The sequence below is a fragment of the Somniosus microcephalus genome, chromosome 14 (genome assembly GCF_052327205.1).
Source record: "Somniosus microcephalus isolate GS21.2 chromosome 14, FLI_Smic_1.0, whole genome shotgun sequence".
In the NCBI taxonomy this organism is placed as follows: Eukaryota; Metazoa; Chordata; class Chondrichthyes; order Squaliformes; family Somniosidae; genus Somniosus; species Somniosus microcephalus.
The window spans coordinates 18,354,608-18,498,786 of NC_141000.1; the positions used below are offsets into that span (position 1 = coordinate 18,354,608).

The 144,179-nt window shown below is 45.9% G+C and overlaps 1 protein-coding gene across 2 annotated transcripts; it reads left to right on the forward strand.

Annotated features, from left to right (window-relative positions):
• The first annotated feature begins 18,628 nt into the window (after positions 1-18,628).
• Positions 18,629-115,630, forward strand: grpr (gastrin-releasing peptide receptor). Of its 2 annotated transcripts, none has more exons than XM_086006307.1 (3): positions 18,629-19,263; positions 45,951-46,302; positions 114,856-115,630. In XM_086006307.1, exons 1-3 carry the CDS (start codon positions 18,860-18,862, stop codon positions 115,252-115,254), a joined length of 1,155 nt encoding a protein of 384 aa, XP_085862433.1. In that variant the 5' UTR covers positions 18,629-18,859; the 3' UTR covers positions 115,255-115,630. The 2 variants fall into 2 exon arrangements, with proteins under 2 accessions (XP_085862433.1, XP_085862434.1); XM_086006308.1 differs by lacking the exon at positions 18,629-19,263 and adding an exon at positions 45,627-45,750.
• The last annotated feature ends 28,549 nt before the right edge of the window (positions 115,631-144,179 follow it).

Genomic DNA, 144,179 nt, shown 5'->3' on the forward strand with positions numbered 1-144,179 from the left:
ATTTAGTTGGTCTGCCATTTCCTTGTTTCCCATTATAAATTCTCTGGATTCTGACTGTAAGGGACCTACGCTTGACTTCACTAATCTTTTTCTCTTCACATATCTATAAAAGCTTTTACAGTCAGTTTTTATGTTCCCTGATAGCTTACTCTCATATTCTATTTTCCCTTTCTTAATTAATCCCTTTGTCCTCCTTTGTTGACTCCTAAACTGCTCCCAATCCTCAGGATTATTGCTTTTTCTAGCCAATTTATATGTCCTCTCCTTGGATCTTATGCTATCCCTAATTTCCCTTGTTAGCCACGGTTGAGTCACCTTTTTTGTTTTATTTTTATGCCAAACTGGGATGAACAAATTCTGTAGCTCATCCATTCGGTCTTTGAATGTTTGCCATTGCCTATCCACCGTCAACCCTTTGAGTGCCATTCCCCACTCAATCCTACCCAACTCGCTCCTCAGACCATCGTAGTTTCCTTTATTTAAATTGAGGACCCTTGTCTCTGAGTCAACTACTTCATTCTCCATCTTAATGAAGAATTCGATCATATTATGATCGCTCCGACCCAAGGGGCCTCGTACAACAAGATTGCTAATTAATCCTTTCTCATTACATAATACCCAGTCTAAGATGGCCTGATCTCTGGTTGGTTCCTCGACATATTGGTCCAGGAAACCATCCCGTAAACACTCCAGGAATTCCTCCTCCACAGTATTGTTGCTAATTTGGTTGGCCCAATCTATATGTAGATTAAATCACCCATGATGACTGCTGTGCCCTTATTGCACGCTTATTTAATTTCCCTTTTAATGCCATCCCCAATCTCCACCTTACTGTTTGGAGGTCTATATACCACTCCCACTAATGTTTTTTTCCCCTTAGTATTTCTCAATTCTACCCATACAGATTCCACATCATCAGAGCTAATATCCTTCATTACAATTGTATTAATCCCTTCTTTAACCAGTAATGCTATGCCACCTCCCTTTCCTTTTTGCCTATCTTTCCTGAATATCGAATACCTCTGGATGTTGAATTCCCAGTCTTGTCCATCCTTGAGCCATGTTTCTGTAATCCCAACCAAATTGTATTCGTTTACCTCTATTTGCGCAGCCAATTCATCCACCTTATTACAAATGCTCCTCGCATTAAGACACAAAGCCTTCAGGCTTGTTTTTTTAATGCTCTTAGACCTATTAGAATGATTATTTACTGTGGCCACGTTTGATTTAAACCGTTGATTTCTCTGACTGCCACTTTTGTTTTTCTCCTTCCTATCTTTTGCTTTTATCCCTGTTTTCCTTTCCTCTGTCTCCCTGCTCAGGTTCCCAACCCCCTGCCATTTTAGTTTAAACCCCCCCGAACAGTGCTAGCAAACCTCCCCGCAAGGATATTTGTCCTGCTCTGGTTCAGGTGCAACCCGTCCGACTTGTACAAGTCCCACCTTTCCCAGAAGCAGGCCCAGTGATCCAGGAAACTAAAGCCCTCCCTCCTGCACCAACTCTTTAGCCACGCATTCATCTGCTCTATCCTCCTATTCCTATATTCACTAGCACGTGGCACCGGGAGTAATCCAGAGATTACAACCTTTGAGGTCCTGCTCTTTAATCTGCTACCTAGCTCCCTAAATTCTTGTTGCAGGACCTCATTCCTCTTCCTACCTATGTCGTTGGTCCCAATGTGAACCACGACCTCTGCCTGTTCACCCTCCCCCTTCAGAATGCCCTGCAGCCGTTCAGTGACATCCTTGACCCTGGCACCAGGGAGGCAACAAACCATTCTGGAGTCACGTCTACGGCCACAGAACCGTCTATCTGTTCCCCTTACGATAGAATCCCCTACCACTATTGCTCTCCCACTCTTTTTCCTCCCTTCCTGAGCAGTAGAAGCACCCCTGGTGCCAGGAAGTTGGCTGCTGCTGCCTTCCTCTGGTGAGTCACCCCCCTCAACAGTATCCAAATTGGTATACCTGTTAAAGGTTAATTGGAGCACAAGAACATTTAGGAGATAGGCAGCAGAAAACTGGGAGAAAATTAGGAATTGTGGCTAAGGCGACAATTAAAATTAATTAAAGAGAAAGAAAAGCTAATGTGCTTAAATAGGGATGAAAAGCTGGATATAAACAGAAGGCTTTTAAATAATATAACTGATAGCCAAGAGGACCGGGTAAATTATCAGGCCAAGGAGAGCCAAGTAAAGAAAATAAATGAGAAGATTTAGAGGTAGTGGTGAACGTAGGATTACTGAAAATATCTCAAGTTGCAATAATGAGCTTTTCAAATACTGTGCAGAAAACAAAGGGTGAAATAATATTGCCGCATTTCAAAAATGACATAGTGTGAGACTGAAATCCAGAGACTGAAACAGCAGAGTTGTTAAATAATTACTCCCATACATTTTTATTCAGATAGAGGAGGAAATGTTGTGTAACTTGGGTGTCTGGGAAAGGCAGAGAAAGAGTAGGACAGTCTTCAACAGTTACAGTTTTAAAAAGTTAGTTGCTTTAATTAAATATAGATAAAGCGCCTGATTCAGGCAACTTGCATTCTTGATACGAAAAGAGGTGGGCACTGAAATTTGTGAAGCTTATCTGATATTTGTGTTTCTCCCTATTGGAGACTTTACTCACAAGGAGAAATGTAGCTGATATATATTTGCATTTCAAAAAGCCTTTGACCAGGCTCAGTGATTAATGGATAAGATAAGTGTAACAAAAAATGAATCACTTTTGTCTGTTAGATTATCTATCAGATTCCTTCTTGCTGGTCATTAGATGCGCAGGGTTAAGATAAATTATTGTTAGCTGTTTCTGAAAGTTGCATAGAATACAGATTAAAGTCTGACTAGTTTTTGCATCTCAGGACAAGGCTGTGACATGTATAGTTCAGGAAGATTTGATTGCTGTTATTGTATTTGAATGGACTCCCATTCAAAGTATTTGCCACAGATCAATGAATCAAGCCACTTTATTCAATTCAAACACCAAATTCAATTAACAACCTGTGTATCTAACGTAATTGGGAGAAGTACAGTTTCTAATGGACTTTGTTTCTATATATGTTTAAAATTTTGAATGATACATCTCTGGCTGAATTTCAACAGTATGTCTGATGCCACCAGAGGTACAGAGTTATCAAAAGCTCCATGGTAGCAATTCACTAGATAAGAAATGAGTGACTGTATATCAAGGATCAATTGCAGGTTGGGGGTTAGTGCAGAATAAGTGTTGTTTTGATGTATTGAGATGAATAGCAAAGTTTGTAACTGCTGTAAATATACTGTATACACTGAACCATATTTATTTACTTGTTTAATGCCCAATAAGTTTGTATGTTGGTTTAATAGGCTGTGTCACAATGAAATCCAATGTATATGTGTCCATCTTCTGTATTTGAGGAGATCACATAGCAGAACATGATATATTCCAGTAAGCCAGAGTACAGTGGAAGGGTTCTCTGTTTGACCCCGGGTCTCATTTGACGTAATAAAACTCACTACACACTTGGTTTGAGCATAAAGCAAGGCTTTAATCAACTTGTTTCAGAACATGGAGGTCTAGTTGTACTTCACTAGCTCCTTGTCTTTACAAAATGTCCCTGGCAAGCTGGGGCCAACGCCCGAGTATTTATTCTCCTTGGACGGCGCCACCAGCTGGCCGTCCAGTGTTATTTCATAGGTAGTTTCTCGATGATGAGATTTATGACATCATTATCCTGGAATTTGCGATCAGCGGCGAAGCAAAGGCATTCACTGCTGGCCCCGAAGTAAGCTTCCACAAAGGTTTTGCGAGCTCTGTGGCGAGAAGTTTGGCTTTTCTGACGTTCAGTTGAGGTCAGTGTAAGTTAATGGGGTCCCCTAGTGCGAGCTGCTGTGACGTCAACAGTGTCAGCTGTGGCTTAATGGGTAGCACACTTGCCTCTGAGTCAGGAGGTTGTGGGTTCAAGTCCCACGCCAGGGACTTGAGCCATACAAAGCTAGGCTGACATTCCAATGTGGTGCTGAGGGAGCGCTACACTGTCGGAGGTGCCATCTTTCAGATGAGACGTTAAACCGAGGGCCCGTCTGCTCTCTCAGGTGGATGTAAAAGATCCCATAGCACTATTTCGAAGAAGAGCAGGGGAGTTCTTCCCCGGTGTCCTGGCCAATATTTATCCCTCAACCAACATAACAAAAACAGATTATCTGGTCATTATCACGTTGCTGTTTGTGGGAGCTTGCTGTGCGCAAATTGGCTGCTGCATTTCCCACATTACAACAGTGACTCCACTTCAAATAGCAACATAAATGCAAGTTTTTCTTTTAACAAGCTGTCTAAGCAACTAATCACAAAGCAGAATTCTCACAGACTGGGAACCAGGAAGTGAATAAGCTCCGTTCATTCTAACATTTTAGAGCAAAACAAAAATTGAGGCTCTCACATGGGGAAAAGGTAAACCTGAAATAAAGATGAACAAACCTTTAAAAAAAAAATATTTTTTAAAGTTTCTTAAAAATTGTAATTTCTATCAAAATGGATAAATTTGACACTCTACAAAACTAAAGTTACTTTTTCAGGGCCATAACATTTCTTTAGCAGTCAATATGCTGTTAAAACCCCAGTTACACCTAATCCAAAAGGGTGTAACTATTAATAACGACGATATTATTGCGGGAAAGCCCAAGTTTTCATCAGTTCCACTGATTACACTGATTGCCGGCTATGGTGGTGGTGGATGGGGGGCGGTATCCACCGCACAGCCAGTGTCGGAGCACTGAATGACAGTGTAAGAGCCTCAAAATTCAGCAGATTCCCCAAAACCAAGATGATTACCCTAAAGAAGGGGATTTTTGGACTGTTAATAAACCATGTCAGAATGGTATAAGAATATTGGGCAAAAGGGAGATTTAAAAATCAAGGACCCCAGGATTTTGGTTTTTATTTTAAAAGCATGTTCGAGCCTGTGGAAGAAAAGGGAGCTGCAACAAAAGGAATTGGGATTGGCCTCTGTAAATGGACAGTTTTGGGTATTGGCATTAGCCAAGCTGTCTGGGGACTATCTGGACTGTCTCAGTCATTTCACATAATGAAATAGACCAGCGGAAGAGCAGTTCCGGCCCAAAATTACAGAACCAGCCAAAGTATACATAATGCAGAACATACCCCAACCAACAAAAGAACTTTGGCCCCCACAGGAAAAGACAAATGTTACTGCAATTAAACAAGAGGTTAAACAATCGCTTAAAACCAATTCAGAATCGATGGGACCACCCCGAAACCACTTCACACAATCTTAAACCAATTAAGATCAATGGGACCATCCCGAAACCTATTAAACAATTTTTAACCCATCAATGTTAACGAGCCCACCAATACTAACAAGGAGACAGAACTGATTTGGTGCGCAGATTAGCAGGCCTCAAACAGTATAATTGAGGGCATGTTTTTACAACAGCAGTGCAAGGAGTCAATGGTGATTCGAGTGAGAGGAGAGTTTGAAGGAGTTCAAAACGGTGAGAAGAGGGCAAACAGCGGAAGAAAAGAGTTCAAGAAAGCAGTGCTGGAGGGAGTTCGCTTCATCATTCATGTCGAATCAAATCGCCAAGTTCAGTCCAAGAAGAAGCTCCCTCTCGAAGAAGTAACACACCGTCGGAGACCTCGCGGCAGACCAGGGCCCCACGAAACAAACAACCAAATATTACCAGCAACCGGGTAATATTGGGCCACCGCGACCAACAAAACCCAACTCGGAAGAAAACTGAAGATCCGCAAGTGTTTCCACTCTACAATCTATCCTGACTTACCCCTTTATCAAAAAGACTCTAAACCCTACTTCTAACCAAATGAAATTGGGTACTCACCTGAAAGATCCAATACGCACCCTACCGCATCAGCGGACTCGCAAAGACTGACCAGCCATGCAGGTGAAGTCCTCTATCGCATCCGGGGTACAGCAGGCCCCAACCAACACATCTAGAGAACCCCGAAATCGCGAACCTCTACAACTGTCAAAAGAAGTCATTTTGGTGGGCATTATCCCTGGTCCTCTGGAGCCCAACTTAGCTAGTGAAGTTGGATTGGGAGGGGTGAAGTATTCTCTCTATTGTTATTTTCCCTCGTATATTCCGAAGTGTTCCCCCAATTTAGAGTGTTAAAACTATTGTGTTGTATATTTTCTTTCTCAAATAAAGCACTTATTTCGGTCACCAAGATTCAGTTGTCTGCTGCACTTTTCATCACAACCCCCAAATAAGTCCCAGGTCTAGAACCAAGGGAGTGGGAGCGATTCGAACCGCTCATAAGTCAGAGGCGAAGCTGACCCCAAACACCACCCCCTTACACTGACCGCAACTTTTAATGGGGTAGTTAACAGGGATATTACCAGGGAAAAGCCGAAAGTTTTTGTCAGTTTACACTGATTGCCAGCTACAGGCGGGGCAAAGGGTACAGCACAGCCAGTGTCGGAGCAGTGAATGACTGACCCCAACCTCAGGATTTACATGTTAGGATGCTAAATTCTGAAGTTGCGGTCAGTTTCAAAGGGGTAATAACAGTGAACGCTGTTCATTTGCTGTTATTACCTACCGCGTGTTCCGGGCCAATGTGTTTATCTAGATATGGGGCAGATGAAGATACATTCTTTTGCTTAGAGAATGTGAGGTTCACTTACAGGAGTGGCCAGTGATGTCGAACCCAAGGAGAATATCTAGTGTAAAAATGTAACTGTAGGAGTCATCAAATGGGATGCAAATTATGGTACTGGATAGCAAATTGGCTTACAAGAAGCAAATATAGGGCAGCACTAGATTGGGAGTTTGCAGCTCTTTAAAATAGCTTACAAGTAGGGTATTCCAGGAGTCAGTCTTGGTACCCTTCATATTTAATAAATATTAATGAGTTGGATGAGTTTATCATAAGCAAAATCTCCAAGTACAGATTATTCAGCCAATGAAAGTAATGAGAAAAAACTTAGAATGACTTCAATCTTTTATGGCCGTTAAATGGCAAATGCAATCCAATGAGATTAAGTGTAAAGTAATTAGTATGGAAGCAAGGAACTAAAGCAGGAAGCAGGTCTTAAACGGAGCAGTCCTATATGGTGGTTAGGAACGATGTCAAGAATTATTGTGGATAAATCTGTGAAAGCATCACCATTGTGTAAGAAGAAGGTAATTAATGAGTGAGCTGCATTAGTAAAAGTGTACCAATCAAAAGGAGTTATATTGTAGCTGGTCAGACCTGATCCAGAGCACTGCCTGCAGATCTGGACCGCACAACAGAAATGATTCTCCGTGTCAGGAAGTTAAGTTACGAGGAAATATGGAAGAAGTTAGGTTTGTTTTCTTTGGATAAGAGGAAATGTTGAAGTGGTCTCACTGAAGTTACTCGATTATGAATGGAACTAAAAAAGTTAACTGTAATGAAGGGCTCAAATATCAGAAGCCACATGGTAAATATTAGAAAAGGTACAATCAAAAGTCAGGGAAGAGCATTTTCATCGAAGGATATCAGAGTTACCAAATAAGTTACTAGGAGCCATTCAAGCAAACAGTATAAATGGATTCAAGAGGGATTTAAATGTCTTTCATGGGTAAGAATGTGGGTGGGTGCAGTTGGATCTATCTGTCGGCTTTTTGTGCTGCTTAAAAAATGTGGTTCTTATACAAGAGTATGGTGCCATGTATGCTGCGCTATTTATGATCATCTCCACAATATGAAGGAGTACAGTGTGATGTACTATTTAATACACATTTGTTTGAGTCCAGGTTTGATTTTAATTAGCGACTTTGGTTTTAATATACAAAATTTGGCCACAGATGATGAGAATCTATTGTGCTTTTGCAACTTTTTTTTTACTTTCCCCAACATACTTATAGAAATAACAGCTAGGTGGAATGGAAAAGAGATGGACTAAGTTGCAGAGGAATTTCACAGAGTTTTTCCTAAATTAACTTTTTTGTCAACTATTCCAAAGGATTGCTGATTAGGAGGTGGGTAAATGGTATATATGGCTGAAGATTGTTTGGATAAGAAAGGCTTGGTGGATGTGGTGGTCCTTTCCCATCCTTTTTAGATGTTCATAATTAAATAACTGAGTCACTGATGAATATAATGTGGGTGCTTTAGTTCCATGGAACCTTTCCCATCTCTGCAATGTGGAAACTGTCAGGTGTAGAGGGAACTAAAAGCACAGGGAGACCTCAAACCAATTATACTTAATTCTGGGTTTCCAAAACAGATTACAATGCACAGAAGTTCTTTCCCTCTAGGTATGCAATTGTGCCCTTAATCAAATGAAGCCTTCAGATAGGTAGAGTGTGAACAGCACAGTTTTGGCCTTTTTTGACATGAAGGCAGGCTTCTGTGAAGAATCACCAGATGCTTAAAAGTCTAGTAATCAAAATGTTATTATTTCTACCACTCAACAATTTAGAGTAACAAACTGTGATGTATTGCTGTACGAAGCTATGTTTCAAAGAATATCTTACAGCAAGCATTGTAAAATATGTTTTTCGTCAACTCCCCTAGGTACACAATAAGTAAGGACAGCAAAGCCCAGTGCACAGCCCTGATAAAGCACCACACAGGACTCTGTGCCATCCACTCTTACAGTGGCAAAGCACCATCACCAATGTGCCCACTATGGGAGGGACAGTCACTTTGTTGCAGGTGAGAGTTGGAGCACACAGTGAGTGAGGAGGAACAAGTGCAGTGGAATTTCAGGAGACACAACCTGTTGACTGGAACATAGGAACGTAGGCCATTCAGCCCCTGTTTCACCGTTCAATTAGATCATGGCTGATCCATATCTCAACTCCATTTACCTTGCGGTGGTTCCACATCGCTTAACTGGAGAGCCAGTTGAGGGATCCTTCAACTATTGAGCCCAGGGATTGAGATCTCACAGGATCGGCCTACAAATCCACTTTGGTAGCTGAAAATGAACACTTTATGGAAACATTTAAGATTGTGGCAAGCAGCCTATATGGTTTGGGGGGTATCTACGGAGGAGCCCATAACATGTGCCTGTGCAGTGCTACATGACTGCTTGACCAAGCTGCAGACCGTCCTGGAGAATACGGCCTCTCCAGGGCCCTCTGTGGCAGAGCCCTAATTAGCCATGTTTCTAAGTTCATGCCTGGCTTCAATCATGAATTCCCTGACTGGGAATCTGGAGACCTTGGGCTCTAATCTGCAGTAATGAGTCCAGCAATGGGTCTGGAGCCAACATTGTTGGAAAACCAAATAACACAGGGTTTCAGCAAATATTGCTGCCCAGCAATCTATTCTCACACAGAAAATCTGGCCATTGCAGAGGGAATGCCCAGTAGCAAGAGAATGGGTGGAGCGGGCACGGGTGAGAGAGATGCCTCTCAGGCCGACACTGCATCAGCTCCTCACACTCAGATGATTACAGATGTATCCCTGAGCATACAGACCCAGACCCTGCACAAGGAGATTCTGGCTCAGTACCATCCCTGGAGGCAGACACTGATAGCGAGCCAACATCCAACTTCTTATGTTCATTAATAAATAGACATTCTTATTATGAACACAGCTAGCTTTTGCTGGTTACTTTATTGAGCACATGTGGACTGGGTACTGTATCTGTAGAGGCTTCCATCTTGACTGCTGCCTTGTGGGTAGCCTAGTGCCTCATGGGTAATGTAGTCTTAATATATATACAGCTGGGTAGTGTAGTCTTATATACAGCTCTACACAGCTCTATGGCTCCACCTAGTGTCCACTATAGAATGACATGTTATTGATCATTACACAACTCACTTCCTCCAACCACTGGAGGATCACTTAGAGAGAGCGCCCTGTTAGAAAACAAAAGACACACACTAACCACACGCTTTCACTAAGAGGTTGCACTGGGGGAAGAAACGCTGAACACATCTGCATACACAACGTAAGGGTTAATGTGATGAGCTGGAGTCTGATGCACAAACACTATGGGTTCTGAACACTATAATCAGCCTCATTATTTTGTTCAACTTTATTTTCTATTCCTGCAGCGCAGTCATATCCCTCTCTCATTCTTTCTCTTTCTCTCTATAAGCGAAAGGAAAATAAATGCATTTGTTCTGTGTCCAAATACATAGTGGGTGATGCGGTCATACCTGGCAGTATAGAGATTATTGTAGGATTCGTTCTTTCTCGCAACACAGCGCTAGGATGTGCCAATGCTCCCGAACAATCTCGTGAGTCATGCATGTTGCAATTACTATTAGAACTGGTTCTTCAGGTTTGATTTATGAAAGACCCAAAAGTTGGAACTTGAATAGCAAATTCAAAGCCAAATCTCAAGGAAAATCTAATTATCATCACTACAATTGATAACTACCCTCCTTTTTCTATTAACCTACCAATTTATCGAGTTTGATGAAAGATGATACGATCCTCTAGAAGCTCCCACAAAGGAATAATGAATGTCTAAATTAAATATCGGCCTTATGGACATGTCCGTGCCAGAACAACACCCGCCATGATGGTGAAGGAACAAAAATAGGCGTCTAGGGCCCACGCCTGAAACAGGTGTTGACTCTTTGCATATGCAAATAAGGGGCCTAACGCCAGTTTGAGGCCTTCACTACAAGATTGGTTTGCCCTGAAGCAGACGGCACTCAGTATAACCAGACCTTGGGACCAACTGTTACCTACAAAGATATGTTTTTCAAGTTTACTTACCTGAATGTGGAACTGGCAGGAGCACGAGTGATTCTCTGGACCTCACACTTGAAGAATGTGGGCCGCCTCTCCCCTCGATCCGGCCTCCGATATTCACCCCCGGCCTCCTAGCTTCTGATCCCGGCCTCCTAACCCCCGACCACCAGCTTCCTAACTCCTGAAACCGACCTCCGATCCTCCCCCAGGCCTCCTAACTCCCGATCCCTGGCTTCACTTGCCTGAGGGTCGCTGTGATACTAGCAACACTAGCTGTTCGCTCCGTTGAAATGAGGCTCAATATCGGGGGCACCTCAGGCCTTCCCATTCAGGCGCAGGGAGTTTCTACCCCAATACGTGAGTAGAAGCCAAAGCTGTAGTGGGTGGATGGAAGGTTTGGGACCCTGGAAGGCTAAGCCTTCTTCATCCAAACCCACTCTGCCATCACCTCCAATAGGATAGAAAGAAAAGACTGTCAGATTAAGGGGAGAACGGTTCTGACGATGCCACCTTCCATACTAGTGCTTCCAATATACCTTCCTTTTTCCTCAACCAAGGATTCCCCTCTACTGTGGTTGACAGGGCCCACAACCGTGTTTGGTCCATTTCCCGCACTTCTGCTCTCACTCCTTCCCCATCCTCCCAGAACCACAATAGGGTTCCCCTTGTCCTCACCTTTCACCCCATCAGCGTCCACATTCAACGGATCATCCTTCGCCATTTCCGCCACCTCCAGTGTGATCACACCACCAAACACATTTTCCCCTCCCCTTTCAGAATTCCAAAGGGACCGTTCCCTCCGCCACACCCTGGTCCACTCCTCTATCATCCCCCAACACCCCCTCCCCTTCCCACGGCACCTTACCGTGCAACCGAAGGAGATGCAACACCTGCCCTTTTACTTTCTCCCTTCCCACTGTCCAGGGCCCCAAACAGTCCTTCCAGGTGAAACAGCGATTTACTTGTACTTCTTGCAATCTAGTATACTGTATTCACTGCTCACGATGCGGTCTCCTCTACATTGGGGAGACCAAATGCAGATTGGGTGACTGCTTTGCGGAACACCTCCATTCAGTCCGCAAGCATGACCCCGAGCTTCTGGTCGCCTGTCACTTTAATTCTCCGCTCCACTCCCACTCTGACCTCTCTGTCCTCGGCCTCTTACACTGTTCCAATGAAGCTCAACGTAAGCTCAAGGAACAGCACCCCATCTTTCGATTAGGCACTTTACAGCCTTTTGGACTCAACATTGAGTTTAACAATTTCAGACTATAACCTCTACCCCTACTTTTTCCAGACAGTAGCTGTTGATGATTCTGCTATTCCCATCTACACCTCTTCTAGGCTCATCTTTTGTTTCTTTACTTGGCCCATTACCATCTCCTTTTGCTTCGTACAATCATACCTTTTATCATTTATAATCTCTCCTGCCCTCCACCCTATCACAGACCTTCCCTTTTGTTATTTCCTCCCCTCCCCCTTTCCCTGCCTCTGCACTTGATTAAAACTTGTTATATCTCTAACTTTATCCAGTTCTGACGAAAGGTCATTGACCTGAAACGTTGGTTGGAAGTTTCGGGGGTGGTAGCGGGCGCGATTGGTGGCGGGTCAGGTGGGAAAGTTGTTATTTTTGACAGCGGGTCTGGAACCCTCTCCATCTCCCTCTCCAACAGATTTTCCATTTTGGATACTGCTGGGGGAGATGGTTTCTCAAGGAATGCAGCAAGAGCCAAGTCCGTGGCACTACGAGCGGCTCAGCTGCACAGGAGTGGAGGAAAAAGAGTGGAAGAGCAATAGGGATAGGGGATTCTATCGTAAGGGGAACAGATAGACATTTTTGTGGCCGCAGACGTGACTCCAGGATGGTATGTTGCCTCCCTGGTGCCAGGATCAAGGATGTCACTGAGCGGCTGCAGGACATTCTGAAGAGGGAGGGTGAACAGCCAGAGATCATGGCCCATATCGGTACCAACGACATAGGCAGAAAGAGGGACGAGGTCCTGCAAGCAGAATATAGGGAGCTAGGAAATAAATTAAAAAGCAGGACCTCAAAGGTAGTAATCTCAGGATTACTCCCAGTGCCACGTGCTAGCGAGAGCAGAAATAGGAGAATAGACCAGATGAATTCGTGGCTGGAGAGATGGTGTAGGAGGGAGGGATTTAAATTCCTGAGGCATTGGGACGGATTCTGGGGAAGGTGGAACCTGTATAAGCTGGACGGGTTACACCTCGGCAGAACTGGGACCGATATCCTCACAGGGGGTTTGGGTTGGGAAGGATTTAAATTAGTTTGTCAGGGGGCTGGGAACCTAAGTGTGGGCACAGAACAGAGAGGAACAAAGCTGGAAGAGCAAGTTAGAAAAGTAGTCAGCAAAACTAGTAGGGAGCAGAAACAAAGGCCAACAGTAAAGAGGGTCAAAGTGCAGAAAAATATTAAACAGGCAAAGTTGAATTTATCTAAATGCACATAGCATTCGCAACAAGGTGGATGAATTAATGGCACTAATAGAAGTAAATGGGTATGATATAATTGCCATTACAGAGACAGGGTTGCAGGGTAACCAAAGCTGGGAACTGAATGTTCCAAGATACTCAACATTTAGGAAGGACAGACAAAAAGGAAAAGGAGGTGGTGTTGCGCTGTTAATAAGGGATGAGATCGGTATGGTAGAGATAAAAGATCTTGGCTTGGCAGATCGTGAAGTAGAACTGGAATCAGTTTGGGTGGAGCTAAGAAACAGCAAAGGGTGGAAAACATTGGTGGGAGTTGTGTATAGGCCACCAAACAGTAATGGTAATGTAGGGCACAGTATCAATCAAGAGATTAGAAGAGCACATAATAAGGACAATATGGTAATCATGGGGGATTTTAATCTACATATTGACTGGGCAAATCAAATTACCACTAATGGTGTGGAGGACGAATTCTTGGAATGCATGCGAGATGGTTTCCTGGATCAGTATGTGGAGGAACCAACCAGGGAACAGGCTATTCTGGATCTGGTACTGTGTAATGAGAAAGGGCTAATCAATAATCTTGTGCTAAAGGGGTCTTTAGGGACAAGTGACCATAATATGATTGAATTTTACATTAAGTTTGAGAGTGATGTAGTCCAATCTGAAACTAAGGTCTTCAATCTAAACAGAGGAAACTACAAGGGTATGAGGGACAAGTTGGCCATGGTAGATTGGGAGACTACACTAAAAGGTATGAAGGTGGACATACAATGGCTAACATTCAAGGAAATTATGCATAATTTGCAACAAACATATATTCCTTTAGGGCATAAAAACCCAAAAGGAAAAGTGATCCAACCATGGCTAACAAAAGAAATTAAAGCTAGTATTAAGTCAAAGGAGGAAGCTTATAAAGTTGCCAGAAAAAGCGGTCAGCCTGATGATTGGGATCTTTTTAGAAATCAGCAATGGGGGACCACGAAATTGATAAAGAAAGGGAAAATGGAATATGAGCACAAACTAGCGAAAAATATAAAAAACGGATTGTAAAAGCTTCTATAGGTATGTGAAAAGGAAAAGACTGGCGAAGGTAAATGTAGGTCCTTTACAGTCAGAGATGGGAGAATTTATAATGGGGAATGAGGAAATGTCAGAGAAATTAAATAAATACTTTGTTTCTGTCTTCACGGAGGAAGATGCAAAAAACTCCCAGAAATAGGAGAAAACCAAGGGTGTGGCGAGAATGAGGAACTTAAAAAATTATTATTAGTAAAAAAACAGTACTAGCAAAATTAATGGGACCAAAAGTCAATAAATCTCAAGGACCGGATGAACTACATCCTAGGGCTTTGAAAGAGGTGGCCGTTGGGATAGTGGACGCATTGGTTGTCATCTTCCAAAATTCTATAGATGCTGGAACGGTTCCTGCAGATTGGAGGATAGCAAATGTAACCCCGTTATTTAAGAAAGGAGGGAGAGAGAAAACGGGGAACTACAGACCTGTTAGCCTCACATCAGTAGTTGGGAAAATGCTGGAATCTATTATAAAGGATATAATAACTGGGCACTTAGAAACTAATAATAAGATTGGGCAGAGTCAACATGGATTTATGAAAGGGAAGTCCTGTTTGACAAACCTATTGGAGTTCTTTGAGAATGTAACTAGTGGAGTAGACAAAGGGGAGCCAGTAGATGTGGTGTATTTGGATTTTCAGAAGGCCTTCGATAAGGTCCCACACCAGAGGTTGGTGAACAAAATTAGGGCACATGGAATTGGGGGTAATATACTAGCATGGATTGAGAATTGGTTAACAGACAGAAAACAAAGAGTAGGGATAAACGGATCATTTTCAGGATGGCAGGCTGTGACTAGTGGGGTACCACAAGGATCGGTGCTTGGGCCCCAGCTATTTACAATCTATATCAATGATTTGGATGAGGGGACTAAATGTAACATTTCCAAATTTGCTGATGACACAAAGCTAGGTGGCAGTGTCAGTTGTGAAGAGGATGTGAAGAGGCTTCAAGGGGATCTCGACAGGCTCAGTGAGTGGACGAGAACATGGCAGATGGATTATAATGTGGATAAATGTGCAGTTATCCACTTTGGTAGAAAAAACAGAAAGGCAGAGTATTTCCAAATGTTGAAAGACTGGGGAATGCAGATGCTCAAAGGGACCTGGGTGTCCTTGTACATGAGTCACTGAATGTGCAGGTGCAGCAAGCCATTAGGAAGGCAAATGGTATGCTGGCCTTCATTACAAGAGGATTTGAGTACAGGAGTAAAGTCTTACTCCAATTATATAGGGCCCTGGTGAGACCACACCTGGAGTACTGTGTACAATTTTGGCCTCCTTACCTAAGGAAGGATATACTTGCCATAGAGGGAGTGCAACGAAGGTTCACGAGATTGATTCCTTGGATGGCGGGACTGTCGTACGAGAAGAGATTGAGTAAACTAGGTCTGTATTCTCTTGAATTCAGAAGAATGAGAGGGGATCTCATTGAAGCATACAAAATTATTACAGGGCTTGATAGGGTGGATGCTGGGAGAATGTTTCCCTTGGCTGGGGAGTCTAGAACCAGGGGCCACAGCCTCAGGATAAAGGGTAGGCCATTCAAGACTGAGATGAGGAGAAATTTCTTCACACAGAGGGTGGTGAATCTTTGGAATTCTCTACCCCAGAGGGCTGTGGAGGATCAGTCATTAGGTATATTCAAAACAGAAGTCGATAAATTTCTGACTAGTAAGGGCATCAAGGGATATGGCGATAGGGCCGGTGAATGGAGTTGAGGCAGATGATCAGCCATGATCTCATTGAATGGCTGAGCAGGCTCGAAGGGCCAAATGGCCTACTCCTGCTCCTATTTCTTATGTTCTTATGTAACCCGCTTTCATTCCGCCACCACGCGTCTTTCCCCCAGGCGCGTCTGTCATCACGGAGCCGACCCAACCGGCAGCGGCGGGCGACCCGATTGAAATCATTATCAGGTAGTTTACAGGCACTTGAGAGTCTTTTCCCCCCTACATTTTAAATTTCCCTGCATGGCCATGGGATTCACGCAGCTCGGGAACCACGTCTGTCAACCGGAGGCAGGAGTTCCGTCGCCATTGCTCCAGCTGATTACTTGATGGCATCAAATGTACAGTAAAAGCTCCCAACTGACATATGATCACTTTCCTCAGGCAGAAGCTGTTGCTCAGTCCATTTCCAGCACAGATTCTGCAGGCTGCAAGTGTTTCCAGCAAAGTCTCCATCCAGTGTCACCTCATTGGAAGAACCTCTCTCACCATTGACAGAATGCTTCTGTCACCTTCCATCAACATGGGTGCCTTTTATACTGGCCCACCTTGGTCCTCAGAATCAGACCATGATGAACCACAACACCAGCAGCACCAGGCACACCAGCAGAACCAACAACACCACCAACTTTCTCCTCAATCACCTGATGCTGCACAGGACAGAGGACATCAGCGCCCGAGCATATTGCTGCCCAGGAGGCCAGGAATGGCCTCACCATGGTCAGATTTACTTCACTTGATGCTGTACACCCTGGCTGCCACATGATGCGCCAGGTTGGCATCACCCCACACCAACACCATAAAACATCCCTACAATGTCCAAGCCATTCCTTTCACACTCATCACCATTGCGGGGGGTACCATTATGTCTCACCATTCACTAAGTCACTTCCAAAGGCGCACACAAATCTGTCCAAGACAGGAAAGTGTTGAAAATAAAGGTTTTTATGTTTGACACTACATTAACAGAAACTTTACCTAAACATTGGATAAAACACCCAAGTGCCTACCCTTGTGTGTTGTTAGTTGGTATGATTGCACTAGGATGAGGGTGAGTGTGAGGGGTGGCTAGTGAGATGGGGATGTGATAATGTAGATAGAGAGGGATGGGTGGAGGCGCAAGGTAAGTTGGTGTGAGTAAGGATGTGCAGGAGTAGGGTAGTGAAGGCAGAGTGATGGGGATGTGATGAGAGGTACAGCAGGATAAAGTTGAGTGTGGCTTTGTACTAACATTTCCTGATCTAATGAGATCATTAAAACATTTGCGACACTGCACCCAGGTCCTCCTGAATATATCCCTGTTTGTGACCTCCTCTCCAATCTGCAACCAGGCTGTCTTGGTCTCCTGGGGAGGTCTCTTCCGCCCATCGGAAGGAAAGAGGACCTCCCTGCATACTCTGACTCCCTCCATAAACATTTTATTATAAAAAGAGGACTTGCATTTATATAGCGCCTTTCACAACCACTGGACATCTCAAAGCACTTTACAGCCAATGAAGTGGAGTCACTGTTGTAATGTAGGAAACGCGGCAGCCAATTTGCACACAGCAAGCTCCCACAAACAGAAATGTGATAATGACCAGGATAATCTGTTTTTGTTATGTTGATTGAGGGATAAGTATTGACCAGGACACCAGGGATAACTCCCTTGCTCTTCTTCGAAATAGTGCCATGGGATCTTTTACATCCACAAGAGAGGGCAGACGGGGCCTCGGTTTAACGTCTCATCCGAAAGACAGCACCTCTGACAGCGCAGCACTCCCTCAGCACTGCTCTGGAGTGTCAGCCTAACTTTGTGTGTTCAAGTACCCTGGAGTGGGACTTGAACCCACAACCTTGTAACTCAGAGGCGAGAGTGCCACCAACTGAGCCAGGCTGACACGTAAAAGAACTTGCTGTCTTAGAAATTCAGGCCTCTCTCTGGAACACACACTCCTTCTACATCTGCCAACAACAACAACTTGCATTTATATAGCACCTTTAGTGTAGTGAAACATCCCAAGGGGCTTCACAGAAACGGTATCAAATAAAATTTGAATTCAAGCCGCATAAAGTCGTCATTCGGACAGGTGGCCAAAAGCTTGGTCAAGGAGGTAAGTTTTAAGGTGTGTCTTAAAACGGAGAGATGGAGAGGTTCAGAGAGGGAATTCCTGAGCTCAGCACCTCGGCAGCCGCCAGTGGTGGAGCAAAGGAAATCGGGGAGGCGCAAGAGGCCAGAATTAGAGGATCGCAGAGATCTCAGAGGGTTGTAGGGCTGGAGGAGGTTACAGAGACAGGGCGGGGCGAGGCCTTGGAGGGATTTGAGCTGTCAGAAGCACATGGTGCATCCTCGAACATACAGATTCTTTCCCCCTCTCCCCATCCACATATAACAAATTACTCGGATACATCTATAATCTCTCGGACAGTTCCCAGTGCAGAAACACCAAACTTCCATTTTGGGATTAAACTGGAGATTGGGGTAAATCTGCTTTGAAGGAAGAACGACTCCAAAAACTGCCATCGAGTACATTGATGCTGTGGAACAAAACTTCTTAAAGATACTGGCTCCACCACAGCAGTTTGATATGTGAGAGAGGGGGGAGAAGGGGACTGCTGACTCCTTCTCAAGCCGATTATTTATTTCTCCAGTAGGTGGCTGGTTGCTCCGTGTCCGAGGATACGTTCCACTGCTCTCATTGACAAGTCCATTTGTGCACCGATTGTACGGCGAGAAGTGACGCCAGTGCGGTAAACCTGCGTACGTCTGCTCGCCGAGAGCTCCCACTTTAAATATTGCCGCGACCATCGTCTCCTGGTCACACAAGCAGAGGGAGAGGAGGCAATGGGCGAAGAGGCGAGCGGCTTCCAGCCGCACCAAGAGTCCTCAGCCAGCGGCTGACACCCAGGGACTTGTCCCCCCCCCAAAAAAAAAAGTTCTGCCCATCCGCCAGCTGATGACCACAATGGCACAATGACTGTCGACAACTTCTCCCACTTGGACTGGGAGTTGCTGGAGTTGAACCAGTCCCGCACCGACAACAGCCAGGCTCCCGACCCCGAGGCTGAGGGCTTCGCCTTCCTCTACGCCATCCCCGCCATCTACGGGCTCATCATTCTGGTCGGGCTGGTCGGCAACGTGACCCTCATCAAGATCTTCTGCACCGTGAAGTCCATGAGGAACGTGCCCAACATCTTCATCAGCAGCCTGGCTCTGGGGGACTTGCTGCTGCTGCTGACCTGCGCCCCGGTGGATGCCAGCAAGTACATCGCCACCGAGTGGCTCTTCGGCCGGGTGGGCTGCAAGCTGATCCCCTTCATCCAGCTAACCTCGGTGGGGGTGTCAGTGTTCACCCTGACAGCGCTCAGTGCAGACAGGTAGGTCTCGGCGGGCAGGTCGCCCTCCAGTATCCTCTCTCTCGCTCTCTCTCTGTCCTGTGGATTCCTCTAACTTCCATATTCCCCAAGTTTGGAATATTAAAGTGTACTTTGCCAGATTCAAAAACCACAGTCTAAACTGATCGGCCGATTCATCCAGAAACTGGGCAAACCTAGATCAGCTTTATCTGCAGATATACTTGCTGTGCTGGTCAGTTCAAATCTACCAAAGTAGCGGGCAAGGGTGTCCGGGTCAGATTAGTGTTCCATAAATATTAACTACTACAGTTTTTTTTCTGTTTCAGACTTTTCAACAGCGGCAGTGTTTGTTTTTACATTTTACTGAACTATTCTAGAACTGAAATAAGAGGGAGTGTAAAGGGAGTGCTGGGAAACTTGCTCGGGGAGATGCTGAGAAATCCCCATAAATGAAAGCAGAGTGTTGTGTTTGGGGATTGGGTTGTGCTCACTGATTCAAACCCTGGAGTGTGGCCGGATGCCAGCGCTCAGTGACAGGGGGAGACAGGCTGGGCACCCGCGGGGTGGGGGAAAAACACTCAAATCTTCCATTCAGCTCCCATTTATTACTTTCAACTCTTTCAAAATGGGCCAGTCTCGCAGTCTATTGAGCTGAGATTTCAAAACGGATTTTTGTAAGTTGGATCTAAAACGCCGCTGAGAATTTAACTAAAATTCCCAAATCTAATCTTTGGCATAAAAGCTTTCCCGTCAGTCGGTGCTGCTTCAATCCTTCACCTGTGTTCAACAATCTGGTCATTCTAAAGCGGGTTTTGCCCACTTTCCATTATAAATGTCTTATTAAAGACCCGTTGCCGCCCATAATGCACCGTGTGAAGTGCGACAGATGAAGCACACGTGTTGTGTTGTGCAGATCACCCCTTATGTTGGATTGATGTGGACAAACCATCAGTTCCGGCTCCCTCTCTTTATTTAACACTTGCTTGTTCTCAGGACCCGCTGTGACTGCCGCTTTCCCCCAGAATCCAAACCCATCGGCTAACTAACAAAACACAGTCACTATCTGATGGTCTGCACCAACACAACAACCTCAGTCCACATCGCAGGAGTCCACAGTCCAAATTGCCTCAATCTGGACTTAACCATTTGAAATGCTATACATTTTGTAAATCTGGAATATGGATTGGACAGTCCATGCTTTGGGGAGTAAGATTTATGAAAATACCTGTATAATTGCCACACCGAACAGGCTCCTGCAGCTCAAACTTGTGATCTCATTTTGTTTTGATTCTGTCACTGAGCTATGCAGTGGATGAATTGCCAGGGAGTGCCATCTGTTCGCCATCTGCAAATGGTAGTGGGGAAAGGGTAGTTAGTCAGTATGGCAAGGTGAGGTCAGTGGTGTTCTGCGAGGGTCAGTCTTGTGTCTGTTCTCATTTGCGATATACATACACAATCTGCACTGAAGAATCAAGACACCAAAGTCAGAATTTGCTGATGACAAAATATTTCAGTTGTAACCTAACTGAAATCTTGTACGAGTTCAATGTTACCTTTGCAGCTGGAGTGTTGTGCACACTTTGAGCATACAAGAATATAAAAGCAATGGAAATGGTGCAGTATACATTCATTAGGATCATGCTGTGTTACAGATATGAAGAGAGACTTCAGAAGTTAAGAGTCTTTTTCCTACTGAAATCGATGAGGGGAAACCTGATTAAGGTGGTCAAGATTATGAATGGTTATGTTAAAATTGATAATGATACATTGGCCAGTGAGATGGTAAAAGATGACACAAATTTAGAACACCACAACAAGAATTAAAAGAAGGCTAGGTAAAAAAAAAACCTTTACAGGGAGGGTATTTTCAAGAAGAATTCTCTGTCACAAACTATTGTTGATGCAGAGCCTTAGAAAAAGGGAATTAAATAGTTGCTTGTAAAAAAGAAATAATGAAGAGTATGAGAAGTGAGCATGGAACGTGGGATTAGTGTTCCAAATCCTGGCATTCCCAAGCTAACACAATCAGGGGAGTCCCATCAGCACAAGATTGTACCAGTTCAAGGAAAAGGACCATCAGCACCGTAGCGAGGTAGCTAGGGATGGGCAATAAATGGAGCCTTGCCATCATCGCCCACATCCTGAGAACAAATGAACAAATAAAGGCTAGTGGGTAGATCTTGACTTTGTGCGCTAGCGTAAAACGGGTGAGAGCGAGTCAGCAGCCTGTTTTACACCTCTCCCATTGACGTCAATAGAACTAAAAATCAGGAAAGATGTAATAAAACAGGCTACCGACTTGCTATCGCCTGCTTTACACTATCGCACAAAGTCAGGATCTACCCCATGGTGTCTCATGAGGAAAAAATGAGCACAAACTGAAGGTCCTGTTTCTATGCTATAACACGATATGATTTCCAGAAGCCCTGCTTGTTCATTTCATCTGCATTCACTGACATTTTCATGCCATCCACGTTTGGTGGCAATACCATGTAAAGAACAAGCAAGGTATCCAAACAGACTTTCTGTGCTTTACCCAGGCAGCTGCAATTTAGCAACATGGGCAGATTTTAACAGAATAGTTTCTGTTTCTCTTGTATGGTCTACTCTTGAATCAGTAGTTGCTAAATCTGTCATTTGAAATGAAATTGTGCAGAAACATAATCTTTGCTTAATTCAAGCTACTGGAGAATTCACTTTTTTTCAAGGGAAACATTAGACTGTAATATCAAAACATCACTGCTGGGCTTCATCTGATTCCCTGTAATGATTGTTACGCTCCGTTTGCCCACAATGGTTAAAGCGTTAAACATGCACTTATAATGTTATTACACATAACAAATATCATTACATAAAGAAATTCTTCCTCCATGGTATAAATACACACTTAACCAGAGAATGGCTATAGTTATACACCAATGTGAAAGGTATTCAGGTGTATCAGTATATCTACACGAAAGTGGTTATGTAACTCAGGTTGCTGATCTGGCTCCCCAGCGCATTAAATGTAAGAGTCATGAGATCATCTCCAGCAGATGGTCCCATCTCAGTTTAGGTTCATACTTTTTAAAAAATGAATTCATGGGATGTGGGCATCGCTGACAAGGCCAGCATTTATTGCCCATGCCACTTGCTCTTGAGAAGGTGGTGGTGAGCCGCTTTCTTGAACCACTGCCGTCCGTGTGGTGAGGGTACTCCCACAGTGCTGTTCGGGAGGGAGTTCCAGGATTTTGACCCAGCGACGATGAAGGAACGGCGATATGTTTCCAAGTCAGGATGGTGTGTGACTTGGAGGTGAACTTGGAGGTGGTGGTGTTCTCATGCGACTGCTGCCCTTGCCCTTCTAGTGGACACAGTTTAACTGGGCACAGTTTAACTGACAGGAACATTATAAATTTACTTTTCAATGCTCTTAAGTGTTAGAAGAGGGTCACTGCCATCTCTGCTCTTCTCATATTAACAGTGAAAGGAGCTTTGCACATGTTTCTAAGCTTGCCTGCAACAAGCTCCTTGTCACTAAGTTCAGCCTAAGACGCAGTGAGCTGCACAATTTGAGTCTGGTACCTGAATATCGTAATCTGAGACAATACCTGCAGTGTAAGTTTATATGAAATAAAAACAGAACATGCTGGAAGCACTCAGCAGGTCAGGCAGCATCTGTGGAGGCAGAAAGCCTGACCAGCTGAGTGTTTCCAGCATTTTCTGTTTTTATTTCAGATTTTCAGCATTCGCCGTATTTTGCTTTTCTTTTAGTCTGAGTTTGTGATTTCACTTCACTGATGGTAACATGTAAATTGTGTTAAAAGGCATGATCGTGCAACAATAGGATGATTATTTTGAACATGTTTATTGATCAGGGATGCAGGATTTAAAAAAAGCACACACACACACACACCAGCATTACACACAAGACAGCATGATTTTGGAGTTAGGAAGGTAGCCCCACTGCTGAGCATACGTAAGCAACAGATGTGAAACTACCTGTTAAGTAGTCTCGCACTGCTTGGAGTATGCACTGGCTGCACTATAACTCCAGTCCAGTGGACACTTAGCCAGCTGATTTTTCAATATTTTTACCCACTTTTTACTAAGATTAAAAATTAGTTCCCCAGGGAACTCAGTAGGAAGCACAGTCAGCAGTATAACTTGGGATGTTGACTGAGCATCACACTTCACAGATATCAGTCTCAGACTAGCATATTTCTAACTGTTTGGAAGATTCAACACTGGGTGTCTTGTCTTATCAGAATCCTGCTCCTGAAGAAAAATGCAAATGTTTGCATTCATATGCACTTCACATCAAGCAACATTCCTTTCAAATATTTATAAATAGTCTTATATTGCTCAATTCAAGTTTATTTCTTCTCTGGAATGTCTTCCATTATGTCAATCTATCTTATATATGTTTATGGTGAATATATTGATGTGATTCAGGGCAGGAGCTTCATAGTTCATTGTAGAGACTCATAAACTAGCTGGCACATTGACAAATCTGCACAGCCCAATCATGCATAATAATCCGAGTAAAGCAATGCCAAATAAGCATGGAGCATGGAGGATTCTTAAAAACATATACAGACCAAACATTTCTTAATGTGTGAAGTGCTTAAGAGTAAGTTTTATATATGCAGACATCTTTCATTGATTTACATATCACGAAATCCCCGATAAGCGTATGGTGTTGAGACTTTCACTTTTTCCTGAATCCTGGCGTATCTTCAGCAGGATGGGAGTTCTGTCCGCTATAAGGATGCACCCCTGGCCCCAGCTGATATTCCGAGTTCTAGGTCATCGGGGCTGGGAAGACCACCTAGATTGTAGAGATGGCGACTGATAGTGGCAGCTCTTGAAGCCCAGCTGCAGTGTAATGTCTTTTGGATGACCCGCTAAACCGAGGCTCCGTCTACCCTCTCAGGTGGACATAAAAGATCCCATGGCAATATTTCGAAGAAGAGCAGGAGAGTTTTCACCCCAGGCTGGGTCATTAAATACATTTAGCTGGAGATAGACAGATTTTTGCAAGATAAGGGAGTGAAGGGTTATGGGGAGCGGGCAGGGAAATGGCTTTGAGCCCAAGATCAGCCATGATCTTATTGAATGGCGGAGCAGGCTCGAGGGGCCACGTGGCCTATTCCTGCTCCTATTTCTTATGTTCTTATGTCCTGGCCAGTATTTATCCCTCAACCAACACCTAAAACAGATTATTTGATCATTTATCACATCGCTGTTTGTGGGACCTTGCTGTGGCAAATTGGCTGCCAAATTTCCTACATTACAACTGTGACTACACTTCAAAAGTATTTCATTGGCTGTAAAGTGCTTTGGGATGTCCTGAGGTTGTGAAAGGTGCTATATAAGTGCAACATGGCAAGTTGCCTTTGCGCTGGCTGAAGAACTACATAGTAGATTTCGATTCTATGGAGGTTCTGGCCATTTAACTTTTAAATTCTCCATCTCCAACATGCGTAGCAACTCTGGATGCTAGGGGCATACATTGCACCCCTTTCACGCAGAGTTGCTCTGCTACGAATAACATATTTCAGTCACCTGCATGCCGGCTACATTGCACTCACCCATATAAGGGCAGGCGTATTGGATGTCCCATGTTACTTCCCGCAGATTTAGCCAGGATCCAGCACAGTAGCTCCTGAAGAATTTCCCATACCAGATCGCTCAAGTTACACCAGGCAGATGGCATAATTTGCAAGGAAAATATGTGTGAGCCATCCTATCTTAAAAGACCAGTGGCGATGCACCCCTGCAGTTTACAGTGCCAGTAGCCCTATGTCTTGTGATCTATCCATAGCACTGCAGCTAGCAGACTCAGACTGCTATCTGTGAAGTTGGGTGTGTAGCCAGCAAACAGAGTAATACTGCTGACTGTGCAGTTACAGGTACAACAACAAACGACAGCTTGCATTTATATAACACGTTTAATGTAGAAAAAAACGTCCAAAGAAGCTTCACAGGAGCGTAATTAGACAAAAATTGAGACTGAACCAATAAAAGAGCTATTAGGAGGGGTGACTAAATGTTTGGTCAAAACAATAGGTTCTAATGAGTTTAAAGGAGGAGAGAGAGGTGGCGAGGTTTAAGGAGGGAATTCCAGAGCTTAGGACCTAGTTGGCTGAAGGCACGGCCATCAGTGGTGGGGCGAAGGAAGTGGGGGATGGACAAGAGCCAGAGTTGGACAAAGGCAGACCTCTTGGAAGCTTGTAGTTCTGGAGGAGGTTGCAAAGATAGGGAGGGGCAAGGCCATGAAGCGATTTGAATGTGCGGATGAGAATTTTAAATTGGGGACGTTGGAAACCGGGGAGCCAATGTAAATCAACAAGTACAAGAGTGATGGCCGAGTATGACTTGGTGTGTGTCAGGATATGAGAAACAGCCTTGGTCTAAATATGGATACAAGAGCTGAATTACAGAGGTGTGACAGCCTTTGACATCAAGGCAGCATTTGACTGAGTGTAGTACCAAGGAACCCTAATGAAACTGAAGTCAGTGGGAATTACAGGGAAAATTCTCCCCTGGCTGGTGTCATACCTAGCACAAAGGAAAATGGTTGTGGTTGTTGGGAGGCCAATCATCTCAGCCCCAAGACATCGCTGCAGGAGTTCCTCAGGGCAGTGTCCTAGGCCCAACCATCTTCAGTTGCTTCATTATTGACCTTCCCTCCATCATAAGATCAGAAATGGGCTGTTCACTGATGATTGCACAGTGTTCAGCTCCTTTTGCAATTCCTCACATAATGAAGCAGTCCATATCCACATGCAGCAAGATCTGGACTACATCCAGGCTTGAGCTGATAAGTGGAAAGTAACAGTTGTGCCACACAAGTTTTATATACACAATGCCACCTGTTGTGTATGTAACCGTTTACCTTTAAGGGAACTATAGAATGTAACCGTTCGCCTTTAAGAGCACTACTTTAGGGTGGCACTATCTATTGGCTCATGTATACTGTAATACCGATAGTGACCACACCAGTATATAAGGGTTGTGATACGTTAACTAGGGCAGAAATCGCCCAGACCTCTGAATAGTAAAGACCTGTTTTGTTTGTACTTCTAAAGTCTCTGAAGTTATTTACTGCACAACCTACAGACTTTACAGTGGCGACGAGTCCGATCGTACCCTGCGGCAAGACTAACCAGTAGCAGAGAGCTTCAAAAAGAAAACACGAGGCTCCGTCTACTAAAAGTATAGTACTTACTGGAAGCTGGAAGATTAACAGCAAAGCTGCGGCAGCAACAGGCACAGATTACCCTGCTACCACATCTTGAGCGAGCCAATCAGCCTAAAACAAGGCGGCCGAAGAGACTGTGAGTAGTTAAAACAAATAAATTTTTTTAAAAAACGGGGTAGAAGTATTTGGAGGAGAAGGGCAAAGCATTCGGGTCCAACGGCGTCGGGTGACAGCCGGACCGCGGGCAATGTGAGAAGCCGTGCAGCAACCGCTGCCACGAAGCGCTGAGCCTGCGAGTAGGCGCGGGAGTGTCAGAGCCGAGAGCCGCGCGAGCGGGGGAGCCAGAGCCGAGCGGGAGGCGTTGCAAGCCAGCGATCGCATCTCCAGATAAGGGCCGAGAGCCGCGAGAGCGATCGGATCTACAGATAAGGGCCGGCAGCCGCTTCGCGATCCAGCGATCGCATTATAGATAAGGGCCGCACTCGGGCTGACAGACGGCGTCGGGGGACCGGGTGAAGACCGCCAAGCGCGGGAAAACCGCCATTGAAGTGGGCGGGGAGAGCGAGAAGCGCGGGAAAGCCGCCATTTTTCGCGGGAAAACCGCTGGGGAAGAAGGCAGAAGCGGGAAACCGCCATCTTAGAAAATTAATTAGAATTTTCAGAAACAAGAAATAAGTAAAGCAATACTTGTGGTGTTCTCAAGAAGAGAAGAAAATTAATAATAAGTAAAGAAATACTTGTGCTGTTCTCGGAAAGAGAAGAAGATGCCTAAGCGAGGAAATATTAATGATTTTAATGCTGAAATAGAAGACAGGGCCACGTATGGGGAACGCATAGGAATATATTGCGTAGCCATATACGACAAGGCAATAACTTTGTTAAATTCGATGGGAGCAAAAACATACGGGCTCTTGAAACATCTAATAGCACCAGTTAAACCAGTGGACCAGACCTTCGAAGAGATCGTAGCAGTGCTGAAGGATCAAATTACTGCAAGCACTTCCAAATGCTACCGTTGTGGAAAGACAACGCACGACCAGAATCAGTGCTGGTTTAAGAATCAAGAGTGCAGGAAATGTGGCAAACTGGGTCACATCGCGAAGGTATGCAGGTCCAGAAAGAAGACCAACAAACAAAGGAAGCCACCACCACAAGAAAAGTACAACAAGGTGCATCAGGTGGCTGAAAAGAGTTCAGACGAACAAAATTCAGACTCAGACCCAAACAGCCAGGAGTTGGATAGTCTGAGAATCCACAATGTGGGTAAAGTAACTGATCTACAGACGATCTGGGTCACACTAAAAATAGCTGGAGTCCAAGTACGAATGGAGCTGGACACGGGATCAGCTGTATCAGTCATCAACCAAAAGGACTACCACCGACTATTCTCTCACATACCCTTAAGAAATACCAAGTTCGTATTACAGACATACACGGGGCATCGCGTATACCCCATGGGGAAAATAAGAGTCAAGGTGAGAGATAGCGGTAAAGTACACCCAAGAATGAATTTGTACGTACTACCTGAGGGAGGACCACCACTTCTAGGATGGGAGTGGATCAAGAAAATAGACATGGAATGGCACTACCGACAAGCAATGACGAGTGAGGACTCGGTGCAGACAAGCAGCTCAGACTCTGAGCCGGAAGACGATAAGTCCAGCTTATGTATGAAAAACAAGGTTAACATTAACTCACAGACTAAGGTTGGAAAATCGATGGCGTGCATAAAGACAGAGAATTCTGAGTCTGTTCAAGCTACAGACATATGCATTACGGAGGAACACCGGGCTCGAACTCAACGCTATTTCAAAGTACAACAACAATTAGAACAATTAAGTTACCGCCTCGTACAAGAGATGAAAACAATGAAAAAGTTCTATGACACCGAATGGGAGAGTCTGGAAAGACAACAGAACCTACTGGCTCAAGCAGAGAGCGACCATAGAGCCATCGTGACCAATTACCGATCACATCTCCCTGATGATGTTCAGGGGTTAGAATATTTGCATGATCTAGAGATACAGCAGAAGGGCAAATCACGCTGCACTCAGGATTTTGTTCTGCAATTAGAGACGGAGCTAGTGCAGGCAAAGTTAAGAGAAGTTGAATCACAGGGTGCTCTTAAGGAGATGCAGAAACAAATCTTGGACATGGAAAAGAGAAACGCTTCTTTACCTGATGAGAATAATGTGGCCATGTTGCAAGAGGAGCTTATAGGGGCGAAACTGAAAGAAGCTAAGCAAAGGATGTTGGAACTTGAAACGCAGAACCAAATCAGCGGTAATCAGCTATGTCAAGCAGAGAAGGAGTGCAAGGGTCTACATGAGAAGGTGCAATATCTCTCAGCCCAAAATAAGGGACTACTCACTCAGTTAAATGAAAGTAAACGGGAAATGGCTGAGATGGACTGCAAGAATAAAGAAGAGTTGATGGCAGTGAGACTTCGAGAGGCAGATAGCATAGCAGCCTTGGCTGAACTCCAACAGGAAATTGCGAAAGAAACAAATGAAGAGGAATCTTCAGGAAGCCAGGATTTTATTCCAGTTCTTCTCTACGACTCCTTACAAGCAGAGTGCGAGAAGTTGAAAAAACAGTATGAACAGGCCCAGACTACAATTCTGGAGGGGGTTAACTCAGCAACCTCCGAAAAGCTAGTTTCGTTGGAAGTATATGAGCAACTAAAGGTTGAACATGAGCAAGAAGTCCAAAGGCTGCAGGAAATTCTTGAGGAGCTCAGGGCCAAGACAGACTCATCGGTAGAAGTTCCATACATAGATGAGGATGTAGAGGTGAAAGACATGGCAGAACTCATAAAAATATGGAAGGAAGCCCAAGACAAATATGAGGCGGCAATTACCGAGGTTGACCGACTTGAAGAACAGTTTCAACTGGGAATGGGCCCTGAACATGAGCTAGAGAGCATCGAGGCGCAACTTCTCCAAGCACTGGAAGCCAAAGTACAAGAGGAAGAGAAGATGAAAGCATTGGAGAAAATGATGGATGAAATGGAGGAGTACGCTGAATTACGTCCAGGGGAACAGGAGAATGGGGAAACAGCTACTTCAGTAGAAGGATTAAATAGCCTGATAACGAAATCCCTGAAGGAAGGGAAAGGATTGAATGCACAAATGAGGCCAGGAGGGAAGGAAGGGCAGACATCCGAGGAAGAGCAGGATGAATATGATTGCTTGAAGAAGGGTTTTGACCTGTTGAGTGACACCGAATGTTATGAGGATGTGGTCTGCCCAAATTGTGATGGGAACTCCCAAAGTGCTGAAATCCTGAGGGAGCACTTAAGGTCTAAGGAACATAGAGAGTTGGTGGCGCTACAGATGGCAGCCGGGAAAAGAGCTCGGAGAGTTTCAAAAAGGCAGAAAAGAAAAAGAAGAAGCAGAAAATAATAACTGTTTAAAATATTATTACTTCTACTACCTCAGTCCGAACACTACGAAAGGTGCTAAATTTGTAAAAAAAAATCCAGGGACATTATCAAGACAGCCAGTGGGTTGTATAAGTCCGCACTGCTGGTTCAACAGGACGAAAGTACAAGCTGTTAAAAGAAAAGGCTATGGAGGATGCTGTCTGGAACGAATTAATACCAGAGACTGAATTTATGAACTGTTCCCACAGAGACTGAACCTGTAAACTGATTCCACTGAGAGTATGTTTGTAAACTGTTATATGATGTTGACTCCATTGAGAGTATATCTGTAAATTGTTATATGACGTTGACTCCATCGAGAGTATATCTGCAAACTGTTTATATAAAGTTGAAGATTGTATGTTTAACGGGATTCTGTAAGTAATAAGCTAGGAAGGGAGGAGTGTTGTGTATGTAACCGTTTACCTTTAAGGGAACTATAGAATGTAACCGTTCGCCTTTAAGAGCACTACTTTAGGGTGGCACTATCTATTGGCTCATGTATACTGTAATACCGATAGTGACCACACCAGTATATAAGGGTTGTGATACGTTAACTAGGGCAGAAATCGCCCAGACCTCTGAATAGTAAAGACCTGTTTTGTTTGTACTTCTAAAGTCTCTGAAGTTATTTACTGCACAACCTACAGACTTTACACCACCCTGAACAAGAGAGAGCCTAACCATCATCCCTTAATATTTAATGGCATTACCATTGTCGAGTTCCCCACCATCAACACCCTGGGGGGGGTTATCATTGACTAAAAACTCAACTGGACCAGCCATATAACTGCCATGGCCACTAGAGCACAACAGACGTTGTAAAATTCTGTGGCGATTGGCTTACCTCCTGACTTCCCAAAGCCTTTCCACCACCTACAAGGCACAGCCAGGAGTGTGATGCAATACTCTCCACTTGCCTGGATGAGTGCAGCTGCAACAACACTGAAGAAGCTCGACACCATCCAGGACAAAGCAGTCCACTTTATTGGCACCGCATCCACCACCTTAAGCATTCTCTCCCTCCATCAGCAGCGCACCGTGGCTGCTGTGCGTACCATCTACAGGCTGCATTGCAGAAAGTCGCCAAGGCTTCTTCGGCAGCACCTGCCAAAACTGTGCCCTCCACCACCAAAAAAGACAAGGGAAGCAGGTGCAGGGGAACACCATCACCTCCAAGTTCCTGTTCAAGTCACACAGCATCCTGACTTGAATATATATCGCCGTTCCTTAATTGCCACTGGATCAAAATCTTAGAACTCCCTCCCTAACAGCATTGTCCGAATACCTTCAACACAGTTCAAGAAGAAGCCCACCTCCACCTTCTCAAGGTCAACGAGGGATAGGCAATTAATGCTGGCCTTGCCAGCGACCCCCATATCACAAGAATGAATAAAAAACGGCAATGGGCTTAGCTGACATCTTGCATGACATCTTGAGTTGGCGGCACAGTGTGATCCTAAATGGAGTGCTTCTAGACAGAGTGTTAAATTGGGAATTTGGAGAGAGTGGGGATTCGGAGCAGAGGGGAAGGAGGAGAGAGCGAGAGGAGCGGCCGGAGATAAAGGTAGGCCCAAGAGCCCGGAGAGAGTGCGAGCGTCAGGGAGCAAGGTAAGTGACACCAGCACAAAGGAAGGAGCTGAAGAGGAAAAAAAACAATTGGTGAGTAGCTGGTGATTGTTTTTTTAAGTCTTGAGTTTATTTCTGTTACGTTAGTTAATAATCTATTAAGTAGAGGTGTGGCAGGGCACCTCAGTCCCATGGAATGTTCACCTTGTGCCATGTGGGAACTCCAGGACACTTCTGGACAACCATGTGAGCAGGAAGTGTCATCAGCTGGAGGAGCACAAGCTCCAGGTTTTGGAGCTTGAGCAGCAGCTGGCGTCACTGCAGTGCATCCGTGAGGCTGAGAGCTACGTGGATAGCACGTTTCAGGAGGTGGTCACCCTGCAGCATAAGAGTGTGCAGGCAGAGAGGGAATGGGTGACCGCCAGACAGACAAGGAGGACCAGGCAGGTAGTGCAGGAGTCCCCTGAGTGCATCTTGCTCTCCAACCAGTATTCAGTGAATACTGATGAGGCGATGGCTCCTCTGGGGAGTACTGCCAGAGCCAAGTCCATGGCACCACAGATGGCTCAGCTGTAAGGGAGTGGTGGTGGGGGTGTGGGGTGGAGGCAGAAGATCAGGAAAGCAGTAGTAATAGGGGATTCGATAGTTAGGGGAACAGATAGGTGTTTCTGCGACCGCAGACATGATTCCAGGATGGTATATCGCCTCCCTGGTGCCAGGGTCAAGGATGTCACTGAGTGGCTGCAGAACATTGAATGCAGAACATTCAACAGCCAGAGGTCATGGTCCATATCGATATCAACGACATAGGCAGAAAGAGGGATGAGGTCCTGCAGGCAGAAAGAGGGATGAGGTCCTGCAGGCAGATTTTAGGGAGCTAGGAAAGAGATTAAAAAGCAAGTCCTCAAGCGTAGTAATGTCTGGATTACTCCCGGTGCCACAAGCTAGTGAGTATAGAAATAGAAGGATAGCACAGATGAATGCATGGCTGGAGAGATGGTGCAGGAGGGAGGGCTTCAGATTCCTGGGACATTGGGACCGTTATGGGGAAGGTGGGACCTGTACAGGCCAGATGGGTTGCACCTCAATAGAGCCAGAACCAATGTCCTCGTGGTCGGGGTTTGCTGTTGGAGCGGGTTTAAACTAATTTGGCAGGGGGATGGGCACCGGAATGTAGAATTAGAAAGGAGAAACAAAAAGTGCTCAAAGGATTGGAAGAGACAGATAGCACTAGAGTATGAAATAGTAAGGTATTAAGTGGGGTCAGACTAAGAGAGAATACAAGAAGGTCTAAGATAGGTTTACAGTGCATGTGTGTAAACACACAAAGCATGATAAATAAGGTTGGTGAGCGGCAGGCGCAAGTAGCCACATGGGAATATGGTGTCATAGCGATAATGGAGACCTGGCTCAAAAAAGGGCAGGATTGGGTTTTCAATATTCCTGAATATAAGGTGTTCAGGAAAGATCGGGAAGGAAAGCAAGGAGGTGGGGTGGCAGTATTGGTTAAGGAGAATGTTACAGTGCTGGAGATAGAGGATGTCCTGGAGGGGTCAAGGACAGAATTTATTTGATTAGAGTTAAGAAATAATAGAGCTGCCATTACACTACTAGGTGTATTCTATAGGCCACCAACTAGTGGGAAAGATATAGAGGAGCAAATTTGCAGGGAAATCACTATAGAGTAGTGATAATGGAGGATTTCAATTATCCTAATACAGACTGGGATAGTAATAGTGTAAAGGGCAGAGAGGGGGAAGAATTTCTGAAGTGTGTTCAGAAGAACTTTCTTGAGCAATATGTTTCCGGCCCAATGAGGAAGGAGGCATTGCTGGATCTGGTTCTGGGGAATGAGGTGGGTCAAGTGGAGCAAGTGTCAGTAGGGGCACATTTAGGGAACAGTGATCACAGTATCCTAAGGTTTAGATTAGCTATGGAAAAGAACAGGGAGCAATCTAGAGTAAAAATACTTAATTGGAGGAAGGGAAATTTCAGTGGGTTGAGACCGGATATGGCCCAGGTAAATTGGAATCAAATATTGGCAGGCAAAACTGTAAACGAACAATGGGCTGCCTTTAAAGAGGAGATGGTTCAGGTACAGTCGAGGTACATTCCCACTAGGGGGAAAGGTAGGGCAACTAAAGCCAGAGATCCCTGGATGACGAAAGAGATAGAGAGTAAGATGAAGCAAAAAAAGGGGGCATATCACAGATGTCAAGTTGAGAATGCAAGTGAGAATCAAGCTGAATATAGAAAGTTCAGAGAGGAAGTGAAAAAGAAAATAAGAAGGGCAAAGAGAGGGTATGAGAATAGATTGGCAGCTAACACAAAAGGTAATCCAAAAGTCTTCTATAGGCATATAAATAGTAAACGGGTAGTAAAAGGAGGGGTGGGGCTGATTAGGGACCAAATAGGAGACCTACGCATGGAAGCAGAGGGCATAGTTGAGGTACTAAATGAGTACTTTGCATCTGCCTTCACCAAGGAAGAAGATGCTGCCATAATCATAGTGAAAGTGGAGATACTGGATGGGATAAACACTGATAAAGAGGAGGTATTAGAAAGGCTGTTGGTACTTAAAGTAGATAAGTCACCAGGACCGATGGGATGTATCCTAGGATGCTGAGGGAAGTTAAGGAGGAAATCGTGGAGGTACTGGCCATAATCTTCCAATCCTCCTTAGAAACGGGAGCGGTGCCAGAGGACTGGAGAATTGCAAATGTTACACCTATGTTCAAAAAAGGGTGTAAGGATAAATCCAGCAACTACAGGCCAGTCAGTTTAACCTCGGTAGTGGGGAAACCTTTAGAAATCAGGGACAAAGTTAACAGTCACTTGGAGAAGTGTGGATTAATTAAGGAAAGCCAGAACGAATTTGTTAAAGGCAAATCGTGCTTAACTAACTTGATCAAGTTTTTTGATGAGGTAACAGAGAGGGTTGATGAGGGCAATGCGGTTGATGTGGTGTACATGGACTTCCAAAAGGCATTTGATAAAGTGCCACATAATAGGCTTGCCAGCAAAGTTGAAGCCCATGGAATAAAAGGGACAGTGGCAGCATGGATATGAAATTGGCTAAGTGAACGGTTGTTTTTCGGACTGGAGGAAGGTATACAGTGGTGTTCCCCAGGTATATGACTTTGACTTGGGTGTACAGGGCACAATTTCAAAATTTGCAGATGACACAAAACTTGGAAGTATAGTGAACAGTGAGGAGGATAGTGATAGACTTCAAGAAGACATAGACAGGCTGGTGAAATGGGCAGACACGTGGCAGATGAAATTTAACGCAGAAAAGTATGAAGTGATACATTTTGGTAGGAAGAATGAGGAGAGGAAATATAAACTAAAGGGTACAATTCTGAAGGGGGTGCATGAACAGAGAGACCTGGGGGTATATGTGCAAAAATCATTGAAGGTGGCAGGGCAGGTTGAGAAAGCGGTTAAAAAAGCATACAGGATCCTGGGCATCATAAATAGAGGCATAGAGTACAAAAGCAAGGAAGTTATGATGAACCTTTATAAAACACTGGTTCGGCCTCAACTGGAGTATTGTGTCCAATTCTGGGCACCGCACTTTAGGAAGGATGTGAAGGCCTTAGAGAGGGTGCAGAAAAAGATTTACAAGAATGATTCCAGGGATGAAGGACTTCAGTTACATGAATAGACTAGGGAAGCTGGGGTTGTTCTCCTGAGAGCAGAGAATGTTGAGAGGAGATTTGATAGAGGTGTTCAAAATCATGAGGGGTCTAGACAGAGTAGAGAGAAACTGTTCCGATTGGCAGGAGGGTCAAGAACCAGTAGACACAGATTTAAGGTGATTGGCAGAAGAACAAAGGTGACATGAGGAAAAACTTTTTTATGCAGTGAGTGGTTAGGATCTGGAATGCACTGCCTGAAAGGCTGGTGGAGGCAGACTCAATCGTGGCTTTCAAAAGGGAATTGGATAAGTACCTGAAGGAAAAATATTTGCAGGGCTACAGGAAAAGCACGGGGGAGTGGGACTATATGAATTGCTCTTGCAGAGATTCATGGATTGAAAATTGGTTAACAGACAGGAAACAGAGAGTGGGAATAAATGGGTCTTTTTCGGGGTGGCAGGCGGTGACTAGTGGGGTACCGCAGGGATCAATACTTGGGCCGCAACTATTCACAATATATATCAATGATTTGGATGAGGGAACCAAATATAATATTTCCACGTTTGCTGACAACACAAAACTAGGTGGGATTGTGAGTTGTGAGGAGGACGCAAAGAGGCTTCAAGGCAATTTAGACAAGCTGAGTGAGTGGGTAAATACATGGCAGATGCAGTATAACGTGGATAAATGTGAAGTTAGCCACTTCGGTAGGAAAAACAGAAAGGCAGAGTATTATTTAAATGGTGATAGATTGGGAAATGCTGATGTACAAAGGGACCTGGGTGTCCTTGTACACCAGTCACTGAAAGCAAACATGCAGGTGCAGCAAGCAGTTAGGAAGGCAAATGGTATGTTGGCCTTCATTGCAAGAAGATTTGAGTAAAGGAGCAAGGATGTCTTACTACAGTTATACAGGGCCTTGGTGAGACCACACCTGGAGTACTGTGTGCAGTTTTAGTCTCCTTACCTAAGAAAGGATATACTTGCCATAGAGGGAGTGCAGCGAAGGTTCACCAGACTGATTCCTTTGGATGGCAGGACTGTCATATGAGGAGAGATTGGGTCGACTAGGTCTGTATTCACTAGAGTTTAGAAGAATGAGAGGGGATCTCATTGAAACATATAAAATTCTGACAGGGCTAGACAGACTGGATGCAGGGAGGATGTTTCCCCTGGCTGGGGGGTCTAGAATGAGGGGTCACAGTCTCAGGATACGGGGTAGGACATTTAGGACTGAGATGAGGAGAAATTTCTTCAGTCAGAGGGTGGTGAACCTGTGGAATTCTCTACCACAGAAGGCTGTGGAGGCCAAGTCACTGAATATATTTAAGAAGGAGGTAGATAGATTTCTAGATGTAAAAGACGTCAAGGGGTATGGGGAGAGAGCAGGAATATGGTATTGAGATAGAGGATCAGCCATGATCATATTGAATGGTGGACCAGGCTCGAAGGGCCGAATGGCCTACTCCTCTTATTTTTCTATGTTTCTATGAGAGCCGGCACAGGCTCGACAGGCTGAATAGCCTCCTCTGTGCTGTAACCATTCTATGTTTCTATGATTCTATGATTGCATCTTTCCATTAGCATGTTAAATACACTCCCCATCAAAGTGAGCTTTTATCTTGACTAATCCTTAATCAAAGAGTAAGTGTGGACTACAAATCAGATAAATTGTCTCCTTCAAGTTCTTTGTCAAAACCAGCTGTACATACTTCAGAGTCAGATCTCACTGCCTCAGTGTTATAATCCTGGCATAGCTTGCCTCTGGCATAATTTCAGGAAAACTGCATATATTACCTGAAAAAGGGAGTGAGTTGAAGGTAGTCACTTATCCATTTGTTTCAGATAACATTAGTAAATTGTTTGAATTTTTCTATTATGCTTTATTATAATGTAATGTGAGCTCCTTGACTGAAATATAACGCCGTAACTCCCTCCCAGCTGTTGATAAGACCATGCACAGATTGCTTGCCTTGCTACTGTTAATATATAAAATTACCAAGAGATAATTCAAAGACCTGGGGCGCACAACATTACACTCACTTTGAAGTTCGTACAATGGTGATTGTAGCCATCAGCTGACTGAATTTCCTCAGTACTATGTACAACATCCATTTGTTTTCATTACCTAACGTGTTTCTAATACAATTATATCACTGTACAGCATACTGTGGTAGGAAAATCCAAATATTAGATTTAAAATCTATTATATCAAAACAACCATGGACTGTGAGAAATATCATCTGAACGATTAATGCATTTCCTGTTGTCTGCTTTGTTCGTAGAAGTGTTTAAATTATCCAATATAAGTTAATGGATGAAGCAATTTCGCACCAATGTTTGCTAATATCGCACAGTATGATCCCAAGACCCAAATGTTTTCTGATGAGTATAATCACAAAGAAACACCCATCACCATGAGAGAAAGTAGGCAATCTCAAACGTTTACCTCGCTTAGTTCTTCAGGAGAATGGATAGTTATTTTATATTCTTCTCATGAATCAAGCTACGCAAATTGTTCTTGCTGTGCGCAGATTGACTGCACATCAAAAGTACTTCATTGGCTGTAAAGCGCTTTGGGACATCCCAAAGTCGTGAAATGCGCTAATTAAATACAAGGAGCTGAAAATTCAGTAGGGTTAGCGCCCCATTTGAGGCGCTAGAGGGCCTAGCGCCGGAGTTATGGCCGGTTTGTAAATTCAGTGGGGCCCTGCCATCGGCGTTAGACCGGTTGCGCTGCGCCGGCACCGATGACGTCATCGGTGTGCGCAGCGTCCCGGTTGCCGTGGTGACGGGCCCCAACGCCGAAATTGAGTTGCGGCCGCCTCGCCCGTGGCAGCCGCAACTAACGATGTTTCAGCAGAGTCCTACGCGAGTTAGCGCCGGCGCATTAAGGTCGCGCGGCAGCCGGCCGCTTTCCCGCCGGCCGCCTGCCCGCACCTCCCTCCCCGGACTCCTCCACCCCCCCCCCGCGGAACAGATGCGTCTGGCCTGCGAGCCCGGCACTTCTCCGAGGTGCCGGGCTCATTTTTTTCAAGATTTCAACGGCCAGCGGGCGGGTGCAGGCAGCTCCTCCTTAACTGAAGGAGGAGGCCTGCACTTCCCCAGCCTGCCGCACCGCATCGGGTGCCGCAGCGCCGGAATTGCGCCGCAATGCGGCAGTCAGCGCCCATTTCGAGGCGCTGACACCCTCCTGTAGCGCCGGCAGCCGTTTGGGCGCGGCGCTACTGAATTTTTGGCGCGCGCAGGGGGACTTAGCGCCGGCGCTAAATTTCCGGCGCTAAAGCCCTGGCGCGGCGCCAACTGAATTTCTAGGCCAAGTTGTTTCTTTTACTCTCAAAGCTATTTGATGTTCCAAGGTGAATACAGGTAGGGAGATTTTGCTTGACAAACCTGATAAAGTTCATTGAGGAGATGATCGATGCGGTGGATGGGGGAAATTCAGTGGTGTATATGGACTTTTAGAAAGCCTTTGACAAGGTACCACACAGGACACTATTGGAGAAGATGAAGGGTTATGGAATTAGGGAAGGGTAGCAAATTCGATTTAAAACTGTCTGGAAGTGAGGAAATGGAGAGTGGGAGTTAGGGGGTTTCTCAGAATAGTTAGAAGTGAGTAGCAGTGTCCTACAGAGTTCTGATCTGGGACATCCTCAGTTCACTGTAACCCAATGATTTTGCTATAAACTAGTAGGCGCAATAAATACTGTAATTCTAAGGATCAGAGGAAGCTGCAAGGGGCTGTTGATAAGATGGTAGAATGGACAAAAAGGTAGCAGAATGAATTCAATGTCAGTAAATGTGAGGTGGTACATTTTGATAAGAAAAGTAATTATACTTTGAATGGGGAAAGCTGGGTGATGTGGAAGAACAGAGGGATTTGGGGTTTCATATTCACAAGACATTAAAAGCAGCATCTTAAGTGGATAAGGTTTAAAAGAGCGAATGGAAATCACAGTTTTAAGGCAAAACGTTTAGAATATTAAAGTCGAGATGTACTGGCAGATCTACATAAATCTATAATAAGATCATAGTTGGAGCATTGTGCATTTTTCGGCTCCATATTATAGGAAAGATATTGTGGCAACAGAGCAAGTACAGATTCACTAGGATGCTGCCTGACATGAGGAAATACAAATTGAAAAACTGGGGCTGTTTTCATTAGAACAGAGGAGATTAAGGGGTGTTTTGATAAAGGTATCGAAAATTATGAAGGGATGAGATAGAGTAGATGGTAACAGACTGTTTCTGGTGGTTGAGGGGTCTAGAACAAGGGGGCATAGATGTAAGGTTAAATGTAAGAGATTTAGGACAGAGAGCAGGATCATTTTTTTTTTACACAGAGGTTTGTGAGGCTGTGGAATACACTACCTGTACCAGAATTAGTGATTGAAGTAGAGAGTGTGTCAACGTTTAAGAATAAGTTAGGGGGTGATACGAAGGGGGAATAAAGGGATATGGGAACAAGGTGGGCACATATGGAGGATAATCACCAACATGAACTGGTCGGGCCCAACAGCCTGTTTCGGTGTTGTAATATTTATGTAATTTTAGGTAGTTCAATACAGTCTACCTCAAGTCACTGTACATCAAGCTTACCAATGTAACTCCACAAAATACCCAACATTTCAATGGAAATCAATTAATGTATAGTGTATAACAATAAGGTCATTTTTGATGAGCTGTATAATTTTGTTGCTTATTGCCTTCAGTCTTGCTCCCCTCAAATACATTTAAGTCATTAAGCAGTGATAAATTGATAGGACTGCGTCGTATCATAACAGTAATGAGAAGTTAAGCATCACAGAATAATATTTTATGTGAATGAAATTTCACTGCTTTATTGCCACAATATCTTTCTTATAGTGTGGAGTCAAAAAATGCACAGTACTCCCAACGATGGTCCCATTATAGTTTTATATAGATCCACCATTACACCTCAACAATTTTTAACATTTGCTTTAAAATGTCAGTATATTAGAGAAATGGCCAATTTTGTTGCTTAATGGATACTGAATTGAAGAATAACAAGTTTCTGCATCGTTTAGTTAATCATTTTAAGGTGTGAGATGTAAGCGATTTTCCATTTCGATTTCCTGTCGTTTTGTGCTGCTGACTGATCCAGTACAGAGGGCGGGTAACTAAGTACAATGCCCGCACTAATCTTTAGATGCAATCATTAGTCATCAGCAACATCCATTCTAACAGATTAGCTGAATTAATCGTTATTGTACCTTTCCATTTTAAGACAAATCAATGTGAATATTTTTCCTTGCTAAGAGTTGATTAATTGAAGCTTTATTGTCAATATAGCAAAGGCTATCACTACTGATTGTTTTTCAACAGCAATAAAATAGAGAAATCACTTCAATCGTTACATTTATCCCATGTATAAATTGAGTGTAAATACGGAAGAATTTGTGAAGTTTGCAAGCATTTGTTCCACTGTTTCTCCTAAACTTCCTCTCTGGCCAACATAATAATCATAATAATCATAATCATAATCATAATCAACTTTATTGTCATTGTTAGTGCACAAGTGCAGTACAACGAAATGTAGGCTTGCGGCTCCCGAGAGTGTACATTTAGATTAAGACATTTAAACATTCCACATACATTTGGCTTGTAATACATTAACATAAACATAACCATAATAAAGTGCATTGGCAGATGTGCAGGCTTTAGAGTTTATTTGTGGAGTTCAGTAGGATGACAGCCCTGGGAAAGAAGCTGTTCCTAAATCTGGTCGTACGGGTGCGAATGCATCTGTAGCGTCTCCCAGATGGCAGGAGGGTGAACAGACTGTGGCTGGGGTGGGTAGGGTCTTTGATGATGGACCATGACCTCCGTAAACAGCGTTTCTGGTATATGTGCTCTATGGTTGGTAGCCGGGTGCCGGTAATGCGTTGGGCAGTTTTGACTACCTGCTGCAGGGCTTTCCGGTCATAGTAGCTACAGCTGCCATACCATACAGTGATACAGTTCGTCAGGATGCTCTCTATTGTGCAGCGGTAAAAGTTAGAGAGGATCAGGGGTGACAGGTTACATCCCTTCAGCCTCCTTAGGAAATATAGGCGCTGCTGGGCCTTCTTCACCAGAGAGGAGGTATTGAGGGACCAGGAGAGGTCTTCCGTGATGTGGACTCCAAGGAACTTAAAGCTGTCAGGATAAGAACTAAAGGTCTCAGGATAAGAACTAAAAGTACCTCATAAAATTTTTCAGATTTAAAGTCATAGAATCTTACAGCACAGAAGGAGGCTATTCAGCCAATCGTGCCTGTACCTGGCTCCTTGAAGTTCCACTCCCTTGTTCTTCCCCCATAGCCCTGCAATGTTTCCCCATCCCTTTTGAAAGTTGCTGTTGAATCTGCTTCCACCATCCATTCAGGCAGTGCATTCCAGATCATAACAACTCACTACGCAAAAAAAAAATCTAATCTCCCCTCTGGTTCTTGTGCCAGTTACCTTAAATCTGCGTCCCTGGTTACCGACCCTTCTGCCAGTGGAAACAGTTTCTCCCTATTTAGTCCCCATTTAATTTTGAACACCTCTATTAAATCTCCCCGTAATCTTCTCTGCTCCAAGGAGAACAATTTCAGCCTCTCTAGTCTCTCCACATACGACTTCCCACGTATAGTGCAGGTATAGTGAAAAATAAAAGCTGGTGCTGGACCATTGGAGGGTTGTACCCGGGAACAAAGCAACCACAGAGCCACTGACATTGCATCATTTTTGTGCGTGCGATGGCATCCAGAGCCAAACTGACAGGTGTCTTGGAGGAGAAGGAGGGTAAGGAATGGGGGCATGTGGCATACAAACATACGAACATACGAATTAGGAGCAGGAGTTGGCCACTAGGCCCCTCGAGCCTGCTCCGCCATTCAATAAGATCATGGCTGATCCGATTACTCCACATTCCCGCCTACCCCTGATAACCTTTCACCCCCTTGCTTATCAAGAATCTATCTACCTCTGCCTTAAAAATATTCAAAGACTCTGCTTCCACCGCCCTCTGAGGAAGAAAGTTTCAAAGACTCACAACCCTCTGTGAGAAAAAATTTCTCCTCATCTCAGTCTTAAATGGGCGACCCCTTATTTTTAAACAGTGACCCCTAGTTCTAGATTCTCCCACAAGAGGAAACACCCTCTCCACATCCACCCCGTCAAGACCCCTCAGGATGTTTCAATCAAGTCACCTCTTACTCTACTAAACTCCAGCGGATACAAGCCTAGCCTGTCCAACCTTTCCTCATAAGACAACCCGCCCATTCCAGGTATTAGTCTAGTAAACCTTCTCTGAACTGCTTCCAACGCATTTACATCCTTCCTTAAATAAGGAGACCAATACTGTACGCAGTACTCCAGATGTGGTCTCAACAATGCCCTGTATAACTGAAGCATAACCTCCCTACTTTTGTATTCAATTCCCCTCGCAATAAACGATAACATTCTATTAGCTTTCCTAATTACTTGCTGTCCCTGCATACTAACCTTTTGTGATTCATGCACTAGGACACCCAGATCCCTCTGCATCTCAGAGCTCTGCAATCTCTCACCATTTAGATAATATGCTTCTTTTTTATTAGAACACAGATCGTGGGACTTATTCGTACCACAAAGCAGTGAGCTGAGTATCACATAGGATTGGTGAGTAGGGTGGCTGTGGCCCACTTATAAGTCCACTACCTGTTTGGGTGGCGAAAATCATCATGGCTTTGAACCTATATACCAGAAGGCCATTCTTATAGTCACAAAGAGGAGACATCCCTGGGGTCAGCTATTTACCAACAACAACTTACACTTGGACCTTTAACACAGAAAACATCCCAAGGCGTTTCACAGAGGCATAATCAGACAAACGTGTGCCGAGCCAAAGGAGATACAGGAAACTTTCTGGTATCCGGCATGGACGGGGCCAACGTGGTGCTGGTTCATCAAAAATTCCGGATAACCGAACGCTATAGTAAAAGATACGGAGCTGAGAGCTCCGTATAAAGCAACAAAGCTTCAGAACAATCGGCACAAGTTGCAAGCGTCTCTGTAGCTTAGCAACAGCTGCACCTGCACCCTTGCACAGCAACAACTGGAGTAAAAAAAGTAATAAAAGTTACCTGAACCTACTCCTGAATTTTGCCGGTTATCTGACATTTCCGGTTATTTAGGGGCCGGTTAATCGAAAGTTTCCTGTATTAGCGAGGTGATCAAAAACCTGATCAAAGAGGTGGATTTTAAGGATAAGAGGGAGGCAGAGGGGCAGAGGGGTTTAGGGAGGGAATTCCAGAGCACAGGGCCATGGCGGCTGAAGGCAGGTCCGCCAATGGTGGGGCATGGGGGTATACCAGTGAATTAAAATGATGACAGGTGTCCTCTGTCACCACACAAAGACCGATACAGATTTTAGCATTGCACTACTACAGCAGCACAGGTAGTGACATTTTTTCCACAATTCTGCCACCTGCATGATGCAGACCATCAGATCCTGTCTGGATATAACTACTCGTGCACCTGTACACAATACTGTCACATACCTGCAGTGGAAGTTACTTGATGATTATTCCAATGACATGAAACTGCCATCATGCACGTGAGTGATGGTTTGGGGGGACTGTGCTCATCACACTTTTGTCCTTGTGTAATTATGCAGGACTCAATGTTTCTAAGGAGAAAGAAGGTCGTCTCCTTGGACAATTCTTTTACCTTTTTTAACTGTGGCTGAGACACTTCAGGTTGGATTCTGGTCTCCTTGGCAGAGTTTCTGTGGGGCGAACTTTCCCTCTGCCCCAACCGCCCCTTCCCCGTAACCTTGACTCACTTTTATGGCTTGGGGCTCATCTGGCATGTAGGGTGGACTCCCAGCGGGATCCGCACGACCAAGAGGGAGCCCATTGCTGCTGAAGAGCAAAATTCTTCCGGTGATGCAGCGGGATAGCTGGTGCATCACCAACGGAGGCTGCCAGACATTTACAGGGAGTGGGAGAGCCTCGATGAGACTCTTTTTAAGGCCTCAGCCATTCGTCACTTGGAGCTTTTTATCATGTCAATAGAAGGAAAATAAATAACTTGCATTTATCTAACTCCTTCATAACTTAGGATGTCAGAAAAAAACTTTACAGCCAATGAAGTACTTTTTAATCAGTACTCACTGTTGTAATGTAGGAAATGCGGCAGCCAATTTGCACACAGCAAGATCCCACAAACAGCAATGACCAGATAACCTGTTTTAGGTGTTGGTTGAGTGATAAATGTTGGCCAGGAGAGTGTTGACTGGGGAGAACTCCCCTGCTGCCGTGGGATCTTTTACATCCACCTGAGAGGGCAGGTAGGGCTTCGGTTTAACGTCTCATCTGAAAGATGGCACCTCCGACAGTGCAGCAATCCGTCAGTACTGCACTGTAGTGCCAGCCTAGATTATGTGCTACAGTGCCAGCCTAGATTATGTGCTCAAGTCTCTGAGTGGGGCTTGAACCCTGACCCGCAGGCTATAATACTACCACTGAGCCAAGGCTGACACCTTGTCCATATATGATCTACTCTGATACTTCACAGTGCCATTTAGTGCTTAGCATGATGCTTCATTTGGAACACGTGGCTTGATAATTCTCAGTGACAGTTTTCTTTGTAAAGTTCTTTAGCCGTATGTATTTGTCAACAGCAACTTGCTAGTGGACCCATACATATCATTCACATTAACCTTCATTGCTTACTTAATATTATGTCCATATTTGGCCTGCCTGATAATTCTGATCAGTGCTCAATAAATGTCTTCCTCTAAGTGAGGAATCCTATATAAATGTAAGTTGCTGTTGTTGTTGTTCTGATACTTCACACTTTTCATTGTTTACTTATGTACTTTTCTGAAGATCAGACCGCTTTTTGTGCAATTTCAGTGAGTGTGCAACACTATTTTGAGCCTCTTTATTGCCTTCCATGCCTGCCATACCCATAGACCACCGGTGTTGTGGACTTGCAGCCTGAAGAAGCTGTCCAACCACCCACAAGAATTTGCAGGGTCTCTTCAGTAAAAGGGGATTTCCTTTGCACGTGATTGCACCCTCCACCACAGCTAGATTTATCCACTGCACAGGTTACTTCCAGTTAAATGACTTGATCGCTGCTTCATGAGTAGGTCAATGCGTTTATTGCTGAAGTGTTTTAATAGGTTAATCAGTATTCTGGCAACATCAATCTTGCAGGGATCAAAAGCTTACATTCTTGCGAATGTGCGATGAAAGCATACTGCTTTAACACAAATTCCACATGCAAACGTCAGCCCCCTTTGATGATGCTATTTAACTGTTTCAATAGTAACATCAGTGCATCATTAACTCTGTAAAGAAGCTCTTATCACGGTGGTATCAGCAATGCATCGATCTCAAAGTACAGCAGACCCCCTTCATAAGCACTCTCTTTGTGAGTTGTAGAAAACATGCTGCAGGAGATGGTTGATTTGCCCTCCCCGTGTGCCCGTGAGCCGTAGGAGTATACATCAGAGATGATAGGCTTACCGCTCAACTTGCTATGCATTAAAAGGCTGGAATTCAGGTCAGTGCTTAGGGTGGGAGTGCACCTTTCTGCAGAGCTGGCAAATCCGCTTATATTGTGGGTTTCAGATTATCACACCTGCTGCCCACGTTCTCAGCGGCGCTGTCCAGTGTTGGGATATCCAGAATTTGAAGGGGGCAGTTGAAGGTATGGTAGAATATCGGAAAGCACTAAAATAGTTTGGGAGTATTTAGATTGGCGATAAGCAAAAGTGATCACCACAGATTATTTCCATTGGACTCCAGTGAATAGCATGCATATTGTAATCTATTTCTGTGTAATTATTATGATCTAAATAGCAGTATCGCGAGCATTACTACATAGTGTTCATTTATTCATTTTTGCAGGTATAAAGCTATAGTCAGACCGATGGACATCCAGACCACCAATGCCCTGATGAAAATTTGCGTGAAAGCCGCCCTCATCTGGGTGTTTTCAATGCTGTTGGCTGTTCCTGATGCTGTATATTCCGATCTGCACTCCTTCTATGACCCCCATATCAATAAAACATTTAAGGCATGTGCCCCGTACCCGCATGGTGATGAGCTGCACCCTAAAATCCACTCCACAGCGTCCTTCCTGATTTTCTACGTCATCCCACTCTTCATCATATCCGTGTACTATTTCCACATTGCCAAGAATTTGATGAGGAGTGCTTACAACATTCCAGCAGAGGGCAATCAGCACATTTTGAGACAGGTAAGCCTACAGATTTCAGGCTGATGAGCGTCAGAGGTGATGGTACTGTATTATAATGTAATGAAGGCCATTTCGAATCAACACTGAGGGCAGGAAAACCGGCTTGAAATCAATCATTTCGTCTGGACAAATCAATTTCCATTCACTGCACTGCAAAATGTAATGATCACAGTAAGGACAAATCCTGCTTACAATTTACATTTTAGACTGTACTTGTGGGCCACGACTCTTCATGTGACCTTTAAGAACTCTCATTCTCCTAGCAATGTTTCCAATGTTCTCAAATATTCAGTACAGCCGAATATTGCGGTCAACATCAAGTTATTTAACTAAGGTTAAAGGGGAAGAAGTCTGATAGAAAAGACCCACTGCCTGCAACTGGTGGAGTGTGGTGTGCCCATGAAGTATGGGGTGTGTCCATACTGTGGTCAGAAGGATGGTGGCAATGCCCACACATGTTATATCGTGCTCAGCATGCCACTCATGAGCTCCTGGCACCCGCTGTCCACCTGGTGAGGACTCAACCTCACTTGTCTAATATCTAACCAGTGACTATCACCTTACGTACCACCCCCAGGTCACTTTGGGGTTGAAGTGGCTCCATGCTGGCAATGGACTTGCTCATCAGATACCTGAACCAGGCAGGTCCGCAGTAATGGTGATGATTGCTTCGCTAGTCTAGCTTAATAGTGGAACCTGGAAGGATAGACCCGTCAGTGAGGGTTGGGATTCTTTACACTTGGCTCTCGATAACCCTGATGCCAGTGCCCTAATGGGTAGGGTGGTCATAGTTGGACAAGCAGGAGGAAGCTTTTCAGTGCTTTGTACTGATAAACGATGTGGCTTTAGTGGGTTAAATTCAGACAGTACCACTGTGCACATTTGGGGATCCCTGAGCTTTGGGTCTGACAACCTGTGCTAAAGTTCTCTTGATTTGGATATGTGGGCTCTGTCCCTATGGGGAGAGAATTTGCACTCTGTCAGGCAAACAGAAACTCAACAGACACAGCTTTCTCAGTAACTTGGTTTGGAGACTCTGGGCTGGATTTTCATTGAGGAGTCGGGTAGGAGGCGGGACTACAACTTTTGGGGTTGTAGTCCCGCCTCCATCAAGATCTAGCCAACCCACGCGAGTTTCCCTTGATTGACCTTGTTGAGCCCGCCCAGCGGGCTCAGCAGGCCAATTAAGGGCCACCCGGCAACAGGTGACGTCACAGATTGATATTTCATCTGTCAAGACCTTTTGACAGATGAAATATCAGCGTTTGATAGCTGTTTGAAGCTGTCAAACACTGACAATCTGTACTCCAAGTTAATTCCTTCCTCTCAGGATGATTTAAAGATCTCCCTGGAACAGAAAGCAGAATGCTGCAACTTTTGACAGATCGCGGCCATTCTGCTTTCTGTGCTGGTGAGATGAGGGACTCCCGAGACCTGAGGGAAGGAAGGCTGTAAAGGTAAGTAAATGTAAGTAAAACTTCTTTAATCACTTTAGACACACCAAACACACTTACCTTTGCACTCATGCACCCATCACTCACCTGAACACCGGACATCTCGACCCCTCCAAGCCCTTCATCCCGACGGCCCGCCTCGCTAACTTGGCGTGGTTTTGGAGCCGTCGGGAATCCCACACTTCAACAATGAAAATAGGGATTAGGCTAAAAACTGCCTGTTAACTACCTGTTAACAGGCAGTTAATTGGCACTAATCCCCTTCCCGCCTCAGGGAGGCGGGTCCCAGTGCAGGTTTGGTACCCGCCTCTTTTGAAACTGGCATGGAGGCGTGTTGGGGGCGGGATGGGTTCGTGCCCCCCACACGCCTCCAATCCCGCCTCAACGGCCCAATGAAAATTCTGCCCTCTAAGTACGGTGACGGGATTCCATGTGTCATAGATGCGCAACCAACCAAAACAAAATGAAAGCATGTTTGGCATGTTTTGGATGGGGTGGGAAGTGAAGAGTCAAACATTACTTTGTTATTGACATAATGATGTCACTTGATGCAATTCACATCATGAAGACAGTGGGAGGTCTTTGTGCAATAGTGTAAAACGGGCGATGTCGGATCAGCCGCTCGTTATACGTCTCTCCCGATTTTAATTTCCATTGGAAGTCACTGGAAATTAAAATCGGGACATGTGTCTAATGGGCGGCTGATTCGATAATTCCCCTTTTACACTATCGCCCAGCGTCAAAATGACCCCCAGTATCCTTTTAAAAAAATTGGAAATAACACTGTGTATTACAAAGGTGTACAAATTAAAACCACAATCAAATTAATGATACAACAATAAGAAATTGGCAAAAAAAAATCTAAAATTGGCAAAAAAAACTAAATGTGGTGACTGGAGATTATCAAGAGTCACAACAGGAAAATTGGAGGATTTTTTTTAAGTCCTGTACAGTGAAGAAAGAAGCCCAATATAGAGTATTAGCACTGCAGTGATCTAATCATCACCTCTCAGACCTTTCCTTTTGTTCTTTCATCCCCTCCCCCATTTCCCAGCCCCCAAACTGGCCTTTTAATCTGTTCCATTTCCTGCTTTTTTTCTCAGTTCTGACGAAGGGTTTCGACCTGAAACATTGACTCTGTTTCTCTCTCCACGGATGTTGCCTGGCCTGCTGAGTTTTTCCAGCGTTTTCTGTTGTTATTTCGGATTTCCAGCATCCGCAGTATTTTGCTATGGTATTAATAATGACTTCAGCACTGGGTTAACATTTCCTGTAACATTCAAAACACTTTCAGATTTTTATTTTTAAATATGCTTCAGAGTGGTACTAGCAAGAAAGCCATGAGTTAGAAGAGAATAAAGAAATAATGGGCTTTGGAGAGAAAGAAGGCGGGAGTGTGGATTGGAACATGTGGATTCTAAGCTTGTTGGTAAACTCTCAGCTGCAGGTTAAACGCTCACCTTTCACTTTTTGGGCCTTTTGGGTCTGAATTCAAATCCAACCCTGTCTATTTCAGTGAAAATATTCTCCGCTGGCCGAGAGTTTGGGTAGTTTCAACCCAGATACTGGTGGTCGTGAGCCCACAGTTATTAAACTGCCCTTAATTTGGCACTGTAATACTAAATTGGCAATGTTACTTAGAGGCCACAGGATGGCTTATATGTAAAATGGAAAAGTGTCATGTTAGTGAAGCAGAGGATGAGGTTGGGTCTATAATAAACTCTTTGGACATTGTAGAAGGAATTTTACTTTGTATTTTACCCTGCTTTACTTGACCTGGCAGTGCTTGATTCTTACACTGGGTATCCAAAATGGAGACTGTTCCATTCTGAGCACAAAATTCACCAACATTTAAAAAAAAAAATAGATTCGTTTGTTGCCATAACTAAAAGTATAATAGTGAAGTTAAAACAAGATCCCATCGATTATTGATGTTGAAATCATGCTGTGAAATGTGGACACATGTTTATATGAAAGTCTTCTGCTTGTTATTCCAGGTAAAGCTTTCACCCATGTATAATGAGTGCCCTTGTTAAAATAGCTGACAAAGAAATTTCGCACAACTCATTGTGTTCGTAATATCATCCAGTGCACTGTCAACCCCTACATTTCTTCCAAAATTCACATTTGAGATATGACATTAGATAACGTGGCCAAGTTACAATTAGTCATTCTTTTTCTCGACTCAGTGTATAAATCCCATGAAAAAAATCAGAAAGCAATCTGAGCATTCCCAGTACTAAGTGATGTTCTGTCACTGAGACATAGCGCTGAAAGTGGGAACCTTCAAAAGTGTTTGCCATTAAACTTTAATGGTTTCTCATTGAGATGGTGCAGCCTTTGGGTCCAGTTAATCAGAATTGTCAACAGTTTATATACGAATGTATGGTATAAGCTGGAGTAATAAGACTGTAATTGAAACAACTGGTGCTGACACACAGACATAAAAGTGAAACTTGTTCACGGAGGGCAATAAAACAGAAACCGAATATTCTTACACCTCTTCTCTGAGCCAAGAATACTTGAGACGTGTATCTCTAAAACATCACAATGCAGCAATTACCCTCATTCTTGACATGCCAGAACCATGGAGAATTCTAAAGGCTATTACAAATGTCCAAGATTATCGTGTCACAGGAAGAGTGAATTCCATCAGGAATACATTGCGTGCTGCCTCATAAAATACCTCTAATGAGCATATTTGTATCACACAGCCCACTGAGAAGCCTTGCAGCAATGTCCAGTACTGCGTTCAGCGGGCGGGATGTCAGTGAGTTTAGGACCTCGTCATTTTCTGTCCCACCGCGCCCCCCAACCCAACACAAGCCCCGCTTGCAGAAGCATTTTCAGCAGCAGAAATTTCAGGATTATAGTGAGGAATACTTACTACCTTAAAATTACATTGGAGAATGCTGTAAAATCTAGGATATGCAGTGAACAAATGGTTTTTAGTGCTTTATATGTCAATCACCATTTATTCAGGTCCCCGAGGCGTCTATGAAGAGTCTCAAGAAAAAGCCTGTAAATCTGAAAAATAACCATTCTTATAGTTTGAAATATGGTGACTTGTACAAGGGCTGAAATTTGTTAAGAATACGTGAAATAAAGAAAGGCTTGCATTTATATAGCACCTTATCATGTCTCTCAGAAACATCCCAAGGTGCAATTTGTACTCCTTCTGCTGTGACACTGCCACTCCCATAGGGCTGGCACCCAGCACTTCCACTCATCTGTGTGTGGGCAGATGGCAGAAGGTGAGTGTCTTCTTGAAGGACACTGTAATATATATGGGTAGAACAAATGAAAGACAGAGACACGGAGTTGCTAATCAGGGTGCTTGTTTACAAGGCCAGAGCGAACTGAGCATGCTCATACTAAACCACGTGACAAACCATGTGGTAATACATTACACTGCTTTCCCCTTAAAAAAATGTACATATTCCCCTCTCAAATACAACAAAACTATGGTCCCACCTGTCCCAGCATTACATGTACCACATAACAAAAACTCCTGTTTTTTTTCCTTTTAAATCAATTACAAATGCTACAAATGAACTACAAATCCAGTTTAATAACAGGTTTGCGGAGTTTTCCTGATCTCCTTACAAAAGATTTTGGTGTTGAACCAATTTTCGGGCTGTTTTGTTCTGGTTCCAAACTCAAAGATGATCTTGTTTCTATCTCAGATTTGTTTGAACCTGATACTTCAGTTTCTGAAGTCTAAACAGAGTCAAACTCATGTATATATTCATGATCAAGTGGTTCAAGATCACGTCTTGGTTCATCTCTAGTAGAGATAATTTGATCTACATGAACACTTCGGATGTTGTCACCAATTTCAACCAAATATCTCTTGGTTCCATCAACCTCTACTATGGTTCCTGTATCCCACTTGTGTGAACCTGGCTTGCCAGGGGGACTGAGAACACAAACACACTCGTTTTGTCTGAAACTGCATACTTCCTGATTGCTGTAATAATAATGTTTCTGACTCAACTGTTTCTGTTCAACTCGAGGCCAAATTTGGTTGAACAAGACTCAATCGTGTTCTCAATATCCTCTTCATCAAGAGTTCTGCTGGGGTATATCCAGTTGTAGTGTGCGGAGTAGTTCTGTACTTCAGCAAGAAATTTGCCAAACGTTGCTTCATGTTGAGTCCCGAACAACCCTGCAACGTTTGATTTTTGAGAGCTTCTTTCACTATTCTGACTGAACTTTCGGCTGTACCGTTTGAAGCTGGATGATACGGTGGAACGAGAGTGTGTTTGATACCGTTCCATTTCATGAACTCTTGGAATAGAGTAGAATGGAACTGAGGGCCATTGTCAGAAACAAGCTCTTCAGGTAAGCCATGACATGTGAAGATAGACCTCTACTCATCTATGGTACGTTCAGTTGTAGTATTTGAACCCATGTGTTTCACTTCAATCCACTTTGCATGACTACAAGTACCAGGAAATAATCATTTGCTTTCTCACAGAAGTCTACATGTACTCTCTGAAAAGGTTTACTTGGCCATGACCAGGGTTGTAGTGGAGTTTTGGGTGGTTTGTTTCTGCAATTTTGGGAAACGCTGCATTTGCTGAGAAGTGATTCAAGATCATTGTCCAATCCAGGCCAGTAAACAAAGCTTCTTGCAATTGATTTCATACTGACGATCCCTGGATGTTCAGTATGAAGTTCGGCCAGAATTCTATCTCTCAAAGAAGTAGGTACCACCACTCTGTTTCCCCACTTGATACAATCTTATTCACAAGACAATTCAGTACAAATGGACTGGTTTCAACTCTGTGTCCAGACACTGATCAGTCCATCCATTCAAGGTGTTTTCATACACTCTTTTCAGTGCTGAGTCCTTTTGAATCTCATTTGCAATCTCAGTTGTATTCACGGGAAAGTCTTTGTCAACTGCACCTAGCATGAAAATCTCTCCTTCACTACCAACACATGAGTACTCATGTGGCAACCTGGATAAGGCATCTGCGATTACATTTTGCTTTGAAGTGTGATATTCAATCGTGCAGTCATATTATGACAACAACACTGCCCAACGTTGCATTCTTGATGCGGCCATTGCAGGGATGGCAGATTTGGGCCCCAATATTGCTAGGAGTGATTTGTGATCGTTTTTTAAAATCCGTTTATGGGATGTGGGCATTGCTGGCAAGGCCAGCATTTATTGCCCATCCCTAATTGCCCTTGAGAAGGTGGTGGTGAGCTGCCTTCTTGCACCGCTGCAGTCCATGTGGTGAAGGTACTCCCGCAGTGCTGTTAGGGAGGGAGTTCCAGGATTTTGACCCAGCGATATACTTCTAAGTCAGGATGGTGTGTGACTTGGAGGGGAACTTGGAGGTGGTGGTGTTCCCATGCGCCTGCTGCCCTTGTCCTTCTAGGTGGAAGAGGTCACGGGTTTGGGAGGTGCTGTCGAAGAAGCCTTGGCGAGTTGCTGCAGTGCATCTTGTAGATGGTACACACTGCAGCCACGGTACGCCGGTGGTGGAGGGAGTGAATGTTTAAGGTGGGGGATGGTGTGCCAATCAAGCGGGCTGCTTTGTCCTGGATGGTGTCAAGCTTCTTGAGTGTTGTTGGAGCTGCACTCATCCAGACAAGTGGAGAGTATTCCATCACACTCCTTACTTGTGCCTTGTAGATGGTGGAAAGGCTTTGGGAAGTCAGAAGGTGAGACACTCGCAGCAGAATACCTAGCCCCTGACCTGCTCTTGTTGCCACAGTATTTATGTGGCTGATCCAGTTAAGTTTCTGGTCAATGGTGACCCCTAGGATGTTGATGGCGGGGGATTCTATGATGGTAATACCGTTGAATGTCATGGGGAGGTGGTTCGACTCTCGCTTGTTGGAGATGGTCATTGCCTGGCACTTCTGTAGGGCGAATGTTACCTGCCACTTATCAGCCCAAGCCTGAAAATCATCCAGGTCTTGTTGCATGAGGGCATGGACTGCTTCATTATCTGAGGAGTTGTGAATGGCGCTGACACTGTGCAGTCATCAGCAGGTTATCAGGGCAAACTTGCTGCCAATCAGGAACTGTTGGAATTTCTTCTTTCCAAACACTATGGTGAGTGCTTCCTTTTTAATTTGCACGTAGTTTCTTTCACTCTTTGTGAGAGTTCGCGATGCAAACATGATTGGTTTCTCTTGGCCGTTATCCATTACATGGCTTATGGCCGCTCCCACACCGTAGCTAGAAGCATCACACGCTAACTTAAGTTCAGGCTCTGTGTCGTAGTGCACAAGTAGAGCTTCGCTAGAGAGACTTCTCTTACAAGCATCGTAAGCTTCATGTTACACTTTTGTCCACTTCCACTGGACATCCTTCTTGAGGAGCTCATGCAATGGAGCTAACATGGTCGCTAACTCAGGTAAGAAATGTGTGTAGTATTGGACCATTCCAAGGAAAGATCTTAACTCAGACACGTCTGTGGCCTTGGAGCATTGATGACAGCATCAACCTTTTCCTTCACTAGATGCAAGCCATTTGCATCAACTTTCAGACCAAGGTACACAACCTTAGGCTGCACAAAAGCACAGTTGCTCCTTTTCAATTTGACGTTGTGGGAATTCAATCTTTGAAGCACTAAATCTAACACTTCTAGATTTTCTTCCTTGCTGCTTATTGCGATCAGCACTTTGTCTTGATTGCACAAGCAATTTGGAACTCCCTGCAAAATGTTATCCATCATAGCCCGTAAGATTTTGGGGGAGGATTTTACACCATATGGCAGCTTGGTGTATGAGTATAGTGTGTGTTGATAGTGAGATACTGTTGACTCTCTTTGTCAACATTCAGCTGAGCCTAAGCGTGCGACAGGTCAAGCTTAGAGAAAACCTTTGACCCAGAGAGTGCTGCATACAAATCTTGCAATGTAGGTAATGGGCACTGCTTATCGTCAACAGCTTGGTTGATGGTAACTTTGTAGTCACCGCACAAGCATACAGTTTTGTCTGCTTTGGGCGCTACCACAATCGGGGTAGCCCATTCACTTTTGACAGTTTTTACTAGCACTCCGTTCTCTCTCAGTTTCTCTAGCTCTCCCTCCACCTGACTTTTCAACGCATAGGGGACCAGCCTTGCCTTGCAATAGACAGGCTTCGCGTTGGACTTAATGAGGATATGCACGTCATACCTAGTGATGCCCTCATAACTGTCTGAGAACATGCTTTTATACTGGTTCAGCATTTTGTTGAGTCGCTTCTTTGAAGCATCTACACTGAAGAGGTTTTTCCAGTCTAGTTTTAACTTTCTCAACCAGTCTTTGCCAATGAGGGTTAGCCTGTTGTTGTAGCCCGCTACAATAATAGGCAGCTTTACTGACTGGCCGTTGTGTTGAATTGTACATTCCATTTGTCCACATGTCTCTAGGATTTCTCCAGAGTAGGTTTTTAACTCTATGGTACTCTTTGTAAGTGGTACTTGATTAAACTTACTCTCATGTGTCCTTACACATGATCGAGCATTCTGCCGCCATGCCGGTATAAATAAGAACGTAAGAACATAAGAAAAAGGAGCAGGAGTAGGCCATTCGGCCCTTCGAGCTTGCTCCGCCATTCAGTAAGATCATGGCTGATCATCTGCCTCAACTCCATTGCCATATCCCTTGATGCCCTTACTAGTCAGAAATCTATCAACTTCTGTTTTGAATATACCCAATGACTGAGGCTCCACAGCCCTCTGGGGTAGAGAATTCCAAAGATTCACCACCCTCTGTGTGAAGAAATTTCTTCTCATCTCAGGTCCTACCCTTTATCCTGAGGCTGTGGCCCCTGGTTCTAGACTCCCCAGCCAAGGGAAACATTCTCCCAGCATCCACCCTATCAAGCCCTGTAATAATTTTGTATGCTTCAATGAGATCCCCTCTCATTCTTCTGAATTCAAGAGAATATAGGCCTAGTTTACTCAATCTCTTATACGACAGTCCCGTCATCCCAGGAATCAATCTCATGAACCTTTGTTGCACTCCCTCTATGGCAAGTACATCCTTCCTTAGGTAAGGAGACCAAAATTGTACACAGTACTCCAGGTGTGGTCTCACCAAGGCCCTATATAATTGGAGTAAGACTTCTTTACTCCTGTACTCAAATCCTCTTGTAATGAAGGCCAACATACCATTTGCCTTCCTAATGGCTTGCTGCACCTGCACTTTCAGTGACTCATGTACAAGGACACCCAGGTTCCTTTGAACATCTGCATTCTCCAATCTTTCAACATTTAGGAAATACTCTGCCTTTCTGTTTTTTCTACCAAAGTGGATAACTTCACATTTATCCACATTATAATCCATCTGCCATGTTCTAGCCCACTCACTGAGCCTGCCGAGGTCCCCTTGAAGCCTCTTCACATCCTCTTCACAACTGACACTGCCACCTAGCTTTGTATCATCAGCAAATTTGGAAATGTTACATTTAGTCCCCTCATCCAAATCATTGATATAGATTGTGAATAGCTGGGGCCCAAGCACCGATCCTTGCAGTACCCCACTAGTCACAACCTGAAAAAGACCTGTTTATCCCTACCCTTTGTTTTCTGTCTGTTAACCAATTCTCAATCCATGCTAGTATATTACCCCCAATTCCATGTGCCCTAATTTTGTCTACCAACCTCTTATGTGGGACCTTATTGAAGGCCTACTGAAAATCCAAATACATCACATCACACCGGTTCCCCTTTGTCTACTCCAATAGTTACATCCTCAAAGAACTCCAATAAGTTTGTTAAACAGGATTTCCCTTTCATAAATCCATGTTGACTCTGCCCAATCTTACTATTAGTTTCTAAGTGCCCAGTTATTGCATCCTTTATAATAGATTCCAGCATTTTCCCAGCTACTGATGTGAGGCTAACAGGTCTATAGTTCCCCTTTTTCTCTCTCCCTCCTTTCTTAAATTGCGGGGTTACATTTGCTATCCTCCAATCTTCAATATCAATATATTGCTCGTTGATCAAAAGTTTTGTACGGAAGTCTTTCTCACGACTGCTATCATTGCCGCTAGTGGCATAGATACTGTAGATGTCTCGGTCTTCAACATCTGGTGTGTTCACTTCAATATTGTGAATTCCTCCCTTCATTGTCGCTGGTTTGCCTTGTTACTAGAATGTTTCTTACTTCCTGCTTTTGATCTAGCTCTTCAAACTGTTGAAATATGGCCTTCTGGCAGTGAAAACACTTTGTATTCCTGTATTGGCAGGACTGTGGTGAGTGATTTCCATTGCAGCGTTAACAATTCACTAAACTGCCCTAGCTGACATGCTTTTGACTCGGTCTCACATCATTAGGTTTGGCGGTGGCTTTGTGACTGTAGCCCTCAGCTTCACAAGTCACTTGCGTTGGACGGAGCTCCCTAGCATTCTTAGATGCCACTTCCATAGATAGGGCAATTTTGCGTGCTATGTCAAACGTTAGGTTCAGAATGTTCTGTAAGTTGGACTGTGTGCGCTCATCCACCAGTCCACACACGCAATGCACGATCCAAAAATGTGCCAAAGTTACAATGCAAAGACAGGTTTTTAAGAGCTACACTGATGGTTTCACTTTGTTTTTGGTACCAAACTTATAGCTGTCTGCTATTTCTAATGGCTTTGGGTTGAAATGGTCCTCGAGTTTCTCGACAATGTCTTCAAACAATGCATCCTTCACTTTCCCTGGCGCCAGTAGGTTTGTCAACATTCCGTAGACATCTGGCCCAATCTCCGTTAGAAAAATTGCTTTTTTCCATTCACTAATTACCTTAGTTTGAGCTTGAACATTCTCATCTGCACCATCGATCTCAATAATGTTATTGACCTTAAAAAAACCATCTCCATCCGCTCAATGTAAGAACTGAATGGTTTGTGAGCTCAGTCATACATGCCGAGGCTTCTGATGAATTGTCCCGATCCCATTGACCAGTGACTCAGCACACTACCTGTGTACCTGTAAGAATCAACGCCGCTGGTGCTGTGTATACAGACACATGAAGACGAAGTACAGACAATTCTGCATCAGCATTAACGGTAAAACATCTCAAAAATTCAATTTAGGTGTCACAAATTCCCCTTAAACTTTTCCACTCGAAGGTTGAACACTGTGTTCTTCTATGATCCCTAAAAATGGCTTTGGGATCCCATCCTCGTCGTCAAAAATATAATATATGCGGGTTGAACAAATGAAGGACAGAAACACGATGAGTTGCTGGTCAAGGTGCTTGTTTACTAGGCCTGAGCGAACTGAGCATGCTCATTCTAAACCATGTGACAAACCATGTGATAATACATTACAGACACCAACCTCTCAAAGCAGAGCACATGATTGAACTTGGAGAGTCTACATGGCAGCTGTTTGAGGTACAGCTCATGACGGTGCTTCCTCAGATGTATTATCCACCTCTGAGGTGTCTACTTCTGTGGCTGTGGCTGTTGAGGGATTTAGAGGAACGAGAGAAGGTACAAGAGTTAGCCTGGCACTGAGAGCCTGGAGGGTTGAAGATGACAGGCATCGCAATGCAGCTTGATGTAGTCAGGCTGTGTGAATGTGCATTTGTCAGAGATTTATGAAGGGGTGCAAGTAATAGAGACCCTATTCATAGAAGCCCCCAGCCTCAAAACCTCCTATTCTGATAGCTCTGGAGGGCCACTCATTTTCAGTGCTTGCTGCTCAAGCTCAGAGAGGTTCATTATGTTGGACAGTGCTACCCGGTCTTACTCCTCTCTCTCATGTTGTTTGCTGTCTTGTCCTACAGACAGGGCTAGAATCAGTGCGTGTCACCTGCAAAGGAGAGTGCAGAAGTGTGGGGCTTCTGTTTATCAGATGCTGAGAGAGAGAAGAAGCAAATGGAATCAGGATGTGAAGGTGTTGAATGGAAAGCATGCATGTGGAGTGTATAATGAGGAAGGAGCCATGCACATTGATTGTGCAAAGGCTAACCAGTGAGAAGAGAATGGTGTTAGTGGCTGCTGTGAAGGGTGCAAAAAAGATGTGAGTGTATGTTTGTAATGAGAATGAGAGATGTTATAGTGTGTCCTTGTGCTGGGTGATGAAGGAAAGGCAATTGTTGAGAGTGCCGGGGGAGGGGGGGAAGGACTGTTTCCTTGTGTTGTAAGAGATGGAGAAATGAAGAGTTGTATTTACCCTTGTTACTCTTGCGAGGTCATTGAAGTACTTCCTGCACTGCATCCATGTCCTGCGGGTGATTACTCCTGGAGTTGACAATCTGTGCAATCTCTCTCCAAGCCTGGTGATCTTAGTGTTCAGAGATCCTCCTCCAGTGGCTGGAACGAGAACTTCCCTGGCCTGTTCCAGCAGGACTTCCAGGGAAGCTTCAGAGAACCTGGCCATTTGCCTGAGAGTCATGTCGATGCTGTTTTTCCCTCCCAACAGCCTAAAGCGAAATCTTGCAGAAGGAAATGCAACCTCGCTGAACTTTCACTTCAACTAGGCCACTGGATGACTAGCCAGAAATTGCGCACCGATAGTGGATGGGTTTAACAGTGTGTGAGCGAAACCGGCCTGTGAAATTCTAATGAGGCCCAGGAGTTAAAATAGGGCCTGTTTTCTGAGGTAGCGGGTGGGTTATTGAAGTCACCCCACTGCCCACCCTCCCAGAGTTAAAATCAGGGACGCTGTCTCTTTAAGGGAGCCAAGCGACATATTTGTTTAATATAAGCGAGCTCAAATCAACAGAAATATTTTTGGCAGGGTGTGTGAAAGCTCGTGCAGTGGAACACTGGACTTATGATCTGACGCAGCAGACTGTGATCTTGATTCATTGCCCTGACTAGTATGCAAGCTCATGCCTGCATTCTGCATGAGTTTGAACAGTTTCCGACAGGGTCATTTAATGGATCATTTCACAGCAGCAAAGTACTTTGATTCAATCTGAGCAGAAGCTGCCAGCATCAGTCTGGGTCGACCCAAAGGAGCACACTTCCTGTTAGCGAATCACAGGGCAGCACTGGCGGCAGCTGTTGAGACGTCGCGACTCTGACTCTTCCATCCATTTGGCTGAAGGAGGAAATGGGTAACTGGAGACAGCAGCGTGGAAGCTTATAGTGGAGGAAAATGTACACAAAGTATTAGGTGATTTGCACGCACAATGCAGTTGAAAGAACAATTAGACCAGGTGTTGATGGGGCACAAATGCTGACGTGTTTGATGTAATATTTACATTAAAAAGTCATAACCTGAACCTTAGAGCTTATTTATCATTGTGAAAGCATGGCAAGACTTTTATTGTCGAAATAGGATTGGTGATTACAGGGATAAATATAGACAGATTCAGTCGCATACTTTATGGTATGTAATGCTCATTAAAGGGGCTGCACAGCATTTTGGTGGCTAGCACTTGACCTAATGACCTCTCCTAACCACCACGACCAGCTGATTGGGAGTAAACAAGTCGCTGCTGAGTATTTCAAAGCTACTTAAAGGTTAATCACCTTTTACTGTTCACTTGCTGCTGGAGGTTTGAAGAGGGCTTTTGAAACACATTGGGAGACTTTCTGGACACTTTGTCAAGGCTTCACCAACACTCTGTCAACATTTATTCCAGAAATTCTCTGAAGACTTCACCTAATAAAAGTGAGAGCTGTGTTATTCTACCTTATTGGACACCTCATAGGAGTCACCAGGAGAAAGGGAGTGCTTGGTCACCGGCACCTTGCTAGGGGCCGCCTTGGTCTGCAGGAGGAATGAGAGGAGGACATGAAACCAGGCAGAGCAGCACCAGCTGCTGCAGGGGAGAGGGACAGCAGGGCGAGGTGGACTCCTTACCCCCTGCGGGTAACAGGACATCCCTGCTCCTCTGGACCTCCTCCACCAGGACCTCCAGTGCCACGTCCGAGAACTTGTGTCCGGTCCCTGCACCATTCTGAAACCTGCCGCTGTGTGTCAGCCAGCACACTCCACACCTTCAGTGGAAGTGGGTGTGTGGAGCCCACAGACACCGCTCCACGAAAATTGCGTCTAATCAGCGCTTGAGTACTAAACCTGCAGGTGTCTGATTTAGCGCCTCCAGGCAAGTTCAAATTATGGTAATCAGCAATTAGGATCAAAATTGCGTGCTAAAACCAGACTTTCAGACAGGCGCAGCACCCTTTTCACCCTTTCACCAACCAAAATCAATCCCAGGACTCTCTCATAACATCGTCCGATTTCTAGACCTGGTGTCCAATCCGCAACACAAGTTTTACGCCCGAACAACATTTGAAAAAATATCCCAATGTATCTATAGAGCTGGATAGCACTAAGAAGCTGAAAACATGGCTGAATTCCCCCCACCCCCACCCCCTTGCCCAGAGATTCTGAGGCCATTTGCAAGACCCCACTGACACACTTGCTTTGTATATAGCTTATATCACAGTGGATGGTGATTTATCCACTGAAAAATTAGAGTTTCATTAGTGTTTGTCTGCCTTTCCTGAATATTTTTCTTTAGTTATTTTAGAAACAATGACTTGCATTTATACAGTGCCTTTCATGATCTCAGGACATTCCAAAGTGTTTTACAGCCAATTAAGCATTTTTTCAAAAATCGTAGTCACTGTTGTAATGTCGGCAATGCGGCCGTCAATTTACACACAGCAGGATTCCACAAACAGCAATGTGATAATGACCAGATAACCTGTTTTTTTTAGTGATGTTGATTGAGGGATAAATATTGACCAGGACACTGGGGAGAACTCTCCTGCTCTTCTTCAACATAGTGCTGTGGGATCTTTTGCATCCACCTGGGAGGGTAGATGGGGCCTCGGTATAACGTCTCATCCAAAAGATGGATTTACATGCCTTGGATTTATATAATGGAATACTACACTTGCTCACTATTATACATAGGACTTGATGTTGTACGTACAGTCGCAGTGATATAACTATCCCTTTTCAGTTCTGTCTGACGCACTACCAATTTTTATTATTTTATGCTATAATGTGGCCAGGTTTATGATCAACTGTAGAGTGTGGATTATTCACACCAGGTCTGCAAACTTTATTGAATTACAAATGAACAAAGTTGCAAATTATGATTCTATATTGGCCCAGAAATTCGGGTCTCCACGGGTGAGGACGCACGGGGTACTCACCCGTAGGCCCAATGGAAGTGCCGGTTTCCCGCATGCACTGTGCATGCGCGGGAAACCGGCACTTCCGTTCCTCTGAAAGCAGGGGTTCAGAGGTCGAACGCATGCGCGGGGGAGGCAGCGCGTGCGCATCGAACTTAGGTTTTTCTTACAGGTTTTTCCGTGAGGGTAAGTCTGCAGAATTTAGAAATGTAAAAAGCAGGCGTAAGGCCTGCTTTTTACAAGGTAAGTGGTGAATTAATTAAAATTAAAACATTTTTTCCACAGGTTTATTATTTTTAAATACTTTAAAGCAAGGTAAGTTTATTTTTCGCCCCGTTAGAAAATAAAATTATTTTTTTCAAAAATTTAAATTATTGTTTAAAATAGTTATTTCATGTAATTTATAGTTTATTTAAAAAATGTGATGTTTTTTAAAAATTTATTTGAAGGTTTAGTGCTATTTTGGGGCCATAGTATTTATAAGTCTTGACAGCACTTCCTGTCAAGACTTATGAATGGAGCATTCCCTGCTCCGATTGGCTGCCCATGGCCCACGTGACCCCAGGGACGCTTCGAACTAACTGCGCCCCTGGGATACGCAAGCACTGTGCGCCGGCAGTTGGAGGAGGCCCAGAATCGGAATTCCACGTGGGCCCACAGCTCAACGGCTGGCGCGCAAGGGAAGTGCAGGTCGGGGGCTTGCACCCGCGGGAAGCCCCCGACCCAAATTTCTGGGCCAGTGTGATTTGGAAATGAAAGTATCGGCAGTGGACACCAGTAAGGGCTGAGGAAAGAAAGACTTGGGCAGAAAATGAGATGTAAAATCAAAAAAAAAAGTATGTCTGCACAACCACCTCCTTTCCACGTCAGCTGTGCCTTTCAGAAATAGGCAGGAACAGCTTCTGAGGGTATATTCACTCTTCAAGTGTAGCATCGCGATGAAACAGCGTTGCTTTGTGCCGATTACTTATAGTGTAAATGCCGCCCGAACCTGGAGTCAGGGCCTGACCTGGTACCGGAGTGAAGAGGAGTGAGATACCCTGTTGGAGGCAGTCTCGCTCTGTTTCACTTTGGAGTCCTTTCGAGCCTAGATGCCCATTTTACACTCCACACATTTAGCATTCAAACAAAGCCAAAACTGCTTTGCACTGGCGTTTTCCTTATAGTTCCTCTCCAAGTCACACACACACCCTGACTTGAACATATTGGCCCAGAAATTCCAGAACGGGGCTTGCAGCGCGTGCAAGCCCCGTATTTACACTTACCCCGCGCTACTGACGATCAGCTCCAGGGACGCCTGGACTTGGTGAATGAAAAAGAAGAATCCCGGGCAGCGTATGACGTCACGCCGCCCAGGAGTGCAGCCAGCGCGAAGCCAGGAGCATGCAGTGTAAGTGAGACACGCCCCTTGAGGTCTCAGTTTCACTGGACACGCCCCCAATGTTTCTGTCAAGCTGCTAAGGATTTTTACATGCAAAGCAGCAGTTTAAATAGGTTTTTGGAAGTTTTCTGAAGATTTTGGTAACTTTTATAAACTTTTTAAAATGTTTACATTATTTTGAGTAATCTGAAGTAGTTTTAAAGAGAATTAAAGCAATTTAAAGACTTTTATAGGGTGGGATATGTGGGGGTTACGGGGATCGGGTGGGATATGTGTCGGTGCAGGCTCGATGGGCCGAAATGGCCTCTATCTGCAATGTGGGGTTTCTGTGATTTCTGTGATAAAAGAATTTTTTAAATTCCATTTATTTATTTAGCAATGTCGTCGTTATACGTGTCTTCACACTGTTCCCTTTGGGGAACTGTATGAAGTGGTGGAAGGATTTATGGCCGTGATTAACGCTCATTCCGTGACCGTAACCGTCTTTGAACCAGCCATTAGGGCGGTTAGTCCTATGGCGGGAGGGTTTTACGGGCTCCCACAAGCTATACAAGGAGGGGGGGCCACCCACACCCACGGACGCAAATATCCCACTGGATGTCAACCCAGAATTTAGAGCCGGAGCTCCGACTCCACTTGCTGGGACTGTCTGGAGCGGGGTTCGAAACCCTACCCTGATCTGGCCCAGCGGCGGGGATCCTACCGCTATGACAAAGGCCCAATCCGATTAGCAACGTGAAATGGCAGCATAGGGCTCCAGTCACGGGGAGGGAAAAGGCGCAGGAAACGTATGGGTGTCACCTTTTGTGCGGAGTGGGCCTTTTGCGTAGCAGTAAGCATCCCCGCCGCTGGGCCAGAAGGAGTAGGGTTTTGAACCCCACTCCAGACAGTCCCGGCAAGTGGAGTCGGAGTTCCAACTTTAAATTCTGGGTGGACATCCAGCGGGATACTTGCGTCCGTGGGTGTTGGTGGCCCCCCCCCCCGTCTCAGATGGGTTGTGGGAGCCCGTAAAACCCTCCCGCCATAGGACTAACCACCCTAATGGCTGGTTCAAAGATGGTTACGGTCACGGAATGAGCGTTAATCACGGCCATAAATCCTTCCACCACTTCATACAGTTCCCCAAAGGGAACAGTGTGAGGATACGTACGATGATGACCTCTTGCGCAATGCACCTCCTTGGACCCTCAGTCGCAGATGCGAGGGGGCAAGTCGTGCAATTGTTAAATTTTTCATTTTATTGACATGCCAAATGTTGGCCCAGTAATTCCCTTCCAACTGCGCGAGTACGGTCGGGGTACTTACGCATCTGGCCGGATGAAATGCCGGTTTTCAGCATGCACAGTGCTTTTGGGGAAAACCGGCATTTCCTGTCCTCTGAACGAAGGGGTTCAGAGGCAGAACGCGTGCGACTGCACAGGCAGCGCGTGCGCAGTATAATTCACCGCTTTCATTACTGCTTTCAGTGAGGTCAAGTCCTTACAACTTACACATGAAAAAAGCATGGGTACAGTTGCTCCAGAGGCTGCGGAGGAAGATATTTCTTATCGTGGAGCTTCTGAAAGTATGTATGTCTGTATATATTCCTTTGCGTGTTATGTATATATTCCTTTACTTATGTGTATGAATGTATTATTTAATTATGACTTTCAGAGAAAGTAACTTATTTGAAAATCATAATTAAAAACATACATTCATACACATTAGTAAAGGAATATAAAACATACATACATATACGTAAAGGAATATATGTGGACATACATACATAACTCATTCTCACATTCCATTCACACAGCCACAATTGCTCCTTCTACCTACCGTTCTGAAAACCCTTTTTTAAAAAAAAAAAAAAAAAAAAAAAATTTTAACTTTAAAACTTACTTAAAATTTCTTAAAATAACTTCCCTCCCTTTCCCAAACAAAAATATTGCATTTCAGAAGCTCCACAATAAAATCTTTCTTCCTCCGCAGCCAATGAACCACTTTACACTTGCTTTTTTTACGTGTAACTTCTGAGGACTTACCCTCACGGATTTCATGAATGAAATCTACGAAGTTCACTGCGCAAGCGCTGCCTGTGCAGTCGCATGCGCTCGAGGTCTGGAAATGCCGGCGTTCCCCGCATGCGCTGTTCATGCTGAACGCCGGCATTTCCAACGGCCAGATGCGTGAGTACCCCGAGCGCACTCACGCCTTTGGCCGCGAATTTCTGGCCCATTAAACTGTTCCTTCATCGTGGCTGGGTTAACATCCTGGAGCTCCCTATCTAACAGCATTGTGGGAGTCCCTTCATGACATGGACTACAGCGGTTCAGGAAGAAGAACCACTGCCACCATCTCAAAGACAACCAGGGATGGGCAATAAATGCCGGCCTTGCCAGCTACTTCATACAATTATTTAAAAAATAGTGTGAATGCAGATTAAAATAATGGTCATCTCCCACATCAAATGGGCTTGTCCTAACTGTCAGAGGCCGATGTCCTCGGGGTAATATTTTCTAGGGCGGTTCGGGAGGATTTAAACTAATTTGGCAGGGGGATGGGAACCTAGGTAGTGGAAAAGAGGGAAGTCATATGAAGTCAGAAATAGATGGTAGAAAGGTGAGAAGCAATAAGCAAAGGAGAGAAACACAAAGGGCCAAACTAATTCATAATGAGAGTGTGAAAAAAGCAAGCCTGAAGGCTTTGTATCTTAATGCTAGAAGCATTAGGAACAAGGTGGATGAATTAGTTGTGGAAATAGAGGTAAACAAGTATGATTTGATTGGGATTACAGAAACGTGGCTGCAGGGTGGGCAAGGCTGGGAACTTAACATCCAGGGATATACAATATTTAGGAAGGATCGGCAAAAAGGTAGGGGAGGTGGGGTAGCATTGCTGGTAAAGGAGGGGATTAATGCAATGGAAAGGAAGGATATTAACTCGGATGAAACGGAATCTGTATGGGTAGAAATGAGAAATAGCAAGGGGAGGAAAACGTTAGTGGGTGTGATATATAGGCCTCCAAATAGTAATATGGAGGTGAGGGAAGGCATAAAAAGGGAAATTAGAGAAGCGTGCGATAAGAGCACAGCTGTCATCATGGGTGACTTTAATTTACATATTGATTGGACTACCCAAACTAGTAAAAATTCTGAGGAGGAGGAATTCCTGGAATGTTTTCGGGACGGTTATCTGGACCAATATGTCGAGGAGCCGACTCGAGATCAGGCCATTTTAGACTGGGTATTGTGCAATGAGAAGGGACTTATCAGCAATCTTCTTGTACGAGGCCCCTTGGGTCAGAGCGATCATAATATGATCGAGCTCTCAGTCGAGATGGAGAGTGAGGAAATTGAATCAGAGACTAAGGTCCAGAACTTAAATAAAGGGAATTACGAGGGTATGAGACGGGAATTGGGTAAGATTGATTGGGTGGTGTTTCTGGGGGGGTTGACAGTGGATAGACAATGGCAAGCATTCAAAGATAGAATGGAAGAATTCCAGAACATGTTTATACCGGTTTGGCACAAAAATAAACCTAAAAAGGTGACTCAACCGTGGATAACGAGGGAAATTAGGGACAGCATAAAATCAAAAAAAAGGGCCTATCAACTGGCAAAAAAAAGCACCAGACCGGAAGATTGGGGGCAGTACAAGATACAGCAAAAGAGGACAAAGGGATTAATCAGGAAGGGGAAAATAGAATACGAAAGTAAACTTGCAGCAAACATAAAGACAGACTGCAAAAGCTTTTATCGGTATATCAGGAGGAAAAGACTGGTAAAATCCCAAGTCGGTCCCTTGCAGTCTGATTCGGGAGAACATATAATGGAGAATAAGGAAATGGCAGACCAATTAAACTCATACTTTGGTTCTGTATTCACAAAGGAGGACACGAATAACCTCCCAGGAATATCGGCAAACATAGGGACTAATGAGAGGGAGGAGCTGACAGAAATTAGTATATCTAGGGATATGGTGCTGGGTAAGTTGAGGGGACTGAAGGCCGACAAATCCCCGGGGCCTGATAAACTACATCCTAGGGTACTTAAGGAGGTGGCCCTGGAGATAGCAGATGCTCTAAGGATCATCTTCCGGAACTCCATTGACTCGGGAACAGTACCCGTGGATTGGAGGGTAGCTAATGTTACCCCAATATTTAAAAAGGGGGGTAGAGAGAAAGCAGGGAATTATAGACCAGTAAGCCTTACATCGGTTGTGGGCAGAATGCTAGAGTCCATTATTAAGGATAAAATAGCGGAGCACTTGACAAATGGGGAAAGGATCGGACAGAGTCAACATGGATTTACAAAGGGTAAATCGTGTTTGACTAATCTGCTGGAATTTTTTGAGGAAGTAACTGGTAAAATAGATGGGGGAGAGCCAGTGGATGTGGTGTACCTTGACTTCCAGAAAGCCTTCGATAAGGTTCCACACAAAAGATTATCATGCAAAATTAAGGCTCATGGGATTGGGGGCAAAGTATTAACGTGGATAGAGAACTGGCTGGCGGATAGAAAACAGAGTTGGAATAAATGGCTCGTTTTCGGAGTGGCAGGCAGTGACCAGCGGGGTGCCGCAAGGATCTGTCCTGGGACCCCAGCTGTTCACAATATATATAAATGATCTGGATCAGGGAATTGGATGCAATATTTCCAAATTCGCTGACGACACTAAACTAGGAGGAGGGGTGGGCTCTGATGAGGATGTCAGGAGGCTACAGTGCGATTTGGACAGGTTGGGGGAATGGGCGGATATGTGGCAGATGCACTATAATGTGGATAAATGCGAGGTTATCCACTTTGGGGGTAAAAACAGGAGGGTAGATTATTATCTAAATGGCAATAGATTGGGAGATGGGGAAGTGCAGAGGGACCTGGGTGTTCTTGTGCACCAGTCACTGAAGGAGAGCATGCAGGTGCAACAGGCGATTAAGAAGGCAAATGGTATGTTGGCCTTCATGTCAAGGGGGTTCGAGTATAGGAATAGGGATACCTTACTACAGCTGTACAAGGTGCTGGTGAGACCGCATCTGGAATATTGTGTACAGTTTTGGTCGCCCCATCTGCGGAAGGATGTTCTTGCCATGGAAAGAGTGCAACGGCGATTCACCAGGCTGATACCTGGAATGGTGGGAATGACCTACGAAGAGAGATTAAATAGTTTGGGCTTGTACTCACTGGAGTTTAGAAGATTGAGAGGGGATCTCATCGAAACATATAAAATTATGGCAGGCCTGGACAGGCTGAATTCAGAGAGAATGTTTCCAATGGCCGGGGAGCACAGAACCAGGGGCCACAGTCTAAAAATAGCGGGCAAATCATTTAAAACAGAGATGAGGAAGAATTTCTTCACTCAAAGAGTGGTGAGCCTGTGGAATTCCCTGCCACAGAGGGCTGTGAAGGCTAATTCAATAAATATTTTCAAGAGAGAATTGGATATATTTCTGAAGGCTAAGGGGATTAAGGGTTACGGAGAAAAGGCGGGGACGGGGTACTGAACTGGTAAGATCAGCTATGATCTCAGACGAAGATCAGCCATGATCTCATTGAATGGCGGAGCAGGCTCGAAGGGCCGAATGGCCTACTCCTGTTCCTATCTCTATGTTTCTATGTTTCTAAGACAAATGATCAATTAGCCTTACTTAAAGGTAAATAGAAGTCAGCTGAGGGAGGAACAGCTGATTCAGCTAAGCCTACCACTTAGTTAAAAGGTGGTGTTGGGTAAATTACCAATTCGGGAGTAAACCATTTGCATGGAAATGGTTTACAACATGATGGAAGGGAACAGAGGGAAAATCACTCGCTCCACTCAGGGGGCAAAGAGAGATCCCAAATTATGGAGTAGATTTTCAACTTGCTTCCCGACCATAAAACAATGGAATTGAAAATTGGCTGATTTTTAGAATGGGCGTCCGATCCGCAATGCAAGTTTTATGCTCGTGCGACGTGTAGAAAATCTGTCCCTATGTATTTATAGATTTTAACGGTAGCCCAGCCCGCCAATTGATATATTGGAGCTGATACACCGATTGGATGCTCCCGGTAAGGAACAGCGCCTGCAGGGCCCATTGCTTGGGAAATTGTGGGCCCACAGCTACTGTCCATTGAAATTAGTGGATGGAAACCAGGGGCTGCCAGTGCACAATTACCCAACATATGTGCCCTGCACCTCTGTTCTTCACCAAGAGTTTCTAAGTGGGGAAACAGCCCCATTATGACAAGTCACAAATGCTTTGACAACATTCATTACATTTGATGACCACTGACAGTTCTCCTTTGCAAAAGCCCTGCGCTCAGGAATGGACACATCAGCCTGGGTCCCCAATTCTGATTGCTGTCTAACGGCCCTTTGCTACAAAGTACACATGTGAATGGACGTTGGTTGAGAACAGCCTGGCAGTGAAGATCCCCATAGCATAATAGCCTGTGGGTACTTCCCGTCTAAGCTCATGTATCAAGAATTGCCCCACAGGTGAGGTATCAGAGTAAAAGGATTATTACTAGCCCTAGCCCCTTTAAGGCTACCCCGGATCAGGCGTATTTCCTAGACGTTCACCTTCAACTAAAGTTAGAGGTAGCCGAATCCTAAAGACAGTTAATTGGGTCTGAAGGTCCAGACTATCTCTCCCTAAAGGAAAGGAACAATCTGAAGATGTTACCATCCTCCAGATAGCACTTTTAATAAGTTTAGCTAGACTGTAACCTTCCGGATATTATGAGGATCCGGAAAACTCCTCCAGAATTCTGCAACTCCTCACCAAAGATTGTACAGAGATTGAGTTTGCGAGTTTGATACAGAAGTACTATGTGAGACAATTCTAAAAAATTATAGATTTATTAAAGAACCGACATGTAACTTAAAGCTGGTGATTTAATCACAACATTAACAGTTACAAATACAGAAAACTTACAATTCTTATTATCAGAGATCTTTATTCTCAAATCTTAACTTCGTTACATTTTTACATTTCTTAGTCTATTCCAGGATATCCACCAAAATCAAATACAAGTACCTTTTTGATCCCCGAGATACAAAGAGTTGAAGACTTGCAGAGCTTGCCTCTGAAGCCTGAGAATCGCTTTGGCCCTTTTAAGCAAATCTATCTTCCCACTTGAAAGTCCAATTTTTATACTCTCTCTCAGTGGTAGATCCTTTGAAGTTTTCTGCTGATGTAAGCTAATTATCTCTAGTCATTCTTCTGCTGACCCCTTCTATTCTTACTGTTAGATCAGCTTGTAGCAAGCAGACTTGTGTCTCTACCTTTAGGTGTTTAAAACTTATCATAAAAACAATGTGATGGCTGTATCTATTTGATGTCATTCTTACAAAAATCTTCTGTTTATATCGTTTGCATTTAGAACACCTCACTTAGGATGATCTATGCAATTCTTAATCACCACAGCTGGTTGTACCACAGACTCGTGTCTCCTGTGTTCTAAGTTTAACATAAAAACAATTTGACGGCAGGTATTTCTTTTACTTGATGTCATTTTTACAAAGGCACATGTTTCTTTAATGTTTTGTGTTTCTTTCCGAAGTGTTGGTTTATAACACTTAACTGGGTATATACCATTGTGTTCTTTCCAAGGCTTCAGACTTTTAGGAACCTCCAACCTTCTACTTCAATAGGGCTATTGTCTCAGTGTCAACAACTTATCATATCTCAACAGCTGGTATGCTGTTTACAGCTTTTGATTGTTAAGGCTTCCCGACTTCCAAACCCAGTATGTCGGCCTAGAAATTCATTAAGGTGCTGCCAGCTTTGCGGCCAGTTACCGCCTAAAGAGGGCTTCTGCGCCAAAAAGGAGTTTGCGCTGATATTCAGCGCAGCGGTATTGGCGGCGGTAGCCGTTAGCGCTGCGCCGGCACCGATGACGTCATCGGTGTGTGCAGTGCCCCGGTTCCGCCCCGAAACTGGCCCGATCCCCATATTTAGTTGCGGCCGCCTCCTCCGCAGCGGCCGCAAACAGCGACCAGAAAACGGGGCCGTACTGTAGCCTTAGTGGGGCGCTTTAAGGTGGAGGTGCGGCCGGCCGCTTTTTCGGCGGCCGCCTGCCCGCACCTCCTTCCCCGGCCTCCTCCACCCCCCCCCTCCGCGGCATTGCCGGCTGCTTTCCGCGAACCCGGCACTTCTCCATGGTGCCGGGCTCATTTGCCGGCACTATCCAGCGGCGATCTCCCCATTGCAGGCAGCTCCCCCTTAAGAGAAGGAGGAGGCCTGCAGTACCGCAGCCTGCCGCTCCGCAGCGGCTGGCGCAGCGGCGCCAAGAGCACTGAAATTCAGTGTCAGCGCCCCAAGCGGAGGCGGGCACACCCTGGAATAGCGCCCGGTTCCGAATTGGGGCGCAAAAACTGAATATCTGACGATCGCTAATGGCTCCCCGCCCAGCACTAACTTTTGGGCGCTAGCCAGCTGGCAGGGCCATAGTGAATTTCTAGGCCGTCATGTTTTAATAAGACTTTTTCTTTCATAGGATGGTGTATTTTTCTGAATATGGCTATTCCTTCACAAGAGGGTTGGCACTACCTGTTGGACCGTAGCCTTGATAGGAGTTGATGCCTGTGGGAAACAAGGTGTTAAAAATGGAAAGGGAAAGATAAAAATATGAGAAAGCAGTTCTGAATTTAATGTGGCCACTCGGAGGAGCATGAGTATGTGTGGCTTCCTCTTTGATTTATCCCTCTCATCTCTGTTCATCTTTTGTACTACATGGTTCATTTGAGTTCATGACTCACTGTTTGGAGAATTACTGGAGCCAGCTTTCACCTTCTACTCCACATTGATGCATATCTGCTCATTGAAAAGAAAAGAAATCTTTGAAAGGCCAAAAGTGCACTTACTGTCTTTGAACGGAAGATATGAGGATTTGATACAGGAAGCCTGGCTCGGGGCTTCAGCCCATATTCTTTGCCACCTGGGGGGAAAAAAGGCGAGGCATTGGCCCAGATTGCGCAGTGGTAATGACAGCGAAACTGACAGCGTTCGCCGTCATTACTCATCTGAAAGTGACAGCAACTTCTGGAGCCAGCGCATGCGCAGATAAACACAAAAATCCAGAATTTGCTGTCAGTCATTCCCTGCTCCTCCACAGGTTGCGCTGTGGAACTCCCCAGAGCTGGCAACCAATTCAAATCACAGTTCCCGATGAAGGTTTCCCATATTACGCTAGAATATCGCTGTTAATCCCTCCTTCCCCCCCCCTCCCGAAAACATTAATCTTTGTTGAAAGAGTTGTACTGATTTTTAATGGTGCATTGACTGCTGAATAACCGTTCTGGCCCTGAAAACCTAATTTTATATTTGTGGAATGTCAATTTTTTTTCTATTAATAATGTAAGAATTACATGGCTTTTAATATAATTTTTTTAAAGTTTGTTTATGACATTTCAGCTTCTACCTTAATCTTATGTGTATGTCCCAATCTGTGTAAATTTCACTCTATGTAAAATTTATAGAAAGTAAATCATAATCAGTGCATTTTACTTCCTGGTTTGCTGTCTGTCAGAATTCTTCAATGTGATTGGCTGCTTAGCCTGCTTGATGACATCACTGTTGCTGGACGCTAGAGATTCGCTTGATTTGGTGCCAGATTCAAACTAAGGTCAGGAAAGCTGAAATTCACACCACAGAGATCACTAGATCTGTGAGGTCAGCAGTGCGCTCCATCGCTGACTGCAAATTCCGGGCCATTATACCTCAGCACAAGGAAAAACAAGGAAGCAAGACAGCATATTATTATTTACTAAACTGCCAGTCAAAAGCCAAAGCTCCACTATCCAATAATCTGCGCAGGGATGACTGAAGCAATAGAAATAAGTTATGTCAAGAGCTAGAGAGAGTGGCAAACACTCTTTGATATTGCAGACATCACCTGGACATTTCATTGAATGGCATCATCTCTTGAAAAGGACATGTGGATTCAGTCAGAACTTCCCAGGAGGTAACGAGAGATTTCAATAGTCATTGTTTACAGGTTGACGGTAATGCAATTAAAGCTGAAAAATATACGTTGACATTTCTGACTGTCGAAGTGGGTGCTGTCACCTACAGGCAAGGAACAAAATTCAACTTTGTTCAAAGGCGCAATCAATTATAGCTGTAAAATGTTAATATATAAAAAAGGAGCAAGTTTTGTTTTTGTTGGAAAAATCTCAACTGTGTTTGGTTGCATGTCCTAGGAGGGAATTATTGTTTGTAGCATGGGCAGACACATGGCAGATGCAATTTAATGCAGATAAGTGTGAAGTGATGCACCTCGGGTGGAACAACATGAAGAGGCACTAATATCTAAATACCTGTAGTACTATTTTGAGGGGGGTGCAAGAGCTGAGTGACCTGAGGGTGCAACTTCAAAAATATTTGAAAGTGACAGGGCAAGTTGATAAGGTGCTTAAGAAAGCGTATGGGGCACCTGGCTTTGTAAATAGGGGCATTGAACACAAAAACAAGGAAGTCACACTAAACCATTACAAATCACTGGCTAGGCCAGTTCTGAGCACCACACTTTAGGAAGGATGTTAAGGCCTTGGAGAGGGTACAGAGGAGGTTTCCCAGAATTATACCAGGGATGAGGGACTTCAGTTATGTGGAGAGATTGGAGAAGTGGGATCATCATCAAGCCACTCCTGCACAACCCTGAGTGGCTGACCCAAAAGTGAAAATAGCTGAGGCCTCAGAGCAGGGGCCCGTGGACACCTGAAAAGGATTGAGAGAGGAATTAAAATAGAAAACCTAAGCAACATCATTAAAAAAACAGATTATCTGGTCATTATCTCATTGCTGTGGGAGGGACCTTGCTGTATGCAAATTGGCTGCTGCGTTTCCTTACATTACCCAGTGGCTACACTGCAAAAGGTACTTCATTGACTGTAAAGTGACTAGGGAATTCCCGAGGCCATGGAAGGTGCTTATATAAATGCATGTTCTTTCCTTTCTTTATACAGGTATACTATCCTTTATCCGAAAACCTTGGGACCAGCTGTGTTTCGGTTTTCGGAATTTTTCAGATTTCAGAAGGTTTTCGCCTCCGTATCTGACAACAAATACTGTTGCTTAGCAACAGCTTGTAAACACTCGGGCCCTGCCTTGGAAGCGTCTCTGAAGCTGTTGCTAAGCTACAGAAACTCTTTCCACAGCCTGACTGTTTAAAAAAATGCTAGGGGAAGAAAAAAAATGCTAGGGGAAGAAAAAAAACCTAACAAAACGGCTGCTGATTTCTGCCGTTAGATCGAGGTTTCCGGCTCCCCCTGCTCCGTATCTGAATTCCTTGACTTAGTGGGGGTCTGGGGCTCGACTGCCGCCGCCAGTTGTGGGAAAGCCGGATATCGGCTGACTCCTACACTAAGCTGGCCCGCAAATCAGGTCGGGTGGGGGGGGGGAAGAAAAGACTATCGGACGGGCCGCTGTATTGTTGGGTTCACTCTCCCGGTACCTCCTTCACACTGCCCGGCTCGGCCTGCAATCTCCTACCCAGGAGGGAACTCTGTGACCCTCTGCCCTGCTCACAGGGAAAGGCAGAGCTCCCGGACCACTCCTGTCATGTTTGGTGCCACTCGGGTCATGTCGTGCGCACGACTTATGCTCCACGAAAAAACTTTCGGTTTTTAGAGGTTTTCGGAAGTGCGGATAAAGGATAGTCTACCTGTATAACAAAAGATACAGCTGCATATAATGGACGGGTGAGTATCTTATCTGTTGATGCCATTTCCTGTTACGTACAGCTTTCTGATTTAGCCCTCGAAGTGACACACTAATGTACATTTCCTGAATCAGTGTTTCTGGCACAGAGCCGTGAATTCAGAGAAATTACCCTACTGTGAATATTTAAGCTTGGGCATCAGGGCCAGATAGACTATCAGCAGCAGCTGCAGGGTGCTGCACAGCCAGACTGTGCTGGTAAGTTACATCTCATCCCAGCGCTTAAATTTACTTTGTTATCCCTGTGCCGACAAGTTTTGATTTATGCCAGCGTATTATTACCGCTGACCCTGCCTATCAAGCTTAAGTCTGTGCTAAGAGAATCAGATACAGCTCTCATAACAAACTCCCAGTGTGCTAAAGCCGATTTCATCTTCTGAGTAGAAGGATCTTGTAGGAATCTCAAATCCCAGGCCGAATCATGTAGCTACAAGGGACGCTAGTTGTCTAACGAAAGCAGCACTGCTGTCCATTCTAAGCACTACTGTTGAATGTACGGGTTAGTTTGGGATTCATTGTTTTATCCTTTGTAAATTTGCAGTCTGACAGTAAAGGAATATCTTCCAAATAATGACCCATAATATGACTGAATTAGGTTTGAGAGAGACAGTAGAGGTGCCATTACACTACTATGTGTATTCTACAGGCCACCAACTAGTGGGAAGGATATAGAGGAGCAAATTTGCAAGGAAATGACAGAGAAATGCAAGAACTATAGAGTAGTGATAATGGGGGACGTCAATTATCCTAATATAGACTGGGATAGTAATAGTGTAAAGGGCAGAGGGGGGGAAGAATTTCTGAAGTGTGTTCAGGAGAACTTTCCTGATCAGTACGTTTCTGGCCCAACGAGGAAGGAGGCATTGCTGGATCTGGTTCTGGGGAATGAGGTGCATCAGGTGGATCAAGTTTCAGTAGGGGGAACAGTGATCATAAGGTTTAGGTTAGCTATGGAAAAGGACAGGGAGAAATCTAGAGTCAAAATACTCTAGAGGAGGATAACTGGAGGAGGGCCAGTTTCAGTGGTTTGAGAACGGAGCTGGCCCGGGTAAATTGGAATCAAAGATTGGCAGGCAAATCTGTAATGGAACAATGGGCTGCCTTAAATGAGGAGATGGTTCAAGTACAGTTGAGGTACATTCCCATGAGGGGGAAAGGTAGGCCAACCAAAGCCAGAGCTCTCTGGATGACGAAAGAGAGAGAGAGTAAGATAAGGTAGAAAAAAGGGGTGTACGACAGATGTCAGGTTGAGAAGACAAGTGAGAACCAGGCTGAATTCAGAAAGTTCAGAGAAGAAGTGAAAAAAGAAATAAGAGGGAGTATGAGAATAGACTGGCAGCTAACATAAAAAGAAATCCCAAACTCTTCTATAGGCATATAAATAGTAAACTGGTAGTAAGAGGAGGGGTGGGGCCGATTTAGGGACCAAAAAGGAGACCTACGCATGGAGGCAGAGGGTATGGCTGAGGTACTAAATGAGTACTTTGCATCTGTTCTTACCAAGGAAGAAGATGCTGCCAAAGTCACAGTGAAAGAGGAGGTATTTGAGATATTAGATGGCATAAAAATTGATAAAGAGGAGGTACTAGAAAGACTGACTACTTAAAGTAGATAAGTCTCCAGAACCGGATGGGATGCATCCTAGGATGTTGAGGGAAGTAAAGGTGGAAATTGCAGAGGTACTGGCCATAATCTTCCAATCCTCCTTAGAAACTGGGCTGGTGCCAGAGGACTGGAGAATTGCAAATGTTACACCCTTGTTCAACAGAGCAACTACAGGCCAGTCAGCTTAACCTCCGGTGGTGGGGAAGCTTTTACAAATGATAAACTGGGACAAAATTAACAGTCACTTGGATAAGTGTGGCCTAATTAAGAGAAGCCAGCACAGATTTGTTAAAGGCAAATCGTATTTAACCAACCTGTGTTCCCCAGGGATCAGTACTTGGACCACTGCCTTTCTTGATCTGTATTAATGATTTGGACTTAGGTGTACAGGGCACTATTTTAAAATTTGCAGATGACAGTGAACTTGGAAGTATAGTGAACAGTGAGGAGAATAGGGATAGACTTCAAGAGGACATAGACAGGCTGGTGGAATGGGCGGACACGTGGCATACGAAATTTAACGCAGAAAAGTGCAAAGTGATACATTTTGGTAGGAAGAATGAGGAGAGGCAATATAAACTAAAGGATACAATTCTAAAGGGATGCAGAAACAGAGAGACCTGGGGGTATATGTGCACAAATCGTTGAAGGTGGCAGGGCAGGTTGAGAAAGCGGTTATAAAAGCATATGGGATCCTGGGCTTCATGAATAGAGGCATAGAGTATAAAACAAAGGAAGTTAAGATGAACCTTTATGAAACACTGGTTCGGCCATAACTGGAGTATTGTGTCCAATTCTGGGCATCGCACTTTAGGAAGAATGTAAAGGCCTTAGAGAGGGTGCAGAAAAGATTTACAAGAATGATTCCAGGGATGAGAGACTTCAGTTACATGGATAGACTGGAGAAACTTGGGTTGTTCTCCTTAAAGCAGAGAAGATTGAGAGGAGATTTGATAGAGGTGTTCAAAATCATGAGGGGTCTAGACAGAGTAGATAGAGAGAAACTGTTTCCATTGGCAGAAGGGTTGAGAACCAGAGGACACAGATTTAAGGTGATTGGCAGAAGGTTCAAAGGTGACACGAGGAAAAACCTTTTTACGCAGCGAGTGGTTAGGATCTGGAATGCATTGCCTGAATGGGTGATGGAGGCAGATTCAATCATGGCTTTCAAAAGGGAATTAGACAAATACCTGAAAGAAAAAAAAATTGCAGGGCTACAGAGAAATGGCGGGGGATTGTAACTAGCTGAAGTGCTCTTGCAGAGAGCTGGCACAGGCTCGATGGGCCGAATGGGCTCCTCCTGTGCTGTAATGATTGATGATTCTAGAAGGGAGAGCCACATGACAAAGTTTTAAATTCAAGTGAGGCAAACTTCTAAGGGATGAGAAATGATTTGCCCACAGTAAATTGGGCTGAACTGTTAATGGGTAAACCTGCAGACAAACAGTGGACTGATACAAAATCAGTAAAACACCTTAAAGACTCCGGGAGAGAAATTCCCCAGCTTAGCGCCGGCAGTTAAGGCCGGTTTTGGCAAAAAAATGACGGTGGCCTTGCTTCTGCCCACTTCCGGCGCAGGCTGCAGCAGATGCCATTTTGGTAAGGGCCAAGCAACTGGTGTCATTTACCCATGTCTGAAGCAGGCATTAGGCCATTAACATATTCAAATAAGGGGCCTAACGCCTACTTCTGCTCCCTCTTGCAAATTTGGTTTGCACCTGAGGCAGCCAGCGTCAGCAATGTTTACCCCAGGGAAAACCCAACGGCAAACATCACTGAATTAAAAGGTAACTACTTACCATTATCACCGCCGCTCTCGGTCCCAAGTTCTCCGACCTCGCTCCTGACTCTGACCTCCAGCCCTTCAATTCCACCCCACCCCCACCCCCGACAGCAATGCCGACCCCCCCCAACAATACTGCAGGCCTCCCGATCTTCTTACCCGACTCCCGACAACCCTCCGATCACAGACTCCGAGGCCCGCTCGTTCTTCCTCCAGACTCACGCTATGCAACCCGATCACTGGAGCTTCAACCTGCGGGGGATCCTACTGCAGCACCATCTACATGATAATTAGGTCCAAGGCCAAAAATCCCGGGCTCCTTCGACCTTTCCATTTGAGCACGGGCTGTTAGGACTCTGCGAGTAAAGCGCCCAAAAATGGTCGCTACCGAATTTCTAGGCCAAAGTCTCCACTTGTGTAGTTAAGCAACCATGGTCAACAAATGAGGTAAGAGACAATATCAAGGTAAAAGAAAGAAACTTACACAAATGCAGGGAAAAATGGAAATCCAGTAGACTGGCAGAGCCATAAAAAGCAACAAAGGGAGACAAAGAAAACAATAACTGGTGGGAAAAGGAATATATAAGAAATGCAAGAGATATATAAGCTAACAGCAAAAGTTTTTATAAATATATTAAGAGAAAATGAGTGGTAAAGGAGACTGTGGGCTCATTGGTTGCTGGTGTAGGTGGGACTATGTTGGGTAATAAGAAGACAGCAGGCTTGTTGAAGGAGTACTTTACAACTGTTTTCATAGTGGAAGAAGAGGAGTGAAGTCAATGGAAATAAAGATCAGCAGAGATGTAAAATGGACTGCCAATTTGCTGTCACCCATTTTACAATATTGCACAAAGTCAAAATCTACCCCAGCAATACAATGTAAGTCAAGGGGAGGAACTTAGTGGAGTTAATATAAGTAAAAATATGGTAATAGAGAAAGTAATGGGACTTAAGAAAGACAAATCTCCAGGAGCTGCCCCAGGGTATTTGAAGAAATAGGTGAGGAAATTGCAGATGCCTTGGCAATAATTTTCCAAAGCTCTCTTGATTCAGGAATTTTTTTGGATTGGAAAATTGCAAATATTACTCCATTATTTTAGAAGGGAGGGAGGGAGAAACCAGATAATTATAGACCTGTCGGTTCAACATCAATTGTGGGGATGTTACTGGAATCTATCATTAGAGACAGAATGACTGAGCAGCTGGTCAAAAAGAGTCAGCATGGATTTGTGAAGGGTAGGTCATGTCTGACTGATCTAGTTGATTTTTTAAGGGAGGTCACTAACATGGTGAATAGGGGAGTGTCTATGGAAGTTGACTTTATCGACTTCCTGAAGTCATTTGGTAAGGTTAGGCACAGAGATTATTAGCAAAAACGAGAGCCCACAGAATTGGAGGTAACCTTGTGACATGGTAGGAATTGGTTGGGAGACAGGAGACGGAGAAGGAATAAAGGGAACATTCTCTGATTGGCATTCCTCTGGCATCTGTACTGAGTTTTTCACTATATATATTAATGAGTTGTATATCCAAATTTGCAAATGAAAATAAGTTAGCAGGTATGGTAAGTTGTGTAGATGGGAGGAGGAAGTTACAAAGGGACACAGACAGATTAATTGAGTGGGCAGATGGAGTTCAATGTAAGAAGGTGTGAAGTCATCCAGTTTGGATCCGAGAAAGACAAATTAGAATATTTACTTAATGGTGAAAGACTAGGAGCTGTGGAGGAGCATAGGGATTTGGGTGTCTATGTACACAAATCACTAAAAGCTAAAAGGCTACTGGAAAGTTGACCTTTATCTCAAAGGGGTTGGAATTCAAAGTTGTACAGAGCCTTAGTCAGACCGCATCTGTACAACTGCATTCAGTTTCAGGCACTAAACCTCAGGAAAGATAGATTGGCCTTGGAGGGGATATAGTGCAAATTCACTAGAATAATAACAGGATTTAAAAGGTTATATAATGAGGACAGGTTGTTTAAAGGATGAGGGGTGATCTCATCAAGAAGCTTAAAATGATAAAGGGCTTCAATAGAGTAGAAACAGAGAAACTATTTTCTCTGGTGGGAAATGCAGAACAAGGGGGGGCATAATCTTAAAGTTAAAGCTAGGCCACTTAGGCATGAAATGGGGAAGCATTTTTTCTACACAAATGGGTAGTGGAAATCTGGAACTCTCTCCCCTAAAAGGCGCTGGATGTTGGGTCAATTGTAATTTTCAAGACTGAAATCGATAGATTTTTGTTAGGTAAGGGTATCAAGGGATTTGGAACATAGCCGGGTAAATGGAGTTGAGGTACAGATCAATCCATGATCTAATGGAATGACGGAACATGCTGGAGGGGCTGAATGGTCTACTTCTATTCCTATGTTCCTTCCCTTAGCTTGCAGACAAGATTTCAGCCCTTTAAGTTCCTGCAGCCGATCAAGTGATCCCTATGGCAGCCCATAGTAAAAGCAAGAGCTTACATAGAAACATAGAAGATAGGAGCAGGAGTAGGCCGTTCGGCCCCTCAAGCCTGCTCCGCCATTCAATTAGATCACGGCTGATCATCCAAATTCAGTACGCTGTCCCTGCTTTCTCCCCATATCCCTTGATCCCTTTAGCCTCGAAATATATCCAACTCCTTGAATATATTTAATGAATTGGCCTCAACTACCTTCTGTGGTAGAGAATTCCATAGGTTCACCACTCTCTGGGTGAAGAAATTCCTCCTCATCTCAGTCCTAAATGGCTTACCCCTTATCCTTAGACTGTGACCCCTGGTTCTGGACTCCCCCGCCATCGGGAACATCCTTTCTGCATCTAGTCTGTCTAGTCCTGTTAGAATTTTATAAGTTTCAGTGAGATCACCTCTCATTCTTCTAAACTCTAGCGAATATAAGCCTAATCGACCCAATCTCTCTTCATACGTCATTCCTGCCATCCCAGGTATCAGTCTGGTGAATCTTTGCTGCACTCTCTCCATGGCAAGAACATCCTTCCTCAGATAAGGTGACCAAAACTGCACACAATACTCAAGATGTGGTCTCATCAAGGCCCTGTACAACTGCAGCAAGACATCCTTGCTCCTGTACTCGAATCCTCTCGCTATGAAGGCCAACATACCATTTGCCTTCTTAACCGCCTGGAATAAATAATGTACTCTAATGTGGATGTTGGGCCAATTGAAATCTTCATGGCGGAGAGCGACAGACTTTTGTTAGGCTAGGGTATCAAGGGATGTGGAGCAAAGGCAGGTAAATGGAGTTGAGATACAGATCAGCTATTATCTAACCGAATAACAGCTCGATGGGCTGAATGGCTCACTCTTGTTCCTATGTTCCTGAACAATTATCAACTCTATCAGCATCCAATGTAAGTGGAGCCGATATTACCGATCAGCTCTTGCAAGTTAACTTTGGAAATATCAAAATGTTGTAGGGATTGAAAATAGCAATGGCACAAATTAAGCACAGAAAAACATGGGTCAGCGTAAACATTGGTGCAAATATCGCTGTCACTTTGCATGGCACTAAAGGAACAGAATAGCTCTACAAAACGTAAGTCACAAAATTGCAGATCCACAGCTCCTGATCTTCTAGTAATTTAAATGGATGGAAAATCAGGGACTGTGGTCCCATGATTTCCTGACCTGTGTTCCCTGGGAGTGCCACTTTTTGTGGGAGCACCCCATGGGGGAACAGCCCTTAAAGTGTTCGTACGATAGCATCGCCAACAGTAATCTCCAGTCTTTATACCATTCAGATTGTGTTAAATCAATCTGCAGTGTCTCTTGGCCATGCCGTTGACAGCTCATCTGCTTGATGCTCTGTCACTCAAGCCTTCTGTTACTGCAAGCGTCAGTGACACCATCGTATAAACTGTTGCATAATAACCTGCAGAGGCAAATTGTGCATTGAAGATTCGTCGAGTGTTAGGAATTAAAAATTCAGGTTTCCAGATGCAGATTTAAACTTAATCGCTACAGAGATTCGACAGTGAAATAATGTTCCCAGAATTCTCTTATTTTTGTGCCTTGCTGTTAATTTTTTGGGGAATTTTTTTTGTCAAATCTTTATATATAAATGCAAGTTATTGTTGTTGTTGAAAGGGTGATTTCCTGTGCTCATGAGAAATTGTCCGAGGAATAGAACGCTTCCCATTGGCAATAGCATCAAGCATTCCCTGGTCAGTCATCACATGAGTTAAGTTCAGAGTACAGCTCCCTCTGCTCTGTTCTAACAATTCGCCTTGATCCTGACTTCAGAACATCCCCCAGTGCTGTACTGTGGTATTTTCATTTCCCACAGCAGTTCTCTTGCCTTTTTGGGTGAATTAGCCAAATTGGAGCAATTCGTGTGAAATTGTAAGCAGCTTATGTTGTGGGGGTCATGCCTACTCCCAATTCTGATTGCATAAACTTACTTCATGCAGAGCCCTTGCAGCTAGCAGAAAGAGGTTTGCAACCTATTGGCCTAGGCTGCATTTCAATCCGGGTCTCAGACGTGAAAGGACAGCGTTCTTACTGACTGCTTTACACTATACCCAACCAGTTCTATTTGGTTACAGTTATAGAGTACAGTTCATTTCTCTTTACATTTGAGCTGTCATAACACCTGGCTGCAGCTGGGTCACAAGCCGTTCTCCTTGATCTGGGGATCAGGAAACATTTCATCAGAGCTTTTCGTCAGAAGATTAAATGGGCAAAGTACAGTCAAAATGGAGCATATGGTACACTCTGTGGAGGCAGTAGGCGTGATGGTCTGTCACTTGTAAATCTTATATTCTTACTATTCTGGGACATATGCTCACTGCCAACTTGGGAAAAAAATGGATTTAACATAGCTGCCTGGAGTTTATTATTTTATGGCACAGTTGTAATTTTAGGTCAGGTCTATATAAAATTACTCATACAAGAGAAAAGTACACAGCGGCACTAGTAAGAGTTATCAATAAACATTGGCTCAGTTGATTTGGCACACTGGGATACATTTTACGATTTAGCATTCCTGGCACAGAGCTTTGTATGACAGCAACATCTATAGGGAATTTGGCTGCAGAGATCAGTGTATCTGATTCAGAGCCTACTCTTATTTTTTAACCATTCATTTTAAAGAGAATAAAAGTAATCGAATGTGCTAAGCTAGGAACACAGGAATGAGAGTAAGCCATTCCGCCTCTCGAGCTTCTTCCGCCATTCAGCTAGATCAGAGTGATCTGCACCGCCACTCTATTTGCTCACCTTTGCTCCAAGTCCCTTGATACCCTTAACTAGCAAACATCGATCTCCGTCTTGGAAGATCCAAATTGTCGCAGCACCCACAGTTTTTTGGGCCAGAGAGTTACAAATTTCTACTACCCTTTGTGTGGAAAAAGTGCTTCCTGATTTCGCTCTTGAATGGCCTGACTCTAATTTTAGGATTATGTCCCCTTGTTCTTGCTTGCCCCACCAGAGGAAACAGCTCCTCCATCATCTATCCTATCGAATCCTTTTACCATTTTAAACCCCTCGATCAGATCACCCCCTCAATCTCCTCAACTTCAGGGAAAACAAGCCAAGTTTATACAACCTGTCCTCCTAATTTAACCATCTAAGCCGCGGTGTCATTTCGGTGAATTTGCACTGAACTCCCTGAGGCGCAGTGCCCAAAACTGAATGGAGTTCTATAGATGGGATCTGACCAAGGCTCTGTACAACTGAACCATCACCTCCTCCCCTTTGTATTCCAACCCCCTTGAAATAAAGGCCAACATTCCATTAGCCATTTTGATTGTTTTTTTTATACCAGTCTAGTGGCTTTTCATGATTTGCGAACTTGAACTCCCAAATCTTTTTCTCCACTACTGTGTGAACTCTAAATCGTAAAATTTACCCCAATACTTACTGAGCTAAAAAACGTCATTTATTTTATGTCAGATATGAAGAATTATAACCTTTCAGTTCTGGATACGATTTTCTCAAGTGCAACAAAACGCAACTTTCACAATTAATGTTCAGCTTCACAGTTCCCCTGCTGACTCACTGGATAAATGCACGATGGACAACTGAGACTTATAGACCAGCAAAGTCCTAGGCTCATTCCCTGGTCTGTGCTGAGTTACGCGATTTCAGCCACGATAGCAGTGGAAGTGGGATTTGACCTCGATGCTCTCAGGCGAGGGAGAGTAATAAATCATCCAAGGTTTCTGGCCTGTGTTGTCAAAGGCATGTGTGTGTGAGGAAAAACAGGGTGAGACCATCACGACCATCAGAGACACAAAACAGAGACAGACCCTCACCAGGTACAGACTAAGCGACCACCAACTGGAAATTGAAAAAGGCAGATACAAGAAATCCTGGCAGCCTAGAGAGAATAGAATATGCGATCAATGTCTGGCCGGCGAGGTTGAAACAGAAATGCATTTCCTCCTAAAATGCGAAAAATTCAACACATCAAGAAATATATTCTTCAACAAGCTAAGCCAAACAACCCCAGATTTCAAGGAATTGGATGACCTGTCAAAATTGAGATTAGTCCTGGGAGAAGGAGACAGACCATACCTTGGGGCCAAATATGTAACAACATGTCACAACCTGAGGACTGTTTAAAATTAAGACTGTTTAAAATTAATATTGAACGTACCAAATGAAGTAGAAAGACTGTTTAAAATTAATATTGTTTAAAAGTAATATTGTATGTACCCAACAAATGTCAAATCGATTGACACCTACAGAATGTTGGAAAACTGTACCTTTTTGCTATGTAAGCTTTGGCAATATGGTTCTCTGTAAACTTTCATGCCAATAAAGCATTTGAATTGGAATTGGAATTGGAATTGGAATAGGCGGCCGAAAGTCACTGCCTGTGGCCAAGTGTGAATTGAACACTTTCTGGGAAGTAGAAAAGAAAAAAGGGAGATTCTTGAGCAAAATAAATAGAAATCTGCCCTTCCCACTTTGGTTATCTCAGACTTTTGACAAACTTATTTGCCACAGTCAGCAAGGAACTTTCAAACATTCTTACCCAACCAGTCGAAAGAATGTTTAGACGTGTTTTGTGATTTCCGCATTATTTGAGTCTCTTTGGTGACTCTTCCACATCTCTGTGTCTCTGTAACTTTGAGCACGCTCATTTAATCACTTTAAAGTTGCATGAGACCGCCTTGATCAGAACGGGAAGCCTGGTCTTGCTTCTATTCTTTTATCCTTAATACTGCTGCTAGAAAGTTATGCTGAGTTTCTGAATGTCATGTCATTCAGTATTAATGAGGACCATTTGAATATTTGCCCAACAACCAAATTGTCAACAGAAAATATAAAATTGCATTATGATGTCTTAGTAAATGAATGGAACTGGATGATGGTTATTTCAAACATTTTGTGAAGTAATTCATAATATGGAAGTAACATAATGTCAAACGGGTCTTATTTTATTTTTGGACAAAAATTATGTCGTACATTTAAGTAGATATTTCAGTTTTTTATGAGGTCCTAGGCTTTGTTTCAGTACTGGTTGTTTTTGATCAGGAGAATTTTCTTCATTGTTTAGATCTCATAAAGGGCAGTTACTTTCATCTGATAACTTCTATCATGTCTCACTCATCATCTATATAATTAAACATCCGACGCCCTAGTGTGCATCAGTCGCATGACACCTTTCAACGGGGTCACACCTGAAAATGCAGGGGGAAATTTTAACTCTCTCCAATTGGCGAGAAAGGAGCAGGGGGAGTTGTTAAAATGGAGAGGCTGCGTTTCTCAGTCCATTCCCGCTGATACCCCTTTTGAATGCCGCTGCTTTTGGCACTGGATGAGGCACCTGCTGGAGTTCGGCGGGAGCCTCATTAATAAATGGAAAGCGGGATCCCATGACGTACAGGGGACCTCAATGACATTTTAACCTGCTCCGGAGCAGGAGTGCCCGCCTCGGTAACCCAACCAGGTAGAGCTGACGAAAAGCCAATGTGGCTCTCTAAGATAAGTCAAAAAACGTTCCTTAGTGGGTCCAGGAGAATTCCGTGTCTCTGCTGCCTCGGGCCTGCCCCCCCCCTTCCCCCAGCCCCCCAGCCTCGAGTTCCTCTCAACGCCCCTCTCTCCCAGACTTACCTTGCTGCCAGCAACCTTCACTTGTTGCCAACAGCCGGCCTGTGGGTCGCCCAATCTGTGCCACCCCCACCCCTGCCAGCCTGCTGCCACTTTCTGCCCAAAATTGGGCAGGCAGCTAAGGAGGCTCGGCAGTTAAAATCCGCACGGGCGTCCGACAAATACTCCTGTGCGCGACTGTGGTCCGCTCCCCCCACCTCAAGAGTTAAAATCGTCCCTTTTGGCCTTCGAGGCATTGCATCTCAGGATGTCATGATCCAACTCGTCATGCATCCACAGGACAAGAGTTACCGGTTATCTCAAATATCTACTTATCTCAAATGTAATATCCAATCGACTAAATGTGAACAACTCAAAAAATAGCAAAAAGTAATAATGAGGAAATGAGCAACCAGCAGAAAACTGAAATTCAGGTATTACGTAAACTTTCTCGTGAAAGCAAGTTTCCATTCACAGCAGGTTGCCTGTGGCAACCAACACCCACCGAGCAGGCACTTTAAAGTACTGCTGCAGCTGGTTAAAGGGCTACTGTCGCCATTTAAATAGGCCCTCCTTTTCAAACAGTCATAGTAAGCCACACTGGTGAGTTCTGCCCTATAATGACTGAGTGCAATTACTTTACACAGCATTTTGTTTTTTTTAAAAAAAGCACTCAATTAAATTTGTAGCTTCAGCCTCAGGTATTCCCTTCTTTTCATGCATGCCCACGCTGTAGCGTGTGCATGTACCTTTATCAATACTGCTTACATCTCAGTAATTGGATATTATTTAAAATTCATAACATGTTCTTAACTAGCACTGTGTTTCATTCACAAATGAGAATACTGTGAATACAGACTTATCTATAACTACTGATCATCTCAACTATGGATTAAAATACTGTAAAGTTGTATTGAAACATCTTCTTTTCAAGCACAGTTAGGGACTTTTTTTATTTTGGTATCTAACATCTTTCTTCTACGTTCAAGGAAAGAATGAAAGGCCTCAGGAGCTAGGTATGCTAAAACTTACCCTTTGTGGTGTTGTATTAGGAAAAAACACAATCCTCGACTTTTTAAATCAACTTTCAATAGTCTCCTGTCATGTGGGAACAAGCTAAAACAAAAGACCAGTCAAAAGGTATAATAAATTAATCAATACTTTTCAGTTGACTAATAAATTAATTGCTTCATTGATTCAAAATTTAAACTTATTTTACTAATTATTTAATCACAGCCGCTTACTGCTCATAAATTAACTACGTGACAAATAAATCCTATAGTATATTATCCTCTACTGTGGGATATGGGAACAGGAACTGTGACACACAGCCAGGCTATGGGAGCAGGAATAGGAACAGCTGCTGTTCTAGTACAACTCTGGCATCTACCCGACAATGTGGAAAACTGCCCCGTTATATCCTGTCCACAAAAAGCAGGACAAATCCAATCCGGCCAATTACTCCCCATCAGTCTACTCGCAATCATCAGCAAAGTGATGGAAGGTGTCGTCGACAGTGCTATCAAGTGACACTTACTCACCGATAACCTGCTCACTGACATTCAGTTTGGGTTCCGCCAGGACCACTCAGCTCCCGAACTCATTACAGCCTTGGTCCAAACATGGACAAAAGAGCTGAATTCCAGAGGTGAGGTGAGGTGAGAGTGACCGCTCTACATCAAGGTAACATTTGACCGAGTGCAGCATCAAGGAGCCCTAGTAAAATTAAAGTCAATGGGAATCGGGGAAAACTCTCCACTGGCTGGAGTCATACCTAGCACAAAGGAAGATGGTTGTGGTTGTTGGAGGCCAAATCATCTCAGCCCCAGGACATCGCTGTAGGAGTTCCTCAGGGCAATGTCCTAGGCCCAACCATCTTTAGCTGCTTCATCAATGACCTTCCCTCCATCATAAGGTCATATGTGGGGATGTTCACTGATGACTGCACAGTGTTCAGTTCCATTTGCAACTCCTCAGATAATGAAACCCGGATGCAGTAAGACCTGGACGACATTCAGGTTTGGGCTGATAAGTGGCAGGTAACATTCGCGTCACACAAGTGCCAGGCATTGACTATCTCCAACATGAGAGAGTCTAACCACCGCCCGATGACATTCAACTGCATTACCATCGCTGAATCCCCCACCAATATCCTGGGGGTCACCATTGACCAGAAACTTAACTGGACCAGCCACATAAATACTGTGGCAACACGAGCGGGTCAGAGGCTGGGTATTCTGTGGCGAGTGTCTCACCTCCTGACTCCCCAAAACCTTTCCACCATCTACAAGGTACAAGTCAGGAGTGTGATGGGATACTCTCCACTTCCCTGGATGAGTGCAGCTCCAACAACACTCAAGAAGCTCAACACTATCCAGGACAAAGCAGCCTGCTTTCACCATCCACCACCTTAAACATTCACTCCCTCCACCACCGGCGTACCATGGCTGCAGTGTGTACCATCTACAAGGTGCACTGCAGCAACTCGCCAAGGCTTCTTGGACAACACCTCCCAAACCTGCAACCTCTACCACCTAGAAGGACAACGGCAGCAGGCGAATGGGAACACCATCACCTCCTAGTTCCCCTCCAAGTCACACACCATCCTGACTTGGAAATATATCGCTGTTCCTTCATCGTTGCTGGGTCAAAAACCTGGAACTCTCTCCCTAAAAGCACTATGAGAATACCTTCACCACATAGACTGCAATGGTTTAATAGGTGACTCACCACCACCTGCTCTCAAGGGCAATTAGGGATGGGCAATAAATGCTGGCCTTGCCAGCAATGCCCACATCCCAGGAACAAATAAAAAGAAATTGTGACACCCGGGCAGGATATGGGAATGGGAAGTGTGGCACCTGACCAGGATATGGGAACAGGAACTGTGACACCCAGGCAGGATATGGAAACAGGAACTGACACCCGGGCAGGATATGGGAACAGGAACTGTGACACCCGGGTGGGATATAGGAACAGGAATTGTGACACCTTACCGGGATATGGGAACAGGAATTGTGACACCCGGCCGAGATATGTTAATGGGAACTGTGAGACCCGGGCACGATATGGGAATAGGAATTGTGACAGCCGGACAGAATAGAGGAACAGGGACCGTGGAGCGCTTTCTGGCACTGGAAACAGCACCTGAGAGTTTTGACTTGGGATTAAAACAGAAACTGTGAGGCTTAATCTGGGACTGGACATATGAGCTCTGAGGTCTGGGCTTACTGGAACTGAGCAGAAACTGGGAAGCCAGGCCTCGGCCTGGAAACATGAGCTGTGAGGGTTGCTTGCGGATTAATCTGCAAAGGGGCTGATATCACTGCACAAAGTCAGCCGCTCCACTTTGCTTTCCATGTTGAAGTCATTGTTACCTACAAACATCGGTCTGTATCATAACAGACATGAACAATGTTACAGTTCCCCCTCTCCCATCAAAAGTGACATATGTATCAGAATACAACAGGCAAGCTTGCATCAGCAAGCGGCTGATTGTCTGCTAGAACATCACGCACTGTGTTGACTATTTAAAATTAATCACTCTCAGAGCTAGGTTTCAACGTCCTCAGATTTAGTCATTAAACTGGAGTGGAATTTAATAACATTATTAATCAACAAGTTACGAGCAATAGGATTAAACATTTGACAACTGTCCTGGTTTAATGCCATTTGCCTACTATCCTCATGAATCCTCAAGAGAGGTTGATGGTACAAGCCAAATCTCATTTGATGAAGCAGTAATTCATCACTCACTTTGAGATTTTGCTCTTGAGTTGAAAATCGTCCTGGTCAACTGAGATACTAGATCCTTGTATGGCATTAGTGCCGTTTAAGGAATAGACAAGAGGAACAATGCCTGGCATTTAAGTTACTTTAAACACTGGTACTGATTTTAGCTTGTTAAAACATTGGAGCCAGATGATGATGTAGATGTCGATGGACCAGCCATGGAATGGTAGGATATGAGTCCACACCTATGACACCACATCTCAACAATGTTATCAGCAGTAGGCACTTCGCAGAGGGAGACATTTTACCCCTCTTCCCTTCCACCCCTCAACCGCCTGGTCCCTCTACTCCAAAGAGAAAAGTAAGACTGATAGAAATGCAACTAAAGTTTCCATAGCATTAAAGAACAAGAAGATTGCTGGGAAACGGAGCACTTTTTGGGCACACACGGGGTAATCTTAACCTGAAAAACGGGTGTGTTGGGGTCGGGTGGGAGGTTAAAGAGTTATAAAACTGAACCCTGACCCCAACCTGCCTCCAACCTGCCCACTTCTGGTTTGAACGAAGGCGGGCTAGAGGCGGGCAGCCAACATGCTGCCAGGAGGCAGGTCGCCCATTTAAAAAATATAATGAGGCTCCGGGCCTCATGGTGATCCAATATTATAAATTCAACTCTGACTGGTCAGGTTTTCCAGGCCTTGGGGAACCCGTCAGCTAAAGTAAGGCTGTATCCAGGAGGTAAGTGTAGTGTATGTACCTTTAAGGGGAGAACTACTTTTTACAGCTCCTGTATACTGTAGTACCGGCAGTGACCACACCTGTATATAACCCTGAGTAGGGATCTGTACTGCTTAGCTTTAGAGCAACCCTCATCCAGTAAACACCTGTTGATTGTTCTCTGCAGCCTCTGTCAATTATTTGAAGGACACACTACCTAAAGATATACAGATTTAACAGTAAGTGCCTTTCCACTTACCTGCTGGATCCAGCGTTCCTGCCTCAACACTGCCCCCCCCCCCCCCGAGGCCTCTGATTCCTCCCTCCATGAGGCCTCCGCTCACCCCACCCCGACCTCCCCTCCCTGAGGTCTCTGATCCCCCCTTCCGGCATCTGACCTCCACACCCCCAGCCCCGATGCTCCTCCGGCCCCGACCACACCACCCCCCGATTATCCACCGATCCCCGGCCACGCTCCCCCCCCACCCCCACAATGCTCCTCTGGCTCCCAACCCCCCCCCCCGCCACCCTCGATGCTCCTCAGGCCACCCCCTTTTGGCCCCGATCATCCTCCACCTCCCCCCGCCCCCCTCCCAATGTTCCTCCAGCCCCAACCGTCCAGCCCCGATCGTCCTCTGGCCCCCGACCTTCCACCGATCCCTCCCTTCCTCCTCTCTGCATTCTCCCGGGTTTTCCGACCGCTTTCTAGCACCCCCGCTCCCACCCCCGCACCCTGTCTCCAGATTAAAGTTCCGGCCACAGTCACAACATCAAGCACTGGCAGGCAGCAGCTGAGAGCAGAGCTTTCTCTGTCCTGCACAAAACTGTGTTCCACCCACGCCTCAGAAAGTACGCCTCCTGCATCGGTATAACATGGTCACATTTCCTACACCACACATCCTTGCACTTTCCAGTTAGTGCTGATTAATGTCAAATTAGGGACACTTTTATCCTCCAGGTCTTATAATACTATATCAGCCTGCATGTGAGAGTTTATAGATGTTCCCTTAATATTAGTAAGTGCATTAGAATTTTACTCTGCATTGAGTGGCTCACTTGCTGACCCGTACAAACCTCTCCACCGTCCAAAAGGCACCATCGCCACAAGGATCCCAAGGGTTCAAAGAGAATGGCCGGAATTTTCTGGGGTCTGTGCGGGCACGATTGGAGGCAGGTGGATGAGAAATTTGAAATATCTTGCAGCGGGTCAGAAATCCACCGTCATCCCGCCCCCACGCGCCTTTCCCTTGGACACGTTTGCCGGCGAGGCAGTGACGCAAACGACAGAGGCGGGTGAGCTAATTTAAATAATTATTAGGTACTTGTCAGACCCTTAAGAGTCTTTTTAACCCGACCTTTCAAATTTCCCTGGCTGACCACGGGAATCACGCAGCTCAGGAACCATGTCTGTCAACCGCAGGCGGAAGTTGAGTGGCCATTGATCCAGCTCATTACTGCACAGCACGGAAAGTACAATAAAAACTTCCACCTCACAGCTGATCACTTTCCTCAGGCAGAAGCTATTGCTGACTGCATTGCCAGCACTGATTTAGGCTTCTAGAGGCTGCAAGTGTTTGCAGCAAAGTTGGGATCCACTGTCACCTCATTGGTACCACCTATCACACCATTGACCGACTGCTTCTGTCATCTGAATTGACCTGCCATCTATTCTATCAGCATAGGTGCCATCTATACTGTCTCACCTTGGTCCTCAGAATCAGACCACAATGAGCCCCAACACCAGCAGAACCAGGCACACCAGCAGCACCAACAACAACATGTTGGTCCCTTAGAGGCTGAGACAGGAGAAATTATAATGGGGAAAAAGGAAATGGCAGAAACTTTAAACAAATATTTTGTATTTGTCTTCACAGTAGAAGACACAAAAAGCATACCAAAAATGGTGGAGAATCAAGGGTCCAATGAGGGTGAGGAACGTAACGTAATTAATATAAGTAGAGAAAAAGTACTAGAGAAACTAATGGGACTAAAAGCCAATAAATCCCCTGGACCTGACAGCCTACATCCTAGAGTTCTAAAAGAGGTGGCTGAAGAGATAGTGAATGCATTGGTTCTGATCTTCCAAAATTCCCTAGATTCTGGAATGGTCACAAATGTAACACCGCTATTCACAGAATCACAGAAACAGAATCACAGAAACGCCACAGTGCAGATAGAGGCCATTTCGGCCCATCGAGCCTGCACCGACACATATTCCACCCGATCCCCGTAACCCCTACACCAACACATATCCCACCCTATCCCTATAACCCCACGTATTTAATCCCCCTAACACTAAGGGTCAATTTATCATAGCCAATCAACCTAACCCGCACATCTTTGGACTGTGGGAGGAAACCGGAGCACCCGGAGAAAACCCACGCAAACACGGGGAGAATGTGCAAACTCCACACAGACAGTCGCCCGAGGCTGGATTCGAACCCGGGTCTCTGGCGCTGTGAGGCAACAGTGCTAACCACTATGCCACCAAGAAAGGAGAGAGAAAAAACAGGGAACTACAGGCCAGTTAGCCTGACATCAGTCATCGGGAAAATGCTGGAATCCATTGATAAGGAAGTGGTATTTGTTGTGTATTTTGAATGTTGTATTTGAATTGTCCCACATAGCTTACTGTAGTTGGGATGTGCAATGCACTATGGGAAATAGAGTGCATTGAGTGGAGAAGAATCTCTTGCAAGATGGCTGTGAACTGAACTCTGTCTCCGTGTACTCTTTTAATTGTTATACAAGCAAGGTTAATAAACTCTTGAGATTTAACAAAAGTGGCGACGAGGACGTTTGAACTTACGTGGCTCTGCTGTGCGGAAGATAGTTGGGTTTTACGTGTTAAAACTGTTATTTTTGCCATGGACAGTTTATTAAAGTGAGGCTGGCTCAAGGATAAAGGAGCTTGCAATGGCGGGAAGACTAGATGGCGTATAAGGTACTAACAACTTGTGGAAGGGGAGGAAAAGCAGTGAGTAAATCGGGAAGGACATTTATTCAACTGTGAAACGATCTGTGAATTGAAGCACTAAATAACTGATAGTGATTTTAGTTGAGTTCAACATTGGAAGGATCCTTAGTGAATGATAATTAGGAGCCTGAGAGAAGGAAAATGGCTGGAATTATCGGTAACATTGGACCGTTTGATGAGAATGTCGAACAATGGAGCTCATACACAGAACGATTTGAATACTTCACACAAGCAAATGACATTGGAGGGATCAAAGTAGTACCTACATTGTTAAGTGTGATGGGACCAAAGACTTTCAATCTTTTGCGTACTTTAGTGCATCCAGATAAACCAGGGACTAAACAATATAGCGAAATTGTGGAGATACTAAAAGGGCATTTTTCACCCAAACCCCTAGTCATAGCTGAGAGGTTTAGGTTCCACAGGCGTAACCAGGAAGAAGGAGAAACAGTGACCATGTTTGTAGCTGTACTAAAAAGACTATCAGAGCACTGTGAGTTTAATGACGTGCTAAATGATACTATAAGAGAAAGGCTAGTGTGTGGTATGAGAACTGAAGCCATACAGAAGAGACTATTAATGGCGAGTAATCTGACTCTACAAAAGGCCATTGAAATCAGTATTTCCATGGAATTGGCAGCTAAGGAAGCTCAACAGTTGGGTGCAACAGAAAAAGTGCACAAAGTAAGAACAGAGTGTTGTGTATGTACCTTTAAGAGAAGAACTGAGTCTATACTGCAGTACTGGCAGTGACCACCCCTGTATATAAAGCCATAGCAGGCTTCTGTACGTCAGTCTTGAATTACTCTCTGTTCAGTAAATACCTGTTTTATTGTTCTCCTGCAGTCTGGGTATTATTGATCCTCGGACACTACACTGGCGACGGGCAGGTTTGAACTCACCTGCAGTACTGCATCACCTCACGGGGATCTTTTCCCTGAAGAGAAGCTTTTTGGAGGTCGAAGTCAGAACGGCAGGCGTCGACCGCGGGCAACCGCCCAGTGATCCATCGGAGAGTTGCAGGGGAGGCTGTGGAGAGCTGGGCCTGGCTCCCCAGTCGAGGTGTTCCAGCAAGCCGTGCTGGTAGCAGGTAGTGTGCTGACCCTTCTGGACTGCGGCGGGCCCGGGCTCGATCGAGCGGCTCTGCAAAGGGGCCGTGCAGCGTTGGCGGGAGGAAAAGAGAGAGAGAGAGGGTGGAGCACACAGGGTGCGGTCGGTGCTCAAGAACAGGGCAGTGTGGAGAGGATAGAACACGGGGAAGGAAAAGTGAGACGCCCCGAAGCCGCGGGTCACCGCCATTACCCTGTAGAACACTAGGAGCAGCGTGGCAGCATGGGGAAGAAGGAAAAGCGCGGGAGGCGCCATTTTATTCCATTGGGGAAGAAGGAAAAGCGCGGGAGGCGCCATTTTATTACATTGGGGAAGAAGAAAAAGTGCGGGAGGCACCATTTTAAATCACCCAAGATGCCGAAGAGTGGCAGTATCACTGCTTTCGACAACGAGGTAGAAGACTGGACCACGTATGTGGAAAGAATTGAAGTGTACTGCAATGCCAATGAGGTGGCCAATGGAAAGAAGGCGTCGGTATTATTAAATTTGATGGGTGCGAGAACGTACGGCCTATTGCGAATTTAATTACCCCAGCAAAACCAATGGAGAAAAGTTTTGAAGAGATTGTTAATATCTTACAGGAACACCTAAACCCTACACCGCTGCTGATAGCAGAAAGATTCAAGTTCCATAAAAGAAACCAGCACAAAGATGGTCACTTTTTCTAGGGGCACATCAGTACGACATAGAGTACAAGGGTACGAAACAGCATGGAAACGCTGATGGGCTGTCGCGCCTACCGTTGCCTACAGTAAAGGAAGCACCTGCAGTGGACCCTGTTGAGATATTCCATGTGACCATAGTCGAATGTCTACCTGTTACAAACTCAAGTATAGAGAAGGAAACCCGAAATGACCCGACACTCTCTCGGGTCTATGATTTAACGGTGAAGGGATGGCCAGCACATGGCGACTCACTGTTGCCAGCATTCTCGCCAAGGAGAGAACAGCTGTCAGTGTGCCGGGGGACCTTGATGTGTGGATCCCAAGTGGTAATTCCACCCAAGTTGAGAGATACAGTGCTCAATGAGCTTCATGAGGGTCATCTGGGAGGGGTAAAAATGAAGAGCCTAGCCAGGGCGTTTGTGTGGTGGCCGGGAATCGATAAAGAAATCGAGGATATGACCAAGAGATGCACAGGATGCCAGAAGGTCCAAAACGCTCCACCACAGGCCCCGCTACATCCATGGGAGTGGCCCTCATCTCCATGGCAACGGGTACACATTGATTTTGCTGGTCCATTTATGGACTCAATGTTCCTAATCGTTGTGGACGCCCATTCGAAATGGCCAGAGGTCATCAAAATGTCCTCCACCACCACGGAGAAAACTATTGCAGTCCTACGGACCATCTTCGCCAGGAATGGCTTGCCAGAACAGATTTGCTCCGACAATGGGCCACAGTTTGTGTCAGAGGATTTCCGGAGGTTTCTGAGGAATAATGGGGTGAAGCATTACACATCTGCCCCATATCATCCAGCCACAAATGGATTGGCTGAGAGGTTTGTTCAGACCTTTAAAAAGGCAATAAAGGCAATGCATAATGATGACATACCACTACAACACAAGTTGGATAATTTCTTGTTTGCTTACTGGAATGTGAAAATGCAGTCACCAACCAAGCTCCAGCCATAATGTTCTTCAACCGAAGGCTAAGATGTCACCTGGATTTGCTCAAACCAAACATAAGACGAGATGTTGAGGATAAGCAATTCCAGCACATAAATGAGAAGCCAACCAGGAGCTTCAAGATAGGGCAACCAGTCTTGGCCCACGACTACCGAACAGAAAAATGGCAGCCAGGAACGATATGCACACAGCAGGGACCACTAATGTACACAGTGGACGTTGGAGAGAGCATCGTGAGATGCCATGCTGACCAGATTCTAGAGTCACAGGAACAAGCCAAACCCATACCACGAGCAGGGGCACCTGGTAATCAACTGGAAGTACAGATTGCATCTACCTCAGAAGCAGTGGTATTGGAAGCTGACGAACCAACCAATGACAATGAACCAGAATCAACTCCGCCGCAAGAACAGGATACTCGAGAAAGGCGCTATCCAGTCAGGATCAGGAAGCCTCCTCAAAGACTGAACTTATAAATGATTATTTCAGTTGATGTATATAGTACAGAGAAAATTGTAATTGTAATTAGTTATTATTTAGTTGTTAAATGAATGTTATGTACTGTTTATCTAAAAGGGGAGGAATTGTTGTATATGTACCTTTAAGCGAAGAACTGATTCTATACTGCAGTACCGGCAGTGACCACCACTGTATATAAAGCCATAGCAGGCTTCTGTACGTCAGTCTTGAATTACTCTCTGTTCAGTAAATACCTGTTTTATTGTTCTCCTGCAGTCTGAGTATTATTTATGCTCGGACACTACACAGAGAGCCAAGGGCCATGCTTCCGTTGTGGCAAAATGGGCCATCTTGCGTCTGCATGCTGGTGTGTGGACATGGATTGCCACAGCTGTGGTAAAAAGGGACATATTCAGCATGCGTACAGAAATAAAAAGGACATAGAGAAAACGTCAAAGACGGAAGGAAGGAAAAAAACATTCAGACAAAAGACAAAGAAGCATGTCCGCTCTGTAGAACAGGACAAAACAGAGGCAAGTGACACTTCAGAGGAGGAACTATTACTGAACGTGCTGACTGTAGCTGGGGATTCGCATGGCTACTGGGTCTCACCCTTGCTACAGGGGCAGCCTGTGCGAATGCAGATCAATACCGGGGCAGCAGTATCTCTTATGTCAGAGACAGTCTACAAAAAGACATTAAAGCACCTTCCATTTCAACCAGCTAATATAGTGTTAAAGACATATACCGGTGAAGGAGTAACTGTGAGAGGTATCAATGAGGTCACAGTTCAGTTGAATGGACAAACTAGGAAGTTACCACTCTATGTAGTTAAAGGAGACTACCCCTCCCTGCTGGGACGTTTGTGGATGGAGAGAATAAAATTAGACTGGTCATCAGTCTATATGATGTCACACAATGATCCAGGCTTAACCGCCATCTTAAAGAAACATGCAGAAGTCTTTAATGGAGAACTGGGTAGCATGAAAGATATTACTGTGAAGCTTCGTATTTAGCAGGATAGCAAACCCAAGTTCATGAAGACACAACCCGTACCTTATGCCATCAGACCAAAAGTCGAGGCTGACTTAGAAGCCCTAGTTGAAAGCGGAGTACTAGAACCAGTCAGCGTGAGTGAATGGGCAACGCCCATCGTACCAGTGCTCAAGAAAGGGGGTGGAGTTAGGATATGTGGAGATTTTAAAGTAACTGTTAACTCTGTATTGTCAGTGGAGCAATATCCGCTTCCCCATATTGATGATTTGTTTGCGGGACTTGCTGGGGGCCAGAAGTTTAGCACAATCGACCTCTGTCAAGCCTACCTGCAAATGCATGTGGATGAACAGTCACGAGAAATGCTGACTATTGTGACGCACAAGGGCCTATTTAGATATCATTGACTCCCTTTCGGAATTACATCAGCTCCAGCGCTTTTCCAACGTGCTATGGACCAGATCCTTAGTGGATTGCCTGGAGTCCAGTGCTACTGGGTGTGATGACCAAGACCATCTGTGTAACTTGGACGCAACGCTACAGAGACTGAGGGATTACGGACTCAGAGTTCGCAGGGATAAATCCGATTTTTTTCAGGCATCAGTTGAGTACTTCGGTCATGTGATCGATGCCACAGGCCTTCACAAGGCACCATCCAAGACCAAGGCAATCGTGGATGCCCCAGCACCTGAAAATATCAGCCAGCTGCGTTCTTTTCTAGGGTTACTGAACTACTATGGACAGTTCATACCGAACCTAGCCTCGATGCTGAGGCCGCTGCATTGGTTGCTATGTAAAGACAAGAAGTGGGAATGGACTAACAAGTGCCAGGAGGCATTCATGACAGCAAAGGACACGCTCCTGAAGTCAGAGGCTTTGACGCATTTTAACCCTTCATTACCAATACAGTTAGTTTGCGATGCATCGTCATATGGTGTGGGAGCGGTCATTTCTCATATCATGCCAAACGGATAAGAGAAGCCGATAGCATTTGCATCTAGGACTTTGAACAGAGCTGAAACTAACTACACCCAAATAGAACGAGAAGCACTGAGCATCGTTTTTGGTGTTCACAAGTTTCACCAATATTTGTACAGGAGACAGTTCACCCTACTAACAGATCACCGCCCTCTCACGACCATCTTCGGGCCACATACAGGGATTCCGTCACTTGCTGCGAGCAGAATGCAAAGGTGGGCGCTGCTGTTGTCTGCACACACATTTGACATTAGATATCGCAAGTCTGACCTGCACGGCAACGCTGACGGTCTTTCCAGGTTGCCGCTGCCTGTCACCAAGCCTATGACGCGTAGCATGGACATCTGCTATATTAGGCAGGTGGAGAACGCGCCTGTTACTTTGACACAGGTCCGACGAAACACCAGAAATGACCCAGTGTTGTCTGCAGTGCTGGGCATTATCGTCAGGGGCAAGCTTGACAGCAATGACCCAAACCTGAAACCATAGCTTTTAAGGAGAAATGAACTGTCGGTGCAGTCTGGATGTTTGCTGTGGGGGAGGAGAGTGGTTATTCCACCATCACTACAGAAACCAGTGTTACAGCAACTACATTCCGGACACTGCGGAATGGTTCGTATGAAAGAAATAGCGAGGAGCTACTTCTGGTGGCCGGGTATGGATGGACAGATTGAGGACAAAGCTAAAACCTGTTCCTCATGTCAGAGAGTTCGTAATGTGCCACAGCTTGCATCTGTTCACCCCTGGGACTTTCCGGAGGAAGCATGGCACCGCATTCATGTAGACTTTGCAGGTCCATTCGAGGAGAGAATGTTACTGGTGGCTGTTGACGCGCACAGTAAGTGGCCAGAGGTTGTTATAATGAGGTCCACCATCGCTGAGAAGACCATCGAGAAGTTAGGTGAGGTGTTCAGCCGATCTGGATCTCTGATGCAACTTGTCTCAGACAATGGTCCACAGTGGGTGTCACAAGAAATGGCTACATTCCTGCAGGTGAATGGCGTACAACATATCAGGGCTGCACCATACCACCCTGCAACCAATGGTCTAGCTGAGAGGTTTGTTCAGACCATGAAACACTCTCTAAAGGCATCGCAAGGCCAGGGAATGCTTCATCAGCACCTGAATAGTTTCCTGTTGAGTTACAGGAACACACCACATGCGACCACAAAAGCATCACCTCCACTCTACTGCTCAAAAGAGAGCTACGAACCAACTTCGACCTGCTGAAACCGCCAAAGGTGAAAGACGTGGTACAGTATCAGCAGGACAAGCAGATCAAGCGACGTGAACACGCTCCAAAGACAGAGTCTTCAGTCCAAGTGAACATGTGTTGGCACGTAACTACAGTGGTGGACCTAAGTGGGTTCCTGCTACTGTTATTGCACAGACTGGTCCAGCATCCTACACTGTACAAATACCCGAGGACATTGTCTGGAAGAGACACACTGATCAGCTTCTACGAAGTGCAGCAACACCCACTGAACCACCAACAGCAGTTTATCTGCCTTTGGGTGATGCTGTGGGTCATCCGCCTTCTACACCGAGAGGCTCACCTTCTGAGGAAGCAGCCGCTTCAGCCCCTGTCTCATCAGCAAAGGAGACCTGTATACAGGCACCTCAGCCGCCTACACCTGTGTTGACGTCACCTGTGAGAGACAATGAACTGGAGAGCCAGGTTGACCGCCGGTATCCCACCAGAGAGCGCAAGGGCCCCTATACGTTTGAACTTATAGTTCAGAGGCTTACCCTTTATCTGGGACAGAATAATCCCCATGGGTATAGCCATGGTTGGAGGAAGTCTACCTTCACTCCCAGGTTATTGTGTTTTATTGTGTTTTAAAAATTGTGTTTTAATTGTGTTTTATTGTGTTTTAAAAATTTTGTGGTTCTATTGGGACATCTAATGTAAGAGGGGAGGAGATGTTATGTATTTTGAATGTTGTATTTGAATTGTCCCACATAGCTTACTGTAGTTGGGATGTGCAATGCACTATGGGAAATAGAGTGCATTGAGTGGAGAAGAATCTCTTGCAAGATGGCTGTTAACTGAACTCTGTCTCCTGCGTACTCTTTTAATTGTTATACAAGCAAGGTTAATAAACTCTTGAGATATAACAGTATTAAGTCATTTAGAAAATGGTTTTACGAAAGGGAAATCTTGTTTGACAAATTTATTAGAGTTTTTTGAGGATGTAACTAGCAGGGTAGATAAGGGGGAACGAGTGGATGTAGTATATTTGGATTTCCAAAAGCCATTCAATAAGGTGCCACATAAAAGGTTATTACACAAGATTAGGACTCATGAGGTTAGGGGTAATATAGTAGCATGGATAGAGGATTGGTTAACGGACAGAAAACAGAGAGTAGGGTTAAACGGATCTTTTTCAGGTTGGCAGGCTGTAACTAGTGGGGTGCCGCAAGGATCAGTGTTGTGAGTGGACAGTAAGGTGGCAGATGGAGTATAATGTAGGGAAATGTGAGGTTATTCACTTTGGTAGGAAGAATAGAAAAACAGAATATTTTTAAATGGTGAGAAACTTTCAAATGTTGGTGCTCAGAGAGATTTGGGTGTCCTCATGCAAGAAACACAGAAAGCTAGCATGCAGGTACAGCAAGCAATAAGGAAGGCAAATGGCATGTTGGCCTTTATTGCAAGGGGGTTGGAGTATAAGAGTAAGGAAGTCTTGCTACAATTGTACAGGGCCTTGGTGAGGCCACACCTGGAGTACTGTGCACAGTTTTGGTCTCCTTATCTAAGGAAGGATATACTTGCCTTGGAGGCGGTGCAATGAAGGTTCACTAGATTGATTCCTGGGATGAGAGGGCTGTCCTATGATGAGAGATTGTGTAGAATGGGCCGATACTCTCTGGAGTTTAGAAGAATGAGAGGTGATCTCATTGAAACATACAAGATTCTGAAGGGGTTTGACAGGGTTGGCCACAAATCGATGAAGGCGGGACATCGATTCACCAAACAGCAGTCCCGCCTCCAATGCACCCCCATTGGCAAAATCACCCACTTTGAGTATATTCAAGGCTGAGATCGATAGATTTTTGGACTCTAGGGGAATCAAGGGATATGGAGATCGGGCGGGAAAGTGGAGTTGAGGTCGATGATCAGCCATGATATTGAATGGCAAAGCAGGCTCGAGGGGCCGTATGGCCTACTCCTGCTCTTATTTCTTATGTTCTTATGTTCTTATAACACCACCAACCTTCTCCTCAACCACCTGATGCTGCACAGGACAGAGGGCATCAGCGCAGGCCTGCACCACGCCAGAGGCGATACCCCCAACACAGGGTATACAGGCAGAGGATGAGCTTCCTCAACATGACGGAGCAACAGTGCCAAAGGAGGCTCAGGCTACAGCACCAGACATTTGCAGCTTGCTGGAGCAAGACCTGTAGCCCAGAGCAGCGGGTGGACACACCTTGCCAATGGCTGTCAAAATCTCCAGCGTCCTCAACCTCTTCGCCTCAGACTCCTCCCAGGGATCTGCAGCAGACATTTGCGGCATCTTGCAGTCGGCCGCCCACAGATACATCGATGCTCTGTTTGACAAGCCAGCCAATTATATCAACTTTGCCACTGATGAAGCCAGTGTTACTGAGCAGGCGCTCGGATTTGCCACTGTGGCTGGCTTCCCACAGGTGCAGGGCATCATCGACCGCACACATGTGACCATCAGGGCACCCCATCATATCCCAGGAGTTTTTTTCAACCGCAAGAGCTTCCACTCCCTCAATGTGCAGCTCGTCTGCAACCATTGGAAGATCATCATGCATGTGTGCACCAAATTCCCTGGCAGCTGCCAAGACTCTTTCGTCCTGCGCCAGTCCACCCTCCCTCAGCTCTTCGCTCCTCCAAACAGACTTTCCAGCTGGTTGCTTGGAGACAAGGGCTATCCACTGAAGACGTGGCTCATGACACACTTGAGGAGGCCAAGTACTGAGGCTGAGGAGAGATATAATGAAAGCCACATTTCCACCAGATGTGTCATAGAGCAGACAATAGACATGCTGAAAATGCGCATCAGATGCCTTGACAGATCTGGAGGAGCCCTTCAGTTAGCACCAGCCAGGGTCTCCAGAATCGTTGTGGTCTGCTGCACAACATAGCACAGCAGCGAGGATTAGCGCTGCATGAGGAGCAAGGCTCTGAGCTCACAGCCTCTTCAGTGGAGGAGGAGAAGGAGCAGGAGGACCATCAGCTGGAAGACGAGAAGGAGGAGGATCAAGAGAAAGCTGCGGTCCAGATTCCATCAGCACCTGAGCACATTGCTGCCTGGGAGGCCAGGGATGGGCTCATCATGGCCAGATTCACTTAACTTTACGTATTACACCCATATGGCTGCCAGATGGTGCACCAGGTTGGCACCATCCCACAGCAACAGCATAAAGCATCCCCACAATGAACACCCATTCCATTCACTGACCACCATTGCTGGAGGTAACATTATGGGGCAAATTTTTCAGGGGGTTAGCGGGCGTGTTTGCTGGTGGGTCGGCTGGGAATAATTTCTTTTAACAGCGGGTAGGGAACCCGCTGTCAACCCGCCGCCATGCAAGTCACCCAGCGATGTCGGATCTGTCATCGCTGAGCAGATCGACACCAAGCGGCGGTGGAGGCAATTTATGTCATTAGAGAGATTGTTAAAAGGCAATAAAATATTATTTTAAGCTCACCTTTAGATTTTTAGAGTTCGCCAGTGGCTTCCCCGCTGCTCGGGGATCACGTCAGGTTAGGAGGCCGGGTGTTGTGTCAGCTTGGGATGATTTCTTTATTTGACAGCTGCAAATGGTCTATGACGCTGTACACCCTGGCTGCCACATGATGTGCCAGGTTGGCACCACCCCACACCAACACCATAAAACATCCCTACAATGCCCAAACCATTCTTTCCACACTCATCACCTTTGCAGGGGGGGTAACGTTATGTCTCACCATTCACTGCAACTCACTAAGCCACTTCCAAAGGTGCAAACAAATATAGCCAAGAACGCAAAGTGTTGAAAATAAAGATTTCAATGTTTGACAGCACATTAACAGAAACTTCACATGAACATTGGCTAAAACACCTTGGGGAAGAAATTCATTATAGCCCCGTTTGGGGCGCTAAAACTTCGGAAGCGGAAAAATTATCGCCAGGCGCTAATGATGAGAAGCTCACGCGAAATTCAGTTTAGCGCTCCGAGAGGGAAGTGGAGCCCTAAATCAAGCGCTACCACCTCCCTTAGAGCGCTACAGGGAATGAGCGGGGCGGGAGCAGCAGAGCGCTGAGCAATGTTCCGTGCAGCGCTGCCTGATTCGTAGGCTCCTCCCCTCCCTTAAAGGGAAGGGCCAGTGCTCACAGCAGTTGAAGGTAAAGCTGGGGATGGGTCAGCGAAGGCACCCGTGATCCGCGAGGAGCAGCCCAAAGCACTCCAAGAGAGTGCAGGGCTGATCAATTTCAGCAATGAAAGTTTTTTTTAAAACAGCACAAAGGGGTGAGAATTTTTTTTGGCCTATCTGACCGCCAATCCCTTTAATTAGCGCTCCCCCAAGCAGCCAGCCGAGGTCACGATGCCTCCTGCAGCTCCCGTTGCTGACGCCCGGCGAAGCTGCAGGAGGGCGGAAGCAAATTTAGCATCCGAGGTGGTAACGGGGCGATGCACCCCAGATGATGTCACGATCTCCGGGGCACAGGAGGTCGAGGCGGTAAGTTTTACCACCAGCGCTACCTCCCCATTGAATTTAGCGAGAGTCGTTTCTTTCGCTGCACCCGGTCGGTAAGCCGTTAGTGCCCTGTTATCGCCCCCTGGAGGTGATAAAGTGAGGTGCAAAGGAGGCCAATTTCTAGCCCCTTGTGTGTTGTTAGTTGGTATGATTGGACTAGGGTGAGGGTGAGTGTGAGGGGTGGCTAGTGAGATGGGGAAGTGATAATGTAGATAGAGAGACATGGGTGGAGGTGCAAGGTAAGTTGGTGTGAGTAAGGATGTGCAGGAGTAGGGTAGGGAAGGCAGAGTGATGGGGATGTGATGAGTGGCACAGGAGGATGAGGTTAGGTGTCTCTTTGCAGTAACGTTTCGTGATCTACTGAGATCATTGAAAGGTTTACGCCACTGCAGCCTGGTCCTCCTGACGACATCCCTGCTTGTGCCCTCCTGTGTAATGTGCAACCAGGCTGGGAGTCATGGGAGAGCCTGGGTGCAGCTGTGCACCTCTGTGCATTGCTTGTCAGTGTTTGCAGCACCACAATGCTGCAGAACACTGACAGCACAACTGTCAAAGACAATTTGTGCATGGTCCCTTTAAGGAAACCGGCTGATGACGTGTCGTCAAATGACATCATCAGACCCACTTCCTTCAATTGGCCGGCAAACGCGCTGGGTGGGCTTAACAATCCCAATCAGCGTAAAATTCTTTTCAGAGTGGGATGGAGATAGCAGTGGGGTCGCACCCGGCTGCCCTGGACCCGCCTCGGTAGGCGAAATCACGGTCTATGTCTCACCATTCCCTCCAACTCACTAAGCCACTTCCGAAGGTGCACACAAATTTCTCCATGACCGGAAAGTGGTGAAAATAATGATTTTTATGTGTGACATTGCAGTAACGGAAACTTTACCGAATCATTTAACAAAACACTCAAGTGGCTACCCTTGTGAAGCTGCAGGTTCAAAACCCACTCATATAGATTTGAGCAAAAATCTTGGCTGGGACCTCAGTACAGTGCTGACGGAGTGCTGCACTGTGCGAGATGATGTCTTTCAGAATAGACGTTAAACCAAGGCCCCCTCTGCCCTCCCAGGTGAACATGAAAGATCCTATGGGACTATTCAACGAAGAGCAGGGGTGTTCTCCCTGGTGTCCTGGTCAATATTTATCCCTAAAAACATGTTCTGGTCATTTGCCTCATTGCTGTTTGTAGGAGTTTGCGGTGGGCAAATTGGTTGCTGTGTTTCCTACAGTACAGCACTTAATTGGTTGAAACGTGCTTTGGGCTGTTCTGACTTTGCGAAAGGTGCTATATAAATCCAAGTCTTTCTTAATGTAAAAAATAAAAATGAATGCAGCATTTAAGCTCTTCCTCTAGATGTCATTAACATATTTAGTATGAATTAAAGCTGGGCACTTTGGCCAGTTCCATTGTGTATAATTGGATTGTCAAGTACCAATTGGACCCTTGAATGCATTACTGTGGTTTCAACTGTTAGCCCTGATTATATAGGAGGACCTGAAGCAATTAAAATGTCTTTATCAGGAAACAGGACAGTGTTTTGTTTTGCATTTTATAGAATCATAGAATAATACAGAACAGAAGGAGGCCATTTGGCCCAACGAGTCTGCGCCGGCTCTTTCAAAGAACAACCCAGTTAGTCCCACTCATAGGACAGGATTTTCATTGGGCCGTGGAGGCGGGATTGGAGGCGTGTGGGGGGTTAAAATCCTGAAATTGGGGGGGCATGAACCTATCCCGCCCCCAACCCGCCTCCATGCCAGTTTCAAAGGAGGCGGGTACCCGACCCGCGCTGGGACCCGCCTCCCCGAGGCGGGAAGGGATTAGTGCCAATTAACTGCCCATTAACAGGTAGTTAACAGGCAGTTTTTAGCCTAATCCCTATTTTCATTGGTGAAGTGTGGGATTCCCGACGGCTCCAAACCACGCCAAGTTAGCGAGGCGGGCCGTCGGGCTGAAGGGCTTGGAGGGTTCAAGATGTCCGGTGTTCAGGTGAGTGATGGGTGCATGAGTGCAGAGGTAAGTGTGTTTGGTGTGTGTAAAGTGTTTAAAGAAGTTTTACTTCCCTTTACAGCCTTCCTTCCTTCAGGTCTCGGGAGACCTTCATCTCACCGTCACAGAAAGCAGAATGGCCGCGAGCTGTCAAAAATTCCAGCATTCAGCTTTCTGTTCTGGGGAGATCTCTAAATCATCCTGAGAGGAAGGAATTAACTTGAAGTACAGATTGTCAGTGTTTGACAGCTTTAAGCAGCTGTAAAACGCTGATATTTCATCTGTCAAAAGGTCTTGACAGATGAAATGTCAATCTGTGACGTCACCTGTTGCCGGGTGGCCCTTAATTGGCCTGCTGAGCCTGCTGGGCGGGCACAACAAGGTCAATCAAGTCAAAATTGCATGGGTTGGCGAGAACTCGATGGAGGCGGGACTACAACCTCGAAAGTTATAGTCCCGCCTCCTACCCGCCTCCTCAATGAAAATCCAGCCCATAGAGTCAGTAGAGTCATAGGCCTAGAAATTCAGTTGTTTGCGCCAGCCGCTAGCGCCTTAGGAGGAGGAGATGTGGGGCGCTAGGCGGCTAGCGGCCGGGCGCAACGTGATCTGCGCCTCTCCCCAACTTCAGTAAAGATTTAGCGGCGGCGCAAAGCCTTTGCGCGCGCTGCAGATCCTGACGTCATTTCATCGTGCAACGCCCTTTGTGCGCCCCAAACCGGAAATTCAGTGGCGCCAGCCTATTGTGCGCCTGGCGCCCCTAGCGACTGGTAGAGGGGAACGGTTCCCAGTTGCTGCGGGGCGAGGGGGGCGCAAATTAAAGGGCACTCCTCCTGCAGTAGAAGTGGCAGCCATTTTGCAACACTCCTTCTTTGTGAGAGACGGATCTTTGCAGAGAGACAAAGGTAGAGAGCTTTCTGGTTTGGCTCAACACTCGCACAGGTACTCGTGGCTTCAGCCCACAGCTTTGCACTTGTCTTTAACTTCAGAGCCATAGCATTGATTGGAAACATATAATGGGGGCTGCAATGGCTGCAAATGTTGGCCTTCTCCATAGTCCTGGGCGTTGTACAGATCAAGCAGCAGTGGTCAGGCCTTGCTTCAGGGCTGCAGTGTGCAGGGCGTGGCAGGCAAACAAATCCACTCTCCCCCTTTAAGAGCTCACCGGCGCCAGAGTGTCTGCCGTCAATCAGCAACTCGCCGAACCTGCGCTGCGCCCGCCCTCAGGGGTATCGCCCCGGGCCGCCGGCTTAGCGCCTAATGATAGTCATGCATCGCCTGTTTTAGTGCAGCAGCAACCTCTTGGGGCGATGCCACTGAATATCGGCGAAGGTGGCGCGAAGTTGCGCCGGGCGCAAACTTTAGCGGCCGCCCGGCTGTAGCGCCCCAAACGTGGCTATACTGAATTTCTAGGCCATAGAGTTATGCAGCACAGAAAGAGGCCCTTCAGCCCATCGTGCCCGTGCCGACCATCAAGCCCTGTCTATTCTAATCCCATTTTCCAGCACTTGGTCCATAGCTTTGTATGCTATGGCTTTTGAAGTACTCAAATAAATGCTTCTTGAATGTTGTGAGGGTTCCTGCCTCTACCACCCTTTCAGGCAGTGAGTTCCAGATTCCAACCACCCTCTGGGTGAAAAAGATTTTCCTCAAATCCCCTCTAAACCTCCCACCCCCTTACCTTGAAACAATGCCCCCTGGTTATTGACCCCTCTACTAAGGGGAAAAGTTCCTTTCTATCTACCCTCTCTATGCCCCTCAAAATTTTGTACACCTCAATCAGGTCCCCCCTCAGCCTTCTCTGCTCTAAGGAAAACAACCCCAGCCTGTCCAGTCTCTCTTTATAGCGGGAGCGCTCCAGCCCAGGTAACATCCTGGTGAATCTCCTCTGCACCCTCTCCAATGCAATCACATCCTTCCTATAGTGTGGCGACCAGAACTGCACACAGTTTTCCAGCTGTGGTCTAACTAGCGTTTTGTACGGCTCCATCATAACCTCCCTGCTCTTATATTCTATGCTTTGGCTAATGAAGGCAAGTATCCCATATGCCTTTTTAACCACCTTATCTACCTGTCCTGCTACCTTCAGGGATCGAAGTACATGCACACCAAGGTCCCTCTGATCCTCTGTCCTTCCGAGTGTCCTACCATTCATTGTGCATTCCCTTGCCTTGTTAGTCCTCCCAAAATTAATCACCTCGCACTTTTCAGGGTTAAATTCCATTTGCCACTGTTCTGCCCATCTAACCAACCCGTCTATATCGTCCTGTAGCCTGAGGCTTCCCTCCTCGCTATTTACCGCTCCACCAATTTTTGTATCATCTGCGAACTTACTGATCATACCTCCTACATTCATATCTACAAACAGCAAAGGACCCAGCACTGATCCCTGCGGCACACCACTGGACACAGGCTTCCAGTCACAAAAACAACCTTCGACCATCACCCTCTGCCTCCTGCCACTAAGCCAATTTTGGATCCAATGTGCCAAATTGACCTGGATCTCATGGGCTCTTACCTTCTTGACCAGTCTCCCATGTGGGACTTTGTCAAAAGCCTTACTGAAGTCCATGTAGACTATATCAACTGCACTTCCCTCATCTACACACCTAGTCACCCCCCTCGAAAAATTCAATTAAATTGGTTAGACATGATCTCCCCCTGACAAACCCATGCTGACTATCCTTCATTAATCCTTGCCTCTCCAAGTGGAGACTAATTCTGTCCCTCAGAATTTTTCCAATAATTTCCCTACCACTGATGTTAGGCTCACTGGCCTGTAATTCCCTGTTATCCCTACTATCCTTCTTGAATAATGGTACTATGTTAGCTGTTCTCCAGTCCTCTGGCACCTCCCCTGTGGCCAGAGAGGTTCTGAAAATTTGTGTCAGTGCTCCTGCAATCTCCTCCCTTGCTTCAAACAGCAGCCTGGGATACATCTCATCTGGGCCTGGGGATGAATCCACTTTTAAGCCCGCTAAAATCGCTTGTACCTCCTCCCTCTCAATACTAATTTGTTCAAGTATATCACAATCCCCCTGCCTGATTTCTATGCCTACATCGTCCTTCTCCATAGTGAACACAGATGCAAAATATTCATTTAAAACCTCACCTACATCTTCCGGCTCTACACACAGATTGCCACTTTGGTCCCTAATGGGCCCTACTCTTTCCCTGGTTATCCTCTTGCCCTTAATATACATATAAAACACCTTGGGATTTTCCTTTATTTTGCCCACCAGTGTTTTTTCATGCCCCCTCTTCGCTTTCCTAATTTCTTTTTTAAGTACCCCCCTGCACTTTCTGTACTCCTCTAGGGCCTCCACTGTTTTTAGTCCTTTGTACCTGCCAAAAGCCTCCCTTTTTTTCCTAATCCATTCTTGTATATCCCTTGACATCCAGGGTTCCCTGGGCTTGTTGATCCCACCCTTGACCTTTACGGGAATATGTTGGTGTTGTACTCTCTCTATTTCCTTTCTGAAAGACTCCCACTGCTCTGATGTGAATTTTCCTACAAGTAGCTGATCCCAGTCCACTTTGGCCAGATCCTGCCTTATCACATTAAAATCAGCCTTCCCCAATTTAGAACCTTTATTTCCGGTCCATCTTTGTCCTTTTCTATGACTACCTTAAATCTCACTGAATTATGGACACTGTCACCAAAATGCTCTCCAATTGACACTTCTACCACTTGCCCGGCTACATTCCCTAGAATTACGTCCAGTACCGCCCCCTCTCTTGTAGGACTTCTACATGCTGACTCAAAAAGCTCACCTGGATGCACTTTAAGAATTCCGCACCCTCTAAGCCTTTCACACTCTGACTATCCCAGTTAATATTGGGGAAGTTGAAATCCCCTACTATTATTACCCTATTATTTCTACACTTCTCTGAGATTTGCCTACATATCTGCTCCTCTATCTCCCCCTGACTGTTTGGGGGCCTATAGTACACTCCCAGCAAAGTGCTTGCCCCCTTTTTGTTTTTAAATTCTACCCATATGGCCTCATTAGAGGAACCTGCTAAGATATCATCCCTCCTTACAGCAGTAATTGACTCCTTGATTAATATTGTGACACCCCCTCCTCTTTTACACCCCCCTCTGTCTCGCCTGAGGATTCTTTACCCCACTCCCCCGCTCTTTCCCCATGTCCCTGCAATTATTTCTCCTTCAAGTATTTATCCAATTCCCTTTTGAAAACTACTATTGAATCTGTTTCCACCACCCTATCAGGCAGTGCATTACAAACTTAGCTACTCGTTCTGCAAAAAGGTTTGTCCTCAGGTCGCCTCTGGTTCTTTTGCCATTCACCTGAAATCTGTGTCCCCCCCTGGTTATCGACCCTTCTGCCACTGGAAACAGTTTCTCTTTATTTACTCTACCTAACCCTTCATGATTTTAAACACCTCTATCAAATCTCCTCTTAGCCTTCTCTGCTCTAAGAAGAACCACCCCAGCTTCTCTAGTCTGTCCACGTAACTGTAACCCCTCATCCCTGGAACCATTCTAGCCATTTAACTTCCAGTGTTTTTAGAAAATTCTCAGACTGTTTAATCTCACTCTTACTTTATTATTGCTCTCTATTTAAATATGAGAAGAATATTGGAATTGGGTCCTCAGGATCACCTCACGGCGCTAGCTACAGCTTTGACCATTGCCCCTCTGTAGCAGCAGTAAAAGAAGGTGAACCCATACCCTGTTGCCACTGGAATCTGCCACTTAACTACCTGATTTCTTTATTTCTTCCTATGCTGAAACGGTTGAATCATTTCTCACAGGGTTGTGTTTGAAAAAGAGATTGGCACAAAGGGGGCTATTAAAATGAGAAAGTACAAACTTGGATTGGGTAGACATGAAGGAACAGTTAAGGATATAAAAATTGAGGCCAAGCCTCGTCAATCAACTGTAGACATAAATGGGGGCCATTTTCAACTTTAACGGGGGGCTGGAAACTGACGGTAGAGGACCAGCTGCCTGTTGTACACCCCGCTTAAAGGATAATCAGGCAGGTGTATAACAGGCAGCCAATCGGCTACTGCCAGTTTCCTGCCACTATCAACGGAGCTTACAGAACCTTTCCCCAGGAGAGTCAATAGTTTCAATGATAGAGCAGTTTGTACTTGGTCTTTTGAAGGAATGGGCTTGATGAGCTGAATGTCATTATTTTCTTCCATGCATTGTTGTGCTTTATTCAATCTTCTTATGCATATTAATGGGGCCATGTTAAGTGCTCACTATAGTCATATAGGCCCTTGTCATCCATGAGCTTATCATGGATGATTGCATCGACATCATGGCCCTGACGGAAACTTGGTTGAGGGGTGATGAAACTTTACCCTTAAATGAAGCCTCCCCACCCGGCTATACCTTCCACCACTTGCCCTGCTCAGACTGCCACGGTGGCGGTGTGGCTCTCATCACCAAATCACACCTTGGTCTGTCCCCCTACACCTCCGGCACTTTCTCCTCCTTTGAGCATCTCACCTTATTCCATCCCTCTCACCTCTCATTTAAAATTCTTGTTCTCTACCGCCCGCCCAAGTACCATAAAAATGTTATTACCGAGATATCTTCACTGCTTTCCTCCCTCAGCCTCTGCACTGAACGACTTCTCATCCTCGGTGATTTCAACCTCCATCACAATTCATCATGCTCTCTCTCTTTTGAGTTCACTAGCCTCCTATCCTTCCTTAATCTCTCCCTCCATGTAAACTCCCCAATCCATATTCACAGCCAGCCCCTCGACCTTGCCATCTCTCGTGGCCTCGCGACTCCCATCGTGTCAATCACAGATAAGGCTATCTCTGACCACTTCCTCATATCGCTCTACACCCACATCCCCCTTCCACGCCAGCCCCCGCTCCCCCCCCCCCCCACCCCCACCCCCGCCCAACCCCCCACCAACCCTACTTCCTTCTGTGTCTGCCTCTGGAAAAAACTCTCTCCCAACTGCACTTATGAAATCCTAACTGTCCAGCCTTTGGCTCTCCATTCGCCACGACATTTCTGCAGCTACCGATCTGCTCAATCACACCCTCACCACCACCTTTGATGCCCTAGTCCCTACTAAAACAATTACTGTCTCTCACCCTGGCCATTCCCCCTGGTACGGCCCTCATCTTCGCTCCCTTAAGTCCAAGGGATGTAGACTTGAACGGATATGGCGGACAACTGGTTTAGCCATTCACCGCCAGATCTGGCTGGACCACATAAAGCATTATTGGGTTCTGCTCTCGTCTGCCAAAATTTCTCACTATTCCAGAATCATTCTGGAATGCAGAAATAAACCCCGGCTCCTATTCTCCACTGCTAACCGTCTTCTTAAACTCCTCTCCCCTGTCTGCTCCGTCCTCACCTCCGACAACAAGTGTGAGGAGCTCATGGACTTCTTTGTCTCTAAGATTGAGACCATCCGTTCAGCTGCCACTGCCACTTCCCTTCCTTCCCCTAGCCCACCGGGCCAAACTTCCTCTAAGGTCCCCCCCTGCCCTAGCCCTGAACTCACATCTTTCTCCAGTTTCTCTCCGATCTCCCCTCATGATCTCTCTGTGCTCATCTTGTCTATGAGACCCACCTCCTGCTCCCTCGACCCTATTCCCACCAAACTGCTGACCATCCAACTTCCTTTTCTGGCTCCCATGTTAGCTGACATTGTTAATGGTTCTCTCTCCTCAGGTACTGTCCCCCTCTCCCTCAAATCTGCTGTCCTCACCCCTCTCGAAAAACCAACCCCTGACCCCTCCGTCCTTGCAAACTACCGCCCCATCTCCAGCCTCCTTTCCCTCTCCAAAGTCCTTGAGCGTGTTGTCGCCTCCCAAATCCGTGCCCATCTTTCCCGCAATTCCATGTTTGAATCCCTCCAATCAGGTTTCCACCCCGCTGCTGTACCGAAACGGGTCTCATCAAAGTCACAAATGACATCCTTTGTGACTGTGACAAAGGTAAACTATCCCTCCCCATTCTTCTTGACTTGTCTGCAGCCTTTGACACGGTTGACCACTCCATCCTCCTCCAACACCTCTCCACCGTCGTCCAGCTGGGTGGGACTGCACTCGCCTGGTTCCATTTTTATCTATCTAATCATAGCCAGCGAATCACCTGCAACGGCTTCTCTTCCCACTCCCGCATCATTACCTCTGGTGTCCCCCAAGGATCTATCCTTGGTCCTCCTCCTATTTCTCATCTACATGTTGCCGTTTGGCGACATCTTCCGAAAACACTGGGTCAGTTTCCACATGTACGCTGACAACACCCAGCTCTACCTCACCACCACTTCCCTCGACCCCTCCATGGTCTCTAAATTGTCAGACTGCTTGTCCAAAATCCAGTTGTGGATGAGCAGAAATCTTCTCCAATTAACTATTGGGAAGACCAAATCCATTGTTTTCGGTCCCCGTTCCCTAGCCACTGACTCCATCCCTCTCCCTAACATCTGTCTGAGGCTGAACCACACTGTTTGCAACCTTGGTGTCATATTTGACCCTGAAATGAGCTTCTGACCACATATCCACAGCATAGCTAAGACCGCCTATTTCCACCTCCGTAATATCGCCCGTCTCCGCCCTTGCCTCAGCTCATCCGCTGCTGAAACCCTCATCCATGCCTTTGTTACCTCTAAACTTGCCTATTCCAACGCACTCCTGGCTGGCCTCCCATATTCTACCCTACGTAAACTTGAGGTGATCCAAAACTCGGCTGCCCGTGTCCTAACTCGCACCAAGTCCCGTTCACCCATTACCCCTGTGCTCGCTGACCTACATTGGCTTCCGGTTAGGCAACTCCTCAATTTCAAAATTCTCATCCTTGTTTTCAAATCCCTCTATGGCCTCACCCCTCCCTATCTCTGTAATCTCCTTCAGTCTCAACCCCCCGAGATATCTGTGCTCCTCTAATTCTGACCTCTTGAGCATCCCTGATTATAATCGCTCAATCTTTGGTGGCCGTGCTTTCTGTTGCCTAGGCCCTAAGCTCTGGAATTTCCTGCCTAAACCTCTCCACCTCGCTACCTCTCTTTCCTCCTTTAAGACCCTCCTTAAAACCGACCTCTTTGAACAAGCTTTTCGTCATCTGCCCTAATTTCTCCTTATGTGGCACGGTGTCAAATTTTTAATCTTATAATACGGCTTGGGACGTTTTACTATTAAAGGTGCTATATAAATACAAGTTGTTGTTGTTAAGTTTCACACAATCTATTTCCAGCATCACTGTTGCTTTAGAAAGTTTCAATCTTTCTATTTCATTTTATTCACAGATGGAATCCAGGAAAAGACTTGCAAAAACAGTACTGGTGTTTGTAGGTTTCTTTGCTGTAAGTTGGCTCCCCAGTCACATTATCTACCTATATCGCTCCTACCATTACAGACAGGTGGACACCTCCTTAGCGCATTTGGTTTGCAGCATCTGTGCCAGAATTCTCGCTTTCAGCAACTCCTGCGTTAACCCCTTCGCCCTCTACCTGCTGAGCAAGACCTTCAGAAAGCAATTCAACAACAACCTGTTTTGCTGCAGGAACCGCCTCCTCTTACGCTCGACCAGCACGGGCAGGAGCACCACAGCTTCACGGATGACATCCCTCAAAAGCACAAACCACTCAATGGCAAGCTTTAGTCTGATCAACGGGAACTTTGTTCATCAAGATGGTTATGTGTAGGGGTGCCGAGCGGCGCCGGTAAACAATGTACATTCTGCACTTTTTTCAGCAATCACAATCATGCCCAGGGGTCTCAATCTCAGAGAAGAGAATGTAAGAGAGAATGATGCATCCATGGGTTGGTGGGAGAAGGTGGGAGTTCGGTTAGAAAGGGTGTAAGCTGTGTTTTTGCCCCCCAAAAAATGAAGCTCAGATTTAAACAGTTTCTTTTAAGATGTTGGGAACAGTCTTGACATACAGTAGGCCCTCCCTATTAGCAGAGCACCCATCAGGGATGCTAATGGTGTACCAAAGATATACCACAAAGGTTGTGGTTTGCAGATTCTCTCTCAGGGCAACTTGTGGGAGGCAATAAATAAAATTGTTACAGTTAGAAGTGTGTTACAGACGGAGAATTTTTGTTATTCTATTAGACAGTGGGCTACAAATAGGAAACTTTTGATTTACCGGCACCTAAATAACCGGAAATCTTGGTTAACCGGCAAAATTCAGGAGTAGGTACAGGTAAGTTTTATTACTTGCCTTCCTTGATCTGTTGCTGTGCAAGGGTGCGGCTGCAGCTGTTGCTAAGCTACAGAGACGCTTGGAACTTGTGGCCATTGTTCTGAACCTGTTGCTAGGCAACAGGGTTTGTTGCTTTATACGGAGCTCTCAGCTCCGTATCTTTTACTATAGCTTTCGGTTATCCGGAATTTTTGATGAACCGGCACCACGTCGGTCCCGTCGGTGCCGGATAAAAAAACGTTTCCTATAATGTGGTCACATCAGAAATGTGTTAGTATGTTAGAAAGACACGTTGCTGTGGTATATCAGACATGTATATTGAATTGAAGGTTATGGGAGCACGGTGCCATTGTGAGTTCGAGCACCAACCAATAATACCACTGAGTGATGGGATGTGGATTGACACTAGTAGTCTCACACCGAGTTTCTAATTTGAGCTGAGTAGAGGTCAAGTGTTGCCCCAAATGAGAAGGAGAAGGGAGGAACAACTATGACAATACTGAACTGTGGTTGGTGTTTTCCTGAGACGACGGGAAAGAAAAGTGAAGGGGAAGAACTTCAACAAGAGAGGTTTGCACGCTCAGCAAAAAAGGAACCAATTTTATTCTATATGTGGCTGTAATATATCCAGCTCCTGATCACCATCTAGCTGCTCCTGTTGAGAAAGTGATCTTGTGTGGGCCTTGAGTGAGGAAAGGCTTGGAGGCAACTATGATGGCCCCACAGTCAAACAGCACACTGACACTCCGTGTTCCGGCTCACGTATGAAGAATGGCCAGTTGTTGAGGTAGCAGCTGGCTAGTGTTCATATAATGGTAGCCCAGCAAGACTTTCCAACTTCAAGAGAGAAGCAGTAAGAAAACTGAAAGGAAAGTTGAAAGGAAATAGAAAGGATCGTGGTCTTTCAGAAGCCGTTTTTTTATTTCAAGATTGTGGTATACCAGAGAGATGTGCTTTAACAGGGGTTGGAAAGTATCAGGCAGCATTCTATTGAGGAGCTTCTGTATCATGTCTCCAAAGGTACCACCTTGGTAACAAAGGCCATCTTTATGTGAATTGGGTTTTAGTTGTGGTTCTTCATCCAGTAATGACCAGGCAATGTATGCTTCCAAGCATTGGAATAGGATTTACTGGGATCTGCCTTTCAGAGTAGGGAGGTACATAGGTTGTTAAGACTCAGGTTAAGAAAAAAAGATTCTTAAATGAAGCAGGTGGATTTTCCAGTTGGTAGCCAGCGGAAAATGTAACTAATTATTGCCGCAGGTATTGTTCACTTCCAGCATAAAACCACACTTTAGAACATTTAAATATTCTGCCAATGGTAATGTGCTATTTTCTAATGGCAGATATAAGGATTCTATCAAAACAAGGATAGGAAATCTGGTCTGGCGACTAAATCATAAATAATTTTTATTTAAAATACCATGAGAATAGAATTCCAGAAATACCTGTTTGGAGCTGGGACCATAAATGAAGTATCTTTTTCAGTTCAGCGTAAGAACACTGCTGTTTCTGGCTTATCACCCAATGGCTGATAACTCCAGCACCAGACCCAGGACTGGCCTGTTCTGTCCATCTGGACACCAGTGGAATAATGTTCTGATGTGGTGGATGCCATCAGTGCCAACTAAAACTCATGGAAGTGAAATCAAGAATCTGGTGGTCTCCTCACTACCCAATGGAAAATCCAACAAAGGACCTTTGCCAGATTTCGGGACACCCTGTTGTGACCAAATATTGATTTCAGCCCAATCTACGCAATCTTCAAAAACACTATAACCCTCAGGTTATACTGCAGGATGTAGCGGATGAACTCTCTTTGTTTGAACCTGGAGATTGTCCTCGTTTACTTTAAATTGGTTAATGTCTCCACAAAAATACCACAACAAAGAATTAGCATTCATCTGCTACTTCCTGCAGCAGACTTTCAGGGACTATGTCCTGTCCCAGCAAACTAAAGTGGCATCTGATATTTGCTTAAAAAATATTTGTATTATCCCTCAGTTCCAATTAAGTCATTTTAATTTGAATTTGATTTAACCGATAATTCAAATGAAGTAACTTTGAATTAAAAGAAATAGACTGTAATATTACCAGAACTAACTAATAGAGCCCACAGCGGCCTTAAGTTTGTATTTCATTTGGCAATTTATTCATTGATTGGACGCAATATCAAGTTGTACAGAATTTTTTTTTTAAGTAGATTCCTGCTGGGAGAGATACTTGGTCATTCCATTTCCTGCTATTCAATGCACTTTCATCAATACTGAGCTTTGCTGTTTTTTTTAGTCAATACAAAGCTATCTGTGCAGAGCACACCAGGGTCTGTTAACCAATTAGCAGCCACCCATCTTAAATATTGATGGATCTGGATTTCAAAAGAAAGGCAATCAATGCTAACCATTTTTTCCCAAGGATTTTTGGTGGAAAATCAGGAAGATATAAATCTGGGGTTTATGTAACTCCTTGGAAACATTACATCATCATATAATTTACAGACTTAGAAAACAAGCCTGCTAAACAGAATAACCCTTTCCCAGTGCTATACTATGTGTTTTGATATTTTGGATGTTACAAATGCATGACACAAACGTGCCATGCTTGAGTGATAACTTCACAACCAAACCTATAGTCCTCATTCCATTGCTATGAATATAGCATTTTCGGGAGTTTTCTGACATGTCAGTACTCGAATGTTGTATTACGCTTGAGAGGTACCACCAACACTGTCTCCGCAAGATCCTGGAAATCCAATGGCAGGATAGGCACACCAACGTCAGTGTTCTTGCTCAGGCCAACATCCCCAGCATCGAAGCTTTGACCACGCTCAATCAGCTCCGATGGATGGGTCACATTGTCCGCATGCCCGATACGAGACTCCCAAAACAAGCGCTCTACTCGGAGCTCCGGCACAGCAAGAGAGCCCCAGGTGGGCAGAGGAAACACTTCAAGGACACCCTCAAAGCCTCCTTGAAAAAATGTAACATCCCCATCGACACCTGGGAATCCCTGGCCCAAGACCGCACAAAGTGGAGGAGAAGCATCCGGGAAGGCGCCAAACACCTCGAGTCTCTTCGCCGGGAGCAAACAGAAGCCAAGCGCAGGCAGCGCAAGGAGCGCACGTCAACCCAAGCACCCCACCCACCCGCCGCTTCAACCACCGTCTGCCCCACCTGTGACAGAGACTGTAGGTCCCGCATTGGACTCATCAGTCACCTGCAAACTCATTTTTAATGTGGAAGCAAGTCACCCTCGGTTTCGAGGGACTGCCTAAGAAGAAGAAGACACTTAAAGGCCCAACAACAGCTTATGATCCTATAAAGTGCGAGAAAGCGAATTGGAGATTTTTAATATTTCACTGCTTACTTATATTCAAGTCATGGAGCTAAATAGCCATATTAAAACCCTGATTCAGTGATGTAGTAGCATTGGAGTGGCTAAGATACACCCAGGAATTCATTCGCGGTTGGGGATTCTCAAAATGGCTGCCAGTCATAGACATGAGGGGTAGCTCACATGACATAATAATGAGCATCAAGGCACCCTCTGTAATGCTCCTTCAAGATTTAAAAAATCAAAACAGGTTTTCTTTGTAACAATTCCCACACGTTGCATAAGGAGAATATAGAATAGAAAGAATTATAGTGCCTTGTTTAGTCCCTTTGTGAGGAAGGCCTTCATAACTCTCCTGTGCCTTTGTGCCTTGTGAGTTCTGAAGCTTCTCCATCACTTCTGAAATAAATTGCATATTCCTCCATGGCACCTTGTGCACGTCTATTTATTACATTTGGAAAATTTCACATCTGAAAAGAAAAATTGTCTTTCCGTCATTGTTCATTACAAAGAAGCAATTTATTCTACATTTTGTAAAATTAACTAATTTTTCTTTAAAACAAAATTGATACTTTGTGCTATCGATGGAATACTGTGTCTTATCAATGGAATACTGTGTGCTATCAATGGAATACTGTGTGCTATCGATGGAATACTGTGTGCTATCAATGGAATACTGTGTGCTATCAATGGAATACTGTGTGCTATCAATGGAATACTGTGTGCTATCAATGGAATACTGTGTGCTATCGATGGAATACTGTGTGCTATCAATGGAATACTGTGTGCTATCGATGGGATACTGTGTGCTATCGATGGGATACTGTGTGCTATCGATGGAATACTGTGTGCTATCTATGGGATACTGTGTGCTATCGATGGGATACTGTGTGCTATCGATGGAATACTGTGTGCTATCGATGGAATACTGTCTGCTATCGATGGAATACTGTGTGCTATCGATGGGATACTGTGTGCTATCAATGGAATACTGTGCTATCGATGGGATACTGTGTCTTATCAATGGGATACTGTGTGCTATCGATGGAATACTGTGTGCTGTCGATGGAATACTGTCTGCTATCGATGGAATACTGTGTCTTATCAATGGAATACTGTGTGCTATCAATGGAATACTGTGCTATCGATGGGATACTGTGTCTTATCAATGGAATACTGTGTGCTATCCATGGAATACTGTGTGCTATCGATGGGATACTGGGCTAGAAATTCAGTGGGCTTTGCGCCCAGTTACCGCCAAAATAGGGTTTCTGCACCAGTGTAAGAGGGTGCGCTGATATTCAGCGCTGCGGTAATGGCGGCGGTAGCCGGTAGTGCTGCGCTGACACCGATGACGTCATCGGTGTGCGCAGTGCCCCGGTTCCGCCCCGCTTCCGGCCCAAACCCCATATTTAGTTGCGGCCGCCTCTTCTGCAGCGGCCGCAAACAGCGATTGAAAAACGGGGCCGTACTGCTGCGCTACTGGGGCGCTTTAAGGTGGAGGTGCGGCCGGCCGCTTTTTCGGCGGCCGCCTGCCCGCACCTCCTTCCCCGGCCTCCTCCACCCCCCCCCGCGGCATTGCTGGCTGCTTTCCGCGAGCCCGGCACTTCTCCGTGGTGCCGGGCTCATTTGCCGGCACAATCCAGCGGCAATCTCGCTGTTGCAGGCACCTCCCCCTTAAGAGAAGGAGGAGGCCTGCAGTACCGCAGCCTGCCGCTCCGCAGCGGGTGGCACAGCAGGGCCTACAGCGCAGAAATTCAGTTTCAGCGCCCCAAGCGGGGGCGGGCACACCCTGGAATAGCGCCCGGTTCCGACTTGGGGTGCAAAAGCTGAATATCTGACGGGCGCACCTGGCTCCGCGCGCAGCGCTAACTTTTGGGCGTTAGCCTGCTGGTGGGCCTTAACTGAATTTCTAGGCCACTGTGTCTTATCAATGGAATACTGTGTGCTATCGATGGGATACTGTGTGCTATCGATGGAATACTGTGTGCTATCGATGGAATACTGTGTGCTATCAATGGAATACTGTGTGCTATCAATGGAATATTGTGTGCTATCGATGGAATACTGTGTGCTATCGATGGAATACTGTGTGCTATCGATGGAATAATATGTGCTATCGATGGAATACTGTGTGCTATTGATGGAATACTGTGTCTTATCAATGGAATACTGTGTGCTATCGATGGAATACTGTGTGCTATCGATGGAATACTGTGTGCTATCGATGGAATACTGTGTGCTGTCGATGGAATACTGTGTGCTATCGATGGAATACTGTGTGCTATCATTTGTATTTCAGTTTTTAAATCTGATCCTGATCATAGTTCATGCTTCCTTGAATGATACAGTTAGGCTCACTTGTGCAAATAAAAGCATTAGCATGCTCGCTTCTCAACAATATGCTTTCTTTAACATTAGTTTGCCAGCCAGTAAATAATGACAATCTATATGTCTGCTGCATATGACTATTGTGATAATCTGTAAATATACTGTATGTATTTGACTGAAATAAGTTCAGGTGAAGCTGTGTTCATGCAGTTGGTGATATCAAAGTTTGCACAGTTGGTTTTGCTGGACCCAACAACCAAAAGTATAATTCTGTCAATTTCTATTTGAATTTCCAAATATTACAGATAGATGACATTGTAAAGGTAATAGTGAATCCCATAGTTCTTCGTAAGTGTGGAGGATCCATGTCTTTCCAGTGCTGTGAAATAGAAAACACAAACCATGCTTGTAAAAGGCAACCTTTTCTTTCAAAAGTAATGTAGGACGTTCTGGATTGCACAGCCCTTTCCCCAGACTGATGACATGAAATGTTCCTGTTAGCTGCATGGGTCCTTAGTGAAATGGTTTTGGGTCAGTCTTAGCCATTAATGGACCCAAGTCCAGAGTACACAAATACTCTGTGCCTCAAACAGCTGCTGGACTCACTTGCCCTCCACACATGTCGCTGAATTTGGACGTTAGTTCGTTGGTGCTTCAAGCTGACTCCAACCTATCTACAAGTCAACTTCATCCTACCATGGGATCTCTGACTTTAACTTTGGACTCTCTCTTATTGGCTCCTCCCTATCCTCTGTTTACAACCAGGACATATCTGTCCAATCCTCTGTGGCCATTCGCACACACATTTTGACTGCCGCTCCAGACCCGAGCTCATTACTTCTATCTCCTTTTTTCTCTCTCTTCTCTCCTGTCTCCTCCCCATTTTGTTATCCAGTCATGCCTCCTTTCATTCTCCCCTCTCGGGCACTTTGTCCCCCCAAATCCCTACCCCAACTCTTCATTATTCCTCTATCTTCTGCTGCCATCCCAGGCTTGACTCCCTCTTGGATAAGTCCACAGCTTCCTCCTGTTCCTCTCTCGATATTTCCCGACGTGGTCCATCGACATACTCATCACTGCCTCCTTACGAGGCACTAATCCTCCTAATGGTGCACTAACCCTCATCATCCAGCTCAACCTTTCTGCAGCTTTTGACAGAGTTGACCATGCCATCCTCCTCCAGTGCCTCTCCTGCGTTGTCCAGCTGAGTGGGATTGCCTTGCCTGGTTCCACTCTTACCTATCCAGTTATAAGCAGGCAATTTCCTGCAATGGCTTCTCTTCCCATTCTCTGCACCATTACCTCTGGAGATCCCAAGGATTTATCCTTGACCCTGTCATATTTCTCATCTACATCGTGCCCCTCGGCGACGTCATCCAAAGACATGATGTCAGGTTCCACATGTACGCTGACAACACCCAGCTCTACCCCACTACCACCGCTTTCGACCCCTCCATTGCTTCTGTGTTGTCAGCCAGCTTGTCTGCTATCGAGTCACGGATGAGCTACAACTTCCTCCAATTAAACATTTGGAAGACCAAAGCTATTATTTTCAGCCCCCGTTCCCTAGCTACCGATTACATCCCCTTCCCCAGCCATTGTCTCAGGCTGAACCAGACAGTTTGTAACCTCGCCATCTTATATGACCCTGAGCTGAGCTTCTGACCCCATATCCTCTCCATCATAAAGACTGCCGACTTCCACCTCCATAACAGCACCCGTCTCTGAACCTGCCTCAGGCAATCTGCTACTGAAACCCTCATTCATACTGTTGTTGCCTTCAGACCTGACTATTCCACTGCTCTCCAGGCTGGCCTTCCATTTTCCAACCTCCATAAACTTCAGCTCATCCAAAACTCAGTTGCCCATATCCTAACCCACACCAAGTTCCATCACGTCTGTGCTCTCTGACCTATATTGGCCCCTGGTCCACCAACTCCTCATAGTTTTAAAATTATCATAGTGGTGTTCAAATCCCTCCATGGTGTTACCACTTTCTAACTCTAACCTCCTCCAGCTCTACAACTCTCAAAGAACTGAGTTCCTCCAAATCTTGGGGCAGCACGGTGGCATAGTGGTTAGCACTGTTGCCTCACAGCGCCAGGGACCCGGGTTCAAATCCGGCCTCGGGTGACTGTCTGTGTGGAGTTTGCACATTCTCCGTGGGTTTCCTCCGGGTGCTCCGGTTTCCTCCCACAGTCCAAAGATGTGCGGGTTAGGTTGATTGGCCATGATAAAAATTGGCCCTTAGTGTTAGGGGGGATTAAATACGTGGGGTTACGGGGTTACGGGGATAGGGCTTGGGTGGGATGGCTGTCGGTGTAGGGACCGGGTGCTAGGGTTTGGATGATCAGCCATGATCTCGTTGAATGGCGGAGCAGGCTCGAAGGGCCGAATGGCCTGCTCCTATCTTCTATGTTTTTTCTATGTTTCTATGTTTCTGCATCCCCCCTCCCTTCGCCCACCATTGATGGTCATGCCTACAGCTGTCCAGACCCTAGGCTCTGAAATTCTCTCTCTAAACCTCTCCATCCCTCGCTCTTCCTTTAAGATCCTCCTTAAAACATACCTCTTAGCCAAGCGTCTAGTCACCCTTCCTAATATCTCTTTCTTTGGCCCTGTGTCAACTGTGAAGTGCCTTGGGACATTTGCCTTCATTAAAGGCACTGTATACATGCAAGTTGTGGTTATTGTTGTTGTTACAAGACTGTCTACTGCTTAACACCCATTGATTCTGAAATTGACAGCTTCACTAAAAAAGGCCTTTAGGTTGGTTGATGCAGGAAGTGAAAATGTCCAACTGGTGCGGTAGGGAGTGCTCTTCCATAGTTATGGCTAAGATACACCATTGCAGCAGAGTGCAGAAAGCTTTGCAATGCCTATTCCTGAACTGGGAGTATATCAGTGCTGACCCCGGGGTGCCTAAAGCTGAAATTTGTTCCATTCTCCAGAACTGATCTTGCCTTTTCACTGCAATTAAGTCCATTTACAGACAGCCCTCTTCCAAATCTGCCTGACTGTACTGAGCTAGTTTACAATACAGTCCACCAAGTTAAGCTGTAAATACACAAGTATTTCATCGGACGAGGGACACCGCTCAACCAACCATGCCTGTGCACAGTCCTGATGGCGATGTCAATATTGGACACTGCGGGTGAAATTCCTCTTTTAATGAAACACGGGAACCTGGCCATTTTTCTCCATTGTTAAAAAAAAATCCTGCCAGCATGCTTGTGGGAATGCATAGCTTTGGAACATGCAATTTCAGAGAAAGGAGGTCATCAATTGCAGAGACAAAGAATCATTTTTCACTAGAAGAGAAATGTCATCCTCTCCATCTTTATCTGTACAAGATAGGAAGCTGTATAAAATGAATCACTGGCTTATATCCCAATTTTGTATTTTCTACAAGGCAGGCTTCAGGACGAAAAGGGTCCAAAAAAATGTCAACCATTACTCATGGTTACAGGAAGGCAAAACCTCATTCATAATACCTCCAGCTATTTCTTCTCATCATTGGCTCCACTGGTCTTTTAACAGCAGGCACCGAATGTGACATTTGCAATTTGATTGTATTATGCGTAAACAGATAGTTTTATTCTGCAACAAGGCTTTGATGAGCAGACAGAAGATGAATGTTATTTTAAGAAGTGCAGTAATATATTGTTGGTTCGAGATTCAAGGAATGTTACAGCTGGGTTTAAATTTCTTACGCCACACGGGCAAGGTTTACAACAACAACAACAACTTGTATTTATATAGCTCCTTTAACATACTAAAACGCCCCAAGGCGCTCACAGGAATATTAAAAGACAAAACATTTGACACAGCCACATAAGGAGAAATTAGGGCAGGTGACCAAAAGCTTGGTCAAAGAGGTAGGTTTTAAGAGCGTCTTAAAGGAGGAAAGAGAGGTAGCGAGGCAGAGAGGTTTCGGCAGAGAATTCCAGAGCTTAGGGCCTAGGCAACAAAAGGCACGGCCACCAAAGGTTGAGCAATTATAATCAGGGATGCTCACGAGGCCAGAATTAGAGGAGCGCAGATATCTCGGGGGGGGGGGGGGGGAGCGGTTGTGGGTTTGAAGGAGATTACAGAGATAGGGAGAGCCGAGGCCATGGAGGGATTTGAAAGCAAGGATGAGAATTTGGAAATCGAGATGTTGCTTAACCAGGAGCCAATGTAGGTCAGCGAGCACAGGGGTGATGGGTGAACGGGACTTGGTGCGAGTTAGGACACAGGCAGCCGAGTTTTGGATCACCTCAAGTTTACGTAGGGTAGAATGTGGGAGGCCAGCCAGGAGTGCATTGGAATAGTCAAGTCTGGAGGTAACAAAGGCATGGATGAGGGTTTCAGCAGTGGATGAGCTGAGCCAAGGGCGGAGACTGGCGATATGGAGGTGGAAATAGACGTTCCTAGTTATGCTGCGGATATGTGTTCGGAAGCTCATTTCGGGGTCAAATGTGACACCAAGGTTGCAAACATTGTAGTTCAGCCTCAGACAGAGGTTAGGGAGCAGGATGGAGTCAGTGGCTAGGGAACGGAGTTTGTGGCGGGGACCAAAAACAATGGCTTCTGTCTTCCCAATAGTAGCTAACACTCAAAGGACTGTGGGCCACAGCTCAATTATTTCACCCCACATCTCCTGGTGGCTAATGCTTTGACGGATGCTAATTTTCTTCCTAGTTCCAGGAATTCTTACTCATTCTCATCATTCCATTAATCTTTACTTGTATTTCTTGCAATTTAGTATACTGTATTCGCTGCTCACGATGCGGTCTCCTCTACATTGGGGAGACCAAACGCAGATTGGGTGACCGCTTTGTGGAACACCTCCGTTCAGTCCATAAGGGGGACCCCGAGCTTCCGGTCGCCTGTCACTTTAATTCTCCGCTCCACTCCCACTCAGACCTCACTGTCTTCGGCCTCTTGCATTGTTCCACTGAAGCTCAACATAAGCTCGAGGAACAGCACCTCATCTTTCGATTAGGCACTTTACAGCCATCTGGACTCAACATAGAGTTCAACAATTTCAGATCATAACCTCGGTCCCTATCATATAAAAAAAAAAAATTTCCACACTTTTTTTTGTTTTGTGTTTTCTTCTCTCCCACAGGGCAGCTGTCTTTCATTCTGCCAGCGCAATTTACACTTCATCTAGAGCCATCCTTTGTTTCTTAACCTGTCCCATTACCATCTCCTCTCGCCTTGAATATCTCTTAATGTCTCTTAACCTCTCCTGCCTTCTATCCTATCACAGACCTTCCCTTTTGTTCTTTCATCCCCTCCCCCATTTCCCAGCCCCTACATTTGCTTAAAAATCTGTTCCGTTTCCTGCTTTTTTCCAGTTCTGACGAAAGGTCTTCGACCTGAAACGTTAACTTTGTTTCTCTCTTCACAGATGCTGCCTGACCTGCTGAGTATCTCCAGCATTTTCTGTTTTTATTCCATTAATCTTCCTGTACTGTGTGCATACTGCACTGTCCTCCATTGATTCCGGTTTCATTTTACAGAGCTCTCCAGGGTGAACAGACGAGATTGTAATCATAGCTTGAGCTCTGAACAGCACTGACCAGCAATTGACTGTAATACCAATGCTGAACATAGGACAATGCAAAAAGATTTAAAATGATGGCATAGAACTGTGTTGTATTTTATAATAAGGGCATCAGGACGTGTGGTATAAAAATGGTACATGACGGGATAGTAGTAGAATATGGAAAATAAGCCAGATGTGATGTGTTGTTCATGGGTTATGTGGACACATGCCTCTCAAATGGATTTATCGTCTGCGATGACTTCCTGCTGTGTCTGCTTTACCTCTTGTTCTTTGTGGTTTAACACAGAGATCAATGCTTAAGACTGTTATGGTTGTCTAATTGTGAAGCTGGCATGAATCAGATGGCATCCCTGACAGCCGTGTATAGAATGGAAAAAGCTACCAACATAAATTCCTCCCCTTGTTTTTTGCTTCCCAAAGGTTACTGGTTGCTAAAGACATTTATTTTTTCACTGCAATCAAAACTGCAAATATAATATATATATATATATGGAGAAATATTACCACCAAACACCTTTATTGTTTAAAAAAACAACAAAAAAATATTTATTGTCATGAACAATCGTATACATGTCGTAGGTGAGGTGGTTATTGTCATACAATAGTGAATCAGTGACATTGCATCTGACGTGCGCTTATTATTTTAAACTGCACTGAAGTGATGCAGAATGCTTTGTATGCTTTCTTGTCTACATTGTGACTGCTGCTTTGTTTTTTTTACAATAAACAAGATAACGTCATGTGAAGTGGCACTCGTGCGTCATTTTGTTCTTTCCTACCACTCTTACCTTTACAGTTGGAATGGTGTTCCTCTCCCCGACCCAGAAGATGCCAGTATTCCCATCTGGCAGCTTGGTGTTTCTTCTTGTTACACATTCTCCCGCAATTCCCTATAGGGACACATACTCCATATTGTGTCTGTTGTAGAATTTTAGCCAAGGTGATGCATTTTTCATTCACTGTTAATGGAACTCTGATACAGCTTCAACCTGTCAAACCTTAGATCGCCAACAAGTCCAAAGAAATAACTGCTCCACTAAGCCAGCCAGCTTTGTGAGTTTTCAGTTTACACACTGAAATAAACACTTGATACCGCAATAGCAGCATCACTCAAATGTCAGAAGTAGCGATATTACTGTAATTAATTGATATAAAACATAATTTTATAAAACTAACAACAGGAAAACACCTGGAATTTCCTGGGGACTTCTCCCACTGCACGACCATCGCTTCAGCAGAAACCTTGTTTATATGTCAAAACGGGGCTGGTGCCAAACTTCCGCCTGAATTTCAGCAGCGGAGTGGAAGTAGCCCTGAGGAAATTATCGGCACTGAATTCGGCATTGCCCTGTCATCCTTACCTTCCTCCGTTCTCTCTTTTTCTCCCATTACTGCTGGCCTTTTTTCAAAAACTTTAATTTTATTCTTATTATTCATAGATTCGTACAGCACAGAAAGAGGCCCTTCGATTTACCGTACCTGTGCCAGCTCTTTGAAAGAGCTCTCCAACTAGTCCCACTCCCCTGCTCTTTCCCCATAGCCCTGCCAATTTTCCCTTTTCAAGTAGTTATGCAATTCCTTTTTGAAAGTTACTACTGAATCTGCTTCCACCACCATTTCAGGGAGTGCATTCCAGATCATAACAACTCGCTGTATAAAAAAAATTCTCTCCATCTCGCCTCTGGTTCTTTTGCCAATTATCTTAAATCTGTTCCTCTGGTTAGGAACCCTCCTGCTAGTGGAAACTACTCTATAAAAACTACTCATAATTTTAAACCACTCCCGTGCCCCTCCCTCCTGTGCCCCTCTGTCCTGTGCCCCTCTCTCCTGTGCCCCTCTCTCCTGTGCCCCTCTCTCCTGTGCCCCTCTCTCCTGTGCCCCTCTGTCCTGTGCCCCTCCCTCCTGTTCCCTCCCTCCTGTGCCCCTCTCTCCTGTGCCCCTCTCTCCTGTGCCCCTCTCTCCTGTGCACCTCTTTCCTGTGCATGTGCTGATCCTGCCAGAGCACGTCATCGCTACCATGGATGGTGATGGTTTTCCTCTTCTGATGTGCTATCAAACACATCCAGTACAGCCTCCTGCCCTGTCTTGAAAGCTTCTAAGGTTGACAAAAGCTGTATCCACGCAAGCCCTCGCTGCCAGAGGGAACTGAGACACCAGCTGCAATAAGTGAGCTTTAGTTCCAATGGGATAATGACAATTTAAAATACCCACCTGAACTGTTACTTAAACTCGCCTCCATTTCCCTGGTCAACTTCCTGAGTCCTGGGAAACCCATGCTTGACAAGTTAAATATGGAGTGAAGTTAAAAGCAATTTGCAAAGACCTCATTAACGTCTCCGAAGGACATTAATTGTGTCAATAAGTACTCACCCGCCTGCAATAATGAAATCCCCAAATTTAGTGTGTAGGTTTCTTGCCAGCATCTAAACGTGCCTCTGTTAAACCTGGAAGTGGGCACGTTATAGCCAGGTTGCGCCCCGAACAAAAAATCAAAAATTTAAACCCCTCACCCACTTCCAACAACACCCACCCCCCCCCCCGCCCCCCACTGCCGTTCTTGGGGTTGAAAATTCCCCCCATGCTTTCCATTCCAAATGCAATAATATTTAGTGCAGTATTTGTCGTTAATGTTAAGTTATAAGCAACTTTCACAAAAGAATATCCAGTCTTGACAAACTAAACAAAAATGTGAAATAGAATGATTTAATGCTTTACTGGGGGTGAAATTGGTTTTGTGGGGGAGGTAACGCAACACGGACGATAGTGAATCAGAATCAATGGAAAAGAAAATTGGGCAGCGTGTTAAATGGGCTGCTGATTCACTATCACCCATTTTCCACTATGGCCCAAAACCAATTTCACCCCCATTGTTTATTGAATACAAAAACAATGTCTTGCTGCAGTTGTACAGGGCCTTGGTGAGATCACACCTTGAGTATTGTGTGCAGTTTTGGTCGCCTTATCTGAGGAAGGATGTTCTTGCCAAGGAGGGAGTGCAGCGAAGATTCACCAGGCTGATACCTGGAATGGCAGGAATGACGTATGAGGAGAGATTGGGTCGATTGGGCTTATATTCACTAGAGTTTAGAAGAATGAGAGGGAATCTTATTGAATCTTATAAAATTCTAACAGGACTAGGCAGACTAGATGCAGGAAGGATGTTCCCGATGGCGGGGGAGTCCAGAACTAGGGGTCACAGTCTAAGGATAAGGGGTAAGCCATTTAGGACTGAGATGAGGAGGAATTTCTTCACCCAGAGAGTGGTGAACCTGTGGAATTCTCTGCCACACAGGGCAGTTGAGGCCAAATCATTAAATATATTCAAGAAGGAGTTAGATATATTTCTTGAGGTTAAAGGGATCAAGGGATATGGGGAGAAAGCAGGGACAGGGTACTGAATTTGGATGATCAGCCATGATCTCATTAAATGGCGGAACAGGCTCAAGGGGCCGAATGGCCTACTCCTGCTCCTATCTTCTATGTTTCTATGTAAAACAAATGCCTGGGGTGAGTTGTTGCAAGAGTGGCCTCGACATTGACATCATGACGATGACCGCCCTGCCCCGTCAACTGAAAGAGGTTATCAGCTGACAAAAGCCACAAGCAGCAGAGAGATAGAGAGAGAGACAATCTGGGATAAAATAAAGGGCATGAAAATGTTAGCACTGTCCTCAGCTAGTTACTTGCTGCATATGAGGAGAATTGATTTCACAGCTCCGGTCTCGATGTACGTTTGGGCTTTCAGATGAGAAAGGGCAAATCTACCCTAAATTAGTAGAATTTCTCCATGTTCTTCCATCAGTTAGTTTCATTTCCCGCGTGTTTGTCCATTTTCTGAATCTGATACACGAGAATGTCAATATACCAACACAGGAATGTGTGCCATAAGTTTGACATTTTCACCATTAAGAAATTCCAGGAGGTAGAAGCCAATAGTTAGACAATGCCTCGGTTTTCAAAAATGTTTTCTGATGATAAGAAAAAGGTTCACTGAATGCGACTGTGATGTAAAGATATCACTTGCTGTATCTTGGTTCATTTCTGCATATTATGTTTCTGTCTCAGATAAAAAAATTCTGCTCATCATCTGTTATCTCAATCAGTCTGAAGTCTTCGGAATTAACTTCTCTGCTCATTACCTTTGTAGAGCTTTAAGTATAACTTTATTGGAAGAAGCGGATGATTCCAATCTACAGTGATTACACTGCATTTGCCAACTTCCTTCAGACTGCATGCCCTCGATACACACAGACTTAATTCTTCCCGCAATGCAATGATTCAGTTATTACATCTTAATCTTCTCCATAACCCTCAATGGGGCAATGAAAATCTCATTTCTTTATGTCTCTAGGAAATCCAGCCAATAGCTCCAAGTTTTTTTAAAATCTTTAAAGGCACCAGCCTTGGAACTATTGATATTTTAGTCCTCATTATGTCCTTTTGTCACTTTCTCAAATGGACCTCTCATAGCTCATCCATTGCTAAAGTTGCCCTCAGAAAACATCCCCTAATGTGCCAAATACTTTTTCCTCTATACCTCTTAAGTCTCTATAGAGCCTAAACTCGTCCTCTGGGGAGCTTCTTCTCGCACCTCTTTTGCTCTTAGACAGGCAATCACTTCCAGGATCTGTCTCTTCCCCCATCATAACCTTTCTTGCCTCTTATTATTTTGATACTTCTATGGTCAGAGATTCAATAAGCTGTCCTTTCTTATTCCCCCTAAAATCCAAATATTCCCTCTACATTTTCTTCCTGCTTCCTCTATACTCAGAGTTTTGAAGTCTACACTCATCAAACCATCAGATACTCTCACTCTTTTCCAGTACCTCAGATTCGTGGAACTTCTTCCCTCTATAATCTACACACTTTTAAAGCCATTTCTCACCTGCTTCACTTTCTTTCCTACTATTTTTAATCTTTATGATGTCTTGCACAATGCACTTTGACTGCTCAGTTCTGATTGTCTGACAGTTTATAGAGTTCAGACCCATGGAACAAACACAAAACCCAATGAATCTGTGAAACTTCTTTTACTTAAAATTCAACAAGAGGTTACAAGTAATTACCAGAATACAAACTGTACTCAATTCATGTACTTATTACAAGCAAGCATCTAAAATCATTTACTATAAGCACCACATACGTACTGACGTAAGAAAACTACTAGGCACTTGGTCTAAGCGTTAAACAAAGCTTTAATCAACTGTTTTACAACATGGAGGTCTAGTTGTGTCCTTCACTAGTTCCTGTTAAGAATGTCCTGCGCAAGCTGGGCCCGTGCCCAAGTATTTATACTCTCCCTGGACAGTGCCACCCGCAGGCCGCTCAGTATTATTTCATAAGTCTTTCTTTCATGAATGACTGATTCATGTCATGTACTAACACCAGGTGAGGGGTCAATTCAACGATGACTAGACGTAGGACTTTAACTGGCAACCGACCAGGTCGCCCACGACTGCAGCCACGAATGTCAGTCTACAATATTCCTTATACCCCCAAAACTTGGCAACTCGCCCACAGCATTCGTGTCCCAAACTGAGGGATTAACATTAATACGATAGCAAAATACTGCAGATACTGGAAATCCGAAATAACAACAGAAAACGTTGGAAAAACTCAGCAGGCCAGGGCAGCATCCATGGAGAGAAAAGGTCATCGACCTGAAACGTTAACTCTGTTTCTCTCTCCACGGATGCTGCCCTGGCCTGCTGAGTTTTGCCAGCGTTTTCTGTTGTTATGTGGGATTAACATTGTTTTTTTCTCTCTCTCTCTCCTTCTATCTGTTTTGGCACTTAGTTAACCAAGGCCAGACATTCAAGGGTTGGAGAGAGTCGGTGTTTTGACATTTGCAGGTCGTTGACTTGTGGTTCTCACAGAATTTTCAAGATCTTGGCCTAGAAATTCAGTGGGCTGCGCCACCAGTTAGCGCCTAAAGAGGGCACTCAGTGGCTTTAGCGCCACTGGCCACGCCTCCCGTGATATTTAGCAGGGCGCTAATGGTGGCGTTAACCTGTTGCGCTGCGCCACCACCGATGATGTCACCGGCATGCGCAGCGCCCCGCTACTGCCCCGATCACGATATTTGGTAGCACCCGCCTCTGTAGCGCCGTTCGCAAATCGCGCCTGGTTCATGGGGCCTACCTGTGGTGGCAGTGGCGCAAATTAAGGTGGAGGCGCGGGGCGGCCATTTTTTCCAGTGGCCGCCTGCCAGCACCTCCGCCCCCGGCCTCCTGATCCCCCCCCGGGCAGTGCCGGCTGTGTCCCGAGAGCCCGGCACTTCTCCTCGGTGCCGAGCTCTTTTGCCGGCACTCGCGATCGCTCATCGCGCTGGTGCAGGCCCCTCCCACTTAAGAAGCGGAGGAAGGCCTGCAGTACCGCAGCTTGCCGTGCTGCGGCGTGTGGCGCTGCGGCACTTTGCGCTGCGATATTCAGTTTCAGCGCCCCAAGAGGGACGTGGAGCGCCTCGAGCAGTGCCCCGCGTCCCTCTTGGGGCGTTCAAGATGAATTTCCGGCGGTCGCAACTGCTCCGATCGCAGCGGTAATTCCGGCGCCCAGGCGAGCTGGGCGGCCCGTTTGTGGCTCCACCGAATTTCTCCAAGGAAAAATACCAGCACATCATGTTTTAGCCAAGCGGTCGGTCTCTTGCCCTCAAAGCCTGTCGGTACAATTGGTCACTTTTAGATTCAGTCAAGTTTACCATGGACAGTATTACAGGTCGCTGAACAGTAAAAAAGCAAATGGGAAATACAAACCAGGGCTGCTACGGGTGAAGCTGACTTACATAAAGTCTTCTTTTTATTTGCTTCTTTTGAACAATTGCTGTAGCAATAAATGGGAAATGAGTTGTTGCTTGCACTAAGAGCTGGACTTGACTAAATGCTAGATTAAACAAGAAGAAAAAACTTGCAGCATATAGCATCTTTCACAGCCTCAGGATGTCCCAAAATGCTTCACAGTCAATGAAATACTTTTTAAGCGTGGTTACTGTTGTAATGTAGGAAAATGCAACAACAACAATAACTTGTGTTCATATAGCGCCTTTAACGTAATAAAACGTCTCAAGGCGCTTCACAGGAGCGTTATAACAAAAATTTGACACTGAGCCACATAAGGGGATATTAGGGCAGGTGACCAAATGCTTGGTCAAAGAGGTCGGTTTTAAGGAGCGTCTTAAAGGAGGAGAGAGAGGTGGAGAGGCGGAGAGGTTTAGGGAGGGAATTCCAGAGCTTAGGGCCTTGGCAGCTGAAGACACGGCCGCCAATGGTGGAGCGATTAAAATTGGGGATGCTCAAGAGGCCAGAATTGGAGGAGCGCAGAGATCTCGGGTGGTTGTAGGGCTGGAGGAAATTACAGAGATAGGGAGGGGCGAGGCCACGGAGGGATTTGAAAACAAGGATGCAGCAGCCAATATGCGCACAGCAAGGTCCCACAAACGGCAATGAGTCAGGCCAGCTGATACAGATTATTATCTTTGCTTTATTTGAAACCTATGGTATAAATACAAAAAAGCACATGTTGAAAGTTCACACTGCAGGCAGTGACCCAGTGGTTGCTGCACAGACACCTTCCTGCAGTGGCTAATTTGGTGGTTCTTTGGCAGTTTTCATATTGGCTGACAGAACTTGGGAAGATCACCTTCATATGAATTCCAATACAGTGATACAAGAGGAACTAACAAGCCGAGAGATATAGTCCAAGATATATTTATGTCTGGGCATGGAGCTGTCAATTAACCCGCTACCTCAGAATGCCCTATGAGATTTCCCCTGGAGAATAGCCAGATTATTAAACCGAGGCTCCGTCTGCCCTCTCAGGTGGACGTAAAAGTTCATTGTTTCTTTCTTTAGTTGAGTTCCAGTGTTCCATCTATTCCCAGAACAAAGGGAATCAAACACATATTTTTCACATTTGCTTACATTAGGATAATAATTACAACAGAATTTAAACCAGCTCAAAATTTCAAATTGAAATTTGTATGAGACTGGAATTTAATGTTTGAGCTTTCAGTATGTGTCCAGTTATATCCTGATGCATCAGCAGATTTAAGTTGACTGGATCACATTTATGTTAAGTGGTACTTAATTTGAGTTATATCCACCTTTATTAAGTTTGTCCTTGCAACAAAGTTATATAAGACAGCCAGACTCTGATTATGTATATTCAGCTACACTGGCAGGACAAATTTAAAGTGGTCAGCCGCATCTGATAAATGGACAGTAAAAAATGTCGACTTTTATATGATTTGGAATGCAATAAAGCTCCCTATTCATCACAGGCATGTCCTCTAGTCCTATTATCATAATTGGTTTTGAATCTTTTATGCAAATTCATTAAACCCTAAGGCCTAGAAATTCAGTTGCGTTAGCCAGCCGTTAGCGCCATAAGAGGGGTAGATTTCGAGCGCTAGGCACTTAGCGGCCGGGCGCAGACCGATCTGCGCCTACGCCCAACTTCAGTTGACAGTTAGCGCCGGCGCAAAGTGTTTGCGCGCGCTCAGCTGCGCGCACAGCTTATGACGTCATTTCGTCGTGCAACGCTGTTTGTGCGCCCCAAACCGGAACTTCAGTGGCGCCCGCCCAATGTGGGCGTGGCGCTGTTAAGAACTGTGAAGTGGAACGCAGCAGAGGCCCTGCGGGCCTCGGGGAGCGCTAATTAAAGGGCACTTACACTGAAATATAAAGGCCAGCCATTTTGCTGCAATGACTTTAGTGCTTTGGATTTCTGGACAGAGACCAAGGAACAGACCTTACTGATTTGGGACAACATAGGAGAGGTATTTTTGGCTTCTGGCCAGAGCTTGGAAATTTGACTCATTGTGATTTCACTGTTTGCAAGTATATTATGGGGGCTGCATGGGGTTGCAACCCTCAGTTCCAGCATTGTGTGCGAAGGGCTCGCAGACGCTGTGTGAGAGGCCCAGCCATGCCTAGACGCAGAGGGGCCATCAGGCGTCGCCAACGTAGGCCTTACCCACTCAGGGAATACCGGCAGCAGGTGTCCTATCTCATCATGACTGCCGCGCATTGTGTTAAGAGGCTGCGCTTCAGAAGGGAGGTGGTTGCAGAGATCTGCCAGCTGCTTCACAGAGATCTGCGTCCACAGCTGATGTGCAGGACGTCTCTGTCGGTGGAAGTGAAGGTCACGGTGGCTCTGAACTTTTATGCAAGCGGCTCCTTCCAAGCCGCTGCTGGGGACATAGTGAACATCTCCCAGTTCGCCGTGCATCGCTGCATCCGGCAGGTCACCGATGCCCTTTTCGCAAGGAGACACCAATTCATCTCCTTCCCCATGATCCTAGAGAGGCAGGAGCAGCGTGCAGTCGGATTTGCGAGGATCGCCGACTTCCCCATGGTGCAGGACGCCATTGACTGCACGCATGTGGCTATGCGGGCACCTATCGACAATGCCGAGGATTACCGCAACCGGAAGGGCTACCATTCCCTCAATGTACAGCTGGTGTGTGACCACAGGCAGCGCATCCTAGCTGTCAATGCCTGCTTTCCAGGAAGCAGCCACGATGCATTTATCCTGCGCCAGACTACTGTGGCTGACATGTTCCAGGCACAGCCTCCCCCAAGAGGATGGCTTATCGGGGACAAGGGCTACCCTTTGTGTACATGGCTCATGACCCCGCTCCGCGCGCCCAGGACCCCTGCTGAGGAGGCATACAACGAAAGCCATCAAGCCACAAGGAACATCATAGAGCAAACGATTGGCATCCTCAAGCAACGGTTCCGCTGCCTGGATCATTCCGGCGGCGCTCTACAGTATTCGCCGGATAGAGTCTCCCAGTTCGTCGTCGTTTGCTGCATGCTGCACAACCTGGCTATCCGCAGGACTCAGGCACTGCCACCTCACGTTGGACCACCACCTCAGGAGGACGAGCAGGAGGACCATGAGGAGGAGGAGGAGGAGGAGGAGGAGGAGTACCAGCCCAGGAGGGAGCCACAAGGTCCAAGGGCCGTCCGTCGGCGGCTTATTCAACGACACTTCTAGGCCCCCTGTCAGGGAATGGCTTGTGGCAATGAACGCACCTGAATGCAGCCACTCCGCAAGCCCTCAGCCGGTTAACGCAACAACCACTTGAAACATCACACATGGACAAGCTGAATAAATAAAAAGCTTTATTTAACAAACTCAGGGCCCTTCCCACATGAAACACAAAAACAGACAAGACCCCCAAAAAACAGTCAAAAACATATCTCACTCCCACAACCTGGGGAGGAATAACAAAACTTGTCCATCCAATTGGCCTTCATCTTCGGCCTTACCAAAATAAACCCCCCCCATAGAGAACACAAACACCCCCATATGAAAAAACATTTGGCAACACACTCTACTTTGTGTGCCGAGAGGCGAGTCCTTGTGCAGGCTTCTCCGGCCCCTGGCCGACCTGCTGCTCCGCCTCAACCTGGGCCCTGTGGGTGTTGCAAGGCTGGGGGAAGGCTCCTGAGGGGCACAATGCGTGACGGCAGATGCCCTTGGGGGTCGGCCTAGACGAGCTCCGGCCCTGGAGGGGCCGGCTGCTGACTGCTGCAGCTGTGGCTGGCCAGCATCAGTCTTTCCAGCAGCTCGTCGCAGCTTTGCTGGGGGAGTGGCAGTGGCGGCTGGAGCAATGGGGGCAAGCTGGCTGATGCCAGGCGCTCGCTGGTCGCCAGAGACACTGGCAGTCGGCCGGGCTGGCACTGCAGCAAGTGCAGCAATCTGGTAAAGGACAGACCGCTGTGCTACAGCAGCGCGGCGGGTGCCCTGGCGATGCGTCCGTGACACAGCGAGTGTGGCAGAAGTGAGTGCCCGTACTGCCCTGGTCTGTGCCCGCATCAGACCAGCCAGTGTCTGCACGGCACCACTCATGAACTCTCGACTCGCGTCCTGTGATGCCTTGAATTCTGCCCGACTCGCGTCCTGTGATGCCCCGAATTGTTCGACACCCCTGGCCTGTGCTGCCGCGAGTTGTTCGAAACCCCTGGCCTGTGAGTCCCCGAAATTGGCCACACTATGAGCCAGGGACTCAATGGCCTGAGGCAACTGTGCCACAACCCCCATGAACTCGGTGTGGCGACGCTCCGAGTCCGCAGACATTTGATCAAGGAGGCGCACCTCCTGGGCGAGGACCGTCTCCGGACTGGAGGCCGGACTCTCCCTCTGGGGAGAAGGCAGCCGAGCTGGCCGACCCTTCCCGCGTGGCTGGACGCCACTGGGCCCAGCAACTGCCCTCCCCTGCAACACTTCCCCCCTCTGGGGAGAAGGCAGCCGTGCTGGCCGACCCTTCCCACGTGGCTGGACGCCACTGGGCACAGGAGCTACACCCCCCTGCAACACTTCCCCCTGGCTCTCCTCCAGGCAAGACGTGTCCCCTCCATTGCCATCCCCTGGCGCGGATGAGGGTTCCCCCGATGTGCCGCCTTCCTCTTGCTCCTCGTCGTCCTCCTCTTCCGAGGGACTGACACTCGCAGCTTCAGGGACCTCCTCCTCACCAGCTGAAAGCAGGAAGGCACAAGAGTAGCTTTAGAGTGAGGACAGGGCGTCAGCGAGGGAGGCATGAGTGGTGGCATTATGCGCATTGGTGGGACAGTGTCAAAGGATGTAGATCTGAAGCGCAAGGGGACCGAGAGAGGTCCAAACGGTCATGTCCTTACCATTGGGGCCCAGCACAGGGTCGGCATCTCCAATAGCAACGGGGCCAATCACCCGGGCACGCATGAGTCGAGCCACGCGCTCCTCCAGGTCACTGAGCTCCTGGAACTGGGAACGGCCTCCCCCGGTGACAGTCCGGCTCTTCAGATTCTGCGCCAGCTTGGCCTGCAAGAGAAAGGACGGCCTCTAAGTCCAGTGTGGTGCCCTGTTGGTGTGTGCACTGCCTCCCATGGTCGAATAGCTTGGCCAGTGTGGTGCCCTGTTGGTGTGTGCACTGCCTCCCATGGTCGAATAGCTTGGCCAGTGTGGAAAGTGCTATTGATGAGCATGCCAGTGCCATAGCTGCTGGAGGAGGGCTGGCCATTAGGCCTTTGAGGTCCCTTTGCCCATAATGTGAGGTGCACATGCAAGGATGAGGAGGACACTGGAAAGGGTACTCACCCTGACCAACCGAGTGAGGTCGTTAAACTTCTTCCGGCATTGGTCAGCAGTCCTGGGGACATTGCTGTTGGCTGTGACCCTCTGGGCGATTTCCCTCCAGGCTCTCCTGTACAGCCTCTTGGGAGCCTTCTTGCCACTGTCCGGGCACAAGATATCTCTTCTCTTCTCCAAACCCCTAAGCATCACCTTCAAATCATGGGCAGAGAAGCGCTGCGCTCGCTCACGGGCCCTCTGCATCGTTGCTGGCGCTATTTCTCTCCAGCAGCAGTGTTTAGGCCTAGCTGGAGGGCTGCAGTATCCAGGGCGTGGCAGCAGACCAAGTCGACCCTTCCCCCTTTAAGAGCTGGCCGGCGTCGGGCGTCTGCTGTCAATCAAAACATGACCGCACCTGCGCTGCGCCCGGCCTCGGCGGTATCACTCTGCACTGCCGGCTTAGCGCCTAAAGATAGGCGTGCAACGCCAGTTTTAGCGCTCGCCCAAACTCCTTGGCCAAAGCTACTGAATATCGGCGAAGTGGCCTCCACTTTCCGGCGGGCGCAAACTTTAGCGCCCGCCCGACTTTACCGCCCCAAAAGTGGCTATACTGAATTTCTAGGCCTAACTGTTTATAATTTTGAAAACCTCAATCATATGTCTGTCTCTCTCTCCCTCTCTCTGTCTCTCGAGCCGACTTTTCTCTGAAATGAATAGCTCTTTGGCCTAGAAATTCAGTATAGCCACTTTTGGGGCGGTAAAGTCGGGCGGCCGCTGAAGTTTGCGCCCGGCGCAAAGTCGAGGCCACTTCGCCGATATTCAGTAGCATCGCCCTAAGAGGTTGCTGCAGCGCTAAAACTGGCGATGCACGACTATCTTTAGGCGCTAAGCCGGCGGTGCTGAGCTATACCGCCGAGGCCGGGCGCAGCGCAGGTGCGGTGATTTCTTCATTGACGGCAGACACGCTGGCGCCGGCCATCTCTTAAAGGGGGAAGGGTCGATTTGTTTGGCTGCCACGCCCTGGACACTGCAGCCCTCCACCTAGGCCTGAGCACTGCTGCTGCAACTCTTTACCGCCCAGGACGATGCAGAAGGCCTGGGAGAGAGCGCTGCGCTTTAGCGAAGGTGACCTGAGGCTGCTGGTTAGCGCAGTGGAGCGAAGACGCCATGTTTTGTTCCCTGACAGTGGCAAGAAGCCGGTGCCCAGCGTCTACCGCAAAGCCTGGAGGGAGGTCTCCAACAGGGTGACATCCAACAGTGTGGTTGCCAGGAATCCTGTACAATGCAGGAAAAAGTTCAACGACCTCACTCGGATTGTCAGGGTGAGTTCCCTTTCCAGTGTCCTCCTCATCCTTGCATGTGCACCTCACATTATGGACAAAGGGACCTGAAAGCCCTAATGGCCAGCCCTCATCCAGCAGCTATGGGACTGGCATGCGCATCAATTGCACATTCTGCACTTTACAAACTGTCCAAGCTATTTGACCATGGGAGGCAGTGCAGACAAGATCAGGGCTACACACTGGCCAAGCTATTCGACCATGGGAGGCAGCGCAGACAAGATCAGGGCTACACACTGGCCAAGCTATTCGACCATGGGAGGCAGTGCAGACAAGATCAGTGCTACACAATGGCCAAGCTATTCGACCATGGGAGGCAGTGCAGACAAGATCAGGGCTACACACCGTACTTAGAGGCCGTCCTTTCTCTTGCAGGCCAAGCTGGCTAACAACAGGCATAGCCAGATTGGGACTGGTGGAGGCCGACCTCAGCACCAGGAGCTCACCGACCTAGACCAGCGCGTGGAGCGCATTATGGGAGTCCGTCTGATTGGCCCCGTTGCCACTGGAGATGCCGACCCTGTTCTGGGCACCAATGGTAAGGACATCACCTTTTGGACCTCTCTCGTTCCACTTGCGCATCAGATCAACATCCTTTGCCACTGTCCGACCAATGCGGTGAATGGCACCACTCATGCCTCCCTCGCTGACGCCCTGTCCTCACTCTAAAGCTACTCTTGTGCCTTCCTGCTTTCAGATGGTGAATCGCCAGGTGAGGAGGCGGGCCCAGAAGCTGCCAGTGACAGCCCCTCGGAAGAGGAGGAGGAGGAGGAGAAAGAGGTAGCCGGCCCATCAGTGGCACCCTCTGCCGCGGCAGCCCATGGCGATGTAGGGGACACGTCTTCCCTGGAGGGGAGCCTGGGGGAAGGGTCGCAGGAGAGTGAAGTTCCTGGGCCCAGCGGCCTGCAGCAATGCGGGAGGGGTGGGGAAGCTCGGCGGCCTTCTCCCCAGAGGGTGAGTGCGGCCCCCAGTCCTGCGACGGTCAGCGCAGAGGAGGTGCGCCTCCTAGAGGAAATGGCCGTCGACTCGGAGCGCAGGCACACGGAGCTCATGGGGGTAGTGGCACGGATGCCTGACTCCATACAGTCACTGGCTCGGAGTGTGGAGGGATTTGGGGCAGCACAGGCCAGGAGTCTGCAGGAATTCGGGGCAGCACAGTCGGCGAGTACCCAAGTGCTCACTCGTGCCGTCCAGTCACTGGCTGGGAGTGTGGAGGAATTCGGGGCAGCACAGTCGGCGAGTACCCAAGTGCTCAGTCGTGCCGTCCAGTCACTGGCTGGTCTTATGCGGTCACAGACCAGGGCAGCACGGGCACTAACTGGTGCCACACTGGCTGCATCAGCCAGGCATCGCCAGGGCACCCGCCGCCCTGCAGCTGCCCAGCGGGCTGTCCTTCAGCAGTTTGCTGCGCATGCTGCAGTGCTGGCCCAGGCGACTGCCACTGTATCAGGCGACCAGCGAGCGCCTGCCATCAGCCAGCTTGCCCCCATTCCTGCAGCCGACACTGCCACTCCACCAGTGCAGCTGCCACCAGCTGCTGGACACACTGATGCCGCCCAGCCACAGCTGCAGCAGTCACCAGCCGGCCCCTCGAGGGCCAGAGCTCGTGCAGGCCGACCCCCAAGGGCATCTGCCGTCTCGCCATGTGCCCCTCAGGAGCCTTCCCCCAGCCTTGCTGCAGCCACTGGGCTCCAATTGAGGAGGAGCAGCAGGGCGGGCAGGGGCCGCACAAGTATGCGCAAGGCATCGCCCTCGCGGGACAAAAAGTAGAAGGTGTGGGCAAATGTGTTGTTTTTATGAAGGCCGAGGATGTTGTGTTTGTTTTTATGAAGGCCGAGGATGTTGAGTTTGTTTTTATGAAGGCCGAGGATGTTGTGTTTGTTTTTATGAAGGCCGAGGATGATGGTCATTTTTGTTTCACTGTTTTGTTAATCCTCTCCAGGTTGTGGGAGCGAGTTATGTGTCTGACTGTTTTTGGTTTTTTTTTTCTGTTTTTGTTTGTCATGTGGGAAGGGCACAGAGTTTGTGGAATAAACAATTTTCTTCAATCAGATTGTCCATGTTTGAACTTTGAAGTTTTTGTTGCCTTGACCGGCTGAGGGCTTGCGGAGTGGCTGCATTCATGTTCTTTCATTGGCACAAGCCATTCCCTGAGAGGGGGCCTAGAACCTACGTTCAATAAGCCGCCGACGGGCGGCCCTTGGACCTTGTGCCTCCCTCCTGTGCTGGTCCTCCGCCTCCTGCTCCTCCTGCTCCTCCTCCTGAGGTGGTGCTCCAATCTGTGGTGGCAATGCCTGAGTCCTGCGGATAGCTAGGTTGTGCAGCATGCAGCAAACGACCACGAAATGGGAGACTCGCTCCGGAGCATACTGCAGGGCTCTGCCGGAACGATCCAGGCAGCGGAACCGTTGCTTCAGGACGCCGATTGTTTGTTCGATGATGTTCCTGGTCGCTTGATGGCTCTCGTTGTATGCCTCTTCAGCAGGGGTCCTGGGCGCGCGGAGCGGGGTCATCAGCCAGGTACACAAAGGCTAGCCTTTGTCCCCGATAAGCCATCCTCGTGGGTGAGGCTGTGCCTGGAACATGTCAGCCACAGTAGTCTGTCGCAGGATGAAGGCATCGTGGCTGCTGCCTGGAAAGCGGGCATTGACAGCTAGGATGAGCTGCCTGTGGTCACACACCAGCTGCACGTTCAGCGAATGGTAGCCCTTCCGGTTGCGGTATTCCTCGGCATTCTCCAGAGGGGCCCGCAAAGCCACATGCGTGCAGTCAATGGCGCCCTGCACCATGGGGAAGCCCGCTATTCTTCCAAATCCCATTGCACGCTGTTGCTGCTTGTCCAGGGTCATGGGGAAGGAGATGAACTGACGTCTCCTTCTGAAAAGGGCATTGGTCACCTGGCGGATGCAGCAATGCACGGCGAACTGGGAGATGTTAGCAATGTCCCCAGCAGTGGATTGGAAGGAGCCGGTGGCATAGAAGTTGAGAGCCACCGTCACCTTCACTGCCACCGACAGAGACGTCCTGCACCTCAGTTGTGGCTGCAGATCTCTCCGAAGCAGCTGGCAGATCTCTGTGACCACCTCCCTTCGGAATCGCAGCCTCCTAACACACTGGTCGTCAGACATGTTGAGATAGGAGAACTGCTGGCGGTAGACCCTGGGTGGGTAAGGCCTCCCTTGGCGATGCCTGTTGCCCCCTCTCCGTCTAGCCGGGGCTCGCACTCTCTCACGGCGTCTGTGAGCCCTTTGGATGTAATTGTGAAAGCCAGCGTTGACACCCATTGCAGCCCCCATAATATGCTGGCAAACAATGAGATATGAATGAAGGCAAAGACAATTGCAAAGCTGTGGCCTGAAGCCAGAAGTACCTGTCCTAGTGTTGGGCCAAAGCAGTAAGCTCTCTACCTTGGTCTCTCTCCAAAGATCCGTTTCATAAGAATGAGTGCTGCAAAATGGCAGATTTTATAGTGCAGGTGAAGTGCCCTTTAATTTGCGCTCCCCGCGGCCCGCATCGGCTGAGCACCGTTCCACTCAACAGTCGCTAGGGACGCCAGGCGCACAATGGGCTGGCGCGACTGAAGTTCCGGTTGGGGGCGCACAAAGGGCGTTGCACGAGGAAATGACGTCATGATCTGCGCGCGCAGCTGAGCGCGCGCAAAGACTTTGCGCCGGCGCAAAATGTCTACTGAAGTTGGGGCGAGGCGCAGATCGCGCTGCGCCCGGGCGCTAAGCGCCTAGCGCTCGACATCTACTCCTCCTAAGGCGCTAATGGCTGGCGCAACCAACTGAATTTCTAGCCCTTTGATC

Bases quoted from the DNA above. Each gene is read 5' to 3' on its own strand.
- grpr (XM_086006307.1), top strand. From the start codon at position 18,860: ATGACTGTCGACAACTTCTCCCACTTGGACTGGGAGTTGCTGGAGTTG. The intron at 19,264-45,950 runs GTAGGTCTCGGC...TCATTTTTGCAG, and splicing joins ACAGCGCTCAGTGCAGACAG to GTATAAAGCTATAGTCAGAC. The intron at 46,303-114,855 runs GTAAGCCTACAG...TTTTATTCACAG, and splicing joins ATCAGCACATTTTGAGACAG to ATGGAATCCAGGAAAAGACT.